Genomic DNA, 143343 nt, shown 5'->3' on the forward strand with positions numbered 1-143343 from the left:
GAAATAAAAGTTTAATATTTTGAAAGCCAAGACTTTGTTTATTTAAAAAAAAATTAAAAACATCCGAAAAAAAAAAAAAAATTGGCTCATGATAGGCCCCTGATCTCCGTAGGCCCCTGGGCTTCAGCCCAGGTCAGCCCGTGCATTAAGGCAGCCCTGCCAATGCCACAAAAATGCATCAGTGATGTGGTTGAAATCTTGTCTCCAGAAAACAAAAAACTGAAACAAGCGGTATCAGTGTGTTTGATGTGGCTCTTTGCAGTAACATAGAAAAAATGTGGCTCTTAACCTCTGACTGGTTGGCCAACCCTGCCATAGTGAGACATCTCACTTCATGTTACTCTGAGAACTGGGGTTACGTAAGTAATAGTTTTAATACCATACGTTAGCATAGACGTTTTTTACTGACACTAGAAGAATTGGAGCTAACAGCATAACCATGTATGAGAACAGGAAATGTTTCACAGGCTTAGTCCTGTTTTCTACTGTGACTGTTGCCATTATTTTAATCTTATGTGATTCCATTGACCACCCAGACTCCACTCCCCCGCCAGATGAATCCATAACTAGGGTCAAACGGGCCAAATATGAGGTAGTAGTTACCACCATGTCTCCTAAACAAACCTTCTCTTTCCAAGAAGGTAGTGATGGAATAATACAAATCGACCTGTGCAAAATTGCCCCCTGCGGAAACCTCGCCAGGACCTATTCCAACCTAGCCAAATACATCTGCTTAGCCCCAGTGGTATGTAACAGAAGCATCCAAGATAAAGTCAAAGGCAGTCCTTATGTTTACCAAGGCAGTACAGTTAAAATCAAAGGCGATCCTCATGTGTTCGTCACATACACCTACGGTTGCTCCTGCGAGTCCTGGGCCGGTGTCATAGTAAATTCGGGTCCTGATGACTGGGGATACATGCCACCTTACCAATCGGTGGAAATTGTTAGATCCCTCAAATATAGAATGAAAGTGGTTAGGAGAAACCCAGGCGTTCCGTGCTACGCCAGGTTTTGTAATCCGGTACTCATAACGCTAAAAAATGTCGTGCTCTCCGACGCTGGACTTTATGTCCTCGCAGTACATGCAGGAAGGGGTTCACCACAAGGCCTCTTCGAAATTAAAGTTATACCAAAAGTAAAGCAAAACCTTCCTCAGGCAGGATCTAAGGTTAAATACCTGTCTAAAATTACATGCACAGATAAATGTACGGGGGATTATAGCCAACTTCAACCTCTAGACGTCATCCAAATGGCCACAGGATACACAGATGACAATCTATGGTTAAAATGGGTTGCTCGGACAGCCCAAGAACAAATGGCAGGGGATTGCCTAGCCTGTGCCACGGCCTGCCCGCAATTAGTCACTGACCCTGCGCCCCTGTTTCCCACAGATACCTGGGGTTACAACTGTATGTTACAGCTGACCAAGATGGCTAGTCCTCCTAACTGCACCACCCTGGCCAAGGTTTTCCCTCCAATTGATAATGGTACTAGGACAGGCCTATTCACGCCTAGCAGAGGCGCCGGTGGGTACACCTGTTTCACCATGGTCCAAAAATCTCCACGTTTTGACCTAGGAAATATCCCTACGGATTGGTGTAACCACACCGTGTCTAGCACTAGTATAGGACATTGGGCCAGGGCTGGTCTCTACTATTATTGTGGGGGCCACCGCCTGTACACCCGTATCCCCGAATTATCTGTAGGATTGTGTGCTATGGTGCGTCTCCATGCACCCCTAATGTTATTAGGCGAAAAACTGGTGCCCACGGACCCTAAAGCCTCCCTCAACACCAACCTAATTACCCGCCGTAGAAGACATGTACTGGCTAAAAGGGACACCAGAAACACGTTTGATTTATCCCTCAATTCTCCCACCTACATCGATTCCATAGGAGTTCCACGAGGGGTCACTAATGAATACAAACTAGCTGACCAAATAGCTGCAGGATTTGAAAGTTTTCCAGTTATCTCTGCCGTCTTCCCTGTTACCCCTGTCAAAAATGTAGAAAGGATCAACTATGTAAATTACAACATACTACTCCGATTAGCCAATCTCACTAGGGACGCGGTAGAAGGCCTGGCTGAACAATTGGGTCCAACGTCCCTTATGGCTGTGCAGAATAGGATGGCGTTGGATATGCTTCTGGCGGAGAAAGGGGGTGTTTGCTCAATGTTCAAGGATATGTGCTGTACGTTTATTCCCAACAACACGGCGCCGGACGGTTCCGTGACTAAAGCCTTAGAAGGTCTTCGTATCCTATCTAAAACTATGCATGAGCAATCAGGGATACACAATCCCCTTGAAGAGTGGTTTACTAACATGTTTGGTCAATGGAAAGGTTTAATAATGTCTCTTTTTATTTCTGTAGCTACTTTTATGGCCATTTTAATAACATGTGGGTGTTGTTGTGTGCCGTGCATCTGCTCATTATGTGTCAGACTAATCAGTTCCACCATTGAAGGAAAAGCTGCTTCTCCCCCTCCGTATCAAATGCCCCTGTTGGCCTGTGCCGTGGAGGGGGAGGACGAGTATGGTGGCTCAGCAGACAAGGACACAGTTTTTTAACATATTTTGGTCTCCCTCTCCACTGTCATAAGAAATTGTTATGATGGGCTGTTTCCAAATGTTTAAAGGGCTCTAAAAATAATGCGGGGGGACGAACACAGTGGAAGGGAATGACAGTAGTTATGTTTCAAGTGCCTTGTGTAAGTTGATCTCTTTATAGAGAGACCAAAAGGGGGAATTGTGCGGAAATTGAAGTAACTTGAAAGTTTGAAGTGAAAAGTTGATACAGCGTATTTTTGGTATATTCATTTTAATGACACCTGATATAAGAGGTGTGTTGCATCATGTTATCACTCATATATGTGTGGTTTTATACATTCCTGTGTGATAATAGTTGAAGGAACAAAGTACATTTTTCCTCTTAAATATAGAGAGGTTTTTTATATATTCAACAATGTTAACAATGTTCCCTTTTTCTTAAAAGTAGATTAGCGCAATAGTCTTTTTCTTCCACCTGTGTAATCAAAAGGGTGGGTTTTTGGCTATCTGTGAGGAGGGAAAATGCAGAATTACTTGTGATTTCTGTTTTGAGTGAAAAGATTACCCGTTAAGTGTTTTTCAGAAAGTCTTGTTGCATCAATGGTCTTTGCAAATTAACAAGAGAACTGCAAGAGACATTTTCCCCAGAGAGAAGGCCGTTACATTCTTGTAGTTAATGATGCATGACAGGCAGACCTGTAAAAAGGGCCTTGAGAACTGGGTCACACATTTAAGGTCTGAATAAAATGTATGTATTAAATTGTGCTGAGCAATGCCTGTGGTTGCATTCTATTGACTTCTCTGCTGTATTCTTTCATGTGTGGGTAAAATTGCTACAACATTGTGGGCAGCTGAAACATGTTTTATTGCTCTGCATAAAGGGGGGGGGGGGGGTGCAGTTGTGCAGGAGTTGTGACAGGAGACTAGGTGGGGGGAAGGGAATATTCTGCTTAAGATTTCCAACAGGTCAGGGAAATCTACATATCTTGAATGGTATATGTGTGTGTTTAATTACTTTGTATTAAGAATAGCAGTCTGTGTAAACAAACGATGGAGATATGAGAAATGAAATGATTATCTTTGTGAGCCAGGGGATATTCTTTGGACACAGCTCAGGCCTCTGGAATGTGCAGAAAAGGGTGTGTGTGGAAGTCTATGTAAGAATGTGAAGATAACGGACACCAGATATATTTTGCTACAACCTCCGAGACACTTGTTTATTATCTGCCTGGCTCGCGCTGATTCGCTAAGAGACGCCATCTTTTTACATCTCCCAATGAGATAACCTGACTCAGCTCCTCCCGTGTTTTGTGGTATATTAAGCTTGTTTTGTATTGAGTTCGCTCTCTTTTTCCTCCTGCTGCGAAGGCCGTAAGATCACAACAGCACGAGAAACTAGAGCAGGAGTGCTCCTAATTGTATTATATTGAATTGTATTGCATTGTATTATTACTAGGGCCGGGACTCGATTAAAAAAATTAATCTAATTAATTAGAGGCTTTGTAATTAATTAATCGAAATTAATCGCATTTTTAATCACATGTAAATATTTGACCTGAGAACAGTGAGAAGCAATTTTTTTCACATGGATTTTAGTATACCATTAGGCGCATTCACACCGCAGTACTTTTCCCACAAAGGTTCATGAGAACATAGTTCATGAGAACTCTTTGAACCTGGGGGTGGATTAGGCAAATGAAGCCGCTGACGTCACTTCTTCTTCTGCTTTGGGTTTACTGGCAGGCCGCAAACCACTTCACGGCGTATACTGCCGCCCAAGGTCCCCGGCCGGAAGTCCCCGGAGTTGGGGACTGGCTTCAGTAGAAGCTGCTGGGACTCCCAGCAGCCTTCCGAGTAAATCGCCAGAACGCCGACACCTCCTCATCTCCACCGCTCCCATGTTTTATTTTGTGTTGCCATAAGTTAGTCTCTAATAATGCTAATGCGAGGTTAATAAAATGGCGGCTTCACAAAACTTTTTGGGAGTTTTACGGGGCGTGGTTTGCAATCCACCCAGCCAATCAGAAATATAGCTCTTTTCTCACAAGAGAGTCCCTGCTCTCTAGCAGCTCTCTGCTCTCTAGCAGGGACTTTCGTGGGGGTAAAAAGGTTCTTATGAACTAATTGTAGTACCGGCTCTTTTTGGTGTGAACGCGATAAAAGAGGCTAACGTCCACGCTAGCTTCCACGCTAGCTGCTATATGTTTTGCATTGAGGTGATACTTGAGGCTTGATGTGCTGCGGTGATATGCGAATTCCTTTTTGCATAATTTGCACACAACCGTGCTCTTATCGACGCTTCCATCCGTCCGTTTTTTAAAACAACATTTCCCACTGTGGTTTGTTGTTGTCTGAAGTCATGAACGTTAGTTGGTGCTCCAGTATAATCGGTACGCCTGAAACTCATCCAGTGAGAAACGTTCCGCGGTGCAAAAATAAGTGCGATTAAAATGCGTTAATTTTTGTGTGATTAATTAATCTTAGTTAACGCGTTAAAGTCCCGGCCCTAATTATTACCTTTTATAATTAAAACAGATTATTGTTTAACTGGTATCCTGGTGTTTTCTGATTTCCCTCCTGTTATGATTTTAAGCAGCTCGCCAAACGACACGCGGAACCGAGGTGGGTTTTAAAAACCTCTCTGGCGCCAACAATACTCACACGGCCAAAGCGCAAAGTTCTCTGATCAAGCATTCTTAAAAATGCTTGGCAGGACAGTCCTGGCATGCGCATGCTCTATGAGTGCACATACGGGTACTTCTCAGGCATGCCGGGTAATCTGTGACGTTTCGCTCTCTCAAAAGTTGGGCCATTTTGTCATCATGCGCTAATGAGCAACTCTCATATGAATGAATGAGGCCCCGCCTCCCATGCTGGATCCAGTTTGTATTATACATCCATGCAGCAGCCCAAGTGGCATGACATGCGTCACAACTTAACTCAGGCATGCTAAGATCATGTCTTCCTAGAAAAAACAAAACACATCCCCTCTTATTTAAAATGTAGACAAAAGTCATATGTAAATGTAAATATGTCACATACACATCTAATGAAAAAAGTAAAATTATTTGCATTCTTACCATTAATTGTCACAACAGCCCGTAGCCGTAGAAGCCTGACGGTCAAGGGGTCCGCTGTCCGCAATGAAGGTCTATGGGACGTCCTGCCCGTAGAAGCCTGACTTCCAAGGGGTACCCTGTACGTAATAGAGTGACGGGGAGGGGCCCTGACCGTCCGTCAATATGTGACGGGTTGGGAGTGAGAACGTGTTGGTGTGACACTGGCATTTGTTTTCAGAAGATATTATGATAGTGACGTTCGTTCCGGTGCACGTCCGACAGCATTTAGCACTACATCGAGATTAAGATTAAACTAATTTATTTTGGGAACACCCGCATATAGGTTACCTATGGAGTTAGCCAGATGTGTGTAAATTACTGTTCATGGTCATTTGAAAACAAATGCCGGTGTCGGACAGACACAAACACAGAGCTGAGCAGAGCACACACACACATACACACACACACACACACACACACACACACACACACACACACACACACACACACACACACACACACACACACACACACATCATGCGCCATTGGTGACTGGACATCTCCTTCATAAAACTAATAAAAGGGGGAGTAATCGGGCAGTTCGATGTGTGTAGAGATGTGTGTAGAGCAGCGGCGTAGCTGTGGGTGGGCCCGGGTGGGCCTGGGCCCACCCACATGCACGTCTGGCCCACCCACAACCAATCAGTGCTTCATAGCGCAGAGCCGCGAAGCCCAGAAGGAAGTGCCACAAACTGCAGTTCATCTAGTGGCCGACAGGGGATGGATGCAAAAAGGAGCAATTCCCATAGACCCCCATGTTAAAATGCCCAACTTTACAGCAGAAATAAACATGTTTCTAGCCTGGATCCAATAAAACTTATTCTGGATATAGTTAGATTCCACCTTCATGACAATGGAATAGGGAGTGCATTTTTTTTACCGTGAGTTGTTATAGTAAGTAAAGTAACTTTTGCCGTGAGTGAATGGAAGTATTATTTCTTCTTGAGGTCTGCAGTTTAGCGTGTACACATTTGCTGAATATGAAAACACTCAGTGTGTGCCCACTGTGCGACTGTCAAGGATAAACAACCTGTGCCCCCGATATATGTTGTATGTATTATTGCTACACAAACATTACATTGCCGTTTAAGTGTCGCCAACTCCGTTTAAGAGATCTCTCCCCCGTCTGTGTGCGAGGGGGCGGGGCAGTTTACACACACGCAGCTGCTACATGCAGCAACACACACACGGAGGAGATGGCAGAGAGAACGCGCTCCGAGGTGTGGTTAAACTATAGCCGTGTCGATGTGGACAATACTCGTTACCAAAAGTGTAATAAGCGTTTAGTATGTAAGGGCGGTAACACGAGCAATTTGTCTAAACATTTAGCAAAAGTGCTCCACATTCAGACGGAGAAATGCACCGGGTTCGACTGTCTTTCTAGTAGCTCTGTAGCCCCATCCACGAGTAACGTATGTTATGTATACTAGCAGCAACACACAGAGTTAACTACATTATACAAACATGGGTTAATGATTAGAGGTAACTGAGTTATTTATTTAGTTAAAGTTTCAGCTATTCTGTTTACAATTCTGTCATCACATTATTTAATACGATTTGTTAAAACATTGTTGTTTCTTTTGATGTGAAATATTATGTATTTAATTTAAATAAAAAGCAATGTTAGTTTTGTTCACAATTTGTTTAGTTAGTTTACCTTTTTTTTTTCTTCCAAAAGAACCGATAAAAGTAATGTTAAAGGACTGGATCGATAAGACATAGACATACTTTATTGTCATTTCAACAAGACACAGTGTACTATTAAAACGAAATTTCGCTGTACTGGCTTACAGGAACAGGACAATATAAAAACTTGCTAAAATTGTACATATAAATAAATAATAGTGACGTGGTGCTGATAAAATTAAAGATAAAGTGTGCGTTTAAAATATAAAGACTTACTATACATATAAATAAAATAGACATACTATATAACAAATATGTGCTCTTTACACAGCGTAATGTAATCTCTGTGTTACTGGTCTACTTGCTGTTCAGCAGTCTGATGGCTTGGGGGAAAAAGCTATTGCAGAATCTGGCTGTTCTGCTCTTAATGCTGCGGAACCTCTTGCTGGAGGGCAGCAGGGAGAACAGAGCATGGTGAGGATGAGTGGGGTCTTTCAAAATGTTCTGGGCTTTTGTCAGGCAGCGTTTCTGAGCGGTGTCTCTGATGGGAGGAAGAGACACTCCGATGATCTTCTCTGCTGTCCTGACCACTCTCTGCAGAGACTTCCAGTCTTTGGCGTTGCAGTCTCTCGACCAGATGGAGATGCCGCTGGTCAGCACGCTCTCTATGGTTCCTCTGTAGAACGTGGTGAGGATGGGAGGGGGGAGCTGTGCTCTTCTCAACCTGCGCAGAAAGTGTAGGCGCTGCTGTGCCTTCTTAAATAGTGATGTAGTGTGAGTGGACCAGGTCAGACTGCTTGTGATATGCACCCCCAGGAACTTGGTGCTGTCTGTAGTCTTCACTGCTGTGCCGTTGATGTGGAGTGGTGGGTGACAGTGCTTTTTGTTCCTGAAGTCGACAATGATCTCTTTTGTTTTATCGACATTCAGGATCAGGTTGTTGGTGTTACACCAGTCTGTCAGATGTTTCACCTCCTCCCTGTAGGCCTGTTCGTTGTTGTCCCTGATGAGTCCCACCACTGTTGTATCGTCCGCGTACTTTATGATGTGGTTGGTACTGAACCTGGAGCATAAGCATAAGCGCTATCGATAAAAGTAGTAGTACCGTTAAAGCCTTAACGATACCCATCCCTATGTGGATGTCAGTTTTACACACATTCTGAGGCCGCCGTGCCTATGTTTTTTGTTTTCACTGCTAATTTATGCTTATGTTCTATTAGTGCATTAATCATTAATGAAGTTTCAGCTCAGACCCCACGCTTAATATGTCTCCCCCTGGCCCACCTACATTTCTCCAGGCCCACCCACACAATAATTCCTGGCTACGCCACTGGTGTAGAGGTGTGTGTGGTTAACACGTAGCACGTAGCCCTGCAGTCACTCGCTGTTCTGATGAAGGTAAACACAGCGAAGGCGGTGCGTAAAAAGGCACAGCTCTCGGCGCGCTGGTGCTGCACTTCTCAGAAGCGGAGTTACACGTCCCGCTGCCTCCTGATGCTGCCTGCAGCCATTTCATGAAGTGAAGGAGGTTTTCCTTCTATAAAACAGCTGCGGGCAGCAGATACCGTGAGAGTCCCAGACATGAATTCATAGATCAAGGCAGACTGGTTTACTCTCCTGTTTTGCCAATCCGGTGCTTAAACAAAGGCAAGGCAAGTTTATTTATATAGCACTTTTCAACATAAGGCAATTCAAAGTGCTTTACAAAAAAATTAAAGACATTAAGAAAATGGCATTTAAAATCAGTCATTAAAAAGAAAAGCTAATAAAATTAACATATAGCTCTACACCCCTGGCCGACATGTCCTTAAAATGAAGTCCGAGTTTGAAATATATCTCAAATATTGTATGTACTGCCATTTCCCCACATAAACATAACAGTCTGCAATTAAACGGTTGTCTCCTACGCCTATGTCTCCTAAAAAGACAGCAACAGCTGACATCAAATCTTTGCTGAGCCTAAGGATAATCATAAATAAATAACATAGTGATAATAAATATATTGTAATGCTCAAAACAGCAGCATCCAACCGTCTCTAATCCTTGGATATTACATGTCACCTGCATGCATGCACGGAGCAGCTGTAGCGCGGAGATCATCATCATCATTCTGTCTTGAATTACTTAAAGTGGACCTATCATGCTATATTTGAACAATATATTGTAGGGCCATATCTATATAAATATATATATATGATTCTGTGAGCTGCAGCTGACCACGCCCCCCTGCAGGAGAGGGCAGCGTGCTCTGAGATCAGCTGCTGGGCTGTCAGAAGAGGGGGAGAAAAAGAGATCTCCCTCCTCCGTGTTTTATTCTTATTGAAGTAAGAAGAGAAGTAATGGGGCAGAAACCCTCCTTTTTACGCGGCGGTCCAGACATAGACATCAAACGGCGACACATATTCAGTTGCCAGTTACTTTGGCATTAGGGCAGGGATATCTAGATACTTTCCAAAGTTTGACATAATGAATTGTGCTACTTTTAAAGCAAGCAACGATGTTTTCAAATCTGTAATCAAAAAGCTCCTCAAAAACACTCTCGAAGCAGTTCCTGCCGTTGCTACGTTAGTTCAAACAGTAACAACGAACTATTTTTCTTAGTGGATTTCAATGATTTCAATTCGGATGTCAATTTAAATACATACAACTCAATAAATCAATAAAATCATTTTCTAAATCCATAAAAGCATTTAAATTAATATTGGGAGTCATGTCGTTAATTTGTTGAGAATGTGACCATGTAATAAGCGGGATAATGTGCACATTGCATAATGTGCCTTCATGCCAATCTAGATCCCGCCGCAAAAAAAAACAACCGGCTCGTTCGCGGGCGCGAGCCGGCTCCCGTCGTTCACTTAAAAGAGCCGGCTCTTTGAGCTGTTTCTTCACTCACTTTCAAACTATAATAAATAACTGCCTTTGCTTGGCTTTGACTCACACAGCCTCAGTCACTCAATCACCTCGTCCACTGTGTGTGTGCCTCTCTGTGACAAGCTAAACATCTCTGTGACAAGCTAAACATCATGATGCTTTCCTGGAGAAGTCCAGAATTTGATCCTTGAAGGGTTGGGAGCGTTTTTTGTACTCCCCTGGCCTCTACCATGGATGTATAATAAGAACTGGATATTTCATGCCTGAGAAGTACCCGTATGTGCACTCTATAGAGCATGCGCAACTTTAACCACGCCGCCCAAAAGGCTCGTTCACATTAAGCACGTGAATTTGCGTACACGTAACAGCACCGCGCGTTCATGACAGCATGGTACTGGATTTATATTAACGAGGCGGCAGTTAGCAGCTAGCGGCTAGCTAGTAAATGATGCTAAGTTACACATCAATCGTTATGTACTTTTATATTACGCTAACATCAGGATCTAGTGATGTCCAAGCAACAGAGCTTCATTTAGCATGATACTTGTGTGGGTTGTACATGAAACCACTTGGTAATATATAACAATGTATATGTTGAAGCCTGTTATGATCAATTGTGAGTTAAAACTTTATCTAAAAAGTAAAGCTTATGATGGATTACTGTGGTGGAGTTAAAATAACAATAGCCTATTTCTTTTTGAAATGTGATGGACTAAAAGGATAGTAACTGTGATCATGTTAAGTAGCCCACAAGTAACTAAAACGTATAATACTTGAAGGAAAGGTGTAAAATGTTCCCATAAATACCAATATCACACACTACAACACTCCTTTGTGTTAAATACCAACCATGTGTGTGTATATATATATATATATATATATATATATAATCCTCAACCCTGATAAATGCTTGAGGGTGGGAGTAATATAAACCTCTTTTGGGGGGAGGGGCATTTTATGACAGGCCTGGCCATCACAATATGTCCCCCTTTGCTATCTTACAAAATAAAAGTGTCACATTCATGAAACTTGCTCCATTTATTGGTACCAGTCCTAGAACCATACCCTGAAAAATGCTTGACGGTGGGATTCATAGAAATATATTTGGGGGGGGGGGGTGCATTTTATGACAGGCCAAACAATAGTTGCATTGGTTGAAATGACAGTGGACAAAAAAGATGTTTCTATGACCTAGAGAGCCCTAGAGACTCTAGGGCTCTGAGTAGGACATGCTGTCATAATTACCCAGAGTCCGAAGTGACACCTTTACAATGTTAAAGCTGTTAGATAAATGTAGTGACGTAAAAACTAAAGTATTCAAGATAGTGTAGTGAAAAAGAGATAATGTTTTGTTTTTTTAAACGTTACTAAAACAAAATCTCTTGTTTTGGACTGACAGTAATGATTCAAGAAATAGTAAATAAATAAATACACACACATCAATCTGTTGTGGATGGAACACAACAAATGGTGCTCTTACCTGTGATGCCTCCTCCAAACATTATAACCAGACTGTATCATTCAAACTATAAGTAACAGTTCTAGCTACTTGACTTTAGACAAAGAATTTAAAAGACAAAATCAACATAATTTATTGAAAAACCAATCTTTATTTTACGGTGCCTCTCCTTTTGTTTGTATTATTAAACCCTTTCAATCTAAAAAACTGAGCAACTCAACAGTTAACTTTATATTTCTTATTGTCCAAAGCATCTAATAATAATAATAATAATAATACATGGGACTTTTATATAGCTTTTCATGAAACTCAAAGACTATTACACAATTTTGTTCCCCTCTCATATTCACAGGATGGATGATTAGAGACTTTGGGGGAAACCTGAGCTTTATGAACGTCCCGTCTGTTGGTTTGGCCGGAGAGGGCTGAGGGAGGAGGACCAGGCCTGAGGGAGAAGGACCAGGCCTGATGGAGGAGGACCTGCACCAGCTGCACCTACAGAACTTAGCCCATGCTGGGCATAGCTGTTACCACCTGCACAGGCCTGTCAATTAACAGATTAACATTTAGTGTAACTTATGTATATTATTTCGTTTTTATTTAAAAAAAAAATGGTGATGGTTCATGTTTGATAACTTTTAGTTCACATTTCAATAAATTGTATTTGCACTCCTTTTGTCTGTTATTCTTACTGAAAATGTTAGATTACACATTCACATCTGACTGAAGATTGGTACCATTTATTTATGACGTTCCAAACTCCGCGGTACAAGGCACAAGTATTGTGAAGCTCATAAAGTGAGGCAAATGCATTTGATCAGCTGACTTTTTTTTTTTTGCCAAACTTTATAGGCCTGACAATAATCACACTGTCTCTGAGGTGCAACGTAAAACACAAAACAACACAAATGAAGTTCCTGTTAGACTACAAAACTAGTGTCTCTTAGTGAATGTCCTGTACTGCTCTTATATCTCATCACATCAGCTTCTCCTTTCCCTCTTGGATGTTCTTCTGGACCCTCAGAGAAAGAGAACATGGTGAAGCAGTCCTGTCTCTCAGGCATGTCCTTTCCTAACAGAAATATCAAAAAACATATTATTGCAGAGCAAGTGTGTTATTTAAGAAAGAGGTGTGTTTGTTTCTTCAGGGGCTATAAATATAATGATTTTTTTTATTTGAATGTGTTTTTTAAATCCAACAGTGTACTACAAAGATAATCAGATTATGAATAAACCTTTCTAAATTCATCAACATTGAAATAAATGTATTATTAAAATAATATTTAACGGTTATCAAAACTTAGTGCAACTGTGGAAGCTTGCTCTGTCCGGTTGTCTCACTGAAAGACAAAGGGTCGCAGCTCTCACTATGTTCAATAATATTTGCCTTAAATACATTGAAATGTGAAAGTTGAACAAAAAAGTGATGTTGCTTGGTAAAATGTAAATGTAACGTTTTGCTAAGAAAGTCCACTCAACATCACTGATGTGTGGGTGATCTAGTATTCAGTCATGTTTAATGGCATGTCTATCAGTGTATTAGAGTCATTACTTTATGCATTCTTTGTAAAGTATGAAAAAGGTATATGCACCTTGGAATCCGTGCTGAAGTTCTCTGCTGCTAGGACTCCAGATCTGTCTCTCCTCCTCTGGTCCAGCCTGTCTGTCACCTTAAGGAGACTTTGAACAAACAGATGTAAAGTTACATGCATGGGTTACAGACTTCTTTACATGCAAACAACTTTTTATCTTCTTTTAAAAACAGGTCATAATATTATTGTTATACTTAAGAAATTGCTGGATATCACAGTCCTTATACTGTATCAGTTTGATTGAGTATTATTGTGTAGGTCCTTTTTATTTTACTGTTATTTTGGATGAGTTTTTCATGAGTCAGTCAAATTAATTTGTTTTCAAATGCCATATTCATATGTATCACACACGTAAGGGTAAGACACAAACCTATTGAACAAATGCAATGCAATGGATAAGCTTCATTCTGACTGAAGTCACAGATAACGTCATACTGCATCTAATATTTAAACAAATAATTTACTTGTCACTAAAGCATTGACTACGCTATTCATCGTCCTTAAATGCAGGCATTAAGTTACATGTTCTGTTCTACAGCCACGATGAGGCTGTTTCTCAAGTGTGAGGATAATACAATTAAAAGAGGCATTGGTAATAATATTAAAAACAGCAATGTTTGGGTCGTTCGTCGGATAGACGGTTAGCTGCAATAAATAACTCCAGTTCATCAAACCATATTACAATATCTAAGGGAGCGTTATTATCTTGAAATGTGACGTTCATATTTTAAAGATACACATATGTCATTGTGAGGTTGATTTAATATACACTAAGCCTCTCTTCAACAATACGTTGATGTTAGCTAGTCTATTTTATGCTATAGTAGAGCATAGCGAATTTAAATGAACCTTAACAATGCATACAGTAACCTAACTATCTAACGTACAAGGATGACCTTATTTTAGCAACCTCGCACAGAAGTCTTTTGGTATACAGTAGCATCCCACTTTATGTTTTACACTCTTGGATGCTACGCATAGCATCGTTAGCACATATGGAACTACGATTGCTCAAATGCTAACCCAACTCTAAACATTCATTAACGTTAGCTTAATAAAAACACCAGTAACATAACATAAAGTACGCAGGCTTCACTTACCGAAGAAACTGCATTCATGGACGGTCTGTTTTAACCGCAGATAAATCCTATATTTGCATGACGAATAGTCCACCAGGAACCAACACAACAAACACGTTCCGAGTTCAAGTAGTGTTCTCCTCATGAGCTGAGCCGCTGTAGCATCACGGAGCCAATGGAGCTAGCAGAGAGGAGCTAGGAGCAGCAGTCCCGTTGTCATGAAGGGGGAATCTAACTATATACAGAATATGTTTTTGTGGATTCAGGCTAGAAACATGTTCATTTTCTGATATTAAGTTGGACATTTTAACATAGGTTCTACGGGAATTGCTCCCATCTGCATCCATCGCCTACAGTTTGCAGCATTGGGCTTCACCGCACTGTCCCGGGGTTTGCCGCTTGGCTCGATAGACTGTATATATATATATATATATATATATCTGATTGATTGATTGAAAAGTTTATTAACAGCTTGTATATTGGGTACAGTACAGTACAGCTCAAAACATACAATTGTTAAGGGGATGCAGACCAGAGAAAGACTTTCGTCTTGTTTACATCAGGGTCCCCCATTTCCAATTCATCATGTCATTTAAGACATATAAGACATATTTGACATACAGATGGCTTATTTACAATTTACATACAGGTTTTTTTTTTTTTACATACAGATTGCTTATTTACAATTTTCATTTTAGATTTCATTCTAATACATCCTAACCGGACATTTAAGACATACCAAGTCTACAGATATACAGTTAGTAACAGAAGGCTTGTTTGAGACACATTGCGGCTCGCCTCGAAAGTAGACGAGAGTAGCCGATCGCAGCCGGGGGAGGTGTCAAAAAGCTCGTCTTAAGTCGGACAGCTCGGAGTCGGAGTCGGCTTGACTGGCTGGGTTTGCAATGGCGGCAATTGCGTTGGCGTTTTTCGTTGCAGATGAAGAGGATGCAATAGAAATCCCACAATTATTATATCACTACAAATGAATGACTCAAGTGTCAGTTCATTTTTAAACAAATCAGTACAAGGGGGGTTGAATACATGTAAAAGACAGAACCACTTATTACTTTTCAAAACTACTTCCGTCAGTGGTCTTGACAAGTTTGCATTTATAAAGAATGCACAAATGTGTATATTCGTTAATGTCAGATATGTACTAAGTAAATGCATTTGTTCCTGCTCAAGATTAGATTCAACTTTATTGTTATTGCACATATTACAGGTACTGAGACAACGAAATGCAGTTTAGCTTCTAACCAGGTGCAACAAGCAGTAAAGTGAAAAGTAATGTACACAACCTACAGAATAAAAATGAATTGAATGATGAATAAACAGTGAGGGGTATGAATACACTAGATATCAGCCTGTGAGCAGCATGAACAGTGTGTATGAATATGCTAAGATATATAAAGTATGAAAACGGTAAGCAGTATAGTATAAAATATATAGATATTAATTTCATGATGATAAACATTGTGGAACAATGATGAAAAATGGGAATGGATGTGGCGACGTAAAACTGACACAAAACAACAACAAACTTTTGCCAGCCAATTGGAGAGTTTCATCAGCAGCACGGGGTAAAAAACCACCAATGAGCGCTCAGCTCGAGATACCAGCGAGACGTTTCCCATCAAGCATTTCGCTTCCGCAGCCCGTGGAGAGGAACTGCGCCAACTCGCCTCGCCTCGCTCTCAAGGCTGCGGGCGTCTTTGTCCCGCGAAATTTCAAAGTCTCATGTGGGCGGGCCTCCAGAGCAAGTCGGACAAAATGACTAACCATCATGCAACGCACTAGCAAGACGTCGATCGCAACTGCGCAGGTCTGCGCAGGTCTTGCTTGTCTCAAACAAGCCTAGTGTCTAAAATGCGAGTATAGAGAGGCGAAGTCCCTCCCTTTCCGAAAGCCTCCATGGGACCCCGGAAGCGGAAAATTATACATTGAAGTCAATGGAGAGAGAAAGGTTATCTTTTGATCCCGTTTGAATTGTGCCACGAATGACACATATGATGTTTGTCAATTTAAAAGAACATTTTGCAAGTCAAAAAAATAAAAATGTGTCGTAAAACTGTGAAGTTACACATTTAGAAGTTACACATTTTTTTGTGTGAAACCGCTCAGTGAACTACAGGTCTCTGGTCTCGCACAATACGCGTCACCATCACAAAGACGGCCGTCACGTTAGCAAATGTCACCTGTTTCTTTCAGAATGAGGTGAAAAGTATAAAACAAGGTGAACATCACTACAAGTCTGGGCATGTTGAGAGCTGTACATACACGAAAGGGGAGTTAGTCGGTTCTGTAAGAGCAGCGGGACCGGCTTTACAAGGTTTCGGTGAGTAATATGAGTGCAATGTGTAACGTTAATGTCAGCTAGCTAACATTAGCTAACAAGGTACACTAACGTGTTTTGTTTTAGTAACTAGTTTTCTCCTTAAGAACTTCGTGGTCTCTGTGTATGCTGTGGATAACATTAGTGTTCACAAGAACAAGGTACACTCCCGTGTTTTGTTTTAGTTGCTCTTCAGATTGAAGCGGCCAGTTGTATATCGACTATACTGTATGTGTGATCTCCTTTTTCTCATTGTGTCATTTGAGTTTATTTGCTGTGTGTAGATTCAAGGATTTTGGTTATCTAGGCACAGCTGTGTGTGACTCCCTCTGGTACACCGGTATGTGTTTTCCTAATGTAGAGAGCATTGATTAATTAATAAACTACACACTGAGTCTAGATCCTGACCAAATCCTTTTTTATTGTTGATCAAATGTTTTTCAAAAATGTATTCATACACATTTAGAAAAATACAATGTACAATCACAACCAATACAACACAAATTACAAAAAATACAGAAAAAACAAACAATAACAACAGACAAGAGGACAAAACTATGGAAAAATAAACCCTCCCACCCCCAGATCCGGACCATCCTTGTATTATTGCTCATTCAATCTATTATAGCATGCTAACAAATGGTACTCACTTTATTTTTACAGATCTGCATGGGAGACGATGGCGCGATGCAGAGCGCTGTCTGTGATTGTGCACAGGAGATGTACAAATGCAGCCACGCTGCAGCATTGGCAATATTTGCCATGTGGCAGATCAGCTCCACAGATGTTGAGTGCCAGTGGAGGAAGCCTGGCACTTAAAAAGTAGTCCAGCCGGTGTCTCAACTTTACCAACAGCGAGAGGAGACATACAACCCACTGGCCAGAGACATCGCCAACTGTCAACTGGGGGGTTGTAAACGAGGCCGAAGGGGTGAAGGCTTTTGTGCAGGCCTATCGGGTGACAGTGTTCGAGTCTGGTCTCTTTGTGAGTGAGTCGGGTGTTTTGGGAGCATCACCCGATGGACTTCTGCAGCCATCTGCCCTGCTGGAGGTGAAGTGTCCACACAGCCAGAGGAACATGACCATCGCGGAGGCAGTCCAGTTACCATCCTTCTGTCTTCGTGAGGAGGGTGGGTCATATATTCTCAAGGAGAATCACCCATACTGGCACCAGGTCCAAGGGCAGCTGCACATCACAGACCGGAGTCTCTGCTACTTTGTTGTGTGGACCACGAAGGAGGCGATCATCATCCCCATCCCCAAAGACCCTGCATGGCATGGAAATCTCCTCCTCCTGGAAAAATTCTACACCCAGCATATGCTCCCTGTGTTGGCCAGTAGAGAGGAGGACATTTCAATAAACATACTCTTAACACCCTCGGACTCTGCGTTGTGTTTCGTATGTGTGATGGGGTGTTATGAAGGGGGGAGGAAAACAGGACACAGCAGATTGGGATTGTGGTGGAGATGCTGAGCAGTTATTTAATTGTTGCATGTAATTATTATTATACTGCGTGCTTCTTAGTTATTCCATCTTTTGCTGTAACATGGATCTGTATGTAACTCTATATTTACTTGTTATCTACCACACTTCCTTCTACATCATACACCATCATTATACATTATGGTGTATATAGGATATATATATTCGTATACATATCTGTAAATTGTATTTTATTTAAACGTCTTTTTGATCTCTCAAACTGAGTAAGATTGACAATAAAGTTGACTTTGAAAAATATATATATTCTTTATGAAAATAGTTGACTGTTGTCAAATGAATCCAAATGAAACGTTGGACTGAACTACAACTACGCCTTTAATTCTCTACGGACTGTTTTTCAGTGGGATGGCAAGTTCCTATCTTTAAACATTTATTAGTTTTTTCTCAGAACAGATTTGATTTTCTGAAGTTAATTTAACTTTGCCGACCATGTAAGGTCATCATTAAAAGGTAGGTACAATCAATTTGTTTAGGGTTGACTAAAATAATGAAAAACATTCATTTGGATAATTTACTGACAGAATAAGAAACTCAATGATGCTCTACTCACCTGTTCCCTTTTTATAAAGTGAAACAGTTGAAACGATAGATTTTAGTAAACTTAAAAACAACCTTCTCCAAAAGCTATCAAGGAATATACCGAATACTTGTTTTAGAACTTTATTACATATTTTTATATAAATAGTTTGAATGATCCATAATTGACAGAAGCTTGTGTTTACACTGACCTGTTACTCATATATTAATGTCTTTGTAACTTCAGTAAACCACTACCTCACTAATTTCTTTCATTCATCACGGTTCAGTAAACTAAGTGATACATGAACCAGTTTAATCATTATGATAACGTAGGATTGCAACTCTTTGAAAATGTAGGTGGCTCTTAAAAGAGCTGTGTGTTTGGGTGTGCTGGTCTCAGGTCAGTCTAAGCCCTCTCTCCGCGGATGCGGCGGGCCAGCTGGATGTCCTTGGGCATGATGGTGACCCTCTTTGCTTGGTTCATCTTACTGGGGGGCAGCTACATGGATGTCGGTGCAGTCCACAATCATTGCGCAGTTGAAGGCAGAATGAATTTATTATTGACTCCGAATTAAGCACAACTTCATGTCATACAATACAATGACTTTATTTGTAATTGTGTAAAAAAATATGAGCATTGATTAGCAAGCAGGACCTGCAGGAACAGAGAACGGTGATGGATGGAGCTGGGAAGAGAGAAGAATAAAGAAAACAGATCAACTTTATTATCGGATATTAAAAATTCAATTTCAAAACAAGTTGCCGCTCCTACAGTTTTCTAGTATGTAAAGATGATTTCACATGACCTATGCAACATATCACACTCAATACATGTGTGTCTCTGGGGGGTGCATTGTGCCTTTGATGTATATAAATAATATACCATAACCAAATACTATTACGTACAGTGGAAATCAGGTTGCCAGAGCAGGTCAGTGTGCATGTTCCTCAACGTCTCAGCAGTTACAGGTGAGGTAAAGAAAATAAAAGAGAAAAAGGTCAGTAACAACACTTTAAAGTAACAACACTTTGAATAATTATCTCTTCTAACAATTTTCTCTCAATAAGCACACAACGACTGTCTTTCCAACAAACAGATTGTCATCACAATGAAACACGTCCAGAAGAATGACATGCAAAGCTCCCTGCCTGCCTTCGACTCTCCCTGAACTGCTTCCTTAGCACCCGGTGGAGGGCGCAGTAGGCTACTCTTCAAATGTTTCACGAAATACTTACCATCATGTTTGGTTACTGTTTAACATTTTAGTTTACTTCATGTAATAAAATAATAACTTCATGGTAAGGCTACTAAAAATGACAAGGCTAAGTAATGTAATGCTAACTAACGTGCTCGCTACTCGTCGCTACTAGCTAGGTAGCTAACTTGACTATGTTCCATGCACAACATGTATATTATGATATTACCTGATATGTCTGATCCTTTCATCAGACGGGAAGCGATAGAACGAGCAAGTGGTATGATCACTTTTGTGATTACAACCTGGTACAAAGCACACAGGCATCTTGTAAAAGTGAACCAACCACTTGGAGCATTATTGCCTGTGACATCACTTACGCGACCCAGAATGGGATTTGGGATTTGTAGTCTTTGTAGTCGCGTATTTTTCATAGTCTTATATTTCAACAGTTTTACGACAAAATGTGACTTTTTTGACATGGAAATGATTGTTTAAGATTGACAAACATCATATGTGTAGTTCGTGGCACAATTCAAACGGGATCAAAAGATACGTTTTCTCTCTCCATTGAATTCAATGTATAATTTTTCGCTTCCGGGGTCCCATGGACCGGAAGTAGATGGGCGTGACTTCGCCTCCCCATATACATAGATGGGGGGGGGGAAGCTGTCCATTGAACGACAGGTTGAGATTTGTACCATTACCGGGGCCAGAATAGGCCAGAAGGGCCAGAAGTCGGTTTGATTGCATTCGGATTCGATTGCTTATACTGTCTGAGTAGCCCGGATGATGCTGCATCGCAATTTTTGACGTCGAATTTTATACACCGAATTTTTTTACATCGAATTTTAAACACCAAAAATATTTGACGTCGAATTTTTTTCACTTGAATTTTTGGGATCTGAATTTGAACATTCGAATTTTTTTAACTTGAATTTTTACATTTTTATTTCACATCGGTAAATTCGGATTAAAACAAATTCAGATAGGCCTACATGATTTTCAAAGTAATTATTTTCAATGCTTTCGGTGTCTGATCAAATTCAAATACTTCGGTCTCTTGTTTGCTTCCATAACGTTTATACAGACAGGACGTAACAATAATGATAAAAAAAAAGATTTAAAAAAAAAAACTGAAAAGGAAGTGACGAATGAACTTCGACACCTCAAATACGGAGCGAAAAGTTAAACCAGAAAAATCAAGACTATGAGCTACCACTAAACAACTCACAGTCTGAAAATTACCATTAATACAAACCCTGAACGTTTACTTTTCGTTTTAAACATCGTTTTAAGGTGTAAACGTGTCATTTAGAGCTGTAAACGTGTCATTTAGAAATGCGCGTTCCCGTGACAAGGTTACCGCCGTTTGGCCACAACGAATATTCTCATCAGACTCCGGCGCACTTCCTGGGGGCTTGGGCTCGCTCTCTCCGGCTCACTCACTGTACGTGACGTCAGACCAACATGGCGGCCAAGGTGACTTCGGCATCGCTCTCTTCGCGATTTTCGACCCTCTACTCTAACATGTCTGCATGTCTTCTGTTGGTTTTCGTGTGTAGGACTTATGACAGACATTCTCCCTGGTGCTGTCTGGGCAGGGGGTCTGTGGGGTGGTGGGCTCTGAGGCTGCTGTAGCATCACTGGGCTAGCTGCAGCCCGGCATTAGATAATGCTAAACAGCTATTGCTATCGTGATAAAAGCCACTAACGCGAGCTGGAGTCGCATCTTTACGTAGCAGCCGATGTTTCGTCCTTTTACCCTCGCCCTCTCGCCTTTTGCAGATTTAAAGCTTAACATGACATTGCCACGGTGTGTGTCCTCTTCATATGAGAGTAGTTTGTGTTTGCTAGCCGGCTACCCAGCTGTGATGTTCGTGTGGTCTTTTGTAGCAGTTTGGCTGATGGGTTATTGTGTATTTATTTAGCTATATAAACATGCTTAACTTGAGAATGTGTTTGCCTGTCGCCTATTTCTCCTTCACAGCAGTGGACATGTAAAAGAGACATTTACCCAGAGCAGCCCGCTTGTTTGGCTTCATGTTGTGACCCACACAACGCCTGCACCTTTATTTGGACATGTACAAATCGGTTTTATAACAACAGTTTTATAATTGTATTTCAATGTGCACTGTTGTAGGTGCAATCTACCAAGCGCGGGGACCCAGCTGAGCTGAAATCAATCTTCCAGAAGGTACGGTTTGCTCATATTACATCACAACACAACCAGCCTTAAATGTCACGTAATGAATGTTACTTTGTGTCATTGATAATAATGTGTGTGCACAGCATATACATATGCCAGCTGTATTTGTGAACCAGTGTAGAAAATAGCTCCACAGGACTGTTTGAGGAATGAGCATACGTTTGTCATGGGGTTTGAATTACAGCATTAGCCACAGTTAAAAGTCCAGAACAGACTCCTGTTACATTATAGCAGAACTGACTGTAACTGAATAGATTGTCTGTGGTTATATTCATCAGTTAACCTAAAAATATTGTGTTTTTGACACAAGTTTAAAGCCTAAACACGACCGTGGTTCAAAATTGTTGAGTCAGCAACAACTGTTGTGAATGGAGCTGTTTTTGGTTCAGTGTTGAAAGAGAAGTGATGCTTCTCTCAGTCTAAATCTGCTATAATTGTCATGACAAGTTCAGGGAATGTTTTCGAGGGTTTTCAAGTCAGTGGTTTCCATGATAGCGTTGGTAGTCAGTAGTAGAGCATTATACTTTTAATCTGAGGATCCAGAGTTCAAGTCCCTATTTAGGCATACATGTCTGTTTTTGTTTCACTACCTGCAGTGCAGCACAAGAAAGGGCCTGAATGTCCTTTTACTTAACAGAGCATAGAGCACAGTGTCACATCAGTGGTAGTGTTATGTATGTCAAAACATTTGGAGTCACAGTAAAGGGTGATGCATGTCATAGGATAGGAAAGACTGACCTATGTGAGAGCATGCAATGTGTAATAGGAGTGGATCTGGGTAACCTTCACCTTACTTCACTGTGTCCTGCATGCTGAGAGTGCGTGATCCACTGTGTGGTAGCCGTGCGGGCCAGCAGTTGTCAAATATCTCTAGCTAAAAACATTAGTGCACGTGTTGCTACTCATGCTTGTGCATGTGGGCCATTCTGACATGTCACGCTGCAATGCAACGATAAATGACCTTGGTTATTCAGGTGCAGTTTGAATCACCAGCAAAGTTCAGTTGGAAGACCTATGACAGTGCTGAGGATTTTATGAGCCACTGACCTAATAATAGTCTTATTTGAACACTTTTGTTAATAATTTGCACCTGTAACAAGGTCGAATTAGCATTTAAAAAAATAAGTCAGTTTATCATAATGAAACATGCACCGTATTATAATGTTTACACATTCAGGCCGTTGTGTCCTCGGGCAAGACACTTCACCAGAATTTGCTCCTGTGGGTATTGTCCACAGTAGATGACCATTACATGTAGTTCTGATCTGTATGTGTAATGTGTATTTGTAAAGCGCTTTGAGAGTCATTGATAAAGCGCTATAATAAATATAAGCATTATTATTATTATTATTATTATTATTATTATTACACAGCTTGTCGCACAACATTTCAACTAATAACAGAGAGCCTACATCATGTTGACCAATGGTTCTCACAAAGGCAGGTTATTAGCTAGGGAGCTGTTAACAAAGCTGCTACAGCTAATATCAAATCACTCTGTTGAGATGGATTAACTCCAAGTTCTGTAAATGCTGCCCACAATTTTCATATGTTACTAACGGGAAGTGTAAAGGCACTGTAGATTATATAAATCGTTTTCTATTTGTGTATAAGGAACACTTTTTGTAATTGTTCCCAAAAAATATCAGAGACGATTAAGTTAATGTAGGCTTAAGGGAAAATAGTTAAGTGTCGGTGTTGATTTGATTTTCCCGGGGTCCCCCACAGTATGCCAGTGTTGCGGACAAGGATGGAGAGAGGTTCATGACCTCAGGAGACTTTGTCCAGAGGTATATAGGACTCCACACGCAGATCCACCACAACCCCAAAACTGTGCAGCTCATCGCTGCTGTCGCTGACACCACAAAGGACGGGTAGGTACCCACACACACCCACTGCATGAACACACATACAGCTTATCTTTAGTAATTGACAGTTTATTGAGCCCTGTCTGATCTGTACTTGCAATTATTGCTACTAACTGATCAGATAACACTCCTAATAACTCCTGGCTCCCAGACTGTTAGAGCATGTGGTTATCAGTGCACAATTTACCAACACTCTACTGACCGAGGTAATTACTGTTTTTACACATAAATGAACATCTTTTTATCTTCCAGCTGTTTCTCTATGGCCTTTTAGTTAACGCTATAGCATGTTACTGTTTATGTTGCACATCAACATATACTTTATGCTTAATTCGCATGATTTATGTGAATTATGCCCTGTGACGTTTTTGATGCATATGTTTAACAATATTTATTTTTCTCCTTTAACACACATATCAGGCTGATCTCGTTCCAGGAGTTTCTGGCATTTGAATCGGTGTTGTGTGCGCCTGACGCCCTCTTCATCGTAGCCTTCCAGCTCTTTGACAAGAATGGAACTGGAAACATTTCCTTCGGTACGAGCAAAATGAACAAACCTCTGTATGCTCTATTATGGAGTTGAATTGCAGAGGCACTGTTGTGATGCAGTGCTTTATCATTACAGCATTTTCCATGTTTCCCTGCAGTGCAATGTTGAGAAAGATTTTCCTAATGTGACATCGCTAATCAGATTACTACTCAGTCGTGGACTTACACAATAGCTCTCATGCACCTTTTTGTTAATTCCCTCACAACCTTTATTTACTTATTTACATTACATTAAAATACTGCTTTTTTGTATATACGTTTGTGCCGCAGATAACGCACGGGACATCTTCAGCCAGACCACAGTGCACCACCACATTCCCTTTAACTGGGACTGTGAGTTCATCCGTCTGCACTTCGGCCACGACCGCAAGAAACGCCTCAGCTACCTGGAGTTCACTCAGTTCCTGCAGGTGTGCAGATGATACACATTGTTTCCCCACGTTTTCACTTTGATCCTTCTTCCTCGAGACAGATGCACTCAGCCTTGTGGTGTCATGTTTGTAGGAGCTGCAGTTGGAGCATGCACGCCAAGCGTTCGCCCAGAAGGACAACGGGAAGAACGGCGTCATCTCCGCCATGGACTTCAGTGATATTATGGCCACCATCAGACACCACGTGCTCACACCGTTTGTGGAGGAAAACCTCGTCTCTGTGAGTGTGTCTGTGTGCATGGAAACAACAGTCATTGGTAGTGTTTTGACTGTGGCCAAGGAAAACAATCAGTTTTTATTAACTTATTGTTATTTGTTTTAGATAACCTAAGTTTGACTTATTTAAATTACTTGTCATAGCTGGAAGCTCATTCATTTCTTTGCGTTGTTCTAAGATTTTACTAAATGTACTAATCTAATTTTTTTGTATGAGCAAACTGTTCAAATTAAACTTAAAAAAAAGTACTTGGTCACAGGCTATTGGCAGTAAGATTCTCCCTGACCTGTGGGTTATAAAAGTGTACACACTCAGCACAGGTAAATCCTTATTCCCTTTGCATCTGGGATTATTAGTCTTAGAGGATAATACTGCCTATTTTCAATTTGGGCCCGCTGCATTTCAAGTTTACATAATCTTTCAGGCTAAGCCGACGCTTTTTGCTATATTCGTTCCCTTAATTATAAGCATGAGATACATTATTATAGCACAGGTTGTCAATAAAACATATAGTACAATATGATAACTAAAATAAAGAAGTTAAGATACTCGGATACTTGGCCCTTCTGAAGAAAAGAGAATTCTACGTTACAGCTTAAATTGACATAGGATGGTATTTGGTCATATTTGAAACTTTGGATCTTGTATTTCTCGGCTTAAATTGATCAAAAAGAAATAACATTTTTATTTAAATAAAACCTATATGTGGTATGCCTTTCTTCTACCAGGCTGCAGGTGGCAGCACTTCCCACCTGGTCAGTTTCTCTTACTTCAATGCCTTCAACTCCCTTCTGAACAACATGGAGATGATTCGTAAGATCTACAGCACGCTGGCTGGCACGCGAAAGGACACGCTCGTGACCAAAGGTGCCCACATTGTTACTTTGTTTTGATATTGCATCGTTGACTTTCAGCTACAGATGTTGCATGAGAGTGACTGGAATGTCCAACCAAAGTCATTTTCTCTCATTCCATGTCTCTGCAGAGGAGTTTGTTCATGCTGCCAACCGCTTCGGTCAGATCACCCCGATGGAGATTGACATCCTGTACCAGCTGTCAGCCCTGCACTCCCCCTCTGGGTAAACACTCTCTCTGAGACTGTGATCAAATAAAAGTGTCGCTCTTAAAATGCTCTGTACTAAAGTGACAAATACTGAAAAACAGATATGTTGGATGTAAATAACGGGGGAACTATACATCTGTCTCCCAGGCGCCTGAATCTCGCTGACATCGAGAGGATAGCTCCGTTGGAGGAAGGATGTCTGCCCTACCACCTGGCTGAAACCCAAAAACAGGTAGGATGACAGAAAAGGTATAATTGACATCATTATAATCTTATTTCAAAATGTACATTTCTAATTCCATATGTGAATTTGCGTCAGACCCACGGGGACAGCTCCAGGCCGGTGTATCTGCAGGTCGCTGAGTCTGCCTACCGGTTCGGCCTGGGCGCCATCGCTGGAGGTCAGTTCTCCTCAGGCACAGCAACACTTGACATATATAACTTTATGTATATTGGGTCTTGCTAAGTCTGAATTGGGTCACACAGCTACGGGAGCCACGGCCGTGTACCCCATCGACCTGGTGAAGACTCGGATGCAGAACCAGAGGTCCACAGGCTCCTTTGTTGGAGAGCTGATGTACAAGAACAGCTTTGACTGCGCTAAGAAGGTGCTGCGCTACGAGGGCTTCTTCGGCTTCTATAGAGGTAGGCCAGCTGCAGTCTTACACCAGGGATTTGTTTTTGTTTTTTTCCGTCTTCTTAGACTCCTGTCCTTAATACTGTTGTTATTGTTTCATGTCATTCCTTCTTTGAACCTTTTTTATAATGACATTTATTCAAGGGTTGAGAAAGCCTTCAGTAGGTATTCGAGTGTGCTTCTGCCATTTTTATTTATTTAAAATATTCATTTGATCAGTTGAAGCATTTTAATTTAGTTAACATTGAATGAGGCAAATATAAGACTATGTTTTGACATCAAACAGAAAACTATTTGGAAATTGATTGTTAGCCACTTTGAAAATTCACACGCATCTGGCTCTATGAATTTGCAGAATTTTCTCCAGTCACAATAACATGCCTCTTTGGTGCCACCCACATTGAAGCTTTTCTACACAGTATTGCACTTTTGAAATAACAAGCCCGTCTGTATCAGAATCTGTGTGTGGGTTTATTATGGTATATATTTGGTTAGGAAGAATCATACAAATGTTTTGTTGTGACATTTTTATGTCATTAAACTTCCTTATCTTTCACATCCTTTTTCATTTCTTCCTGATACCCCCTCTTTGCGCCTGTTGGCTTAGTAACACTAATGAAATTAGATTCTTATGTCACTCATATCCCATGATGCTCCACAGGTCTGGTCCCTCAGCTTATAGGCGTAGCACCCGAGAAGGCTATCAAACTCACCGTGAGTATCTCCCCTCTCATACACAAACCACTCATTACACACTTTGTCATGTGCCAATTGTAATACCGTGATGTATTTTACGGGAGCTTCTGCACATCAATGTTAATAATATAAGCGTACACATCACATTACATGAACAGGAGGGATTTGAGATGTGGATGAAAGAAACCACATTCAAATGTCACAAAGTCAAGATAACTGATAGATGTTCAGTATTTTCTTAATCGTCTCTGTTTGTGTCCCTCAGGTGAACGACCTTGTCAGAGACAAGTTCACCGGCAATGACAACTCTATTCCTCTTCTTGCTGAGATCATATCTGGAGCTTGTGTAAGTACCAGGTCCAAATCACTTTCCTGCTCCACCTGTTTGCTAATGCATTAAATAAATAATAGACGAGAAGAAGAGATTCTCTGAGGGCTTGTGACTGATTTGTTTTAACGGCTGTTGAAAAGTAACTCCTGCATGACGAGTGAGTTTATATGTTGTAATAACTTGCTTGCAGAGTTCCATTACTAACACAGGGCTGCGATGCTACATCACATCCGGGATTCAATTGCCATTGTCCAATGCAACATGTTTTCTGTTTCTGTTTTGATAGCGTTGTTCTTCCTTACACACATTGGCCCAGCACACCTTACCCTCCGAGGAAATGGCAAAGTAAATGAATGATGGATTCATGTTTTATTTTTGATATGTTTCATGAGCAAGACTTGGCCTGATCCCTCAGCAGTGTGCATGTGAGATGCAGGAGCAGTCATCTTTTTGAATGGAAATATGTGGTCAAGCCCTTCTCCCTCTCCATGTCTCCAGGCTGGAGGCTCTCAGGTGATCTTCACCAACCCTCTGGAGATTGTGAAGATTCGTCTGCAGGTGGCAGGCGAGATCACCACTGGACCCCGAGTCAGCGCTCTCAACGTGATCCGTGACCTGGGCTTCTTCGGCCTCTACAAGGTAATGTCGTCTTCTCTCAGGCTGCCCAATGATGCGTGCGCAGGTAGTGGTTAGCATTGTCTTTGTATGAAAAAGGTCCTTATTTAATTAGCTGGCTCTCACTCTTTCTTTTTGAAAGTCTACTCTCAAGTCTCATACATGTGTCTGTCTAGGGTGCTAAAGCATGTTTCATGAGAGACATCCCCTTCTCTGCGATCTACTTCCCTGCGTACGCCCACCTCAAGACTCAGTTTGCTGATGAGCAAGGCAGGCTGGGCGCTTTGCAGCTTCTCACTGCCGGAGCCATTGCAGGTAACTTCAGATTATGACCCAGAGCAGCAGAGGCCTTCAGTCTGCGCTGTATCTGCATTGTATTTACTAAATACTGCCAAAGAGAGATTACAAAATACCCTTTTAATCACCGTTTCAATTATCAGGATATCGTTTGTTTTTTTGTCAAGAAGTCATTAAAGCCATTTCCTGTATCTTTTGTAGATAGAAAAATATCAATTGACCCATTTTCGTTTAAGATGGCCATGCACACATCATGTAAAAGATACAAATTGAGGACTAGCCTATTGTCGTTTCATTGATAATAGTGAAAGCATTGTTTGGCAATTGCAAATGATCAATATTAACAATCTACATTCCTTGATTATGTCATTCTTTATGTAGCCTGCCTGTCAATCGTTTTCAGGCACATGGACTGGCACCATTTGATTTCAGATACCCTGTTATTGATTATAACGGACTCATAGAGACAACACTTTACACAGGTAAACATGCATCATCTGACTTCTTTGTAACTCTATTTCCCAGGTATCCCTGCAGCCTCCCTGGTGACGCCTGCCGATGTCATCAAGACCCGTCTGCAGGTGGCAGCGAGGGCAGGACAGACCACCTACACGGGGGTCATCGACTGCTTCAGGAAGATTATGCAAGAGGAGGGCTTCAGGGCTTTGTGGAAGGGAGCTGGAGGTGTGCACCCGCATGCATACACACAGTGTTTGTGTGTGTCCAGATATTTATTTGCATGTGCACTGTGTTAAATTGTCTCTGTGTTTCCTCCAGCTCGTATGTGCCGGTCCTCTCCTCAATTCGGCGTGACTCTGGTGACCTATGAGCTCCTGCAGCAGTGGTTCTACGTCGACTTTGGAGGACAGTAAGTGGACTTTTTAGATAAAAGGAAATTGAGCAGTTAAGTAACTACCGTGGGCTTTTTTTTACCAACGTAGACGTGGAAGGTGGTCGGGGAAGCACATGAGGATGCATCAGCAGTATAGAATTACAGAACATCTGGTTTTAGATGCAGGAAATGCAGTTTAGTGCCTTTTTTAGTTTTCAGCATATTTTTATGATTATCAGAATATCTTGTATTTTGGCCAGGATAATAGTTTCAATACATTTTCAAATGATGCCTAAATACTCGATAATAAATTAAGACTATGAAGATTAAAAGCAACATTTGAACTCATCACTTCCTCTCTGCAGTCGTCCCGCGGGATCCCAGCCCAAGTCTCGCATCTCAGAGCTTCCTCCCATCAACGCCGACCACGTGGGGGGCTACCGCCTGGCCGCTGCTACCTTCGCAGGGGTGGAGAACAAATTTGGCCTCCACCTACCCAAGTTCAAGTCCTCCGGGGTGGTGTCCATCCAACACCCAGAGCCTGTCGCTGCCACGCCAGCCTCGGACCCTTAGAGGTCTGAACCTCCACGTCATTCTGCCATCCCTCCTCCTCCTCCTCCTCCTCCTCCTCCTCCAGGAGCCAGACACTCGCATAGATACACAGTTTAGACACACTGCACACGTAGGGGCATTTGATTTAGGAACAAAGCAACAGCAGGGTGAAGGTGTGCTCGACTGGCTGCTGCTGTGGAGTGCTGACTGTGTTGTGTCTTCAGTGGCTGCTCGCTCCTGGCCTCCATCTTTTGTGTTCTCCTCTCCAGCTTTCATATGAAACTGCACTCCTCTCTTTCTCATGAGTACCTGATTTGATTTATATTCAGTTTCTGTCTGATACTCAGTGTGACTCTCTTATTGGACAGCGGGCATAGCAAATATTAGATTGGTCGGCATGGTGTGCGGGGCTTCACTCTCGATTGGTCCTCCCACATGAGGTGACATACTGTACATATTGTATAACTGTCCTGAGCCAACGTAATGACGGGAAGGAAGAAAGTTACAAGCTCCGTGAGGTTCAGTTGGGATCATTATACAGTGACTGTAATGTTAGGGCGATGTGGGGCCTTCCTGGTCTCTGAGAATCACTTACTGATGTACAGAACTTTTCAATTAAGTGTTTTCTTGTTAAAACAAGAATCATGAGAAGAGAATTAGATATTAATACATTTAATGTATCGCATTCAACCATTGTATTTTATTGAAATAAATCATCCATATGGTTTTAATTTTAACAATATGTCTTGAGTTTTATTCCAATGGAAAAGTGCAACCGTTAACTGTATCAAGAACAGTTAGAAGGGTAAGAATACAGTACAATTAGTCATTGCACAATACTGATCTTCTTCATGGTTTATCAAATATGGTTGCTACAGTGCATTTTTATTTATTTTTTTAGCTCATTTGAAACATTAGAGAAAGCGTATGAAGCTGACATGTATACCAGCCTGCTGCATCCTGGATGGAAAATACAAATCAATTCATGGTCTGGGTTAAACATTTCCAACCTCAGCTTTACAACTTGATTTAAACCTGAACGTAGTTTATTTGGATCCTCATAAAGAGGACAGTCAGGAAACTGTTTCAACTACAGTTACAGAGTATAAAACAATAACCTTTGGTACAGAAATCACTTTGAACTGTACTACTGTCAATACATTCAAGGCAAGTATAGGAGCATATGTTGCCTAGCAGAAAGCTTGTAGTGCTAATCTTAGGAATGTACTACTCAAGCTTTAAGTACAAAGCAGCATTTGTTAAACAAAACAAAACATATTTAAATAAGTGCAACCATCAGAATAAATATTAAATATTGTAGTGGTTGAAATGTAATAATGGCACACTTCTGCACAGGCCAGAGTGCCTGAGTCAGTTAGCACGTTAGCTGATCTAGTCATCATATTCAAGTGCTGCTGAGGATAAAGAGGTCTGATAATGATATGTCAGCTGTTCTTTGTTCGCTCTGCAGAAACACTTTGCCAGCCGTGTGCAAAAGCGTGTCTGGGAAAAATATTAAAACATGTAAAAACACTCAAATGGTAATAAAAGGTGCAGGTACAAAGGTTTGCATATTTAAAAAAAGGACTGAGTTTGCTGAGGCCTCAGGAGAAGAGCAGTGTCTGCAGCCCTGAGGGTTTCCTCAAAGCTAGAAGTCCCATCTATGCTGAAAATCACTGTATTCCTGCAGTTCAACTTTCAACCACTTCCCTGTGGGATCTGTTCTACTGCTGCTACGAGTGACATTCTTTGTCCCTACCGTCGTACTCTAATACACATCTAAAACTTGTCTGAGGCTGTCTTTTCTATTCATTCTAGCTCTGCAAATCTCCTCAGGCCCATTCATGTAGTAGTAGGTGGAAAAGCTGGAAGCCAGAGAGTGGAGAGCTCTCCTCTGGCAGTGTGGTGTAGTGTGCTATAGGGGGTGTAGTGTACTGGAGGGAAACTTATGAGCGTTTGTCAGTGTGGGGTTTGTATCATCAGGCGTTGGCCAGTTCCTCAGCCTCATCTCGGTTCTCGTTGATCTCAGCCAGCGTCCTGACGAAGCGCGTCCACTCATCAGCCTTAGGCACGCAGATTTGCTGCAGAGAAAAGAATGGACCAGGCATTTAATAAGCAGTTTAAGGTTTAAACCTGTAAGTAAATTCCATATTGAAATAACCAAGGCATCATAGTAACATGAGCAGCCTCTCACCTCCCCTACGTCGTACACCTGCACCTGTCCGTCAGAGTCCCCGGTGGCGATCTCTTTGCCAGAGGGAGCCCACCTCACCCGGTTCAGGGCTGGAGCCCCCTCCACATACACACTGGCAGTGGGAACCTAAAAAACACACACCAGCTTACAAATTGCCGATTTACAGATGATGAGCTGTTTCCCATTCTGAAACCACCACATATCCATGTTTATGAAGTATAATATTGGGAATAAAAGCCAATAATACTGTTATTTCTATGTAGGATATATGTTTATTCAATTGAGGCGAAAAAATAAATAACCCTTTCAGTAATCCAGCATTTTTTGGTTTAGATAATTAGTTATGCTAATACCCTGCTGGCTTCAGCTGAATAGTGACTGAGTGTTACTATTGGAATTGTATAAATCTTATCCTCTTTTTATTATTTTTAATTTATATATTTGTTTATGTTATGACAGTTTTCCTAAAATTGTTCTCTATTTTTTTTTTATTACTTTTATGTATGCACCATGACATCAAGTCAAATTCCTCGTACGTGTCAACCTACCTGGTAATAAACCTGTTTCTGATTCTCTGACTATCCGCAATAAAGTGAAAGTGAAAAAGCGCACTTCCAAAATGAAACTTGTACTTTGAAGGGTGACATTTCAGTTCTAGGTTTCAGTGCATTGTGTGTGCGCATACTTCTGTGTCATTGTTGAGGTTCCACAGGTCCAGACGTCCAGCCAGGTCCACACAGGCGAACAGAGCCGGGTGTGTTGGAGACCACATGGCATCATAGACATAGTCACAACTGTCCTCAAACGAGTACAACGGACGGGTACTCTGTGGAGAAGAACAGAGGGGGAAAGGGATTTATGATAAGAAACAAGACAAATACTGCATCTTATAGTGTAACAGCTTGTCTTTGACTGTAAATGTCTCACCTTGGTGCTCCAGAGTTTGACGGTCCAGTCAAAAGAGGAGGAGATGAAGAGATGAGAGAAGTCGACGGGCCCTCCGGCGCTGTGGCAGCTCAGACCGGTCACCGGACCATGATGGCCCTCAAACACCTCAGTAATACCCGCCTTACTGTAACACACACACACACACACACACACACACACACACAAATTACTCTGAGTGCTCTCCACTAACTAATACCTTGTTTCCCCGCAAGGCTTTTCCAGTACTTGTTGGAAGTGTTGCTGCATGCTGGTTGAGAACCAGACATAAATGTGTGCTTTGGTGCTAATGAAGGCAGAGGTCAAAGGTCACACACCTCCCGTGGCGACAGGCTGTGTACACCGAGCCATCCTCGCTCCCCACCACAAAGTTGTTCACGTCTCCCAGAGGGAACGCCATGGAGGTAACGGCCACCGCTTTGCTCTGTTTGAAAACCAGCTCCAGACTGTCCTGCAGGGAGAACAACACACAGCCTCAGTCTCTGACATCTGATACTAGTAAAGGAAGCCTGTGCATCATGCATTCAAGTGTAATGTACCTGTGGCTGGGAGAGCATGTCCAGGCTCCAGGAGCACATTTTGCCATCAGTGGAAATGCTGATCAGGTTGTTAGCGTTTTGGGTTCCGACCACATTCACACAGTAGACTGGGTGCTGAGAGAAGAGCACAGACAGAGGAGTTAGACAACTGACACTTCATGTAAGAAAAACATGGCTGTAAAACGAAACCTAATATAAACAGTTGTGTTGATCATATTAGATGAACTCAACTTAAGAGTGTCTGTAGAACAAAGGTGTGTAAGCTCCAGCGCCTTACTGTGTGTGCAGCTGCAGACAGGGGAGTTCTCTGAACGGGGGTGCGCTTGTTGCTCCTGTTGTCCCATAAGACAATCTGTCCGGAGTACGTCCCACCCACCACCAGGTTGGGGTGAAACTTTGCGAAACCGGCTGACATCACCTCTGACTAGAGGAAGAACAATTAAAAACAGCTTAAATATATCAGCGAAATATTTGTTTTGTCTTAAAAGGTCACCTATTATGCAAAGTGCACTTTTTCATGTCTTTTATATTTAAATATATATTTCCTTTTTTATTCCACGGACCCAGAATCAGCACTTCTCTAACAGGGCTGAAGGGGTGTGAGGCACGGCTAGAAAGGTGATGGTTTGGTATTATGAGCAAAACACTTCATAGACATGTTTTTTATATATCTGAGACCTATAATATATTCCTAAAAATAGTATAATATGAGGCCTTTAAGCCTAAAACAATTAGATTTGTAATGTGAATTCTTCTTGAAATAATGATTTTAAGCCTGTAGTTTGTAGCGAAATTCCATGTGAATACTTTCCTCACCTGGCAGTGAAAGATGTACTCTGGTGTTTCCTTCTTGTACTTCAAGTTCCAGACCAGAGCCACTCCATCAGGCTCATGGGGGGAATCCTCGTTGTTGTTATACGAGGCCACCAGCAGCTCTGGATACTACGAGGACGAAATTAGACGATTATAAACTCAGTGAAGCAAGGAAACACTTATTTAAGAGTCACAAATGAATGACCATATTGATCTATTTGGATGAAAAACAAACCGACCTGAGGGGACCAGTCCAGACAGGTGACCACTCTGTTTTTAGTCCAGCGCTCATCTGCAAACTGCCTGTTCAGAACCAGCTTAGCCCCTGCCTGCAAGTCACTGCGATGAAAAACATTACAAATGATCAACCCTGTCTATCCACCCATCTGTGATTGAACCCAACGTTTACTGAGTGCCTCACCCCTCCTTATCCTCTAGATCTCTGCCGCTGTAGTCGAAGCAGACGTCCACGTGCTCAGCCAGAGCTCTCTCCACAATCCTGCTGCCCCGCTCGAAGAACGACAGGAAGTCTTCAGAGTGCAGGACCTGCAGCTTTTCTTCCTCCGTCAGCTCTTTGGGACCGTCTATGCACAAATAATTCAATATAGAGAACAAATACATTACCAGAAAAGATCTCGCTTACTGGTATCAAAATTCTGGATGGATAGAAATGTGTTAAAGTACTGGTAGGAGTAAGAAAATGAACAGTTGAGACTATTTCCTTACCGTCCTCCTGCCCTTCACCGTCATCTTTCTCCTCCTGGGCATCATCTGCTGTAGGAGGAGCAGTCATCTCCTCATCCTCTTCCTCATCTGACAACAGATGTTGGTTTTATTTCGTTTTTATTCAGTTTGAAATAGGCCAAGGTAAAACATTTGGATGTTTTTGTACCTGCTTTTTGATCAGAGTGTGTCAGTGCCTCAGTGGCTGTCTGTGTTTCTTTGCAGTACGACACCATTTCCTTCGGTGCAAAGTCCACCTGGGTCAGTTTGGACATGCCCAGCCTCACAGCTCCACGTCTACACACACATATCATGGAGGAAATAAGCACACGCATACACAGGTTTGCAAAATCAGGCCGATTTTGATGCAAATTGTACACGTAAAGACATAAATAATGATGCGCAGACATAATACAAACACATTGAGACAAATCTAAAATGAAACCACAAAAAATGTAATCAAGTTGGAAGACAAGCTAAAGGAGAGAGGAGGAGCAGTACCCCATGAGCTCAGAGTCGGAGTGCAGTTGCAGAGTAGAGGGGTCAGGATCCCAATGCAATGTCCTAATACAGCCAAACCACCAGACGGTGTTAGTAAGAGAAAGACAGGACAGACAGAAAGAAAAAAGGAAAACAGAGAGGATGAAACCAAACACAAAAGACAGGCAAAAGGAAAGCCAATACAAATGTGAGAGGTGAGAGAGGAGGAGAGACAGAGAGAGAAGGAGGGCGTGTTAATTTGAGAAACATCAGCGTGCCGGTGAAAAGGCAAAAAGGAGACAGGTCAGAAATCATTAAGTATTTTTAACATATCAATACACACACACAATTACCATGCAGGTACAACCTAAAAAAGTTACCTAACACAACCGATCCCCATCACTCTCTGTCACACACATACACAATACACACACACACATGCACAACACACACACACACCTTGGTCCTGCGTTTCCATCCCCAGAATCCTGGCTTCCTGCATCGCTGCCCACTGATTTGTTGGAGGGAGACATGGGGGCGGGGACTAGGTAGTGAAACAGACACGTATCCTCTGTTACTACCCTCAGGGGCTGAGCTGCGAGTGTGTGTGCATGGTAGTAAGTCAATGAATGAGTGAGTGAGGAAGTGAGTGAGGGACAAAGGGAGTGAGGCATGGAAGAGGTGCGTGAATGAGTGTGTGAGTTTGCATGCAGTAAGGAGGACAACACAAAAGGACAAAGGGGAGAGAAGAGAGAATGAAAATAAATGGCAGGCAGGTTTTTTAGGTGTCATGCACAAACAGTAAACGACACGTACAAATGTTCAGATGTTGTGTGAGGTGGGGAGAGGGGGGGGGGGGGGGGGGGGGGGGGGTGTGGCAGTGACAGAAAACCAAGCCAAACCACAAAGTTAGAGGTGACTTTTCTTATAAACACTGCGATTGCAAGCTGACACTCAGAAAACGATGGGACATAAGTGAGGGCGAAAGATAGAAGCGTGCAGGCGTCTCTCACCGTGGGAAATGTCCGGGGTGATGCCGACGCTCTGCAGCAGCATCTCCGCCTCCCTCCTCTTCCTCTCCAGGTCAGAGTCGTCATGGCCGCCCGCCTCCCCTCCACGCTTCGATTCTCCCTGCAGAGTACAGAACGAGCTGGAAAGTGAGCAGCAGGTCGTTCAGTGATCCATGAAATAAGAAGTGTTTACAGCACAGTTTCTACCACTTACATCCTTCTTTTTCTTCTCCTCTTCTTTTCTCTTCTTCTCCTCTCGAATTTGGGCGATCCGCTGCTTCTTCCTCTCCAGCTCAGCCTTCAGCTCACTCTTGTCAGACATGCTGCAGGAGAAAGAGACAAATTGTTGTTTTTTTTGTGCCATTTTTGTATACTTATTTGAGAGAGGACAATGTAGAAATGATAAGAGAGAGGGGCATGACTGCAGATGTATTTTAGAGCAGAAATGAATAGATGATAAATTGACTTTTCAATTGATTTAATATTTTAAAAAATGTTGATTTTTTGAGTGATTTTTAGGCAAATGCTATGTTTTCGGCTCCCATATCTTAAAAATGCAGTGATTTTCTTTCCCATACATAGTAGAGCTAAATATATTTGATTGATGTATGAAAAAAACTAAGAATTAAATTGTATAGACGAAACTATTAATAGATTAATTGAGACATTTGATGCAATTGTTTCTTAATCATCATTCTTAAAACTCCATTTGCTTTGACATTTAAATCAAGTACATAGAAGGACGTTTTGGATTGCTTCCATAAGGAACAACAGCTGATACAAATCATTTCAATTAGGTGGGTGCTTGAGTGAGAAAGATACATTATATACAGATGATGTGTAATTCATTAAACATAGCATCAGAATACCAGTTGCTACAGCATTCAGATGATTCTGATGTTTACAGCAGCAGATCTCAGTAGCCCTGGGCCGGTCATACCCATGACATGTGAACACCACCCAGCTGTTGATAACAATGTTCTCTCTATGTGCTTTCTCCATGATGACACAGCTCATCATTGATGACTGGGAGGGTGTATTAGTCAAAGAATTAGGCAAGATTATTATAAATCCACTTATAATTACCAAAAGTATATTAGTGTATTAACTTGACTCTTATCTTATAAACATATTCAAAGTCAGCTAGCAATAATCATCAGTGACCCATACAACCTTTTTGAGTTTTGTTCTCAATGTTCTTACACAGTTAATACAGCTAGCTAGGAACAAGGAAAACCAAACTGGATATACATTTAACGAATATATATCTACATATAAGAAGCAACACACGACCAACAATTAACACGACAAGTATGTGCATGTATTCATATTGTAAATACATTTTGAATAATGAATATTGACGATGACAGATCACAGTTCTTTAAAGCTATTTAAAAAATGTAGAATTTTTTTACTTTAGAATTATAATATATATTGGGAGGAGTGGATGTGTTGTTGTCAGAGTTAACAAGCAGTAATATGACATTACACAAGTAATGGTGGTTCTTTACACAATCATATCCTAATTCTATTATTAAAGATGTGTGTCCAGTGAAGATGGACAACAAAGATTCCATTGTGTCAATTTTATCTTTTATTTTTAATAATTAATTGTTTTTTTGTGTGAACGCTTTGTGTTAAGAAACCGTCCATCTCAGTCGAGTATTTGTCCAACATTTTATAATCTGATTAACGGCTGCAGTCACCATGGAGAGCTAACTGCTAGCGTGCTAATCTCCATGGCAGCCGGCGGGCCTACTGTCACAATAAGTGGAATATAACGGTAGCCTCGCGAACCAACGCCCGAGCCTTTCCGCTTCACCGTGCCGCTCACTGACCCGCAAAGAGCAAACACAGTTATGAATATATGATAAAATACCTGATATCAGATGTTAGATTTTAGCAGGCAGATGACAATATAATCCAATTTTGTGTTCGTTAATTCTGAAGAGAAGGGATGGTGGAAAGACTGATGATGCTGGAAGAGAGAGGGCAGCGGCGGCCTTCTTCTTCTGTGGTTGCGGAACAGAGCACAGTGTTACAGTGTTACCGCCTACTAGCGGCCACACTTATATTTCCCTGAACGATTCGTTCTTAACCATAGACTGTTCTTAACACTGTGGGTTTTGTTCACAGCTGTTAAACGGATACTGTTTGTTGCCTGCAGAGGTGGAAGAAGTATTCAGATCCTTTATTTAAGTACAAATTAATAATGCTACATACATGCTTACATACATTTTACTTTTTAGTTCTGTTTTATTTTTCTATTTTGATATGTTTCTATTTTATGTTTGTTTATGTCCTACTCTTTTTCATGTTAACATTATGTGCAATGCCTTGTTTGCTGGCTGCTGTGACACGCTTTTTATTATCAGTAAAGTATATCTAATCTAATCTGATCTAATTTTACGTTACAATTAAAAGTCCAGTATTACATTTTCAACAGTAGGATTGTGAAGTTCATTCATACAATTTGCAGGTGTCATGTTCTTTGCACAACAATTACAGAGAAACCGTTTTTGTCAAATTACTAGATCATGTTCATTTAATATATAATACAAATATCCGGCAAGTAAAAGCAAAATGAGAATCTGAGACATTAAATACTTAAAAATGATGCAGCTAAAATATACACATAAATAAAATGTATACATTTGTAGTAGAAGTAATGAATTAAAGCAGGAATGTTGTATGCAAATGTAGGTCTTAATCCATATTCAGAAGTGATTAAAGTATGCGTAAACAGTGTTAAAACGGTAAGTAAAGCTGGTGTCAGGATAATGGTAAAAAGATAGGAAGATTGAAGTTGATGTGTATCAAGAGAAAAATAGAAAAGAGAAGCATAGGGTAAGTATAAATACTGCAGAATGTCAGTCACATTAAAAAAAACGTATACTGGATTTGTAATACTGATATAAATCATATATTACATATGGATATCTGAAATGGAGCTGATTGTGTCTTACTGTATGGTTGTTAATATGTGGAAATTGCAGCAGGGAATTTGCAGATGTTCTTGTGAAAGTGCCATGCAAATACTACACAAAACACCACAATGAGATATAAAAACACACATATTTATTACCATAAGTCAATCATTTTGTATTATTATTTATTTTATTCATTCCATTATTTCCATACAAAAGCATTTTGTGCATATTTCATGAACACCCATACAAATTAACCATTGTATGGGTTAAACAGTATGTAGAAAAATGCACTTATTAACATACTGTTCAATAATATTTTACACATCTGTCCTGTGAAATTGTATTATTTGCATGATTTGAACTTAACCCTTTTTATCCACATATATTTGTTTTGGATTTGCTCACAGTCTTGCCTTGGTTTGGTTTGGCGATTTCATTGTGTACCCTGGATAGAAAACTATCATATCTTAAGCGCTTTGTTTTTACTCTGGTTCGGGAGCTGGTTCGGCATACAGGATGGGGTCATAAAGGTCACGCTTGAAATCATAGGGGTCAAAAGCAGGGGATTCCTCGGTGGCTGGAGCTTCAGGGATGGGTTCCTCGACTTTAGCTTCCTCCTTTGTCTCTGCTTTCTCTTCAACAGGTGCCGCTGCGACTGTTTCCTGGATCGGGCGGGGAGGGTGATCGATGAGGCAGTCAGGGTCCCAGTACGGATCGCAGTCATACTCCATACCTTTAACAGTGACCTCAGGAGTAGGGGGAGGCGAGACAACCTTTTTGGGAGTAGGGGGAGGTGGGGGTGGTTTGGCAGGAGCAGCAGCTTTTATCTCTGCCACTGTTATGGGCCTGCAGGCGGGGTTAGCTCGTGGGTCGCACAGTACTGGAACAGCCCCCGTTGGCAGGTAGACGATCGCAGGATTGCACAGGGGGTCTTTGGGGTTACACAGATAGATTGTCGGAGCATTCTCCAGAGGGTCTGGTGTTGGACCAGAGGTAGTGGGGGGTAGGGGAGGCAGAGTGGTAGTAGTTGGTGGTGCCGTGGTGGTCAGCACACCCATGACACTTTGGTAACTGGAGGCATCTGGGCCGTAGGTCAGCTCCAAGTGACGCATCTGCTGATACAGCATCCGGATCCTGTCGATCTCATACAGCTGAACACAGAAACATATGAGATTTTTGGTTAAATACTGTAACACAAGTAGTCCCACCACCACTACCATAATCATTTACAATCAATCCTACTTACTCCTTCAGTGTGTCCAATGCTGTTGTAGAAGCGGTAGTAGGACTGGAAATCAGGAGTGCCTTTGTACCACTTTGGCTCAACGTTCCTCTTTGGGTGAGAGTTAGTCAGGAAATCATGTGCCTGGGCAGAGTCAATGTTAACATTACCTATGGAAAAACACAGATTCAGGAATTAAATGTGGAAATAGTTTTTGTTTAATCAATATCTATATTTATTTTGTATTTATCTAAGGGTCAGCAGAGGCATTTTAATTCCTTAACTGTTAGTATAAGTATTAATCTATAAATACTACAAACTCAACTCACTTTTTTAATAGTTTACAAGTTAAGAATTTATGAAGAAAGTTAGTTTTAGTTATAATATCACTGAAATCACAGTGCTCTTTAATGTATTACATTTCTGTCTTGAAATATCTTAACTTTAGTACAGGTACTACTCAGCTCTTAAGATCATTGAATTATAAGTTAAAATTGTGATACGAACCTTTGCAAGAAAATACCTTATTCACTATAACATATTATATATGTCTATGAATACTTTCTAATTAACCATATGACCTTTATGATAGCATTACAATCTGAAATAAAGTAACACATTAAATACCTTCAGGGTTCTTTAATTTCATCAGAGATGTTGCTTCTAGCAAACCTGGAGAGAGTAGAGAATATATTAGACACCCCAAACTCAGTACTTCCCTCTGCAAGACGTTACACAGCAACCAAAGGAGAAATTATTCAAGAAGTCAAGGTCAGATGAAAGTAGAATGATTTCATGCACAAACCTGGCATTAACAACACGTAGCATAGCGCCCTCAACGAGGACACCTGGGAAATCATCCTCAGCATCTGCAGTTGAAATGTCATCCAAAAACATTATTTTACATTCAGTCTTCCATCACTGCTATAATACACGTCTATTTCATAAGTATAAGCAGATACATGCATATTGAAAGCACAACAAATGTTGAAAATAAAACGAGAAAATATGCAAGGACACTTAACGTTATCAACAATTATGAAGATACCCTGCTGGCAAAATAGAAAACCCGATTCCAATTTTTTTGTATTTAAGTAACTAACTAGTATCTTTCAAACATTTGGCAGGGGCAATGTGCACAAAAAGCATAAAATGCGAAGCAAATGCTACTTCGTCTTACTTTTAAACTTGACCTATAAGACTGAGAAAGAAAAAGTAACGTAGGCTACTCACCTGATGGTGCATCTCCCCAGTCCAGTTCTCATGTGCTGCACAACATAACTGTTCATAAGTACTGCTCTTAATACTGGGGCCTTTCCATTGGCCACTGAGCTGCAAGTTAGCCTAACTCCACCCTCATGCCGTTTCTGTTGAGACGTGGAAGATCTCATTAGTACACTGAGTGTGCACCAGCAGTAAAAGACCAACTTCAAACAAAATGGGTCTCCTTGTAAAGCCACAGGAAATGGTCCTGCAACAACAGGGCACCTATGGGTGCCCAAGCAGTCCAGTTTCTCAGCTTTCTTTCTATGGGGTCATAGTCGTGGATGAAACCATCAGTGGATGTTCATAAAAAACAATACATCTTCCTAAATCTATAGCTGCCAAACACCCAAACAATATTTTTGTTTTATGGCCAAAATATGCAAATCATAGCGACATGCACCCCTCTTACTGTAGCCTAATTCTTGACAAAACATGCCTGGAAGGTAAAAATTAACCCTCTGTCCAAAACAGCTGGATATGTCCTTTTAACTTGCTGTTGGCCAGTCAAAAAATAGAGGGTGAGCCAAGTTACCTGCTGTTTAAGTCCCCAAGAAATATGCAAGAATGACGGGCTAGCTTCGTTCAAACACCACTGTAACGCAACCTGGGAAATTGTTGTTTAGGGACTTCAAACGAGCACTTTTATTAGTTTCCGCATTGATACACAAAATTCTGAATGCCTAAATAGAAAATACACATACATGCACAACAAAGGTTAAGAATATTATTATTATCATGTACTATTTGGTTAAATATTTAGAACATATAAAACATTTTTGGGTTATTTTGCACTTGTTTTTAACTCTTTGTCCGTCCCGTCTCAATTGGGAACATAATGTTAAGAAACAAATTATATTTTTTAAATGTTTACTTAAGGACAGAAGTGTGGATTCAGTTGTCAAACTATGCAAGTGATAACAAATAATGTGGCCATGTGATATAAAAAACCCCACATTTAATATTTCTTAAAGCACTTTGGGATTTGAAGTCAAATATGAAGTGCTTTATAAATGAAACCCATTATTATTATTATTATTATTAAAGTCTGAACGGGCTACATTTAGTGAAGACTTATGGTAGTAAACAGTGTTGTATAACCCATTAGAGTCAAATGCTATGTGTAAGTGTGTTTGTTTTGGCCTTCCCACCGGCTACAAAATGCCATGGAGTGTCATGACATGGAGTCAGACCAAACACCTCCCTCAGAGCAGCCACATACTTGTTTTTAGCTGGCTTCAATGCATTTATTGGTTATCTTTTGACTATCCACATGTTCCTCGGGGCTCACCTGCCTGCTCAGTGTTTTTCATTTCAACAGTGAAGCTAATTCTATCCTTCAAACCAGCAGGCAAGGCTGCGATCAAAGAGAGCAAGAAGGAGACAGGGAGTCTATGTGGGCTTTGCCAGGTGGCTAATGGTGAACATCATCTGGTAATTGCTCTGCACGCAAAAATGTGAGGGTCAGGGTACCTGTTACTTTTAAATGATATACATTTATTTTACCTGTACGCTGGGACAAACAACCGGCTAACAAAATAAATCAACTTATTTTACAGAAGGCTTTAGAAGGGCAAACATAAAATGCCCCTATAGGAATCTGATACTATCTTTTCAATTTTTGCAGGCTTGTCAGACTTACACTTTTATATTATGTCTATATATTGGCTGTATTTAATCATTACATTAAGCCACTACTTGTCAATGGATAAGAGCACATCTGGATTTGTATTGTTGTAGCTTGAAAATTGTGGAGATAAAAATCACCAAATAATAAACATCATACTGCAATATCTCTAAATGTTAACCATAAATGTTACAAAGCATTTACAATGTTCCATACCCTTCATTCCATTGCCATGCTTGGGCCATATTTCAACTATGCATGTTCAAGGTGCTGCTCCATATTCCTGTTGTTAACCATGCTACATTGCAGGTATTTTGGATTCAACTTTCTCTCTTGCTTGCTGAAGAAGAAAATATGCAGGTCTGGAGTCAACTGAGCGGAAAACAAAGTTGTCAGTTACGGCTAGCCCTAAATTGGTCCTTTCTTGGACCACAAGATTAAGTAATGGAATCAGCCTAAGCTAAGCCTCATGTCAACACCACTCTTCGTCAGTGGTGGAAGAAGTATTCAGATTCTTAACTTAAATAAAAGTATTAACAACCCCCTCCCCACATACACAAACACACCCATCTAGCACCAGACACTTTTCTACTACACTGCTATGGACAGTCCTTTACACTACTGTACATATTTGTAGTGTTCTAATATATTCATCCTCATCCGTTTTGAAGTGAATGTTATTTTGTAAATGTTGACGGTTGTGCCTTTTATTTATGCCTCTTAATTTGTGCATATGCATATGTGTGTCTATGTTTGATAATGTATATATATATATATATATATATATATATATATATATGAAAATGGTTGTACAGGTATGAATGAATGTATATCAATCAATGTTTATTTATATAGCCCAATATCACAAATGTTACATTTGTCTCAGTGGACTTCACAGTTTGTACAAAAATATCAGTATGATAATACGACACCCTCTGTCCTTAGACCCTCACATCGTACAAGGAAAAACTTCCGGAGAAAACCCACAGTTTAAAGGGAAAATGGGAGAAACCTCAGGGAGAGCAACAGAGGAGGGATCCCTCTCCCAGGACGGACAGACGTGCAATGTATATATACACATATGTATATGTATATTTTTTTATATATTTTTATCTTTACTCCTCGGGATTGTGAGAAACAGTATCTTGATCTCCCCGTCTGCCTCATAAACAGAAGATTGACAATAAAGTTGACTTTGACTGTGAAAATATTCCAAGTAAAATTCTGGCATACAAAACCATACTTAGAGATATAAAACTAGACAAATTCAGCTTAACTGAAAGCTGTAATAGTATTAATAAGAAACAAAGCACATTTGGTTCTTTCACACCATGACACAATTCCATCAGATTAATCATAAAAACCTAGAGGACATTATACAACTTCTGAAATCCTCCTCCTGCTGCCTTGATATTATTCCAACAGGATTTTTCAAAGATGTTTTGCCTTGCATGGCCTCAGATCTACTTCATATAGTAAACAAATCTCTTCACTCAGGTATTTTTCCACAGGCCCTGAAAACTGCAGTCATTAAACCGCTCTTAAAAAAGAATAATCTAGATGCTTCAGTAATGAACAATTACAGGCCCATATCAAACCTCCCATTTCTAGGTAAAATCATTGAAAAAGTTGTTTTTCAACAGTTGAGTAATTTCTTTCATTTAAATAACTGTTTCGATGTGTTCCAGTCAGGCTTTCGTCCAAACCACAGCACTGAGACTGCTCTTGTAAAGGTCTTTAATGACATCCACTTAAACACAGACAGTGGCAGAACCTCAGTGTTAGTATTATTAGATCTCAGTGCTGCGTTTGACACTGTTGACCACAACATATTACTAGACCGACTGGAAAACTGGGTGGGACTTTCGGAAACAGTTCTAAATTGGTTTGAATCCTACTTAAAGGACAGAAACAACTTTGTTTCTATAGGTAAATACACATCTGAGTTGACAAATATGACATGTGGGGTTCCTCAAGGCTCCATCTTGGGGCCTCTTCTCTTTAACATCTACATGCTACCACTGGCTCAGATAATGAAAAACAACAAAATAAGTTACCATAGCTATGCAGATGACACACATTTACGTAACAATTTCACCAGGAGACTATGCTCCAATTCAAACACTGAGTAAGTGCATTGAACAAATCAATGACTGGATGTGTCAGAACTTTCTCCAATTAAACAAAGATAAAACTGAGGTAATGGTTTTTGGAGCCAAGGCAGAACGTATAAAAGTTAGCGCTGAGCTTCAGTGTGCAATGTTCAAAACAACAGATAAAGCCAGAAATCTAGGTGTAGTCATGGACTCTGACCTGAGTTTCAACAGTCACATTAAAACAGTTACTAAATCAGCCTACTATCACCTAAAGAATATATCTAGGATTAAAAGACTAATGTCACAGCAGGATTTGGAAAAACTTGTCCATGCTTTTATCTTCAGTAGACTCGACGACTGCAATGGTGTCTTCACAGGTCTCACTAAAAAATCTATTAGGAAGCTGCAGCTGATTCAGAACGCCTGCTTGAGTCCTCACCAGTGTTGGGACTAACGCGTTACAAGTAACGCGTGTTTGTGTTGTTTACTGGCCAGACTGGGAGTGGATACAGGACCGTCCTGTACACAACGCCAAATGGCTATATACAGGACCGTCCTGTACACAACGCCAAATGACTATATACAGGAGCGTCCTATACACAACCCTCTGAAATGGCTATATACAGGACGGTCCTGTATATAAGGTCTCTGAAATGGCTATATACAGGACGGTCCTGTATATAGGGTCTCTGAAATGGCTATATACAGGACGGTCCTGTATATAGCTATTTCAGAGACCTTATATACAGGACCGTCCTGTATATAGCCATTTCAGGGCTTCTGTGCAGGACCGTCCTGTATATAGCCATTTCAGAGAGCTGTGTACAGGACGGCCCTGTATAGCCATTTGGCGTTGTGTACAGGACCGTCCTGTATATAGCCTCGGCCAACAAGACTATCATGGCGGCGGCGGAGCTCAAGTCTAGTTTCTCCACCTGGAGATATTCTCACTATTTCACTTTTGTCGAGCACAAAGAAAAGAACGTTTTAGTTAAATGTAAGTTGTGTCTTGGCGGGTCAAAGATCCTATCTACTGCCCAAACCAGTAATTCAAATCTCTTAAAACATCTGCAAAAACAACATGCTGGGACGAAGCTAGTAGCTAAGACCACAGAGACTCAGCCGACGCCACTCCACCTCCACCTAAGCAACAGCGGCTGGATTTTAACCAAGGGACTGCTAGCCAGGGAAAAGTCGATAAAGCCATTGCACGGTATGTTGTAGAACACATGCAGGCTATTGCTACAGTGGAGTCACCCGCTTTCAGGGAGCTAGTTAGCATGATAGCAAGTCGGCACACGGCATATGGGACGGAAAACTTTTTCCAACTACCTGGAGAAAGAATATACAAAAATGGAAAGCCAGCTAATATCGATGCAATCCAGATTGCATATAATGCATGTCAAATTGATCAACAGATTGTATTATTCTCCAATGCAATAACAGTACTGAAATGAAGGCTATAAGGGCATTAATGGGAGCCCTTGTTTCAAGTAACGTAAACGTTACTTTTCACAGTAACGCATTACTTTTGGGTGTAAGTAACTAGTAAAGTAACTGAGTTACTTTTGACATTAAGTAACTAGTAATGGTAACTAGTTACTGGTTTTCAGTAACTAGCACAACACTGGTCCTCACTAACAATAAGAAAGTGGATCACATCACTCCTGTTCTGAAGTCTTTACACTGGCTTCCTGTGTGTCAAAGAATAGATTTCAAAAATACTGCTGCTGGTTTATAAAGCACTGAATGGTTTAGGCCCAAAATACATTTCTGACCTCCTGCTAAATTATTAACCATCCAGATCTCTCAGGTCTTCAGGGACTGGTCAGCTTTCTGTCCCCAGAGTCAGAACTAAACATGGTAAAGCAGAGTTCAGTTATTATGCTCCAAATATCTGGAACAAACTCCCAGAAACCTGCAGGTCCGCTGCAACTCTGACTACTTTTAAATCCAGGCTGAAGACTTTTCTTTTTGTCGCTGCTTTTAATTGAACTATTCATATCTTAGACTGCACTGTAACTTTTATCCATGTACTTTTTCTTTTAATGTTTAATTGAACTATTCATATCTTAGACTGCACTGTAACTTTTATCCATGTATTTTTTCTTTTAATGTTTATTTTATTAGCTTTTCTTTTTAATGACTGATTTTAGATGCCATTTTCTTAATGTCTTTCATTTTTTGTAAAGCACTTTGAAGATATTTGAAGAATATTTGTGATGATGTGTGCTGCCCCCAAGTGGCTTACTTGTTGCAGGTTTCAAATCAGCTGAATATACAACCTTGTAGTAAATAGCAGTATCAGGGGAAGTTCAGTGGACAAAGGTAAAGCTAATATCACATTAGCTGTTACATGAATTATCAAAGAAGAGAACCTAAAGGGGATATACAGATATAGATTTGGGGGGATTTAACTGTTTCCAGAGTCAGAGACTAATGTTGAGCGTCAGTGGTGGGAAAAGTACTCAGATCTTGTATTTAAGTAAAAGCACCATAGTGTAGGAATACTCTGTTACAAGCAAAAGTCCTGCAATCATAGTGTGACTCAAGAAAAATTAGAAAAATTATTAGCATACAAAAATACTACATTATGCAGTTCAGCCCATTTCAGAATAATATATAATACGTTTTGATTTTAAATATTGATGCATTAAAGTGTTATCAAAGCTGGTAAAGGTGTGGCTAGTTATAATTACTTTGTATACTGCAGGGTAGCTTGTGAATTTACTCCAGGTGTTACTAAATTCGAATTTAAGTATTTTATATATCATTAATCCAAATCTGCAAAGTAACTAAAGGTCCTAATTAAAAGTATTGGAGTAAAAGAACACTGAATTGTAGTGGAGTAGAAGTACAAAGTAGCATAAAATGGAAATTATCAAGTAAAGTACAAGTCCCTCAAAATTGTACTTAAGTACAGTACTTGAGTAAAAATACTTACTTCCCTGGTCTGTTGAGTGTAAAGGGATCACAATCAAAATCATTATCAAATGGGCATGCAGGTATTTAGTGAAACTGTGCAGTTGTTGATGCTTTATCTGACTGAAGGCCCGCAGTGTCAGACTTTTAAAAACATTATGAATGTTTCTTATGTAGAACAGATTTTTTTTTTAATACTGGTGTGTGTTCAAAACTATAATTAATTGACTGCCAATCTAATGCACAACACTCCAGTTCAGCAGGTGGCGCTAATGTGCGACATATTTGGTTGCCAACCGGCAATATACCTGAAGCAAAGAAGAAGTTCCTGGGTTGTTGACCTGTCAGCGTTGTAGTGCAAGCTGTCACTGGCACTGCTGATAACTTGTATGACTCTGTCCAACCGGTAACGTTAGATGCAGTTTTTGCCTGCAACACAGCGAGTTCCGGGGCGTTGAATTGACAGATTTATCGTACTTCCCGTTGTTGCTGGGGTCAGCTAACCGGCGAGCTAACGGCTAAAGTTAGCTCACAGTCGAATCAGCTTAACAGCTAGCTTGCTAGCTAGCATTCGACGGTAGATAGCCAGATAGCCGCGTCAGCTAGCTTTTTTGCAGTTAGCTAGCTAGTCTGCTGGCAGTAGGAGTCTAGGAAGCCGCCCACTCCTGCTAGCAGCATTCCGGACTAAAGCGTACACAAGTAAGTAAGCAGAAACCTTAACAAGATGTTTAACGTTAGCTAATATTGCTATCTGGGTTTACTTAGCATATTGATTTTAAGGATTTTTGCCAGAGGAGAAAGCGTCCAGTAAGCCAGTGTTTGACAGTTGAGCTGCACAAACTGTGTGGCCAGTCAACTTGTATGTCAGCTGTTTTAGTCACTGATGTAAACTGTGTCATTAGTCTAACAATGCATACTGTGTATTATGCTAACTCGAATACGTTTTGGCATGCCTGTATGACGTTATCCAAGCGACATATTAAACTAAGTAGGAAAGCAGACAAGGGGAACATTGTGTGAAATACAGCTGAAGCCTGTGTCTGGGAACTATCAGGCCTAAGAGCGAAATGGGCCCTTGATTTCTGAATTTTAACTCCACCAAAAGCACGATAACATAATAATAGTGACTTTTTAATGGATCTCCCAGTCCACAATGTCAAAAGAAAATAGGTTAAAAATGATTTTGATCATCGATTAATCAATTGAGTATTTTATAAAGCTACATGTAAAAACATTTCTGGTTCCAACTTCCAACTAGAAGCTGGTCCAAGGATTTGCATGGTTGCAAACATAATTTGTGGGGGTTTTAGTCTGTTGCTCGATCTATATGAGCATTTTAAAAACTTCATCTGGGGCTCTGGGTAATTCTGACAAGCAGCTTCACTATTTCTATATTTCTGTTGAATTACTGGAGACATTATTTAACATTTTCATCTGTAATGCCAATTGTGTTAGTAACATCCCTGAATGAACTTCAAGCTACACTGAATGGCAACCTAATTAATTGCATTGTCATACTAAGGTTGCAGGGGCTATCATTGACCTCTGCTGCAAAGAAAAATCACTGCACTGTGCTTTGGTTGCTCTCTTATTATAGCAGCCTGTTTCAGTTATGTTGACACTTGCTGTTCATGTAAATCTCCTTCGAAAGTGTGTGAAAGTCCTGCAGGCTTCTCGCTCTCCGGGCTCAGCTGTTGCCAAGATAAAGAGGCAGACGCTTGTTGTGCAAGAGCCCTGTGTGGGATCAGGTAGCTGTATAAGATCTAATAAGATCATGCACAGCCACGTCTATCACACATTTCACTGAGTCACACTTTCCTAACTGACCCTATGGTTCAGCCAAGGGTTGTGGAGCAAGTTAAAGGGATAGTGCAGGTTTTAAAAGTCGGTGTGTATGAGGGTCGTGTCTATAGTATTGCCTACATTAGATGGCGGTTAACTTGCCCCCAGCTTAGAGAAGCATTTAAACGTGCACACATGGAAGCTAAGCAACCTTTCCTGTGGGCAGGGGCAGCACCAAAACAGATTTTAGCCACCTAAAAACAATGATATAAGTCTAAGTGTGCGTTATATATTTTCGTCCAGTCAGCAATTTGCATGTTCTGTCAGGTAAAATGAAGCTTTTTGTCAAAGGAATGGTGGCTTTAAAGAGAATCTAAATAGCTTCAGTTCCCTTATCTTCAGTGCCGGTGCTCCTGACTCTGGATAATAAATCTCACGCAACCCCCGCAAACAAATCCGACCTATCCCTTTAAAGAAGTGATGAGGCGAGACACTGAATGGGTCCCTCCCTTTAATGAGCTGAGGCTTTATTTATGCTTGCTTGATGGAATGAGTGGAATGTTGCAGAGCCCACAGGGTCTCTGGTGTTAGGACATCAGCAGAGTTTCTATTGTTTCACTCAATAAGACGTACAGGGTGGATGTCACATTATCTTCGTGGCTGGGATCTCTGAAGGTATTTCCATCTCGGTTTTAGCTATAGAAAAACAGGTCCTAGTTCTGTTATAGCAGGACAGCTATGGGCTCATTTAAGAGACTTACTTACACTCGGCTAGGTTTCTTTATCTTCTGGTTTCAGCTTCTTTAATGTGGGAAGTGACTGCTTTTACCTCTGGGTTTTCATGTGTTGTATTGAAGTTTACCTACTGTTTCCTGTTTTTTATTCAGCTAACAATTCAAGGAATAATTGAAAAATGTATCTTAAGCAATAGGTTTTACTTATTTTTTTCCAGGCCTATTTTATAATATCTACAGATAACCAGGATGTTGATCTCTTTGAAATCTTTTACTCTGTCTTATCGCAAGCCTTTTTTTTACCTTCTATGCCACTTTTGCTGTAACATTGTAAATGTCCCCGCTGCGGGACTGATAAAGGAAAATATATACTTTTTAAATACTTCATAAGGAAATTCACCCATCTGTTTTTTATATGGACAATTTAATTCACCTGAAATCAGTCAACATCTGATACGAAAGTTGGCACACTTGGGGTGGTGAAGCAGGGCTGGATCTTCTCATGTCAAAGTCAACATTTGACTGATTCTCTATCACCCTTGATTTGTGTAAATAAGAGGATCGGGATAGCAGCAGGCATGGTTTATTATCTGTATGTTTCAGAACAAAATGTTGAAACAGGTGGCGGTTTTTTTTTGAATTCCAGTTGACCTTCCTATGTGACACTCCGCTTGTTTTATCCAATGCTTCCTGGTGGTTGATCAAGCCGAGGCACACACTGAGTTCTCCCTCTGTTACTGGGTCAAGGTTGACTCCGTATTTGTCATCGGCCATTAATCACTGGTCCTGAATGCTATATATAATGCCTACTATATTTATATATGATTGAGTTCCTGTCCAGCATGTGGAAACATTATCCTGAGTAAAACTGCAGCGTCTGCATCTCGAAGGTGTCAAAGCAGCACGGCGCGTGTTAAGTAAGCTCTGATTCAATTGCGTTTGTCTTGACATTTGACACAGATGGAGGCCCAAAGCTCCAGCGACATGCTGCTGTCCAGAAAGAGGAGGAGAGAGAGCTCCACCCGGGACACAGAGGAGGCGGAGAGGCTTGTGAAAGTCCCCAGATGTACTGTGGTGAGTCAGCTGTGTTCTTCGGCTGTCATTGAGCAGCGTGTTGTCCAGCAGTTTCTATTGGCTCTGTGTGGCCAACTATGACGGTCTCTCTCTCTCAATATATATATGTGTCTGTATGCATAGCTCAACTTACTAGAAGAACGTTGAAAAATGAAATTCACATTCAGTATATTAAAACATTCTTACTGTATCTGCTATGTGTGGCCTGTGTCACACGTTCTATAACACTAACAGCATTTATTCCCAAATGAAATTGTTCCAGGAAAGGATATTACAAAAATCATTACGCGATCATTTTCCTTATACCAACAAGGGAAGAGAAAATTAATCACCAAGGTGTCTTGTTATAATTTTTGTGTGAATAAATAATAAAGTTACTTAATCGCTGACATATTCCACTCATTTTGATTCGGGTCTTTTAGGGATTGAAGCACCCTGCGCCTTTTGCAGATGAGCTGGAGCCAGTGACTAAAAAGCCCTACGTGAGGGTCAACATGGAGGAGGCGAAGAGGGGGACACATCGTGAGTCTTATTCCTCAGTCTGTCGGTTAATATGTCTACTTATTGCCTCCTGATCCTTTGACCTTTTCCCCCCAATATCAGTACACAACCTCTCAATATTGAATATAGTCATACCAGTGGCGAGCCGTGACTCTTAAGTCCCGGACACACCAATCTGACAACAAAGAACTGACACAGACGGACCCCGACTGTTGCGTCGCCTCGCGTCTCTGCGTTTTGGCCATGTGTCGCACTGGAACACACCGCAAAGACTTCAGCCGACGGCCAAAAAGCACGTACGAACTGCGCATGCGTGAGTGGCAATAACTCTCCTTACCAGCAGGCGTACAGCAGGCGTAGTGTGTACTCGTCATTCAAAAGAGGCAACAACCGGAAGACAGACTGCGTGATAACCGAGAGAAGAAGAACAGACAGCGTGATATAAACAAACAACAAATAGCGTGTGCGTTCCATTTTCACTCTACAACGAGAAGCTCATGGGGCTTTCCCGAACCTGTGTCGAGTTTGTTTGGGTCCCTCACTTCCGTTCTCTTCTCATGCACTGATTCGCTAGCTGAACAGCCAATCAGAGTGATTTATTTTGACGAGTTTTTTTTCGGCCGAAAAGGCGTAGGCCCGGCTGAAAAGCCCAGACGGTGCGGGACACACCAATTTGAGTAGGGCGTGTCGACGCTCATCGTCGGCCTGACGCTCACCGACGCCGATAATCGGCCTGGTGTGTCTGTGCCTTTATACCTAGGCCCTCTGAACCATCTTCCCTCGAAAAAAAAGAAGAGTTATTACGTCACAGCGTATACTTCAGTGGAATATCAAAACAACGGCCCGGGGTGCAAAACGCATCAATGACAGCGACCCTCTACCACACAGAACAACACCATTTATATAAACACCTATCATGACAGGGCACCCACAGCCAAGTAACATGAATTAAGTCGGCACGGCGGCCCACATTGAAAATGACTTAGCGGACCTTTGATGATCAAATCACTTAAACACAAAGTCCATCCTCCTGTCCTTTTGGATGAAGCACTTGATGGCGGGGTCATGCAGCTGATCCTTTGCCACTCCAGTTTATCATTGTAACTCAATCTTGAAAATGACTCTGTTAATAATTTCGCAACGATGTCCTCACTATCACGGAAGTGAGCCATCATGAACGAACTTATGCTAATCATTAATCTATCGATTAGATTTATGATTCGAAAATAATAAAAGTAGGGTAGACATGTGGATATTATCCGGCTGAACAACACGTGCATTTATCTAACAGGTTCGTTTTCCACAGACCTTATTTCAAGCTGTCTTCCAAAATCCTATGGAGAAATCCCGTTGCTTTCTGTCGAGGGAATCCGAGCGCAGCTTACTTCCGGGTTTTAGGACGCGTCACTGCACGACTTGCATAGACCTCACAGCGGGCGGAACTTGTCATAAAGTCCGCGAAAATAAAGCCCACCCATTTAGAGGGAAGATATGATTGGTCAATTGTACTGTCATTTGACATTACTCTCTCGTTGAGCTACTGTAGCGGGCCCTCTGTGAATTTACAGCAGGACCACAAATCAGCTCCTATCTTCACAGTAACTCGCAGAGACGACCAAAGGAGCTTCTTTCATGTAACCCTTCACATTCCAACAGAAACTGAACAGGCAGATTCGAAGGATTTATTTCATCGGACATTTTATTTTAAATACAATTAAATCAAGTTATTTTGGTAAAACTAATGAAAAATATAACAAAAAAAATATTTTAAATGTTTTCAAATATTATTTTTTAGAATATCTTAGGCCCTCAGAGAGGGTCTAGAGGGCCCTGACGGCTCGCCACTGAGTCATACATATAAAAAGTGCTTTATCCCTCCGTACAGAATAATAACTCTTGCATCGCTTGTCTCTGTCCAGCTGACAGACCGGTGCGGGTGTATGCAGATGGTATCTTCGATGTTTTCCACTCAGGCCACGCCAGAGCACTCATGCAGGCTAAGTGCCTCTTCCCCAACACACACCTCATCGTAGGAGGTAAGTCTTCGTCTGTGAATAAGTGTGTCCATTCAGGCTTTCACAGCAGCAGACCTTTTATTAGCTGCTTCTTTGTGTGTGAAACAACAAAAAAACAGGAAAACTATTGAGACAGTTCCAGTTCAGTCTGACAAAGCCAGGAAAAGATAAACTGATAATTAATAATGCAAGAGAAGGAACATTAACTGATACATTATGAGATATTACTAAATGTTGCTAGGTCTATTTGTGATGATCGAATCATGGTTAAGGACATTTCCAACAATAATTTCTATGTCTCTTTCTCTTCAAAGTGTGCAGTGATGACCTGACCCACACATACAAGGGCTTCACAGTGATGAATGAGGATGAGCGATACGATGCCATCAGTCACTGCCGCTACGTGGATGAAGTGGTGCGGAACGCTCCCTGGACGCTGACGCCGGAGTTCCTGGCGAAACATCGCGTGAGTGGATGAAACAGAGGAACATCAAGACAAAACAACACATTTACAGAATGGTTTATTGGTTGGTTTATACATCAAACATCTTTAGTTGAGAGATTGAGAATGAGTTGGCAAGCCACCATTCTGATCCTCTGTAACTTCTCCCTCCCATTTCTTTGTGTGTCCGTACACTTTGTAGACTGCTGTGTTGATGTGTGTTGTAATGACTCCTCCAGATTGACTTTGTGGCCCACGACGACATCCCATACTCCTCTGCAGGCAGTGATGATGTGTACAAACACATCAAAGAAGCTGGTGAGTGGAAAGAAACCATTTGTGGTAGCATGTCATTACTGTAAGACACAGTTCACTACTTTTACTGTGTTACTGTTGTCTAATAAAATGGATCATGGATTAGTGGAAACTAGTGCAGCATAAAGTCATTAACTAGTGTCGCTGGAATACCATATAGAGGTGTAGTAATACCTTGCTGTTAAATACCACATTTTATTAATACTGGTACTTTAGTGTGTGTGTGTGTGTGTGTGTGTGTGTGTGTGTGTGTGTGTTTGTTGCCAACTAGACAGCAAACTCTTAATTGCTCCAACATTGTTAACTACAGCGCAGCCTCAGAGCCATATTTGTGTTCACAGCGTCACTGCCTCAGAGGAAACTGAAATTCCCTCAGATCATTCCACTGAGAGGAACAGAATAGACCCCTGCAGGGATTTAACCCGAGAAATGTGAAGGTGTTAGGATCTGATCCTTATTAATAGTTTAGATAAAAGAATATATATATAAACACTATGGTACAATAATTCACTCCTGTGGTTCTGTGGCTTCTTTTCACTTTCTCCACTGCCCTGCATTGACGAAAAATCTGAATTTGAAGTCCCTTGTTCTCTCATCTATTATTCCTGATTATTCAGCATCGATATATTATAGGCAGGTTATGTAATCATTGGTATAGTGACAACACTGTATGCAGTAATAAGAACACAGATCCATGCTTTCAGACACATACAGTAACGCGTATAAGGCAGGGGTGTCAAACTCAATTTCATCGCGTGCCACATTAGCATTAAGGTTGCACTCAAAGGGCCGGTTGTAACTTTAAGACTATGCATTTATAAATATATAATATATATATATATATATATATATATATATAAAATAATGTATTATATTACATTATTGCCTCTGCATTGAATTATTATCAGATAGGGTAATAACTTCATAATAAACTACGTATGAAAGCAGAAGTCTAGGGCAAATAATTGCAAGTATCTTCAGTGGGCATGTCACAAAATGAGATGCATTGTGGGACATGTAGTTTATGGACGACGTGCTTCTGTAACGGCTTGAAGCTTGCCGGCGGGCGTGTCTGAAACTCGACCAACAACCAATCACATGAATCTCCCGCCCCTGACACACCAGCAGCGGTTTGATTGGCTAGAGCTTGTACTGGCATACGATTCGATTGGCTGACGCTTCTGCCGAGGCTTCAAAAGTTGAACATTGCTCAATTTTTGCAGCGAGCAACGCCAGCAACGCTCCGCGTCGCTTCCCACAATGCAGTTCGGCGAAAAGTGACGTCACCCCATTCAAAGTGAATGATGAAGCGTCAACGCACGCCGCTGTGTGGACGGGCCGTAAAGCGGCATGTAACCGTATAATAAACGTATTATATCCTTTGCACGCTCTTGCGGGCCACATAGGGCCTTGAGTTTGACACCCCTGATATAAGGGGAAGGCTAATTCCTACATCTGTATCTGGTGAGTGCTGACCTTCTCCCCCCTCCACAGGGATGTTCGCTCCCACCCAGCGGACAGAGGGCATCTCCACCTCTGACATCATCACACGCATAGTGCGAGACTACGACGTGTACGTGAGACGCAACCTGCAGCGAGGATACACGGCGAAGGAGCTCAACGTCAGCTTCATCAACGTACGACAGCTAGCTTCAGTTCAGTCATAAGTAATTAGTCATTTGCATCTTTCTTTTTTGATCTAACCTTTGCTGTCCCACCCATCATCAGGAGAAGAAGTACCACCTGCAGGAGCGCGTGGACAAAGTGAAGAGGAAGGTGCGTGACGTGGAGGAGAAGAGCAAAGAGTTTGTCCAGAAGGTGGAGGAGAAGAGCATCGACCTGATCCAGAAGTGGGAGGAGAAATCCAGAGAATTCATCGGCAACTTCCTGCAGATGTTCGGCCCCGAGGGCGCTCTGGTGAGGATGTTGGTTCAGTCTCTAATCGTTGTTTAACCAGGCAGCAACACATCCTTCTTCACACCGTCACACTGGTCACTGCTGCTCTGCCTGGGACATCTAGTAGAAATGTAATGACGGTCACCTCGGTTACACACATGTAATAACATACCAAAGAGCACCTCATCCTTTTGCTACTTAATAATAGTAAATACACATTTCAGAAAGCATTCATTATTTCAGTAAATGTATTGGACTTCTTTTCATTTACTGTCCATTTTAAAATGGCATACACATGTCCATAACCTTAAAAGCTTTGGTATGCTTACAGAACCTGCTACTATTCTATTCAGACTTGTGTTACATCATACACTTCAATTCGATTAAATGGAATGCCACTAACCCAACATTTAAGAAGGGTTGGTTCACTCCAATTGTATTCCTACATTCAAATAGTTAGCACTATGATTCATTTTGTACAATTGTAAACAGGAAAACCCAAAAGCCCATTTAACAGTTAGAAACAAGTCAGGGAAGAGGAGAGGTGAATATTGCTACTTTGCATGTCAACTTTTGTATACATTATTTTAACAAGTATGAACCCAAGAATTCATAATGCGTTTCTGTCCCCAAAGATGTCTGTGACGTCCATTTGTTTTACTCAGAGATGGAGTATACTGGAATCCTGGACTCGGACTCGAGTGCCGATTTTCGGGATTCGTGACTCGACTCGGACTCGCGCACTGATTGACGCGACTTGGACTCGTGAATTCTCGCATACGATGACTCGGACTCGTGAATTTTCCCCCCCACGATGACTCGGACTCGAGCAAGTTTTCTCTGGAGTCTGATGTCCTCTATCCTGGCGGACTGGGCCCCGCTATTCCAGTCTAAACAATGTCTAGAGATACACCCCGCATCGTGCTGTATGCTTTCACACATTCTGCTTCCACATTGGAAAACAGCAGCGCAAAATGCTCGTTATGTGGAAACAATATTGAAGAGAGAAAGCTCCGTAACACATTACTCTAAGGATCGAGTTCAGACATATAGGCTGTCTTGAACACTATCATCAGAGTAACGTGATCTAATCAATAAATAAAGATTCAGCATAACACGAAAGCACATGGCTACTTAGCATGCAGAATGTCATTTTGCATGCTAAGTAGCCATGTGCTTTCTGGGGCTAAATCTTTATCAGTAAACCGATTTAACCGGTAAAAGTTCCTTCAAAATAAGAGTCCCGATCTTATTACTATCAAAATAAAAGTGCAAAACGAAAACTTTAAGGAAAATATTGGCATACAAATATAATCACTTCTCTAACTCATTTTAAATATAGTTAGACATATTAAAGGTAATTTACAATAATAATAATATTAGTAATAAGCTTTATATTTGTATAGCACCTATTACAAGAATTGTAGCCAAACTCGCTTCACAGCAGTTCAATAGACAGATTAGTATGACAGGATAAAAGCAATGTAGAGGAGCAGCTACATTTCAACACATATATCCACAAAGATGAATACATGAAGACTTGTGACTCGGCCTTCACTTGGACTCTTCTTAGGTGACTCGGACTTGAACACAGGTAATTCGGACTCGACTCGGACACTCCTTGGGTGACTTGGACTCGAAGAGTGGTGACTTGACTACAACACTGGTTTTACTATATATTTTTTCTTTGTAGTTTAGAAAGACAGACGGCCACATTAGCGTGCATTAAGACGGGAAAACAGCTAGAGTGGTGAATAAAATGTTGCTGAATGAAATAGGACAAACTAAACGGTAAAGCCTCAGAACCGCTCTCTGACTGTTTGAAGCACAGTTTGTAATCCTGAATCCATCCCATCCACATGTTTCAGACCTCCTAACGTCTCTCCCCCCCCCCCCCCCACAGAAGCACATGCTGAAGGAGGGGAAGGGTCGCATGCTGCAGGCCATCAGCCCGAGGCAGAGCCCCAACAGCTCCCCCTCCCGAGAGGAGCGCTCCCCCTCTCCCACCTTCCGCCTCCCCTTCTTCACCAAGACCTCCCCTCCTCCCTCGCCTCCCCCCCACCACAGCGGCGCCCGCGGATACCTCGTCAGCGAGGACGACGATGACGAAGACGACGAGAGCTAGAGCACACCTGGATCCATCGCTGTCGCCGGGGGTTACCGTCAGACGCAAAGGCTGTCGACTCACATGGTTTTCATCGAGCTCCTGCTTCCATTTTTTTTCTGTTTATGATTTTTACATTTTTAGCACTTCAGTGTAACCATACTAGCAAGTTCCTCCACAGCTTTTGTTTTAAAACAGACATTGTTATCCTCTTTGTTTCTGTGTATTGGTCAGTAAACTGTACCACTAGTTATTCACGTTCTTTGAATATTAGTTTGATTTATCTCCGTCACTTTTCATGTTGAGTTAATCAGTCTCTCACCAGCACTTAGGGATATTTTCAGGGGTGCACTCTTCCATATACTGACGGGTTCTTAAAGGTTGGCGTTGTGAAGTAGAGGTTTGTGTTTTCGTCATGGCTTTAGCGGGAGGTATGCTTTCGGTATTTTGCTGGAGTGGCACGTGTAGTTTGTTGTGGGAGCGGTGAACTGAGATGTTTAAACGTCTCCTGGAAGTCTTTCAGAGCAGGTCAGGAAACTGGACAATTGAATGATGTGGGGCAGTTTATACTCTGCTCATACTAACAAGAACATGACTTTAAACTAACAGGAAAACTCCAGATGATGTCAGATCTGAACCTGGGAGTGGAGTTTCACTAAACAGCAGCTTTGCAAGTTTGTCTGCGTGTATGTGCATGTGATGTTTCTGAGTGCAAGTCGGCATGTTTGCACGCCTGTTGACAGATCTGGGTTCAGCTTTGACTTTTACTGCATACAGTAATACCTTTTGCTTTTATGACAAGAATCAGTCTTTGGAAGACTAGTTTTAAACTGGACGCCTTTCTCGCAACGACGACCCATTTAAATGTCGATGTAGAAATACTTATTTTTGTAGATTTCATCCGTCTTTATCCTCTGTCCAGATAATAAGCTTAATAATTTCTGTTTAGAAGCGCTTTCACAGTTTGAGCCAGGCTGGAGTTATGTTATGGTTTGCTTTGTTTGACTGCATCCCCTGGGCCTGTAGGGAGGTAATCATTCAAATTGGATACACACAATAGAAAGTTATCAGAACTGTCTCAATTCCTTACTTCTCTTGATGGATACGATCTGAGGTTAGTTGGAGTTAGAAGCACACTTTTATGATTAAGGCTTTTTTATGAGTCACACACGGCAAAATATAAAACTGTCTTAAACATTGAGCTTTTTCCACTAATCTGCGGGACTTCTGCTGGTGTTGAGGGTTCGGGATCCTGTACTCAAAACTCCCGATCAACGTTTATGTAGCTACCTCCTTCTGCCCTGAACTGATTTAGTTTCCTGAGATGAGCACAAAGTTTGAACATTGTTTTTTGTTCTGAGCCGTTTGCCGCACTGAAGCAAGGTGACCGAGTCCTTCCGGCCTGGGTGTGCTTTTCCTTCATTAATGCGTGTGTTGTCTCCTATATAACTGAAATATGAAACATCACAGCTGATCTGAAGATGTAATGCAATACTGTGAGATGACTAATATAAATGTTGGCAGATGTCAGATTGATCTGTGCTAGGCTTGGTTTCCCAAAAATAACTTACAATGAAATCAATCTTCGCTGCAGCCTCTATTCTTCAGGGTGTGATTCAGATTTCAACGTTGGAAAAATAACTCTTGATTCCCATCGCTATTAATTCCTACTTTTTGGAATATAGAGCAAATCCAGCTGTAATTTGTGCTAAGCTACTTTTGGGAACCCTCGCCTCGATTCTTGTGGAATCTGTTCCTTTAAATCTGTGTGAACTTAGTCAGCATGTCCGGGAGTCAGGTGGCAAAAAGACTTAAGGGCAAGCCGATAACTGTCACTACTGCTTGATACAAATGTAAATGTTTTAAACCGCAGTTTAATCATGTATCATTTTACTTTTTGTTTTTAGTCCTGGATGTAGAGGAAAGGCGAGACAGGAAAAGTGTATTAAACATGTTGGCCAAAGCATTTCTGGACTGAGACGTTTCTTTTTGTTGTGGGTTGTGAGCCAATAGCATCCGACTTAAAAGATGTGTATATATTATTTTCAAAAGAATCAACAATAGTTTACATATTTTATTTTTCAATACTAAATCAGTCACTTCTTTCCTACCAAATCTGTTTAAACATGATTTAATACATGTTGAAAATCTTTCACATATCAAAACAGGCTATATCAAATGGACGTTGTAAACGTGTCTTGAGGACAAATTGAACCTCTACAATACAACTTTAAATAATTGTAGCCCAACATTAACACGGAAAGGAAGCAGAGTTGGTTACATAGTCAGATTTTATTGGACAGAACGGTCACCAGGGCTACAAACATGAAGAGGCAGACAGTGACGAGGAGGACCACCAAGGGGAGACCTCACCCCGCTGCGCACACACACTGATTTCCCCCAAACACATATTTGAATCAAACCAGTGTGACAAAGTAGATCTCAGGACGTTGGGGTCACAGACTAGCTCATCGGGATGATGTTCAGACCGCAAAACTGGAATGATCCCTTTTTCTTTAATGTTGCTCACTAGTATTGGAAAAATAGCAAGGGGGAAAAAAAACAATACACTCTCCAGAAAGTACAAAAACAGTTCAGCCACTATCAATTCATTGTCTTTTTGAAACATCCCTAAGAGACTTTGAAATGAGACTTTTGATCCAAATTGACTAAATAACACAGATCAATATCAATCAGTCCACAATACACAATCAGTCAATGCATCTGGACCTTAAAGGGTAGACTCTACTGAGACAGAAGTTCATATCCAGGGACTATCGGGACTCATTTAAACCACAACAGCTACCAATCATCTTACCGGGGATTCCCTCTAGGACTTCTAAAGTAACTGGAGAGTAGATGGTGGAATAAACACAAGTGAGGGACACCCAGAGGTGCCTCAGTCCCCTCCCCCTGGTCCCCACCTCATCACGTCTTGTTTCGGACACCAGTTGGTTTACAGGTTTTTACTCACCACTACAAGATATATACGGTACAATGGTTCACATTTTGCATATATCTGTGCAGTATATCATTTACTTCTCTTTTTTTCATACGATGTCAATTCAATCTCCAACACCTAGTTAGGAAGGGGTGAGAAGGTGGGGGTGGTGCATGAGAGGAGGAGCTATAAGGATTGTAGGGAGGGGCAGGAGAAAAAAATCTTTAACAGGATGTAGGGTGGGTGGGGTGGTAGCAGTGGTCAGTTCACTGCCGGGGGGGGGTTTTAGCAGCGGGTTTCGTAGATGCCGGAACGGCCGATGTAGCGCACCCATTTGATGACGTCGTGGTCACTGTAGTTGAGCTTGGACTCGAACACCTTCAAGTAGCGCACCTTCAGACCAGAGGGAGCGAAGGGAACCTGCAGGACCAGAAGAGGGAGGTTAGGAAGACGCATCGGGGCATGCTGGGAGATGTAGGCCACACGGGTTGTTACTGTGGCTGTGAGGATTAAGCAGGAAGTGTGTATGAGGTAACAGTAATTCCATGTTTGGTTGCCAACGCTGTCCACAGTTCAGCTACGCAACAAGATAGCTCATATTGAAAATCAGGGAGCAAATTAGTTCCTAGTTTATGGATGCGATTCGGGATTATCATATCATTGATTGTTTGGCCTTTAAAACTTTTGAAAATTATGAAAAATCTCTTTCAGCAGAGCACTAAATGTCAACTCTAAATATATTGAGTTTACCGTCATGAGTAATAAAGAACAATATTCACATTTAGGAAGCTGAGAAACAGAGAATTTTAACTTATTTATTCCTCGCAAGATTACAAAAATCTATCAAAAATAGTTGCCGAAGCATACACTAAAGCTCTGCAAGTTATTGGGAAGACGTGTAACGAATGACTTCAGTATCAGATTTACAAACTATATGTAACGGAGAGGAAGACTGTAAAAACGATTTATGTGTTCTGACCTCAAAGTTCATAGAGATGGGAGGCCTGGCCCATTTCTTCTTATCGTTGGTCGGCAGCAGCTCGATCTCAGCACTGATCTGAGACTCCTTCATCCCAGCCATGCGTTTGATCCTACACACACACACATACACACGATTAGTGTACAGATCTCAGCAACAAGGAACCCCATTTTGAAACCCTCACAAGAGTAAATAAGTACAACAGTTGTGCAAAGTGAATAGGACTGTCCGAGTGGTTAAACAAGCAAACGGCACAGAGCAGCTGTGAATCATTAACCTGACGGAGCATAAAACAGCGTTAGGTTGTATCTCGTGGATTTATGGTCAGAGGGACTACTCACTTCCAGACAATGGCGTTCTCGCTGGCCTTGTACTTCGCTTTTCCCTTCATACAAATCACCTGCACGCCGCTGGTGTTGAGGGGCGTGGGGATACGCACCTGAGGAGGTTATAATAAGGAGAGATAAACATTTAAAGGAGACATGTCATGCTTTTCCGGTTATTACCCGTCCCCTTGTGTGTTATGAAGGTTTTAATGCATGTAAACGGTCTGCAGAGTCAAAAACCCTCAAAGTACATCCTGTAAAACTCTAACACAGAAAATACCTCCCCAAAACGCCTCGTTGGAGATTTCTCATTTACTTCCTGGGTACTCTGACAATGGGGATACCCAGTAGCCACGCCCAGAGCTATGGCCGCACCCTCTGCCAGCCTTTCACGAAACAAAGCTTCCCAAAACCTTTCAGCGATTCATGCCGGATATGTACAGCGTAGGGCACTGAAGAACGATACGTCATATTTATTATGCTACACAAACATTATATTGCAGTTTTGGAGTCGTCAACTCTGTTATCTAATATCCATCTATGATTATTTTTAGTATTTTCGATCTTTCCAATCCAGACAAGAGATCTCTCTCTCCCCGTCTGTGTGCGAGGGGGCGGGGCCACACACACAGACGAGAGATCACTCTCTCCCCGTCTGTGTGCGAGGACACACACACACACACACACACACACACACACACACACACGTTTGGACCAGCGGGAGATTCGGGTACACAACCTGTAAGTATTCATTGTTGTTTGTGTATTTATGATGTTTGAAACAAACAAGGTATCTACCACGACTGTTTAAATGGGTAAACGTTTTTCGGACTACTACGTTGGGATGGCGGAGAAATGCTCTCCGCAGACCCATTCTCACAGCGTTATAAACCTTTTTCTTTCTCAATATCAAGCCACACTTATTGTTTTTACTTCGGCTGTGAGTGTTTGTGTGTGCTCAGGATGAATTTCGCTTGTTCTAGCTGTATCGCCAAGCCTGTCTGCTACTGCAGCAGTGTGTGTGTGTGTGTGTGTGTGTGCGAGCAGCAACGACCCTGTCAGCTTCTCGACCAATCAGAGCACACTGGGCTCACAGGGAGGGGGGGCAGGAGCTCGAACAAGGCGTTTAGGACAGAGAGTGAATACACATACTTTACAGAGATGCTGTGAGAAACCAATGTGAGTTTGGAAAATTGCACAATATAAATCTATTTTAGTAGACCTCAACAGTGGAAATTGGACCTGTGTTTGATAGGGTTAGTGTTTATCAGCACGTGACTTTGATAAGAGCTCACCTCGATCTTTTGGGCCAGCAGCGAGGGTTTGAAGTTGGACTTGATGACCACCTTAACCTCCAGTTTAGTGCGGCCGACCTCCCTAACCAGAGGAATAACTCGGAACGGCAGGATGATGTCTTTCGTGGTGCGATACCTGCCAGAAGAGGGGAGAACATTGGATAATGTAACAAAAGCAAGGATTTCCTCAAGTTCTTTCAGTGTTCATTAATGCCTGCCGTTCATTTCTCCAAACAACAAATATTGAAAGACAGAAGGCACCATGTATGCTTTCAATAAGGTTTCTCACTCGTGCCCATTAGACAGCCTGATAACAGAAGGGTTTAAAGATATTCCAATCCACTGACCTCATGAGCTCGTACTCTCCATCGGGGGGGATGAAGCTGATGCTACGCTCCGAGTCGAACTTACTGAGGCGCACACACTGGTGGAAGGTGCAGTCGTCGATGGCTATGGACTGCTTCCCGCTGCTGCAAGACAAAAACACATCAGAGACACACAAAGAGACACAAGGAGACACAAGGACATTAGTTCACTTGTTTTAAATGATTTAATCAAAATGTATGAAACTACTTCTCTCCCTAAATTGATATCAATAGTGAGAACACCATGAGCAGAACAACAAGGACAGAGAAGATAACTGCTAGTATCAGGACATGAAGACCTGGTGGTTAATGACACTTTAGAGCAATAAAACACCACGGACCCAGTTAGATGTACGGTGGGGTAATACATACACCAACTATTGCAAAGAATAGGGACAGAGCCAGCATGTCCACCAAATACTTAACATGGAGTGTTTGATTTGTATTGAGTGCATGAGACGATTCTTAGGCCCAATTCCAATCCACACACTACCCCTACCCACACACTACCCCTACCCACACACTACCCCTACACACCCACACACACTACCCCTACACACCCACACACACTACCCCTACACACCCACACACTACCCCTCCACACACACTACCCCTACACACACACTACCCCTACACACACACACACACTACCCCTACACACACACACTACCCCATCACACACACACACTACCCCTCCACACACACTACCCCTACACACACACACACACTACACACTACCCCTACACACACACACTACCCCTACGTTCGCGCGCAGGGTCCGCCACATTAAGTGCTGTTCCAAACCAAAGAGTGTGGAGGGTGAGTGGGCTATCAAGCCCTCAAACAGCGAGTCTGCATCGGTGCTGACTTGACGGGCTGCCCTACCCGACCGGACTCAACGCTGTGTGTCCGTCAGGAAACACGCTGTTTACAAACATCCACTGATAAACTGCGATGTTAACAACCTCATGATGACCTCATATGTTTTTAACTTGGGACCATAGCTGTGTTTAGTCATACCTGTGCATTTTATTATAAAGTTGTGTATATTTACAGACTGTTGCAAAAACTAATAAGCTTATAAACATCAGGTTTAAAACTAAAAGAGCTTTACAAAAAAGTAACACAATGAAAGATGTTTGGAGTTTTATTTTAATTATTAATTAAAAATGTTGTCCAAGAGATGCTGATTTGAAACCGTTGGAATTGGGCCTTAATGTGCTTCAACAAGACAGATGAGTGAGTGAGTGAGTGAGTGAGTGTAGCAGAAGGTGAGGACACTTGTCAGTACAGTACCTTCCTCCCCCTAAATCACTGAGGTACAGCACATAGAAAAGAAAGAGAGGGAAAGAAAGGAGGGACGCATCCAAAGGAAAGAAAAATGAAAAATAAATTGTAAAAGCTGTCTTGTTGCAAACAGCAGGACAGACAACACTCATAGCACAGACAGGGCTTAAACGGACGAGGTGGTCTCTTACATTTTGACTTAACAGTGAATATACATGTTCAAGCTTAAAAAGGTAACATTCTTAAAAAAACGGAATTTGCAAATTATCCAAATGATTTTCAGCCTTGCTTTTAAAAGTATAGTTGATTTGATATAAACATTTTGCCGTCTGCTTGATGCTTCACTGACCTCTTCCCTGTGTCCTCCGTTGTTCCTCCCTTGCCCTGCTTGTCGATGACAATCTTGTCGTTCATGCCAAATTTGCACTCGGGCATCCCGCTCAGGTAGCTCTTCATCACCACTCGGCCCGACACGTGGGCGCTCAGGACCTGGCCTGGAGAGGAGGGGGAGTAATGTGAGTCTCAAACTGGACACACCACAACATCTGCTTTTCCTCCATTTGGTTGTTAAACTCTAATTCTCTTAGCTCTCTTTTAAAGACTCAACATTATTTCACAGCATTAATAACACAGGAAACAACCATTTGCTGTGTAAAGATATAGTGGAGTCATGTTTTAGTCTCGGACCCCCTGTGTTTATTGTAATTCAAACGTCTATGCTTTAAACAAACGGCTTGTTGTTCATGTATGTTTGTGCGTTAGAGTCCGTATGCATGTCCCACTGGCTGCTAATGGACTCCGCTCAGCGCTGCGCTCACACGGTGCTTACAGCCAATCATTTTGTCCTGACCGACAGCGTGTAGCGGCAAACGGAACGCCCAGTCTACAGTTTCCCCTTTAAGGGTAACACTGTTAGCACTGTTGCTGCGGTTAGCACTGTTAGCGGCTAGCCTCCTGCTCGGCTGTCAGTATGTTCATAGCGGTCAGTATGCAATCGTTCTGCTCTGACTTTCAATTTGAGAGCCTTTAAAGTGAAATGAATGAAGATTGTGAGATACAATCAAAAGACTCATAAACCTAATAATTGGATTTTCTTGTGAACTGTGATCGTTCATAGAGTCTGAGAAGTATTGATACATTAATGTCTTACGTATAACATCAAAGTCAAATAATAAATACACTACAGTGGCATTAAAACACAGACACAGCAAACTACTGTCCGCAGTTGTTCTGAATGATAGTTTCAATAAATAATGCATGCTCAGCAGTTTACAGACCTTGTGGTGACATGAGCAGGTTGACGCTCTCCAGGACGTCCAGGAAGAGCTCATTGCGGCGATACTTGATGCCTTCCCGACGCCAGCCGATCTGCCCCGTCACCTGGCTGGTGATCTGAGACTGCTCCTCCTTTGTCTGGGAGACAGGGAGAGAAACTGTAGCACCACTAACAACAGCAGACGGGGGTGAAAGAGGATCATTTGCACTAGAGAGAGACAAACAAAGGTGACATGCTTCTACATGTGGATACAAATAATTTCCTTAGAGCGTCGGTTCTTACCTGGTGCTGAATGATGCAGAGTTGAGGATTGCAAACAAGGAGAGAACAGAAAAATAAAATGTAAATACAAAATATCACTCGTTGTATTGCAACATTACACATTCCCTCTAATGGCTTCCTGTTGTTTTGTGTCTATAGCATTACATCACACCGCTGTAGACACTGCAATACAAATGTGTAATGTCTATGCCTAATCCAGATCAAGAAAATAGGCACTAGACATCCCCATTACATATTTATCATCTGTCTATCACTCGTGATTCTCAAGGTCTTGGGTTACATTTAGAGGCGTTTATAATATGTAGTCTACCCTCACCGATATAAGCACATCAATCTGACTGTGATGCAATAAAGTCCGACTGCACCACAAACAACAGCCACTAAAACGTCCATTTATCTTAATAGACACCTGTTTCAACATAAACTGACTTTAAAACCTTCATGACTGTAACAGTTTGAGACTGCCCTGGTCTCACTGACCTGTCCCTTAATGCCCTGCTGGGTGATGAAGGTCTTCAGAGCTCCAGTCTCTGAGTTCTGGGGGTATCCAAAGTCCAGGATCTCTGTGTGAACACAAACAGATAAACTGTCGGTTAGAGATAAGGTGCGCGAGGACTCTAGGGCACGCAGCAGTGGAAAGAACCAGTGTTGACCGAGTTTGACATTATACGTTTCATATAATGTCAAACAGGTCACTTTGAATTTGGTTTGTCACCATGCCAGAAATGATTTGGACAGTCATATCTCCTTCACTAATAGCCATTTCATATTGCTATGAAAGCCTCTCAACCAAACTGTATTTTTTCAAGTTTCTTACTGCATTGAACACATCATGACAGCTTTAGAATTGAACTTTGCATAATACACATTTATACTGAATGCACCTTTTATGGAGCCTCTGTTCACACGCGTCTGACAGCTAACAGTTTTTGTTCACTTGCTCTCCTGCTGCAGAGTTCAACACAAATGTGTTTTTAATAATGTAGCATTATAAGGGAAAATGAGTGTGCTTTTCTTCGATGAAACCAATAGAGTGTACTGCTTCCCAAACACATTTTCCATCGTCCCCGGGAGGTTGGGACACCATTGGAGACGAGGCTAGGCGGGACTACAGTTCAGTATTTTAGCACCAAAGGTACTGAAGTATCAGTTATCATGGTATCACTACTATTACAAAAATACTATGTAGAATAATAGTTTGATTATATAAGATCCAGAGATGCCCAGTTCCCTGATTTACTCGATTATATTTAGGAGAACATTATTGATTCTACACAAACATCAGAGTTTTCGTGTCCTACCATCCAGCAGCTCGTAGATGAGCACAAAGTTGTTCTTGATGTTCTCCTCGCTGATCTTGCCAAAGTAGGCCGTCATGACATCACACATCTTGTAAAGGAACTCGAACACCATGGCGGCGTTGACATTCTGCTTGGTGACGGCCGCCAACCAGATGTTTGAGCGTTTAACATGGAAGAAGCTGGTGCGGGCGATGTTGGTCACCGGGGATCGAACCTGCTGCCGGGCGTGAATGACGTTCACACGGAACGCATCGACCGCGTTACGCCTGAGATCGGGAAAAAAGAGAAATAGAGACAGAGGAAAAGAAAGACAGCGATTGAGTTGGGAGAATTGTTTCAGGCTTTTGCAGAACAGACCGTTGTTAACACCACCCCACCCTGTGAGGATATCTGCTGAGTTTAATATCCAGTTCTGCACTGGACTCAAGAGAAATAATCCCTTCAGACCTCAACAGCATATCCACCCATCACGAGGAATATAACATAATCAAAACTTTCCCAACCAACGGGGAGAGGGTACCTTGAGTTTGTGCGCTTAGAAAAAAGGAGCGTTGTTTTGTGTAAATGCAGATAATTACCAGGAGGGAGAGGGAGGAGTTTAGGAGGACACCCGGGCAACATAATACTTAAATGATATAGACTCCAAAGAGATGTTTTCACCATATACTGTCAACAACTGACTTTTACATTATTTTTTCTCTATTTTAATAAACATGTAATACTCTGCTAATACTGCAAAGTCAGTGAGATAACATTTACCTTAGTGCTACAATGCTTTAGGGAAACACAGCCTTTCCTAAGGGGGATTTATAAACAACGGGCTCTAGAGCAGAGGATGCAGCACGATCCGACAGGAAGACCAAAACCTCCTGAGGTGTAAACTGACTCAAACTTATCTTATATTCAAGACTACTATTTGATATGCTCTAAAATGAAACGAATCATGAAACTTTCAGTGAACTATTGGAGTAAAATGAGGTTGTTTGATCTAATTTGGGTTATAATAAGCCACTTTCCAAAGAGTATCTTTCCAGGCCTAGAAAATAATATATTTCAAATTCGATAACTTTCTCAGGTTATTTGTGACCATAAACCTTTTCTAACTTTAAATCTACTATATCTTCTACGTACCGAAACAGTTTTCCAATTTGTTTGTGAAAGTTCACAGCAGAATCAAAGGTGGTACGAACTACGTTAACCGTCATACCCCATGCTCAGATAACATGCTTAGGTACTGAGGTAAAGCGGCTTGTGGGTATCAATAATACTTCTAATACTTCAGTAATACCCTGAATGGCAGTGGCTGGATGTGTTGCCTTTGATTGAATTGGCTGCTGGTGGTTTATTTACCACTGCAATGTCATGACAGGTGACTCATGCTCAGAGAGAGTATCAGGAAGTTGTCTGTGGAATCAATGAGCATGCAGTTAGGGGTTTCAGGGGGTTATTGATCGGTGGCCATGAGCGGGGGAGGGGTCATGCTTGATAGGCTCGAGCATCTCTTACCTATTCCTACAGGGGCCAAGATGGACAGATGGAGGAAAATGGTGATACAGAGGATAGAGAGGAAACAAGGATGAAGTAAAAGGAGAGGAGAGAGACAAAAATGCACAAGAGACATTTTCGTGCATCGTGTACACAGACAGAGTGAGTAACATGGTGTTTATTATGATGCCATCATTGTAACTGAACATGTTGGGAACGAGTCACCAGCACAACATATTGCTCTTTAATCTACTGGAGCCTGACAACAGCATGGCAACTTCATATTGATTCACTGTATGACTCCATAACCGCTTATTTCACTTCAAGTGGATACATTTTGCTTCAGCTCACTTGCAATATTAAAACAAGTGCGATTATAGATTTCAACCCAACATTTTGTCCATACACCGCGGCCACATAAACAGTCTGGTTTACTCTGTGTGTTGCGGCAACAGGGCGGATCACCATTAGCAAATGATGCCGTGGGAACATGGTGGAGACAAAACATAATAAGAAAACTCTATTGCTGTTATCGTTATTTTTAGTGAGTGCTGCAGGAATTACGCCTTGAACCTGGACTCAAGTTAGCATTTTTCTTTTAAATTGGTTTTGGTTGAATAAATACCAGAAACAAGGTCACTGGTTAACATAATTAAAGGAGTTTCACATTTTTGTGCTAAAACATAAAGTATGTCAGTGAATACTGTTCACTTTTGAACTGCTACGCATCTTTAAAAAGGGCTAAATGAGACTTCAGAGGTTGTTGTTTATAGTACAATGCTAACTTCCCTGTTGGCCTCCAAAAATACGTCATATCTGCAGCACTCTATGGAGATTCCACAAAATGACAGTTTTCCTTTTTTCATTACTTGGCAAAATAAACTGTGGTTATCAGGGCATGAATATTGTTTTGGTTCCTTTAATACCTATCAGTCATATTCTGTAGTATGCATTGTGCTGTGTCTGAAGACGCAGAGGCGAGCAGCTGCATATTATCTGTGCTACCACTGGACTGATAAAGCAGCCACCATTATTTTACAGATTGCTGCATAGAAACAGGACAACATATGAAAGGGATTGTAGCAGAAGTAAACCTGTAAGTCAAAAAAACTGCAAACAGAATATTTAATAGGGTCTTGGTTAGAAAAGTATATACTACTCTGTTTGTGCCCGTGCCCATATTCATAGGCTTCTTAGCACCTCTAACCCTACAACTAAGGCAACAAATAATTCAAGGAATGACCATTTTCAAATGCTTTAGAGCAGGAGTGTCAAATTCAATTTCATCGCGGGCCACATTCGCATAAAGGTTGCACTCAAAGGGCCGGTTGTAACTATATAAATACATCATATAAATATAAAATTATGTATTATATGACATTATTGCCTCTGAATTGGATTATTATCGGATAGGATAATAACTTAGTAATTAACTACGTCTGAAAGCAGAAGTCCAGGGCAAATAATTGCAAGTCTCTTCAGTGCGCATGTCACAAAACGAGATGCATTGTGGGACATGTAGTTTATGGGCAACCTGCTTATGTAAAGTGGCATGTAACCGTATAATAAACGTATTATATTCTTTGCGAGCTCTTGCGGGGCCACATACAATGAAGTCGGGGGCCGGATTTGGCCCCCGGGCCTTGAGTTTGAGACCCCTGCTTTAGAGCCTATCATAGTTGACTTTATTACCTTGATGCTACACTGACTTGTAGGAGGAAGAATGGCATCTGTCAGTTCCTCTCTGTGCCTCGAGTGGCAGTGTTTGCACTATGTATCTTTGCTGAGCAGGCCGACAAATCACGATGTGTGAGAGAGCGTAAGGCTCATGGAAGTGGAATGATTTTTGGGGAAATTAGTTTTATTTTGTTGTGTCCTCCATCTTTTCCTGATGGACAGAACGTTTTTCCTGCTGCTAAGTAATGCTAACTGAACTATTAGCTGCAAAAAGCTAATTAGCTGTTAGCTCAGGTAGCCGTGCTGCCCAGACTGGGAGCACTGGGCGAGTGTTGATGTTTACACGGCTAGCACAGGAGTTTCGGTCTGCTGCGTAGAGAAGGTGTTCAGGCTCAGGGCAGGGGGATGCTGCTAAGCTGCGCTGCCTGTATTGTGCAAGAACAGGAGCCGGGCGGTCAACAATACCAGGTTAGTCATATTAGCTGTCTTGATAAGCCTTATGTTTGTGCACTTGATGTTTGGCTGTTAGAAAGATCCTCAATTAGATTTCTGGATCATTCATAACATAAGTAACCATCTTCATAACAAATGCATCGTGCTGTCAATATGTCTCAGAGGTATACGTTAAAATGCAGTCTGAAACTGTGGGGACCCTAAATCACAAAAATACTAAGTATGACATGTTGGCTTAAAGGTCTACATACACAAATAACCTACTGACCTGCACAGCTGCTGTGTAGCTACATATCTGACACCATGTGCCCTCTCTGTACCTTGCCGACCCTCACGGTGGAAATCTACATGGCACTGGAATGGTGTCTGCTCTGGAGACACCTGCCCTCAAATCAATCAATGAATGCGGCAGGGTTTAAATAAAACAAAGTGACAATTGGGTGTATGCGTGGGGAAAGGGTGTGTCCAATACAGGTGAATCACATCAAACATGTGTCACAAAGAAACAAACAAGGTAGAGGAAAGGAAGAAAGACAAACAGTAAATAAGAAAGATATTCACATTCTTTAGCTTATACAGAACGTCTGGCCATTACATACTCGTATGAATCGGCCATATTTCAGTCACACATATTCAAAACAATATATTTTTCATCAGAAATAAAATGTCAGCATCTTTGGATAGGCTCCTGTCTCAGCCCGTTCAGTTGTTAGTTTGAATCTCTTTTTAGTTCAACATTTAAAATGAGCCAAGGATTATTCATTGTCAGCCATTTTAACACTCCTTTTCCCCAACCAGGCAACTATTTACTTCGCATCCCTCCATGCAAAACCTAAGAAATCATTTTATTTAAGGTGAGGAAAGAGGATTGTATCTTAGTACCATTTTGATACAAATACAAAACTTGTGCCGTGTATCGCCACTGATGTCACAATATTGAATGAAAACAACAATATTTTTAACTGATTGTGCATTTCAATACCTTTGTCTTATTGTGGTTATTTCTCATAGTCCCTTGTGTGTTTTATTCATTTATGGGGAGAATACCTGTGTCATTTCTTCTGGTTGTTTTACTTGTAAATAAATAATACATATTCTAAATCATAGCAAACTGTGTTTTTTCTCGAAGGGCTAGTAATACTGTCCTAAATGTAATCCTGGCTTGCGTTATTTTTACCACATTTCCGAGGAGATAACAAAACAAACAAATGACACCTATGTCAACTACTAAGCTAGGAAGAGCTACATAATCCTCTTTCATCCTTTCCGTATCAATCTGAACCCGTTCACCCCTGCTCATTCAAGCACTTTGAAGTGAAGTCCCCCAAAATGTAGGATACATTTTAGAGCAGTTTTGCTCCTGTGAAACATACCCAATGTCGTCTCGGTAGACCCGGGAGATGAGGACCTCCCCCTTGTGGTTGTAGATGAACAATCCTCCGATCATTTTGGCTGCTTCTCAGTCCCAACTGGCCATGGTGAAACCAAACCCCGCATGAGAAGAGCGAGAGACTGCAGGAAGGAAACAGGGAAAGAGAAAAAAGGGATGTTTAAGAAGGGAAAGCAGTGAAAAGTGAGGGAGTGACCAACAGTACAGGGAAGCACTTGTCCCTCACATCCACTTTTCCTGTCTCTCTTTCTCTCTCACGCACACACATCACTCTATTGCCAATTGAATATACCCTGCAGCTGCCCCACTGTGTCGACTCATTTTAGCTGTGTGCATACACACATCATCAATCCCTTTGATAAAGGCTGAGGAGACTCCAATACCACCACCCACACTACAGTCAAATCCTCGTTTCTGTACAAAGTAAGATTAACAGCAGATTAACAGCCACCAGTTTGGAGCAGGATGTCACCAAGTAGCCAGCTACAAATCTGTTGCTCTTACTGGGTTGCCTTTTACTAGCAGGTGTACATCTGGCATCTCAAGTAAGATTAAACTTAAAGAAACCTTCATTCATCTCATTTAGAGGCAATGCAGCTGTTGTAGTAGCTTGCTTGTGTCTAAGACAAATACAATCATAGCAGTTTCTTCTAATTCAGGAATGAAGCTTCTGGAAACCAGGAGATGAAGGACATGCTTGAAATTCCTCGAAGACAGAGGCCAGATAACTTACACACATGGTGGACAGAGGAAGTATACAACACAACCATGTCCAAGATGATAAAATAATGTCACCATAAAGACTTGACCGGGTCGTGACCTATGGTCGTGACCGAATAATTCGTGCACAAGACATGAGCGGTTTTAATCGCCCTTTTATTGGTCGAAGTCAAGATGTCTGCTCACTCGGGCCATTTCCTAACGTTCATACATTTTTCATATTTTCTAATGTCTCGTCGACGGATGGGGGACATGTTTGCTTGTACCACTTGGTTTTAAGCTTTCTTAAGTGGCTACAATACTGATGGAGACTTGACCTTCAGCTCAAAGTGATGGAGAATAGACCAAGTGAGAGGTAGCTAGCAAATTTAGTTTACGATAGCAGGCTAGTTGGCGGTGGTGTTCAGCGAAGCAGCGTTGAGCCGTGAGGAATTTTAAATGGACTTCCGGTGAAGAAAACCAGACCTGTTGACCATTTCATACGCAATACTATTAATTAACGACAACATACACATTACAAATGTAAACGTATAACACCGACTGTTCACAAATACATCAACCCGTTAAGAGAGTACATACATTGTATACCGTGTGCCTTTATATTTAGTAGAAAAGAAGCCTCTAGTCGGTTAGCATAGTACCTGCCGCTGCTAGCTTGACGTTAGCTAACAGAGCGGCAGCTAACAATGCTAAGGCTAGCATCGAACGCGATTGTAACAGTTTCCCCGGCTTCCAGAAACGTTTATTTCGCTACAGTTGATCATTTTTGACGAGAAACGGGTTACCGTCTCGACTATGTTGAACTTACCCCAGTTCTCTCACGAACGCCACCAGTCTTTCGCTCCCCGTTTGTCCTCGGATATAGCTTCTGCCAGGTTCCAGTCGCTTCCCAGTTCACACACCCGCTAATTCCGCTCCTTCCTCCCGGTTCTCTGATAGCTGTCAGCTGACCCGCCGTCCTTACGCACAGCCGTTCCGTTGTGACAGGAAAAGGCGCGGCTGGAGCGATGTGTAAACCGCACCCAGGCCCTGTTATGATAAACTACACTGGCTACTGGTCAATTATTTGTTTCAGGGTTATGTTTGTGTAACTATACAGTGCAGCACGGGGGGCTTGCCCTCTTTTGAAAATGGACTTTCCGGAGAATGTTGGCACAAATCCAACTTGTTTCATTAAATGTTGAGTAACACAGTGAGTGGTATTCATTTAGTCTATCCCAGTGCTTCTCAAAGTTTGGTCCGTGAGCGCCCCCTAGTGGTCCGTGAGTATATTGGTAACATTTCACATTTGAAATTAATTAATCAATTTATGTTTTCCGCACTCTCGCGGTTAAATTTCCCAGCACAACACCTTCATCACACATGTTGCCATTGTCAGGCGATTTGTAATCTGTTCTAGAAAAACGATGTGTTTTTTGATATTTGTGGAGTTAGGTGGTCCGCGAGTGTTTATTTATTGGTTAAGTGGTCCTTGGTATGAAAAAGTTTGAGAAACACTGGTCTATCCTAAACTCCCACCTTCTGTGAATAGGTGCAATAATCCTAATTTCCTTGAATGCAAAAATAAAATGTGTTTATCCTTAAAACTAGGTTGTGTGGGTGGTCTTGGTGAATCTTGTCCTGCAGAGTCCATCTGATTCAACACTTCTTTGTTTTTTTTGTCCAAGTTGAATTAAACCATCTCTCTACAGGAGTTTCCCCCCCTTCTATAACCACAGGGACATTTTTGCCTAACCTTCACATTCCTAATCTTGGACAGTCTGGAATCCACTGCCTTTGAATGCAAACATGACCCCGGTTAACTTGAACACAAAATAAACACAGGATTGAAAAATACTGCTTAACAAGCATATACACACACTCAAATAAAAACACAACAACGAAGCAAAGTTAAGTCATAAAACTATATTTATAAATAAAAAGAATTGTTTCCTTGATAAAAGAGTAGTGTGAAAGACATGGTAAGAAATATTTCCCGACTATACATTATCACAAGACAGAGTCCTAAAATGCTCTGGTTGACAGATGAAAATGCAGCTGTGTAGTGTACAAATTACTCTTTAAACTGAATGCTCATGTTTAGATTGTAAAATGAAACTAGTTGTGACCAACTACGTATATAATAAAACAAATGCATTCTTACAGTTAGAAGGACTTCGGTTCTTTTGCACTACATACACATGTATCCATTTCTTTCTCTCTTAAGTCAAGCAAACATTTTAAAAGTCTGAATAAGGTTAACAGTTAGTGTTCATCTGAGCTTTTTTTTCTTTGTTAGGAGGTCAGCAGGGGTGAATTGAAAGAACGGAAGGAGGGAAAAAGTTTCTTTCTTGCCGTTTTTGACGTGTACAGGGGTGGGGGAGGACAGAGTGTGTTAGATAAGGGAGGCAGGCAGAGGGAAGAGTGAAGAGAACAAATGAAAAACATCCATGTAGAAAACGCTGAGTCATTTTCCCCAGCTGTCCAATTCCACCGCCTCCCTTCCTCTCTTGCTCTTTGTCCTAACGCAAACTCTTCCCCCACTGAAGAGGGGTAACTCAGAAAGGCGCTTTGGTTCCATCTTGAGCGAGGGGGCTTCTTCACTGAAGAAAGTATTGTCACTACTACTAGGAAGAAAAGCACAAGGGAGGAGGAACATTTTCTCTCAACATACACAACAGTGTTGGTTCCACTTCTGCTTTTAGGAGAGTGGAATCAAGGCCTTGGGTTACAGCTTTTGCAATCTTCCCTCCCTCCGGTTCTTCCCAGTCTCATAATGACACGGGAAAGCCCAATCTGCTACTTTTGTTATCGGCCTACAACCTTCGTTACATCACATCAACAAAGAATTCTCCGGCATTGCCCACCGCCATGCGCAGAGACTGGCGTGAGGCAGTGAGCTCAGGGGGCACGGTGGTGAGCTCTCTGCCTGGAGGGGCGCCAGGTGCAGATGTAGAGAGATGTGGGGGCTGGGGGGGCAGCCCGGGGGGGCCGTAGACAAGGCCCTGAGCGTAGGCTATTGAGTGGGAGTTGGCACTGCGGTGGCTGACAGAGCTACGGATGCTGCGCTCACTAGGGGGGGGCCACTGAGCGCTCGCTGGGAGCTCGGTGGCTCCTGATCTCATTTTCACTGCCACTGGACTTCTTCCCCTCATTCTTACTGCAGTTAGAGCCGCTGCTTCCTGTAGAAACAAGAAAGAATATTAATAACATTAGTGTGTAATTAACTGACACTTTGCATTTATTTTAAAGCAGAGTGACCTACATGAGCCTCTCACCCACCCGTGACCCAGTTAGTGGGAGACTCTCAGGAGAGATGCATGACTAATGCAGACACGCTCACCAAGCATTCACTGCCTTTCAGAGGCCAAACAGCCCAGCCATTACTGAAGGCAATTACATGTTTTCATTTTATTACCACAAAATAGCCTGCTTGCTTTAGAGGGAAGTTCTCTAGGCTGATTAATTTAAAACCATAACCATGTCTACGCTAAAAATAACCTTCTAACATTATAAGAAGCATGCTTGTTGTCATCAAACCCACATATGTATGAAAATATATTTTATCTAACATCTTTAGATAGGGTGTTTTGGAATCAGCTTAGCCCAGACTATGAGGACTAGAGAAAGATTCCATAACAAGCAATTACATTTACAGTGTATCAACTCTAATGTGAATGTTGTACCCTGTTTAACTATTCAGCAGTAAATTCAATGGTAGTGTGCAAAAACAGAATAAAGACTTGACATCTGTGGTGTTTTGCGTAGCCAGTGGGCCCAGCTGCTGTTGGTCATTGAATATCTCCACTTCGTGTGCAAATTGTTTCTGGTTTTCTATTTCTAAGCGTGTTAAACACACAAATAAAACATGTAAATAAGGCTGCTTTGGAGCCGTTTGATGACATATTTGTTCACGCTTGAAAGGGCTCTTTGAAGAAAGCTAATTTAAACAAGCCGACAGACCTATAACTCTTTAGAAAGTGTGGAGATAGAATTTATGTTGATTTTCTCATCTGGCTTTGGATAAAACGGTAAACAACATCTCAAAACAGGGTAAATGCAGGAATCCTGAAGTCAAATTTAACACCTTTTAAGACCTTTTTTAAGACCCTTTCCATACTTTTTTAAGACCTCATCGCCACTTCGAGTTCTAACCGGTTACATTGGTGACACACTTTACCTCACATTTACTATATACAGTATTGATTGTCCTTCCTCCTTATCTTCAAACCGTTTGGGCGCAAACTTGCATTTCCCCATAACGATGTTGTTTAACAACCGGCTATCAGTCAGTGAGCGTGCGATGTCCTGTTCAGATGACGTCAAATCCAACGGGATGCCATAAATAAACTACACAGAATCACACTACACACCTACGCAATGATTACATTCAGGCAAACTGTAGAATACAACCTCTTTGGACAATTTATATACTTAATGAAAACAAGCTACAAAATGTAATACCTTGGAAAATGCAGTTTAATACTTTTTAATAGCCTTCATTTTCACTAAATTGATTTATCAACTTTTAATACTTTTTAAGACCCCACGGACACCCTGCAAAATGAAACTCTGCCAAAGTCTATGCTTCTGTAGACTTGAAAAGGGATTCAATAAATATTGTAATATTGAATTTTAAAAGCTCAAGGACAAGGATGTCTTTGAAACCAAGCTGCACAACATAGTGTTTGCAGAACATCGATTGAATAATTGGGAAGAGGAATTTCCAGGCAGTGCCTACTGCCTACAGACATTTTTATAAATGTTTCCAACATGAAACTGACATGGTTTCGACCTCACTGCTGGTGCTGTTTGATGAGAAGGAGCAAAATACAAACTTTAAAAACAGACAAGTTTTAAGTCTATAGGGGGTGACTGTTTTGATATGGCATTTATTTTCTATTCCACCAATTCTCACTGATCTGTTCTTTATTCAATGTTGAATGTTCGTTACTCACCGCTGTGCTGGCTTCCTGCGCTGCCGGCGCCTGGTCCACCATGGAGGGGCTGCTGCATGTCGTACGGGTGTGGGATGGGGAACTGATAGGGCAGAGTCATGGGCCAGGGGGCCGCCCCGGGATGAGGCAGAGGGGGGAGAGTGTCCTGATCTGAAGCACCCCCACTTGAACCATCATGGTCGTGCAGAGAAAGATGGGTCATGTCTAGGGGAGAAGAAGAAAAAAACAGATTTCGTTTTCCACAGTGATACACCACTGATGAACTTGTTATTGGTGCTATAGGTTTAGCTTAGCGTCCACTTACTGCCACAGAGGTCCCCGAAGACGTAGTAGCACTGTTCAGAGAAGGTGATCTTGTTGACGGTGTGTCGGATGAAGCCGGCTTTCAGCAGGTTGCTGCCGTATTTACGGGATTCTCTGCGATCTGAGAAACCTTCTACATGATGGAAGAGCCAGTCCACCACATCAGAGCCTGAGGACACAAAGACACACACGTTTTAGGTACCGTTTCTTTCACTCATCACATTGGAAACATTTCCTGATATAAAAATAATATTATTTGAATCAGCTAGGTTTATGTGACCCTTTTCTGTCTACGATTGAAATTGAACTGTTTAGGTTAGCAATCAAGCCGTATCAGAAAACACTTATTTTATGATATTCAACTTTATCTAAGATAAAAACAGTAAATCTTGATATCAAAGAGGTTGAAAAGAGCATTCTCTGCCATTTTTGAAACTTTTTTCACAACAATAGGAGATAATTTTTTCTCAAGTTATCATTGCAGATCAACATTATTTGGATGGTGATTGTTCATTCTGAATTCATAAAACTGGCTTTCACTGAGGCACACCATTTCTAAAAACGGAACAAAGCAAATAATGATCAGAGTTTGGTGTGCATGCATACTGATGAAGTCAATAACAAATGCTGGATCATGCCCTTTGCTTTAACAGACATACCGATGAAGGCGTTAGCGATGGTTATCTTGAGCCACATCCTGTCCCGCACCTCCAGACCTGACTCTGGACAGGCCATGGCCTTAGCAACTGTTGCCATGTCGCTGTGGATTGAGAGGTGGAAGTCATCGAATCCTGGGAAAGAAGGACACCATTGAGTGAAAACAAATCAAACTCCCACACATTTTTGTTTTGTTTTCCATAAACTTAGTGAAAGCCCAGCCACAAGCTGTAAGCGTATCTCTGACAACACCAGAAATGATTTGGAATTTGCCTCATAATATTTAGCTTCCTGTGGTTTGGACTGCAATGCGACCCTTGTTATTTCTCGATCATGAATCAGACCGATTAGGCTGGATCTTTGTCTGAGTAAGACTTCAACTGAGCAGGCCTTCACAAAACTCCAAGAAAAGTCTGATCATAATAAATGATATGTTTCTCCGGAAAACACTACCAGACTGAACATCTTTTTGGATTTTTGTTTTACATTTGGCAGTTTAATATTGTATGCATATAGATTTTCACATTTTAAATAACTTGTAAACAAGCAGAAGTGAACAAAGGAATACATTTATAAATCTTCAAATTCTTATAAACATTTCAACACACCAATACTATTTGCTATTGGTTGGAATATCCACATAAACTGGACTTCCCTTTGATGTTTTAGAATAATGCCGTGTTGACCATGACAGATTTCTCCCTGTATGATTGTTGAACACTGGTGTAAAACATGTAGAAAGAAGGCTTAACACTTGCACACTGTTGTTTAAAATGGCAGACATTCTTTTCTCCTTATTAACGTCTCTTTAGTTAAACTTAAAAAACCTCCTGGCAACAAAAATGTTGGCCAATTATCCAAAGTAAATTAAAAATGAAGCAAAAAACCATAAATTGTAGCCATAAATGTGATAATGTGAAACGTATGTTCAATCTGAGGGGGGAAATGACAAAAAATGTAAATCATGAGGATTATGTCAAGAAAGTGTGTTGTGCGAGGAAAGATTTTTCTCCAGAAAGAAAGAACTCCCTGTCCTTCCAAAGATCACAGGGAAGATGATAGTTGTGAGTTATGAGTTAGTTTTCTCAAGAGTTATTGAGCAGATGGAAGTTGTGAGGCTGAATTCAGTTAAATCTGTAGCAGAGAGAAGTTGCAGGAATGCAGAGAGAGGGCAGGGACTTTACACAGAAACCCTCTCTCAGAAAGATACTGCTATTACTTGGGAGATTGGAAAGGGGGAACTGTAAAATGTGAGCTGAATGTGCAAAAAGTGAAATCCTGAAATGATTAACTATATATATGTTGCCTTGTATCAGACGTATGTACTGTGAATAATGAATTCTCTATATCAAAAACATGCTGTAGAACTGTCTCTTTAAAGATAATAACAACACAAATTAAAAACATTAAGGAATGTTATAAAAAAATCTACCTAGAAACAAAATATAATATAATGTATTATAAGAGCAAAGTATTTTTCTTAAGGAATAAGTTTGTAGTTTATAAGTCCTAAAAAGTGGCAGCAGGGGGGGGGGGGGGGGGGGGTGTGTGACTCACTCTCAGTCTCAGGGATGGAGCTGCTGATGGAGGAGCTGGTGGAGGTGACGGTGCTCATGGAGGGGCTCATGCCATACGCAGGGTAAACCCCCGTCATGGCCGCCGTGTGGGACACCCACGCTGCTGGATCAATGGGCCGGATCGGCTCACCTGTTTAATACAAGGTAGGGTTAGCAGTTAGCTAAACCAATTTGTCTGCATGTAGTTATTTGATTGAAATGAAAAGAGAAAAAGAGAGACGAACACTCACTCCTCGGCAGAGCGAAGCAGCCCCGGGGGTTTGGGTCCCAGCACTTGGCCACAGTCAGAGTTATGGGGCTGGAGGTAAACACAGACACAGAATGTCATCAGCTTCAACTTTATTAGGATTCAGTCATGTCCTTGTTTTGCAGATTTCTACGCTAGTATGTATTAATGTTTTCCAGATTGCTGCTTACCCTGGCTTATGCACTATATCCCTCAGTACTCGCACTGCGTCGTCATTGCTCATGTTCTCGAAATTAATTTCATTCACCTGCAGGAAAAAAAAAGCAATTTAAACATATATTTGCAGAACATGTATTATGAGAAACTAAAGATTGACCTTTCACTAAACTGATGTATTTGTTTACAAGAGGTATAAACGCTTGACAGAGTTACCATTATTCCATTAAATTCCACTACACAAAGCCATTAGTAACATATTAGAATTTGGAAGAGGCTTTGAAATAATGAAAAAGTAAAATTACCATTAGAGCCATAAACACAGCTGACTGACTTAGGCTCACACAGTATATTATAATAAGATTGAGATTACATAGGTGGGAGTGAGACGGACAATGATGGGAATAGTGTTGATATACTGCCACATGCATTAATTGTGTTAATCAAAGAGGAGAGTTTTTTTTTTTTAATCATACACACCTGTGCATCTGAATTAAAAACACTTGAATTGGTCTCACATTACGAAGTGTTTTCAGTCCACTGCAGGCACTGGGACTGAACCCAAACACAGCATCACAGCCCCTACCCACACACACTTTCCTGGTTCATGTCCCAGGTATGCAGAGACACACATTTTCCATCCTTTGTCTGTGTGTCTCTCTCACTCATTCTTACACACACACACACCTGCAACAGCATGTCCCCGGGCTCTATGCGTCCGTCTGCAGCCACGGCTCCTCCCTTCATGATGGAGCCGATGTAGATTCCTCCATCTCCCCTTTCATTACTCTGACCCACAATACTGATGCCCAGGAAGTTGTACTTCTCTGTGAAAAGGAGAGAGACAGAGAAAGTGTATTCAAGAATGAAGTGAAGCAGTGGTCAAACCAGTAAATGAGCATATTTTCCTGTCTTGTCCTTACACATCCAATGTGTGATTGTATAGGGAGGCTTTATTAAAAAAGGGAACACTATTTATCCCAGCAAATGAAAATAGCATTGCGTGCGCATCTTCCACGTGTCTTACCCATGTTGAGCGTGACAGTGATGATGTTCAGAGACATAGTGGAGTCTGTGATGCTGCTGAATGAGGAAGACTGGATGGAAGAAAGGTGACATTTGGGAAGAAAGTTAAATATGAGAAGAAGAATGAAAGTCACAAACTACAACACATTTTCCTCCAAGTGTGTTTTCTCACCCTGTCTATATTGGAGGCCTTGGGTTTCCGTCGGCGACGGCGATGTCGCCTCATTAGACGAGAGGAGCTCTGCTCAGTGGAGCTGCTAAACCTGAACACAAGAATACAATACGGTATCTTTTAAAACACTATCCAAATATATTGAGGGCTTTAATATGAAACTAAATATAAGCTTCATTACTAAATAACTGTATAAATGATACCATATAAATTCAGTTAAAAGTGTAACTCTACATGAATTAAGCTAATAAAAAACAAAAACCTAGCACATCAAATTGTGAATAAAAATACCTTTAAGGTAACATAAGCTTTTTTTCCTTATAGTGTATTCTTTCATTGAAATGGTCTAGTCTAAATATCGCATTAAAGCCTTAAGTGACCTACATAATAAAAGCCCTTTAAAACACAGTTTCCATCATAAACCTTTGCTTCCTAGGAGTCACTTCTAAACACTTCTGTTTCTTAAAAAACAGCCTCCGACTTCATTTAGAAGTTATGACCTGAAACTTATACCAATAAAGCTGTAATCCAGATCGACAGGGAAAACATCCTGGTAGATGCCTAAGGACTGAGAGCAGCAGAGTCTGTAAAGTGGGTTGCAGATATTTCTACGACTCCAGGAGGAGAACCTGGGGGGCTCACCACAAAAACCACCAGACAATTAGACTGTGCTAATCTCAGCCAAAACCCATCATCTGTAACTCCAGATGCATGCCTCGAGCCAAAAGGCCTTTTCCTCACTGGAAACTGCGCTCATGAGACTTTTGAACATCTACACAGAACATCTGACCTGCTGGTTGCATCATCATCCTCCGAATCAAAACAGGAAGTAGACTCCAGCTCGCTGCTCATGAAGGACGAGCAGCTGTCGTACTCGGGTCCGCCGCGTCCCATCGAACGTGACGGGAAGCCGTTTTGCCTTCCACCTGCAGCGGGAGAGCGGGAAATATAGGTGCTTTGTTACGTTAGATAAAAGCCTTGAGTCAATCTGTCAGGAGTCAGAATCTACTCTTTGACTTATTGCCTACCTTTTCTCAGTTAACAAAATGACTCTCTTCAATCCTTGCCTGTTACTGATAGATAAATATCTAATGAATTCATGAAAGTCAAAGGTAAACTATTGTGACATTTTGAAATATTCTTTGCAGTTTATTCATAAGATCAACCGAAGAGCAGTATCATGTCACAATTGTCTTTTTCTTTTTGAATCAAATTTCTGCACAAGCCTTTCATGCCTACTCGTTTATAGAATATGTGATAGATGCAGGCTAGTTTTAAATGTGTGGCACCCATCAAATAAATATCTTTGCCTTGTTGTGAGATACATAGAGTGCAATGACAAAAAGGAAACATCTCTCTGACCTTGTTCGTTGGAGTGTTTTCGCCGCGGCCTCTCCCTCTCTCTCCGCTGCGACACCATGGAGCCGGTCTCCGTGTCGTTGTCCAAACTGTCCCGAGCACTCGCTGCTTTCCCACTGCAGACAGAGACAGTATTTAAAAGAGATAGAATTACACTGCATTAGCAAGTTAGTTAAGCTCATTTAGCCGCTTAATGTTGAGAGTAAATGCTTCTTGTTATAATCACATTACAATCTGTGTTTACCATACAGCCTTCTCTGGCTCAGTGTAGTTGAGGCTCTGTTGTTGAACATTTGGCAGGAATTATGGTTTTTAAATTTGTGTTGTTAGGCTAGTAAACGGGTTTCGTCCTAAAAAACATCTACCAAGATGTTAAAAACACCCTTAATAAACAGGCTTTTATATGAACTACCCTGACCAGCAGACTGTAAAAATGTAATCTGCTCTTAATTTGATCTCTGTTTTGTTGGTGTGGTTAGTCGTATCTGTGTATCTCATATTTGACCTTTTTTCTGTACCTTTTTTCATTTTTGCTGCTTTTGGGTTTCATTGTATTTGAAGCAAAACATATCAGTAAAGTTATTACCATTTATTTGTATCATCAGGTGTGGTACACACACACACTTTAAACTTTGCTTTTACTCGCAGTTTATTAAAAAAAATATTCAAGGACTGTACTATATCCTTTTTAACAAATATGTTAAAGAACCAAAGCCTGAACACAGAATGCAGATAACCTAATAATCTAAGCATTTGAGAAAAAGTGGATTTGATTTCCTCCTGAGCCGTCACAAGGTGTCATACTTTCCCTATTCAGTTTGCTGTTTCCTCTCTCAGTGGTTATTAGGAGTCATTCAAGGCACACGCACAGAGTACACATGGCACGCACCCACAGTCACACATTACAAAATAACTCTATTGCACAATAAAATAAATACACCAAAAGTATTTTCCGTATATACTGACTGATAAGAGGGTGGTCTCGAGTCTCCGATGCCCCCGGTCCTCTCCAAAGGCGGTGCTGCCTCCGTGCTGTCGGCCACTGATCCTGCGTCTGTGTTGACCCCGTCTCCAGAGACCAGCTGTCAACCAAGCAACCAGAGTGGGGTCAGTCAGAGGAATGAGACAAACACTCAGACGAAAGTATTTACTGAAAGACACGGAGCAAGTGGGCAGCAGACCCCTGTCACAGCACTCCTGTGTTTACACTACTCTGTACTCAAGGGCTGGGTGGTATATCCTGTTTTATTGTCACTGCCTTTAGGCTTGGCAGCAGAAAGGATTGTTATAGACTACAATGTCTCATTAAAAGAAAAAAATCTATTTGTCTTCCACACATTTTCTTGCTGAAAGAAAGAGTCTGTGCCAAGTCATTGTTTGTCTACCCGACAGAGTTGCCTAGGTCACCAAAGTGTGGGAAGAATGGATCTATTGGGCCATTACTGTCTTTTCTTTTACTTTCAGCACTTTATAGTCAAAGTTATTTGTGATCACACAATATAGTTTTTTGACTTTCTGCAACAGATTTTTTTGGAAACTTGGAGGTTGTCCATATTAGAAATAAAGCATGTACTTGCTTGAATTGCAAGAAAAACAAGCTTAAGAGCAAACAATTGTATAGTGGGAAACCAATATTAGCTTGACGTTAATGTCATAGTTGGGCTATTTATGACTAGAATTCTCCACTGCTTTAACAACTACATTGCATCTGTTGTATAATGAGGAGCAAAACAGCTGTTGGGAATAGAGACCAGTGCAAATAACCTGGTTGTACTTTACACTAGGGTTTATCAAATGTATCTTCAGCATTAATACTTCATTAGGACTTTGGAAGTTAGAGATTTTTGAAAAGAGCCCAGGTTTTTTTCTTCTCCAACCACAAGTCATTAACTGAAATATATTTTTCAGTTCACTAATCAATACATCAAGGAGAAAAAATTAATCAAAATCACATTGAGAAGCTTGAGCCATGAAACAATGTATTTTTACAATTAATAAATCATTTCAGCTCTACCATACAAGAAAGAGAGATTCCAATTTTTTAAATGAAGACCTAATAACATCATGAACATGAGCCCTACAACTAATTGTATGTACCATTTCATCCAGTTTACTGTGTTTGTATAGGTTTAATGGTAGTTAACAGTACTACTGGCTGGTTAAGATGCAATAACAGAAAGTTTAAATAATATGGTGATAGACAAAATCTTGTTGCCAGCTGACATTAATATACAACCGAGCAGACTGAGGGTGCTGGCCTGTTGATGTGATGATAGCAAGCCAGGCCCCTCGGACCCCAGAGGACTATCAATCATGTCATTGAAACAACAGATGAACACTGGAGACAAACAAATGGACACACTGCCACAAAGATAACGTTTCATTATACATGGAACATTTCACCAAGCCGAGAGATAACAAACATATTCAAACACGCACGCACAAAAAGAGAAACGGGCAACCAAACCACTAAATCAAATGAGAACAACCACAATAAAAGGACGCATTAGAACAAGCACGATGGATTAGGCACGCAAACAACCAGCAATAACACTTTGTTGATGACTCTAAAATAAAACCTATAATCATAACCACACTGTAGTAAATTAACACATCAAGAAACAGAGCACTCTTTCTCGCAACTTTATTCTCCACACCCTGTGAGATTCAATCTTCTTGTTAGAGGACATGCAGTGAGGCTCTTTGTTACCGGGTATTTTCCTGCTATCCTGTGATTTCACTTGCTCTTAACCTAATTTCAATGTCGAGGGGAGAGGAAGGGAGCAAGAGATGTCTTGTGTTGTGGAGACAGGAGAATTTTGCCTCATTATAGAGCCTCTAAATGCATGCAAGTACATGTATGTGTTGCGTGTGTCAGGACTTAAAGGAAATTACTTTAAAACTATTGTAGCTTAGTTTCTGAAAATATGTTAAAAAACAAGAGGAGAGCAGAAGGGCAGGGTGTTTGAATGAGTCTGTTCCTCCCGGGATCATTATGTGATAATGATATTATCGGGCAGATGCATAGGGCATCTCCCAGGAGACGGAGTATGATTGAGGTTACAGAGCAACAGATGGGAATCATTGTTATACATGCACACGCACAAAGTCAGCCACTTTAACTCCCAAATACAGTGAACACAGAAAATAAAATAGTTAACCAACTCAGAAAAAGACCCCATGATTTATTTTGAACCTACCCATGACACCACACGTCCGTTAAAACAGGGCAGCTTAGCGTTGTCGTCGGATATTTCCTCCTTTACCACCCTGTAAAGAGAACAAAGCTTGGTTTCAGCAAAACACAAAAGCACTCTCAGGGCAATAAACATGAGGCTGGAGATGGGCAATGCTTCAGTCAGGATGCAAACAGGCAACTGAAACAACAAATGCGGATTTTATTAGTGCACTTACTACACTGTTATTGCCAACTACCAGCTAGCGATAGAACATGTACTGTAGAAAACATCCGTTCCGAATATTGGGTAATAAGGGTAGGTCAACAATTCAAGTTGTACTTTACAAATTCAAGCAAAGACGAACCTGCTCCTTGATGCTTTGTAGCTGGCATTTAAGAACATATTTAAGGGAGTCAAGAAAGCATAAAGGTAACCTTAATGAAAGCTTCCTTAGAGTTTGAAATCAACTTGTTTCAACCTTACATAGAAGGACTGTATGTCTTTACATCAAAGGCTGCGTAAAAGGAAAAAGTCCTTGGCTCTAAAATTAATAAGTCAAATAAAGATATATTTCGCTTGGCAAACACAGTTCTGCCTGTGTTTTTAACCAGTTCCACTGAAGGAGTTTCCAGCTAACTTCAATCAATCTTCAGCATACTTTTGTGACAACTAGGAAGAATCTAAAACAAATGCATTTATTTTATAGAGCATCAGACTGCTGGTGATGTTAAGATTAGCAATGCCTTTCTGAGAAGGAATAGTGATGGTCAGTCAGGCTTTTGTCCTAGAGTCTGGGTAAATATGGATTCCAGTCTCTATTCCAGTTCGGCAGGTTGCTTAATCTATACCAGCTTTTGGTGAAAAGGTTTTACAGAATATACCTTCTTTCTTCACAACATGAATAGCTGTGGTTCCTTTCAAAACATGCCTTTCCCACTTGCAAATGGTAAGAAGTTGTTGCCCCACCCTAGTTTGAGTTAAGCCAAAAACAACTTTGGAAACCTGGCTGAAATGTTTTAAAAATAGTACATTTCTACCCCATTTTAACTCTGTAGAAGGCACTGTCTGGAGGAACATAAAACGTCTGCAGTGCTTTCCAGCCTTGTTTGAACACAAAAGAACATACTCATAAAGCTGCCAGGGTGATGAACAGGGCATTCCTGTGTCCAACTCTGCATTCCTCGGGCTAATAGACAACAACAGCAGGGGCCTGCTGGGCTCACTGAATGAGACCGTTTACATTCTGACATTAGCCTGTTAGCACAAACCATACATTAGCCCCCAGCTGACAGTCAGTAACAGCTTATTGCCAGTGTTGTCAAATAACTCCTGTTCCCACTTTACATTAGACACGTTTGTGTGTCATTCGGGACTTTCCCTAGTGTTCGTGAAACTGACAAATACCAAACTTGGTCAGAGAAAGTCAAGCCACAAAACGCATTTCTAGCCACACAGGCAATGTAAACAAACGGCGTCGGGACGCTGAACAGACCTGCTAACGCTGCTAGCAGCTAACAAAGGAACTGCAATGCACGTAGCTAATGATCCACAGTCAGGTAACCAGAAACTGGTGACAAGCCATCTGGCAGAGGTATCACGTAAACTAGCTGCGTTTACGTAGTTAACCCAAGCAGTTGTGCTGTTTCAATGTTAAACACATAAACCCTTGAACAGTTACCCGAAGTCATCGTCCATAGATTTGAAGAAGAATTTGTAATTTGGTTTCTTGAGGACATTTTTGAAGTCTGCGAGAGTGACTTTGTCCGCCGGCACCGACAGTTTCACCAGATACGGTGTCTCCTGGTCGTCGAGGTGGTAGATAATTTTGGTCTCCCCCATCTCGGACTGCGGCTAAGGCGAGGCAGGCAGGGTGCATCAAGCCGAGGGCCTGGCAGGCTCCCTCTCGGGCCCCGACTCCCCGTGGCGCTGGCGGCGGCTGTGCCCTAGTCCTCCCGGCTCTCCCTGGCTGACCGACTCGCTGCGTAGCCCTGGTTCTCTCGTTTTACGCCAGCTCGCTAACGTTGCGCCTGCTTTTCGATTCAAAAAAGCACCTTGCTCCTCCACAAATAGTCCTAACTCTGTCCGAGGATTGAATCGCGTAACTTCTCGTTTGTATTAAACTTCCAATGCGCCACTGAAAGCTTAGAAATAACTGAAAACCAGTTTGAAAACGCAGTCAAGATAAACAATCTCTGAAGGGTTGGTTTTCTCTTCTTGCTAGCTGCCAAGCTCGGTACTTTGTTGCACACGAAACTGCAGGAAATCTTCCAAGCCCGTCTCGGAGGGGCGCCCTCCGCAGGAGAGGAGGAGGAGGTGATTCCTGCTACAGTGCATGAGTCAACAGAGGCGGTCAGACAAGGGCACAGGGCTCCTGCAGCCGGGGGGGGCATCCCTATCAGTGACAGTAAAGCATGTGATGTGGCGGAGTTGTGTTGCTCGGAGCTTTGCTAATATGACAGAAATGATGCCGAGAAGAAGTCGCTAGGCCCCAAACATTATAATTGTCTCTCTATATATATTTTCCTAGAATGCAGCAGGAAAAATAAATGGAAAATGTTTATTCCTTTTACGACTTGGGTTGTCCTCACAATCATAGCATTTCAGCAGTAACTGACATGAATAATGTAAATATGCCCATTAATTTTAAGAAAGACTAATAAATAAAACATACAGGTGGAAAACCTACACAAATAATTGCCTATTTTTCAGTACAGACCAGGGTTTCCGTTAGCCGGTAATTACCGGTTTTTAGCTGGTAAAATTTATTAAAAACCGGTAAATTCAAAACCTGCCGGTCAAAATGTCTGGTAATAATTAGGAAGGCTCCGATAGATCAGCCACCGGTCATTATCGGCCGAAATTCACTCTTAATAGTTTGATCGGTGCTCTATATAAAGAACGATCAGGAGAGCTGGATCTGATCGATATGGACATAAACGCGAGTGAAGTATAACCGGACACGCGAGAGAGAGAGATCAGATCAGCTGCTGAGTCAGACCGAGACACGCAGCTCTGCATAATCACCTGAAGCCCCGCCCTCTGTTTAGCGAGCTGCATGAGAAACTGACGGGCTGTCAGGAGAGAGAGAGAGGGAGAGGGGAAAAGAGAGGATCCGTTTCTCCCGTGTTATTATTCAAAGTTAATGTAAACTTTTGAATAATGTACGTTATCTAGGCTACTACAAGTAGTTTGTTTGAATGTAATAATTATGTTGTTTGTTGTTGGTGGAATCATTTATTGAAAAATGGATCTGAATTGTTCGATCTGTTACGATTATAGACTGAAGCAATATAAAAATGAGCCCCGTGAACTGAGTTTTAAACTGAAGCATATCTGCTCATAGTCCGGTAATTACCTGCTAACGGAAACTCTGCTACACAACTCTTACTATTATTATTGAAACGTGACCGGTAAGTTTCAAATTTGTCCGGTAAAATAAATTCTGCCCGGACATTTGACCGGCGAGAAAAAATCCTAGCGGAAACCCTGGTACAGACTTTCCAAAGTAGCAGGGTTCTTGTCAGCAGAAGTAACAGCTTTGTTGGTGTCTGGTTTTGTAATTTAAGTCTGATTGAGCAATTTTCTATCATATTTGGCACTAAGCTTATTTTCCCAATCAGTGACATTAAGCTTATAATGTATTAGTTATATCAGAATCAACATGCAAACAATTATACAAGCTTGCCAATTCATCTTCCATTATTATCTTATATCTGGAAGATGCAACATGTATTCCCCTTCAATCACAAAGCCCTTTCAACATTGAAATGATGAAAACTGTAGTATCAGTGTTTAAGCCTCTCATACAGAACACTCTTGAATCAAATGTGAATATGTACAGCGACCGCAGTTTATTGGACTAAATTAATTTTGATTTGAAATGACAGACAACACAAAGCCAAGAGTAAATACACCACATCTCTCAATGGAAAGTAAATGAAAGTTTTGTCAAATAATCAATACATGGTGTACAAAATGGAGAGTCTGAAATAGATATGATGCATCTGTGGTTTTGCTGAGAATTAAACATTACTGGTATCATCCTCCACATTATCATTATCAATATCATCATCATAACAATCTACTTAAATCCTGCCCCTGCAGTAGGACTTCACAATATAATATTTTTACGTACAAATACAAAAAAGGGGGAAATGGAGTTTGGTCTCTTTCTTCTCTTCTTTTTAAATAAGCTCTGAATAGTGCTGGGCAGCAGAGTGGCGTCATGTTTTAGTCATCAAGAAAGTCATCATCGAGGTTAACGTCTGTGGTGTCGATGTCGTAGATCTCCATGTTGTCCAGGTCCTCTTCCAGCTCGTCAAGATTCTACATAACGACACACGCAAGAGACATTTCATAAGAACTCTTCGTCTCTTAAATGTTCCAGTTATTTATTTTTAATATGTCTTTGAATTTAAGATTTTATGTGAACCAATTTAAAAGGGTATTTTGTAGATGAAAAACTGCCTAAATCTTTTTTAAATGCAAGAAGTACTTAAATGGCATATTGTTTAAACTGCCATAAACAATATTTGATTTACTATTTATTAACTCTGATTAAGTATCAGTAACTATTGTATGAACAATACAAATGTTACTGAATATATTTTCCCATGGTGAGATACAAACATTAATCAAAAGATAAAAAGAAAGGAAGAAAGACAAAAGAGACCAACCTCCTTTTGTGACTGTGATATTTCCTCCTTCTCTTCTTCTTCTTCTTCTTCTTCCTCTTCTTCTTCTTCCTCCTCCTCTTCCTCCTCTTCTTTGTCAACTGCTGTAGGAGCAGCAGGTTCAGGCTGTGAAGACATCACAGCTGCTACTGCTGCAGTGACAGGAGCGGCTGCCACTGACTCCTCACTGTCCTGTGTCTGAGGAAAGAGTGAGTGGAATAAAGTTTGACTGAAAGTTTGAATATAGCTCATCTTTTCAAAAGAAATGTTGAAACTTTTTGTAATTCCATTCTTAATGATTACAAAAGGTAAAGATAAAGCATGTGAGGTCTGGTGCTAAAGGCTTTAACTGGTGTGTAATCAGGTTACTATTAAATAAAATATCACTCATAAGAAAATGTTGGATAATGAAGACAAACCTTGGGGATTGCAGGAATGAAGGTTCCTTTGGGTTCGTATCCCTGAGCCTCCTCAAGAATATTCCTGTCTTCGTTGAGCTGAAAAATGTTTGAAGTTTTTTTTAAATGCAAGAGGGATGATTGAGATACTTATTGAAACATTGCCTGCACACAACATATCTATTCCATTTGTCAACTTAAAACGTGTGCAACTCACTGTGACGAGAGGGAAATCCTTGGCAGGCCTAGTGGTGCCCAGGCAGGACTCTCTGAGGTAATGCTCAGCTGCAAAGGCTTCTCTCAGCCCGGGGAACAGATTCTCATACTCTGTGGGGTCGGCTAGGGACTCAGCCGCCTGTAATTCAGATGTAATACAGTGTGTCAAGGTCAAAAATAAACACCTAGACATTCAAATACCTTTTTTCTCTTTTCCTCTAAGAATCTATGATCCTGTCAATTTTATTACAATGTTCCTACCTCAATTTGTGATTTCTTAAGTTCTTTATTCTATCAGTATTTTTAAAAATTCTGTGTAACAGAACTGACCTTCTGGTTGATCTTAGCCAGGTTCTCCCTCCACAATTTGACCACACGTGACACCTGACTGGGCAGGTAGGTGCGAGCCAGGAAAGCAGCTTCAGGCAGTCGGTTAGTCCTGATCAGGAGCTCCAAACACTGATCCAGGCTGTGGAGAAAAGAGTAACACAGATACCATACATTTAACATCATGAATACATTTATTTCACCTCATTTCTCCACCACTGTGACATTGTTCTGGTACTTACTTCCCCTGCAGGAAGTAGGTCATGAAGGCCACATTGTTCTTGCCGTCCTTCTCTGCCCCCTCAGCCAGCTTGCCCACCATGGTGGCGTTACCGGAGGCGGTGGCGAGGAGCAGCAGACCTCCGTAATCCTGGGCGTGGTGCAGGCACTCCTGGGCCAGGCCGAATTGGCACTTACTGATAGCCAGCTCTGCTAACTGCTTCCACTTCTGCTCTGACTGCAGGGGTTAAAATGACAAATATTAGAAATGTAGTGGGCAGAGAAGAAGAAAATAAAATTACAACAACTGCAAACTCTTGGGAGCCATTGTGAGTGGTCAGTAATATTTTAGAAGCTGTGAAGATTTGACATGTTATAAATGATGCTCTTACCTCTGCCTCCACAGCCAGCTGGTAGGCGATCTTCAACTCTCCCAGCTGCAACGCCAGTTCAAACCTGTGCTCTGAGTCTGTGGACACAGCCAGCGCCTGCTGCTTGAAGCCCTGAAAAGACGAAGAAACAAACATCAGCATCCTACAAGCAAAAACTATACCATCTATTCTTTGTTATCATTTAGAATTAGGGATGCTCCGATCGATCGGCCGCCGATCGTTATTGGCCGATCGATCGGTGCTCTCTATAAAGGCCGATCACATGACATACATGACACTTTTCTCGGTGCGCGGCAAAACAAGCTCGCCAAAATGGCTCCACCGGTCTGGCAGTATTTTAAGGTGTCAGAAAAAGACAATAAAATAGCGGTATGCAACGTGTGTGAAGCAGAAATCCTGCAGCTCCGCCCGCTGTGACGGACCGGTGAGCGGAGCAACACACACACTAAGAGTTAGACCTAACACATTTAGCTATTTTATCTACCTCTGGAACTAGCTAAACTAGTTATAAATATGTTTATTCTTCACTGTCGGGTCACTCATTACTGGATCAGTGAGCTGCATGAAATACTGACAGGAGAGGGAGAGGGGGGGAGAAAGGAAAAGAGAGCGCTTCCGCTCATTTCTCCCGTGTTATTCTCCAAAGTTAATGTAAACTTGAATAATGTACTTCATTTGAATGTAATAATGATGTTGGTTGTTGTTTGTGGAAGTGCCAGTGAATGAGCCCCATTAACTGAGTTTTAAACATCACTTTAAATGGAAGATCCCCATAGGCCCACTCGATCGGCCGATACTGATTCCGGCGATCGGCCACAAAATTGAATAGAAGAAAATAGAATATCACAGTTCTTTACCTGTTTCTCCAGGAAATGGGCCACCCTGGTCCTCTGCTCTTTAGGAATCGTGGGAAGCACCTTGTCAGCCATTCCAAAGTCCCTCCTCATCACGGCAGTCTGGTACTCCAGGACGGAGACCAGCAGGGAGTAAGTGACAATGTTGAGCTCCTTGTCTCCCAGGTACAGACGGTCATCTTTAGGTATGTAACCCAGCAGGTACATGGTTCTGTAGGGAGAGAAGATAATAGGTGTAAAGATGAAGAATCCTTCACAGCAATCAAACAAATAAATGTATGTACTGTATGTGTACCTGTCCAGGTGAGCAATAGTGACGATCTCTCCTCCTACATAGTAGTTGAGTCGGTTCACAGAGCTGGTGTAGATGAAGCAGTCTCCAACCCAGAGTCCAGTCTTCACAATCTCCTGGATCTCTCCCTGGACCTGGACATAAGAAACACCAAAAAGATGTAAGGTATAGTTTTAAATTGAAGAACACATTTTTTCTAGTTACATAGCGCTGGGATACTTGTATACAAGACTCAATAATATTTGTAGCAATGAAAGTTAAAACAACCAACCTCAAAGGCATCTTCAATACCATCCTCGGTCACTCCTTCATTGTTTTCTTGAGAAGCGGCTACTTTTTCGGACATATAACGCAGAATGAAGAAGGACTCCTCAGTAGCGATGCAGACCAGTTCACCAGAGTCGGACCAGAAGATCTGGGTAAAATATGAAAAAAAGTAAGAATAGAAACCAAACACTAAAATGTTATCACTGTGAAATTGGTAAATGACTTCCAATGACAACATTTATATCAAACAGAGATCAAGACTTGAAATACAAAATAAGTCAGTCTTACGTGTTTGGGCTGGATCTCGATACGGCGGACCAGCTCTGTGTTCTCCCAGTCATAAAATGCCAGGCCATTCACTGACCTCACCCCAAGCAAGAAACCTCCATAGATCCCTGCAGGGGACAATGGGAACACATCCAGGGAGTCAGACCGTGGGAACAATCCACTTCCTGAACCAAAGGCTACTATAAAGCACTGTTAACGTTACCTTCAGCTCCAAAGTCAGGCTTGAAAGATTTCTTCTCTTTGAAGTTTTTGAAGATTTTGACGATACTGTTGCTTTCCCTGATGGCATACTCAGATGAGTCATGTGCCCAGACAAACTCCTGCGCTGAGCCGAAGCTCTTGTTCCTCAAAGCCATGGCAGTATAGATGATGTACTCTCCATCTCCACACACCACAACAAACCTGGTGCACAGAAAAATGCATAAATGACTGACAGATATCATATTGAAAATTCACCTCTAATCTGGCTAACGAAGATGGTGACATGTTTGTGAAATAACAATAACCAGTCAGAGGGCCTGGGTGAGTGTATGCGTACCTTCCGTTGGGGTTATGCTGGATGGTTTGAGGGTAAATCTCACAGCTGCCCATGTCTTTGACAGCCAGAGGCAGCCTCTCACCGTCCTTGATCTCAGCATCACCCATGGCTTTAAGGTTAGCTTGCTGTACTTCACTGTGTTTAGCCCAGATGATTTTTCCGTTGGTGTCCATAGACATAGCCGGCTCCTCCCGACCCACCTATACAGCAGAGGGAGACAGATCACAAATATTTTAGGTTTGGATACAACTATAATATATTTAATCTGGATGTCTTTTACAGATAAACTCTCTTAAGCCACTTTCTCCACAACTATTTCCCCCCTTTTTTTAGCAGTATTGTCTATACAGTTAAGTTTATTTACAATCAAAGTACTTTTAAAAATAACTATCTCTTCCGTTCACCTTGATGATGATGCTGCCTTCATCGTAGCCCAGTGCCACATTGTTGGAGCCCCTGAGGCCGCACACACACCACACTCTCTCCATGCCATAGTTGAGAGTGCTCTCCAGGCGGTAAGTGCTTGAGTGCCAGATGCGAACGGTACCTACAGAGGAAAGAGGTAAAGTAGCATAAAGAAATGATCAATGAGGCCACTGGGTGAAATGCATTCTTGAGGGTTTTTTGAGGTGAGGATGAGTACGTTTCCTGCTCACCGTCCTCTGATCCAGTGATGATGATGGGCAGCTCGGGGTGGAAGCTGACACAAGAGACGTTCTGGGCGTGGCCCTCCAGAGTCTGAACACAGGTCTTGTTCTGCAACATACAGAGGAAGACTGTTAAAGAGGTACAAACACAATGCCACTGGATGCTCATAGGAAGGACAGAGCAGAATAATGAGGAAAAACGACATGCTTTAAAGAACAATCAACTATTTGAGTAAGCTTTAATTGTTTGTAAAGCTATGTATTTAACACATGTAATACAAGACAGCAGGAAATGAACCTGTTCTTATAATATTAGATTTTATTCAACATATTTAATTGCACTGTGTACTATTTTTAATATACTAGAATGTAAAATCAAAATGAAGGTGTATTAATACACTAGATATATAGCAGTGAATAAAATAAGGAAAACATTTTCTAACCTGGTAGTCCCAGATCTTTACTTGGCGGTCATCAGCCCCTGAGATGAGGTAAGGCTTGTCTCCTCCACTGTAGTAGTCAATACAATTGACTCCTTTCTCGTGACCCTCCAGGGTGAAGTTAGGAGATGAAGAGCCTAGCTGCCAAACCTTAAAAAACCCAGAGGAACCAGAATCACTCGATGCACCTTAGACACAGACCTTTAAATATATGTTTATTTAAAAAGGCAAGGATGTCTTTTTAATGTATTGTCATTAAAAAAGTTGCAGGACCGCAGTAGAATCTGCAGTACTAACTCAACGACAAGATACATTTAGCAGCAGTAAATGTGACAACAGCAAGTGGCCCTACTTTAATGGTCCTGTCCAGAGAGGCGCTGGCAAACTGGTTGTTGTCCTTGGGGTTGATGACAATCTGCATGACATAGTGAGTGTGCCCCTCAAACACCTGGCTGCAAGACCACTTCTTCTCCCAGTCCCATAGCTTGATCAACATGTCATCTGCATAGAAATAGAAAATACATTCATGATGTTTTGCACACACAATGCAAATACAATTGAAGACCCTAGTGTTCAAATGCCTTTGCATTGTAAGTGTATCAATGTACTTAGTTTACAAGCGTACCACTGCTGGTGAGGATATAGGGCTGGGTCGGATGGACAGCAATGCAACGGATGTAGTCAGAGTGGGCCTCAAACATGTGGACACGCTCCAGGGTGTTGTAGTTGAACACTCGGATCTGCATGTCATCCTGCGCGGGGAGAAAAAAAACATTGAATCATAGCAGTATAGCAGCAAGTTCATAAAAAAATTATATAAAAAAGACCAAAATACATGTTAAAACAAATGCAATTGGTATATGCTGTTGTATAGTAGGGTATTTGTACATTCCAACTGTGACACACACAATTAAATATATGTAAAGCTTTACTGTTAAGACGTTGCACTTGCCCACATTAAAAAGACACGTAAACAACACTAAATTCAACCTCTGCGAGATAATACTGTCAGGTTTATACACAAATGCTGTTGTTATAGACGACAGCTGTGAGAGTTGGGAAAAACAAACAATGGATGTAACTCACTGCTCCTGTGATGACCCAGTGCTTCCTTGCCACAAACTTAGAAGCTCTGACAGGGAGGTCACATACTTCAAACGTCTTGACAAGAGTCTGGGGGAAAAGAAAATTACTGAATTGGGTTGCATCATCATCATCATCATCATCATCATCATCATCATCATCATCATGCCATTGTGTGTATTTTAAGTCAGTATATTACTATAAAATCACATATTTATGCAGTTTGGTTGTTTAGTCATTACTGTTTCTATACTGTGTTACTGATCATACCTGTGTTTCGTGGTTCCACACACAGACACTGCCGTTGTACAGACTGGCCAGCATCCATGGCTCAGTTGGGTGAAGGTCCACACTCTTCACCCTGTCTGACCTGGCTGTCAGCCTCCGCTTAATATCCAGCCGCAGAGGCTGAAAAAAACATAGGAGATCGGTGTCTTTTCTATGCCGTTTATACTCAACACTTCATGGGCATTTCATTATCTGTTAAAAACTCCTCAGCGTAAGGTAACGTAATAAAGCCAACGTAACCGTTAGCATGCTAACATAACATTTAGCCTCGTATTGTAATGCTACCAACATTTTTTAACGTATGCATCATGTAGGAGTTCTTTCGACAACTGATTCAAATTAACTGTTAACAAAAAATAAATCTTCCAAACAGCCATCATCCTAAATATTAACATCCGTTAGCTACAAGCTTTCAGGCTAACTCAAGCTAGTTAGCCGTTAAGCTATTTACAGCTATTTACAATAGTGCATTATTATTTGACAGTTTCACGGTCCTTTTAAAAACTATACCAGGACACGTGGAAGACCTGTATGAAACAACATGCTGGTAACTATTTTAAATATCTCTTACCATGTTTTATCCCCTTTGTGTCACAATAAAATAAGATAAATTTGTTGAAAACGGGGTCCAAATGTTGCGACTTCAGTGAACGGAGCACTGGATACTGACGTGGAACTTCCTGAATCTCAATCTCGCGTGAGTTGCGCTCTGGAAGTGGTGACGTGACACGAAGGTCTGCTGGAGCAGCTGACACCACACGGTCCGTTAACGTAAACAAATAATAAAGTGAGAATAAACGTGCCCTACTTTGAAGAGATTCTGGGTCTTTTCCACATTTCATAACATATTGCTATCCGATTTTTAACTAGGATATACCGGTAGAAGGTATCGATGCTTCACTTGTTACTACTTTATCGTGAATAAGGTTAAAAATATCATTTTATACCCTCCCTCCCCCCACCTAATTTCATATTGACAGAGTTGTAGTGTCTGATGCTTAGATCTCTGTTTTGTGTTATATTATTATTAGATGTCTTCTTAAAGGATACCACCATTTTTTTCCAGCAGATGGCGATATAAGCATTTGGTTTTAAAAGGCCCCTGTGGAGGATGTGTTTTATAAAATGTGTAAAACAGTGTTAATATTATAACCCTTCTTAAAGTGAGCTTATTAGTCTTTTGTGCAGGATGTGCACACTTCCTAAAGAAGAGGTATTTTAGGTTGTTATAGTTATTATCAAGTGTTGAACAGGGAATACAAATATGTGTTGATACACTTTCAGCCACCTTATGTGAGGTGAAATGTTCACTCTCTTCCTGTTAAGCCCCAAAGCCCCCCTCGGCGGGTCCCCTTTTTTATCACGACACTGTGTCTCAGGGCATCTTAATATTTAAGAACCTATTAATGTGTTATACCAGATTAACGGGAATAATCTCAGCTAACTGACGTTACAAACCATTTTTACCAAAACAAAACACAAGTCTCATAAGAAGCATCTAAATGACCCCTGAACGAAAAATGCTAACGCACTTTGGCACATAACTAAAGATAAAGATACCCTTATTAGCCTACTTATCGTAGCTGCACATACAATATATCCGATTAAAGCTGAGGTTCCACAGATTATATAGGTATAGTATCATCACTGAGCGAACCAAACTCGACAGGGGAAGCAAACACAGACATCACAACACTACCTTTACGGAGCTTTTACGGGAGATCGTCTCACCGTAGCTGTCAATCTGATCAAAAGACGTGTTCAATGGCATTAAAACGAGAAAAAACGCGGCTGAATCGGTGAATCCATAGGTTGATAATGTTTCTGTCGATTTGAAAAAATTATTTATAATCCATAATTCCATTTTAATGTAAAAATCGGAGAGTAAAAGTTAGCTGCTAATGGTAGCCACCAGAGTTATCGCAGCTTCCGGTTTTGGCTACGCGTCACTCTCACACTCACACAAACACATTACCAGGAGTTATTATTATTAATTATTATTTTTGGACGGACACAATAATTTAATTTGTTTTACTGTATTCAATCTGAATTTACTTTAAAATAAAAACATCTATATTGGTTCTGACACTTCTACATCCAACTCACAGATGTAACCTTGCTTTTAGAACAAATATGATTAACTTAACCCTTTTAGAAGGGAAGATATGGTAATTTGTTCTGGGAATGTCATTTTCGAGCCTGAGACCTGAAAAACAGGCTCGGGGCTTAACAGGTTTAAAAAAAGAAGCGCTACATATTCTGACCCATTGTAAACATCTAAATTCATTATAAAATCAGGGTTGTCTCTATTAATACACAACACCTCATGTCTGAAAAGCACTTTTATTCATTTTGTTCATACGTTTGGGAACACATGTTATTGAGGAGTATGTGCAAATACAAAAAACCCAGATATTTCCGTTTATGTTTTTCTCTTGAACACCTGCACACAAACTACATCTTCACACGTCAGCTCCTGTGGGAGGAAAGAAGGATAATTAGAGAAAAATGAGAGCAATAACAGTGTCCTCATCATACTCAATAATCACATTCTGCTGTGCAATACATTCTACTAATCCAACATATTTCTCTTTTATTCATCATCAGGGCGTGTTCTGGTTCAAATAATTCAGCAGAAATCTAATTATCATGACAGATACTGTCAACCCACCAGGAAGAGTTTGTCTCCTTCGATCCAGTGTTTCCAGCCACGGTTATCCTTCTCTCCTTTCTGCGTGCACACCAGCTTGTCCCCCTCCCAGGTCACAAGACACTACAAGAAGTCACAAAGTGCATTTATTAAATACTTTAATTTAATATTTAATGCACATTCAAAAGTAAATAACAGTGTAGTAAAAAAAACAATTCCCCTGTCACTAAAATAAATCCTCTTTGAATTCCATCACTACCTTTACCACAAACATGCTCAATGTTCTGACTTAAAGGTTACTGCCACCACGAAGATTGTGGACCATTTAGAAGACAATTTAGGCTTGCTTTCATCCCGTTGTGTAATTAGCACTGGATGAAACAAGTGCTAAGTGTAGACTTATTAAAGTTGCTCTTATTTTGGCATACAAATGTATTAAATGTTTCAGTCGCTATATGTCTTTATGTAGACTTATAAGTGAACATTACTATTAAGCTGATAATGTCTCAAAATAGTAGGATACTATCAACAAATAACCTTAATTCATTATTAGTTATTTTACTCGCCTCTAAAATGTGATGCTTTCCCTTTAAAGTTATTTCACAAGTCTTATTACATTTAATTTAGCTCTTTAAACAACATCTTCTTCTTACTTGCAGCTTGATAATCAATGCAAATATGCTTGCAAGTAACTGAAGCACCATTAGCACGCCATTTTGTGGAACAAAGCTATTGGATGTCATAATGAGAGCCCCCCCCCTCTCTTTCCTTGACTTGATAATACACACAGAGACCAACCATTGCCCTGCACACACTTACATAACATGTTCTCACTGTCTGAAAAGCAACCAGGCAATATGAAAAACATCGACTCATCAGATAAACTATCACTGACTTTTTTTTCACTTCAAGGACTCCGTATCTGAGAGGTCAACCCACCTTGATGTTTCGGTTGTCTAGTCCCTTGGTGTGCTCGTCAAACTCTACCCCTACAGTGAAGGAGAGTTCATAATTCCTGAAGGTGCTCAGCGTTTTGACGGTAAACTTGTCTTCATCTTGGGATATAACTTTGGTCTGAGAAAGGGAGATGGCAATTTTCCTTGTAGCAAAGTCAATGTCTGGAGCCAGAATACAGAGAGTGAATTAAGACATCTTTCCAGAGGAGACAGATTATAGTAGTGCATACATTATATTTTACAGGGATGCAATATTGAGGGCATTTTAGCAGTTGACATCATACAAGTGTTTACATAAGAATCTGGGGTGAAATAACCTTAGAATAACTTATTTGATTTAGCCACAGAATACATTGAACTGTACAAAAAAAACAATATTTACAGATGCATGGGAGGGGATACATATGTCTCTTCCGCTGCTCAACCAGTAACATCACTTAACACATCACTAAGACATCCCAGACCTAAATCAAACATTTCTTACCCAACACTTTCAAATACTCCTCAAATATGTCATTGTTCTCCAGTATCCATTTCCCACTGAAGTCTGCAGGCATGATGGCAGCTGGTGACGCTGATGTGTGTGTAGACTTTAGACAGTGTATAGAGGGGAAAGGTGCAGGGTGTCCTCCTGCTTTTATACAATCAGGGGGAATGAGGGCAGATAACTATTGATAAGTGGGTTTATGGCTTGAACAGGATTGGCAGTGGTAGTTGTTTTTGGAGCGGGAGGGGGGGGACTCACCCTTCTCTTCCCGTCTTTACATGGTCATTGGAGGGGCTTGCGATAGGCATTTATGTGGGTGCACACACACACACACACACACACACACACACACACACACACACACACACACACACACACACACACACACACACACACACACACACACACACACACACACACACACACACACACACACACACACACACACACACACACACACACACACACATCAAGCTTTCTCTCACATGCACCTTTACACACGTACACATGCAAACACTGCCCTGATGTTTCAGTGTACAATGTACAGACGGAGAAGTTTTTTTGTAACATCTGCCAACAGTGTGCGCTCTTTATTTGTTCTTCTCTGTGGCATGTACAAATGCTGATCCAGAATACCTAGAAATTTGACCAAAGAGGTAACTGGAGTTCAACTAGTTTAGAAAAAAGTCAAACATTTGTGACTTATGTGAAATAATTCAATGAATGCATTGATTGTGAATAATAATTTATTTCTGTTATGTTTTTTTTTAAAGTTTAAAGTTATAATCCTTGTGATTTTCATTTTATCAAACTCAAATTTTGATACAATTTATGTTGGAAAATAAACTGATCGGCATGAAATGGTCACACACTCACTATATAACTTTCTATATGGTACTATGCATTGTCAGTGGTGCAACCCCTAACATGTTCACAGAAATACACCCAGTTACCACAGGTGTCACTAAATCAACCAGGACTAAAGTCTTTACTTAAACCACTGGACACACGACTTCACCATCCATTCTCTCGGTACAATATGATATGTGTCCAGAATGATTTGTTTTGCAAGTTTGTTGTGAGTTCACATAATCATGTGTGGTCCTAAATTGTAAAAAGCTAAACACCATATTAAAGGTGAGTGTTGGAGAAAATACAGTTGTCTCCTCTTTGGGTTTGTTTTAATGCACTGATATCATGTGTGAGTCTGAACTGTGTACGACCTTGCAGCTGCCTCTTCTTGTGATAGGAGGAGGCAGGGCATTTCAGGTTGTTGATCTTTATGAGGAGACAGACACATAGCCTACTTGTTGTCTCCTACACATCTCATTTCTATGAGGCGTGAAGGAAGTCCAGAAGACGTCACAGATGACCCATCGCAGATGACCCGACGCTTTTCCGACACCCGCGGCTGATATTAGCGCCACCTCGATTTACGACTTTGTTGTTATCTCCTGTATTTTGGACTATATAAGCCTGATGTTTTTCCTGCTCCGTTGAGCAACATACCCCATGTGTGTGAGTTAAACCATATCCTGTAGGCCTATGTGATTTAACTCTGCTCCTTCTTGCAAGAATAAATTAGTACCTGATTATTGATTCTCAACCATGGTGTCGAGTGATATTTTCCTAACAGTGAGCACGGTTAAGCTTTCAGCAGATTCATGTCATAACTGTTTCAAAGTGTAAAGTTCTGCACTTACATCATTCTGCAAAGTGAAGGTTAAACAGCCAAAATAAATACATTTTCTAGCATATTATGTGGAACTTTAAAATTGAGCATGGCTTGAAATCCTCTCCTGTCTGTTGATTGCTGATCAAAATATGAGTTGAGTAACTGACCTTCCTCCAGAACAGAGTTGCACTCAGTAGAAATGTTTTATTGAGAAAAAATGCAAATGGGGATTTCAGCCTGACGCCAGACTCTGTTTGGACCACCTCCCTGAGACCATCATTTTTTTTAACCAGCCATAGCCAGAGCAGGGAGAGATCAATAACAGCCCCCTGTGGAACCATACATAATCAGAGCCTGCAGGTAGATGCAGGGATTGTCAGGATGTGAATGCACAAAAAGCGGCAGGACGCTGAAGCGCAGAGCGAGCAACAGCAGCAAAGAATGAGCAAGTGAGTTGGACAGCTGACTGCCCAATTGCTAATGGCAATGCACAGAGTGAGTTGACAGATTAGCTGATTCAGAGCACAGCGGGGCTCGAGTTGTCTGGCCACAGCTCCGCGGGCTTCACTTCACTCACTGAAACTCTCAAGCAGAGGCCATAATAGACCTTGTGCAAGTCTGTAAAAGCATTTTTAGAACAAAAGAGCTACCACAGCTGATGTGTTGGCCTGAGAAACTTGGATTAATGATAAGCAATCATTTATGTTTTGTTTGAATGAACTACCAAATGAATACATTCCAAATCTAACAAGTCTAATTAACAAAATAAATGGCAGTCGCACTCAGACAAATACAACTGACATAATTAAGCATTGTTTACTTTATTGATTGATTCATTTTACTATATTGGCACATTCCCAAAGGAACCGGGAGGGATAAATACACATCATTACATATATATCCATTCTGGAGACTAAGCATTAGTGAAGAAGTTTACAGCCCTCAAACACACTCAGATTTGTATTTTTGCCATCCAAAGCAATTTTTAAGGGAACTAAAATGGGATTAACCCACGCTCTCTTGTCTTCAATGCCATCCATCACTTTAGGTCATTTCAGATTATGTTTCACCTCCAGTAGCAGTATGCATGCAGCCAACACTTCTAAACTGTTAATCAAAATAGCTCCCACCCTTAGACAGATATAGAGTATTGCATGTTGTGATGGTACATGATACATAATGCCCCTGCCCCTCTGAATTTGCTTTGGAAAAGTAGTTATGATGGAATATAACTGTGTGTTTCATGACATTTTCAATACAGGAAAACACATGGATAGATGGACATTATGAGGAGATGTAGGATTGGATGTCAGAGGCATGGGATGTTTCTAGTGTGTCTGTTTAGGCCCATGTCAACCGGGGGTGCCATCCTGTTCAGTTAGGACTTCTTGAACACCTGCTGGCTAACAACTCCACCGGCTCTCAGCTCCTGCAGGTAACAACAGACAATACATTTGTTTTAGATATTTTTAGATCTGACTCAGAATGTAATATTGACTAATGAAAATGACCAGGAGAATTATAGATCTTAAGCCCTACTGTCTACTGTGTTTCTTACAATCACAGACAAACATTTGACTAACATAGCAACATTAAATAGATGGTAGGTTCTGAGGATATGTTAATTATTAGTATATTATTCAAGAGGTCATTCACAGTTCAGTATTCAGTTTAATTAAGGGGGATTTTAAAGGGCAGCAACAGTTTGATAGAATACTTTCTACCATCCAAATTGCAAAGAGTTTTCTGCCACCGGAGGCCACTGTTGCGCAACATTCATAACCCTCTGCCAGCTCGAGGAAACCTCCAACTAATATCTAATTTCATGCCAGTTGATTGAAAACATCTGTTGGCATAGTTTATACCAGATCATTTGGCAGATTATTTTTTGCCTAGTTTTGATAACAGTAATCACACAGAGGGTAATCTGATAATGCTGAGCTAATGAAAATGGTAATGTGCTAGCCATTACTGTGCTAGTCTTTTCAGATGCTAATGCTTTCATTACATGCCTCACTGTGAATTTAGGAGGAGAGAAAGTTATTGAAGTTCTTCTAACAGAAATTAGATTGGAAAGTCAAGATAATAACGTGGCTGTTATGTGCTTGATCACTGGAACGCTTAAGAATTAGAATATACAAGTGTGTTTTTCCTCTTTAAACAGTTACTTTAGGGGTAAACATATATGATTGACTTGGCAGTATCATAAACATGCAGTTCACACAATAAATTGCACTGCTGGAGCTTGTGGGCTAATTCAAGAGTCACACATTAAATGCACCGCACATAGTGTGCTAAGAGGCATTTTGGATTTGGATTAAAGTGTCCAAATTGCATAAATTATTATTCATGGCAGAAGCTGATGTTTTCTTACCAGATGAAGCTCATCTCCATCCACCCAGTGGGTCCAGCCTCTCCCTTCTATCTCCCCCTTCTGCACACACACCAGCTTGTCTCCATCCCAAGAGATGGTGGTCTGCATGAGGCCAGGAGGAAAATGGGATTATAGCACATCATGCACTCATGTAGACGTTTTTCAAATCAATGTAGATGCATGCACATATAGAGGTATGTTAAACATTTCCCCATAAATAATTATTCCGATAGAATCTGCAAATACAGACACACATAACCCTTTTCTCTCAGCCACCCTCCAAACAGCTTTTCTATAATCAGCATATAAAAAAGCTTTTCAAGGGGGACCCCAGATAATCTTTGATCCTATTCAGTATTCAGGGACATAATCTGATTAAAATAACTTGAGTCTCTACTTATTTCTCTTTTTCTCTCTCTCACTTTCTTTTCCCGACACCGGTCTCACAGCAGTTCATTCACATTGAGTGTGAGAAGTTTAAAGAAAGTTTTGTAAGTAGACGGGGTTTTGTATACAGTCTCACTACACCATATGCTCATTACAGTCTGAAGGTGTGCCAAACAGAACTGTTAGTTTATATGCACACAGGATTTGCACTAAGACGAAATCGGAAAGGTTCAATAGGTTTCTCAAAAGTGTGATACAGCACATGAATTAACATTTATAATAAACCCCTTCTGGTTACATTGTCTACACATTCTCACCATGCATTTCCTGTCATCCACTCCAGACAGATCCTCCTCAAACTCCTTGCCCACATGGAAGTCCATGTTGTAGTTTTTGAATGTGCTGAGGGTTTTGATGACTATGTGGTCCCCAACGTGGGAAATGTCCTTATCAGGCTTCAACAAGGTGGCGATTTTCCTGACGGCAACATTTACATCTGCAACAGGTTCCAGAGAAGGGCGAGAAAATCAGTCAGAAACATGAGAAACTCTCTGTTTTAATAGACTAATACAGTTCAAAACACACACTTATTTCCTTAAGACAAGTCAGTTATGGTAATTTGGTCCATTTCTGTTGAGTTGTATTTTTTTTAATAAACAATGATTTTGTATTCTATAGTTTTTATATAAAAGTAATTGGAAGATATTAAGTATGTCAACAAATGTGGATTTCTCTCATTAATGTACTACATTGTGCAATAGCTGCAATCTCACTTAACTAAAGTTGAAATAGTAGTATTTATAGGTTTACAATAACTACTTTGCTATTAAAAGCTCCTGTGATGAAACATTTCCCCCCTTGCCTCTCTCTTTAGTAGGCCTGTCCTCCACTCTCCCCTGCTGCAAACTCACCAAGAGCCTTCAGGTAGTCCTCGAAGTTATCGCTGGAAATCATTTTCCAATATCCGTTCAAATCGACTGGCATGTTGGCGGTTGCTGCTCTCTTTACTCAGTGAATGATGAAGAGGTCTGCTGTGGACAGCTACTTGCTCCAGAGTGCAGAACCTGCTGTCAAAAGCCTCAATTTGAACCAAATTCACTTTAATCCGATTACCTCCCACTCCCCCTCCACGTAACACTCAATCCTCACCACGCTATTCCAGCATGCATACATAATGCGGAGAAGCTTTATGTTAGAGAGTGCTTACTCCACCTATTTCGGATTGGGATGAATACACTTCCTTTGTTAATTGACACAAGCGCACTTATAGGGAGTTCCACGTGTGGCAGCTTTGGCATAGTTCTGTTGTATAAGATTAGTAATATCTTATAATCAATCAGAGTAATAATCAACATACAGGGCAAAAACCAATCAGCCTAATGGAGTGAAATCATACAAAGTTCTATTACGTGTCAGCAAGTGGATGTAAAGCACACAGTGTGAATAATATGCAGCGAAATACAAAAGCAGAACCACCTGAGCTTAAAAGGATCCAACTGAAACAATGAAATGTAGCACAATAGGGACTGTCGCCACTTTTGTTTCGCCTAAACAACTCAATTAATTTGATAATCTCTTTTAAAAGGCTAGCTGCAGCAAACAAACTGTCTAAATCCTTTGCTGACTGGGACACACACAAAGACACACACAAAGACACACCACCGCTCAAAGGATGTCATTCAGTATCAGTCACAGTGGCGCTTTCAGCCATTGGCCTCAATGAAAAAACACCTTCTGTAGCTGAGCAACGGTCAGGATTACTTTAAATCGTTTGGTGGAAGAAAAAAAACACAGGCTCACAGACGCAGTGTGTGGATGATAATTGGGGAACTGAATAGCTTTGGAGGCTGCTGCAGAGTAGAAACACTAACAATGATCTTTATATGTGAGCAAATTTAAAACAGCATCTAGTATTCAATTAAAAACGTACACATGGGGCGCTTTGGTAGCCTTGGGATTAAGATGCACACAATCTAATATACATAAAATATACACAACAAACACGGCTGCATTTCAAAAGTAGATCCTTAGGTTTTCAGATATAAGGCCCAAATAATGTTTACATATATATAACATTTTAGTATTTCTCCAGGATAATCACACATTTATGAAACAAAATTCACACCATTGTGTCAGTTTTAAAAACAACTTTGACACATTTAAATGGATTTTGCTCCTCAAACTATTAAATGGATTTCGAACCTTGAACTATATTCCACAACCATTGTCTATTGTGAAATTATTTCCCATGTTGGCTGCTTTTAAGAAAAGAAGGAACATCAATTGTTTGTTCTTGTGAAAATCAATTGTTTATTAGCTCTTATTGTAAAATGGAAAGCCTGTCACTGTTTATAATTGTATCTCTAAAAGGGTCGGATAAGTTGTATTTTTATACATATATTAGGTATTTGGGTTGTTAAGGGGATGTGGACTCATTACCTTATTATGTCTTAAATGCTGAGAGCTGCAACGGAAAAACACCAGTCAGACTTAAATACTTTAAATATATAGTATTTTATTTAAATGTATCCAACTCTGCAATGGTGTGATATGTAAAACTACAAGTAAACTATAAAAACTACAAATGTTTATGTATTTGCAACACTCCAAGTGTATGATTGAAAACACACCACAGCACTGTGAACATTTTCTTACTAACAACAAGTGATGCCTGGAAAAACACATTTGGGCCATTGTGTGTCTCTTAGCAGGATGTGCAGAGCTCTATCACTCTGCAGTCCAGTGGAAGTTAGCCGAGCGTCCAGTCCCTGAAGAGAAGCACTGATCTGTGAGTGAGTTCACACTTCAAGGCCTTCATGCTCAGCTATCAGTCATCCAGACTCTTCCCTGGCTGTGTTGCCTGTTTGGCGAGCGGCCTCAGCACTGTGCCCTTATTTCTCCTCTCGCTGTCCTCCGTGTAGAGGTTGTGCTGGTGAATATATTCTATCACAGAGTCTGGGATCAAGTATTTCACGCTCAGGCCCCGTCTCAGAGCCCGGCGGACCTCGGTGGCGCTCGTCTCGTTCCTCACCCATTCCCTCACCAGGAAAATGTTATGACTGTGGGCGCGAGAGAGGTGTCTGACCGCGGCCACGGCTTGCTCGGGATGAAGCCCCCCCCCGACTGACGCAGATGAGTCCGAAATGTCCCGCCACCTCCTCAACGTGGTCGTCCAGCCACAGGTCAGGGACCTGGAAAGTGTCGAGGAAATCAGCTCCACACAGAAGCTTCAACTGGGGACAGGGGCCTGAAGGGAGAGCGCGGATAAATGGTGACTGATATTTATCATAAAAATAAAATTATAAAACATAGCATGGAATAAAGTTCAGGAAAAAAAGTTGATACGCAATGAGGGGCCAAAGGTACTTCTCGAATATGTATATACATATATTATACTGTATAATGGCAAAGAGTTACATATTCCTCAGATGGTGCTGGTTTTTAATTCATGGAAATATTTCAGTTGGTGTTTGCCAACTTCACAATGAAACTACAAAAATTGGCAATCCTATAATTCTCCTCAAAGGGATCTCAAACTCGAATAATTAGTGATTTCAATATCAAGGAAAAAGTTGTATTTGAGTCTTGACCTGACATGACTAGATCTGATTAACTAGTTGTAAAGACATATATTACTTAAATATCTATGGGGCTGAAGGCTAAAGCTAAACATGTAGATTGGTGGCTTTTGATTAGAAGACAAAACTAAAATCATAATATTTTTTGATAGATGTTTTCATGGTTGTTTAGTTGTTGGATGTTGTTCCCATAGGTTGTTCCTGAACACTAATTGTATGGGCTAGTTGCACAAGATGGCGTTTATCAACTTCCGGCGGCTGGGTGTGCGGTACACATGCACAAAAGTTTTCAAAGTATTAAACCTATCCCTAATACTCTCTAATCACTGTTGGTCAGGAGCACAGGCCCATTATGTGGTATTGACGCAAATCCTTAACCCCAACTCTGTAGAGGTCTTGGTAAAGACGTGATGAAGGAATATACTCAAAAAAATCAGGCACTGTGTGTTTGGTAATTTGGAAGAATGTCATTTTTATGTAGGCCAAGAGAGGCTACAACCACTCAGTGACAGTGAATCTGTGAGGCTGTGCTTCGACACAAGGGATGTGTTCATCCTCTGGGGAGCATGATATATGTATTCAATTTCATGGGAAATCATGAAATACGTTTACATTTACTCTGACCAAAATGGTGAACCAGTCAAACATTTCCATCTCAATAATAAGAGAAATTAACACCCAACGCCACAGATTAAACCCAGATATATAATGCCGGGAACCGACAGAGGTCAAAGGGTTTCTGAGCTGATCGCAAGTTCACAACAGTGAGAGGTTCTTACTTGAGAGGGGAGAGGGGTTTCCACTGGAGTCTTTGTGCTCTCCTGTGTTCCGCTCATACTCCTTCAAGATACGGCCACAATGATACCTGCATGACAAGCAAAGATTACGATTAATGTCTTTGGTAATGGTAATACATCGATTTTCCTTACTAATATTGAGTATTTATTCATCTTGTCACCAGTAGCTAGTCAAGTATTAAAACATAATTTGCCTTATGCTTTTCATTAATGGACAACATTTTAATATAAACATCATGCATAGAAATCTTTATCAAACTGAACTGAATAATTAAAGGAAAAAAGTTGATGCTTGACAGAGTAACTTTTAAAAATAGAAATAAAACTATTTTTCAAGTTAAGCCTCTTAAAGGTGTTCTAGAAGGCATGTGTGTGTGTGTGTGTGTGTGTGTGTGTGTGTGTGTGTGTGTGTGTGTGTGTGTGTGTGTGTGTGTGTGTGTGTGTGTGAGGACTTGTGACATGGATAACAACAGGCCACTTCATGGCTTGATCAGCACCCTTGTTGCGCAAACACTCATGAGGGGATTTGTAAGAAATCCGAAGCAGGAGAGGGAGAATTAATAAAGCGGAAGAAGTACAATGATGCAAGTGTAAGAGACCTTTCTAAAAATAAGTCTGATTAATGATTACGTTTGTGCAGTAATACAGAATAAGGTAAAACAAATCCATTACATCATTCATTCCCTTTCAGAGCTGCAACGGGTAGTTAGCATTTTTATGCAGAAAATGCTGTTTTCAGCCTTTCATGTTCTGCTTGTCTGTTTAATATATACATCTGAATGTCTTATTGGGTTTGGACTGACAAAACAATACCTTTTAAGAAATCCTCTCGGACTTTGAGTAACTTGGATGACCTTATTTCACTTTATTATGACATTTCTTAGATTTAATCGATTAATCTAGGAAATAATCTGCAGATTAATCGATATTGAAAATAATCAATAGCTGCAGCCCTATTCGCTTGGGCTGGATTCTTGAAAAGAACCAACTGCAAATACCTTCCACATTTCTGCATAGTAACCTGGGACATACCTTATTCATAGCACCTATGCCTGTCTCTTTTCGCACATACTCATGTCCAAAGTATCCATTTGCAATTACAGCATCCCATCTCTGCCAGTGAATTTAAGAGCAGGTGCCCCTTATTTCACCTCATGAAAAACAGTCTAGTCTGGCAGGCCTACAAGAGACCACAACCTGGCAACACACTGCTATATATGTAGTTAAGGTTGGCAAGGAGCAGGGCGAGCGGAGGAGCAACTCTGTTAACTGAAACTTGATGATGTCAGCGAAGAAAACTATAACAGAGGTAACAGATGAGAGTAAAGCTAATAGAAGCAATTATCAGCTACTGGGTGGTGGATATAAACTGGAAATAAGATGTGCTTGGTTCTGTCAACACAAAAACACAGTACGGGACACTTATTTTATTATTAATGAAAGGTCTTAATGTGTTGACTAGCTGCACACACCATTTCATCTCAAAATGACATGCAGGCTGACATTATCCTACAAATGTGTGCATGTAACCTTTAATAAATGAAGCGAAGTGAACTCTAATGTTGCTATAAACTTGTTTTACACCTCATGGTGACCACGGTCTCTGTCCAGTCTGCCTGCTGGCTCTCCCATTCATCAACCGTGACCCAGTCGGAGCTCTGCAGCGCCAGCTTTGCCATGGCGATACGGTGCTGAGCCAGAACCAGGCCTTGCTTTCCGTAGCCATCACTGACTGGAGACACGATGCCACCCACCACCTGGTACTGGCCTGAAGGGAGAGAGGAAGATGAATACAGTGTTATCTGGACCATGACAGTCGATACAGACCCAGCATATAAATCAGTAGACAAAGACTTGTGAGATACTCAGGTTAATATTATTAGTGTTTCTTCAGATCTCACATTTGAAGACACATGCTATGATTGATGCATTTAAAACAGGGTTATCGAACAATGTCATTACTTACAGCTCGTATTGTGAAATCGATTTGAAACTCCTTTAACCATTGAGTTGTCTTAAGGGTAAATAACCCCAATATATGTTGTAACTAACATTACAGAAAATAACAATTGAAAGCTGTACACCAGGGTTAGGGTTATTGTTGACCCGGCAATTGCCAATGTTGGAATAGATTCAAAAGATTTGTTTTGTACAAAATTATCTTTTATACTTTATATTTATTGGTGATGTTTATACACCTTACAGGTGGAGACTAAAAAGCGAATTGATAGGAAAAGGTAAACAATACTTAATTCATAACAATATACGTTTCTTTGTTCCCCAAAAGAACAAGGACTCTTGTTGTTTCCCTTTACTTTTCCTAAACTGTGAAAAGGGAAAACCCAGCTATTACCAAAGTGGGCCATAAATGACAGGTTGTTTCTTCATGCTACATAGATTTAGGGTTTTACATTGAATTAAGCTGCTTTATTTCAGGGATTTAGCAGAGGTCTGCCATTTCTGACCCTTTGATCAAAATAAGTATAGATATGTTACATGTTTGGACAACCCAAGCGGAAATTAGTAAAAAATCAAAATGCAATGGGGAATAGAGAAGCTAATTGTGTTAAATCTAGTGTTTATAAAAAACATGTTTCAAAAACAGATGTTTTTGCACCTGCATCACAAGAACAGTACTTTTCCTATTGTTACACTCAAACTAGTCAGCTGATCTTATAGGTGAGGGGTCGGAGGGAAATGGCAAGAGCATTATTCTCAGTTCCTGCCCACTGCAATGCTACACAGTGCATAGTTACACAAAGCATCTTAAGAGTGGGAGCCGACTCAGGACCAGTGTATTACTGTTCAGGTATAATGATGTCACCATGTGACCGTGCCGGTGGTACTCTTATTCAGAGCAGCTTTGGACCTGGATTTATATAAAGGAGACCCCCCCGGCACGTTATAATGTCCGTCTGTTCACTGAATTGTCGTCTTGAAAAGGGTACTCACAACAATTCCGCAACAACTTCATCTTCACCTGTTGCACTTGTCATTTCAACGTTAAAAACAATAAAACGGCATGAATTGCTTCGTCACATTCATCTAGATCCTCTGCCTCGAGCCAGTGAACTAGCGGGCCTTCTAGAGTACCCTGGAAACGAGGGAAACACTGAAAGAATACGCCCATTGGCTACAAATCAATATATGATTGGTTGATCGAACTGTCAGTCCAAACGTACGCTCTCATTCAGTGCAACGGACAGGGCATTCTATCAAGGATGTAGAATACCTTGGTTGAAGGATATTCTACCCAGAGACCCAGAACAAGATCTGATTGGTTTCTTTATTTTCTAACACAAAACCACTGAAAGGTTTAGTGCATGGTCCGAGAAGGACAAACAAATCAACGTAACACTGTAATATTACAGCTCAACAACACAGATACCATTCTCATTTATTCATTTTATATACAGTGGGGCAAACAAGTATTTAGTCAGCCACCAATTGTGCAAGTTCTCCCACTTAAAAAGATGAGAGAGGCCTGTAATTTTATTTCCCAGGTACACTTCAACTATGAGAGACAGAATGGGGGGAAAGAATCCAGGAAATCACATTGTAGGATTTTTAATGAATTAATTGGTAAATTCCTCGGTAAAATAAATATTTGGTCACCTACATCAAACAAACAAGATTTCTGGCTCTCACAGACCTGTAACTTCTTCTTTAAGAGCCTCCTCTGTCCTCCACTCGTTAACTGTATTAATGGCACCTGTTTGAACTCGTTATCAGTATAAAAGACACCTGTCCACAACCTCAAACAGTCACACTCCAAACTCCACTATGGCCAAGACCAAAGAGCTGTCAAAGGACACCAGAAACAAAATTGTAGACCTGCACCAGGCTGGGAAGACTGAATCTGCAATAGGTAAGCAGCTTGGTGTGAAGAAATCAACTGTGGGAGCAATTATTAGAAAAATGGAAGACATACAAGACCACTGATAATCTCCCTCGATCTGGGGCTCCACGCAAGATCTCACCCCGTGGGGTCAAAATGATCACAAGAACGGTGAGCAAAAATCCCAGAACCACACGGGGGGGACCTAGTCAATGACCTGCAGAGAGCTGGGACCAAAGTAACACACTACGCCACCAGGGACTCAAATCCTGCAGTGCCAGACGTGTCCCGCTGCTTAAGCCAGTACATGTCCAGGCCCGTCTGAAGTTTGCTAGAGAGCATTTAGATGATCCAGAAGAGGATTGGGAGAATGTCATATGGTCAGATGAAACCAAAATAGAACTTTTTGGTAAAAACTCAACTAGACGTGTTTGGAGGAGAAAGAATGCTGAGTTGCATCCAAAGAACACCATACCTACTGTGAAACATGGGGGTGGAAACATCATGCTTTGGGGCTGTTTTTCTGCAAAGGGACCAGGACGACTGATCCGTGTAAAGCAGGGGTGGGGAACCTCCGGCCCCCGGGCCGTATACGGCCCGCGAGACCATTTGGTTTGGCCCTCGAGGTAATTTATAAACACACGCAAAACAATTAAAGAAATCTAGACCGCAAAATAATTAAACAAGTGAGTTCCTGTTTTTCCTGGCAACGGTCATGGTCCTTGAACACAACACGAGCCTAACGTGTCATCACGTGGTATATGTCTCGTCTGACAGGGGTGCAGTGCTGACGGAGAGCACCAGAACGCCGCTCCGGGACTTCAAAAAAATTGCAGTACCCATAAGTCCGTAGGCTACACATACTGCAGTTTTGCGTGGCTGTGTCTTAGTTGTAAGCCCAGTGGCGATCTGTTCATCTATCATTCTGATCATACAGTCAATAACTTTGTTATTAGCATCTGGTTAGCTAGCTATGCTAACGAATATAAGAAGCTTTTTCTCCAACCAGTGAGGTAAAGGCACATCTTTATATGATCATTATAGTTATCATAACACAAGATAATAAAGTAAACAGGTATAAAATACTATATGACAGTAAAAAAAGTTGTTATTAATAAACAAGAATACAGTTTAAAAGGAGAGTGATTTGTAAAATATCCATAAAGAAAAAGTAAATCTGCTTACAGTTCTGTTTCATATGGGTTGTTGAGAGATGTATCCATAGATCTCTTCATTTTTGCTCCCAAAGTGCACCAGATTGATGCTTTCAACTTCAATATTTAAAAAAAAAATCTTCCCGGGGGAGCAAGCCCCCGGACCCCCCTAGAGGAGGTTAGGTCCCCCCCACTTAAATCATGTCCATGGATAGGAAACTAAATACATTTGCACACATCTTGTGTCCATATCTTTCTGTTTGGTGGTCATGCCACAACCGTGCACGTGAATGCATGCGCGAGTCATGGCAAGATATCTGGATTAAGAGGTTGCTTTTTCTTTTCACAGCATGAAAGAAAGGCCAAATGAATGTGCTGTGATCTTTAAGCAGAGGTCAATAATTTGTACGGCCCTCGGAGGATGTTGAAAAAATTGAAATGGCCCTTGAGAGGAAAAAGGTTCCCCACCCTGGTGTAAAGGAAAGAATGAATGGGGCCATGTATCGTGAGATTTTGAGTGACAACCTCCTTCCATCAGCAAGGGCATTGAAGATGAAACGTGGCTGGGTCTTTCAGCATGACAATGATCCCAAACACACCGCCCGGGCAACGAAGGAGTGGCTTTGTAAGCATTTCAAGGTCCTGGAGTGGCCTAGCCAGTCTCCAGATCTCAACCCCATAGAAAATCTTTGGAGGGAGTTGAAAGTCTGTGTTGCCCAGCGACAGCCCCAACAACATCACTGCTCGAGAGGAGATCTGCATGGAGGAATGGGCCGAAATACCAGCAACAGTGTGTGAAAACCTTGTGAAGACTTACAGAAAACGTTTGACCTCTGTCATTGCCAACAAAGGGTATATAACAAAGTATTGAGATGAACTTTTGTTATTGACCAAATACTTATTTTCCACCATAATTTGCAAATAAATTCTTTAAAAATCAGACAATGTGATTTTCTGGATTTCTTTTTTTCTCATTTTGTCTCTCATAGTTGAGGTATAGGATGAAAATTATAGGCCTCTCTCATCTTTTCAAGTGGGAGAACTTGCACAATTGGTGGCTGACTAAATACTTTTTTGCCCCACTGTACATTTTATTTATATAATTAAATCGATGTTTTGTTTGTTTTATCTGAGTGTTCCAGGGTATTCTCTGAATACCTTGAAGGCCCTGACGGTTCGCCACTGATATATAAATATTATTATTCATACTTGATTCAAACACAAATATGTTGAGTGTTTAAAGCTGCACAACAAGCTGAAAAACAAAGCCCTGTCATTGCCCTATATGCCTAATGTGCTAGCAAATAACCTACTTTCACATAAGGAAGGCAAAGAGCAAGATTAACATTCCTTTAGAGTTTGTTTATGGCAAGTTTAATCTCTCTTGAGCTTTCAGATTTAACCAACTCCTGAGACAAACTCTGCATTGTTAACTTTCTTATCCCGCTAGTGTCTTAGTGTCTGACTTTGTATATCTGGTGCTTATTTAGACCACTCAGACAGAAGGTTTATCTGGGCTTGTTAGCTGAAAACAGCTGCCTGCTGCTGCTGCTGCTGGAAGCAAGGCTGATGAAAGTGAGGACACTGAATCAAACAGTAGCAGGCCATAAAATTAAAATAATGATGTGAAAAAACTCTGTGGAGCTGTTGGCTCATAATTCTGTGTTAGTTCATTACTGCGAGCAACCTCTTTTACAATACACAGTCATTTGATTTATTGTAAACATAAAAAATATTAATTGGTGGACATTACCCAGAAGCTCCTTTGGCCCTGAGGGTTTTCAGATACAAAAAGTCAAATAAACCAGACACTATAAAACCATACCTGTGCTGTGCATGTGGTCTCTGGCCAGCTCAAACAGCCTCATGTGCTGGTTGGTGATGGGATTAAAGGAGCCACAGGCTAGCAGGACCAGTGGAATACGGCGGGTGGCCATCTTGGTTTACCCCCCCCCCACACAACAGTCATCAAACTTTGTCTGGAAGCAGAAGAAAGAGTTATTAACATTGAGGGATTAAGACGATGAGATGCAAAGGGGAGAAGACTGAAGGAAGCTAGTATGAGTTTGTGTTCTGTAGACCAGGGGTTCCCAACCCCCCCCCCCCCCCCCCCCCCCCCCCCCCACACCCAGCGGTAATTAAAGTTTCAAAGTCTCAAAAATGCTACAACTACTGTCACAAACTGGATGAATGTGAAGTATTTTGTTGAAGGAGGATGAAAGCGTAATTAAGGAGCACTATTGGAGTGACTTTGATGGTTATTGGACTCAGGATTAATTCATTTGGATTCCCGCTGTATGAAGAAATTAAAGGACGGGGTGAAACAATTCACAAAGGGATTAAACTGTTTAAAACACATGCTCAAAGTAAGCCGGATTTTGCCGATGTGTTTATGTGGATTCAAAAGTCATAAATAATCTACAAAATGGAGGAGACCGATCTGATCGGAGCAACTGTGACAAATAATCCAACTGAAACCGGCATGGACAATGACTATGTTTTAAAAATGTGCTTATCCAGAAAAGCCTGGTTTGGACACTTTACGGGCAGAAGAAACATTTCTATTAAAGAATTATAAATTAATTAATTAATTAATCCATTTTTTAAAATATTTTATTGTAATGTAGCGACAATCATGTATTGCGTTATTATATGTAAAAAAAAAGAAAAAAAAAGAAAACGTCTAAATATGATATGAGGCCTGGCGCACCCCCTGCGATCTTTGGTGCACCCCCAAGGGGGAGCGCCCCCCAGGTTGGGAACCACTGCTGTAGACTGTATGTATCTACAAGTTATGTTCTACTTTTAAGTACTCCTGCTGCTGTTACATTCTGCAGAGGTTCCCTTAGTTCACCACAAGAACCTATTTGTCATTTGGTGGGAGTTTTTTAATCACAAGGCACCTTACGATGTATGAGTACTGTTAGTATAGGTGGCCCAAGTGAGCAATGACCCATAATATGGCCATTCTCTGCCCATTTATCATTGGGACACAAAAAGCAGTGAGTAACACTGGCAAAAATAAATCTGGCTGCTTTTTTTGCTGGAGTCATGCACTGCAGGAGCAGAACAACTGCAGGGGCATTTAATTTTAATGTGTACATCAATGTGTAAAAACACCTCATTAATATCAGACCCTGTCCACACATCAGCTGGGAAGATTTCCATCTGATCTCCGTAAGTGCCCCCCTCATGTAGCTTTAAACATGGAAATTATTAGTAAACTAGTTACCGTTATGTACAATGTATAATGCACTAAAACACTTTTATATAGTGTCATCCTGTGTGATCACACACTATTCACATAATAAAGCTAACAACAGTAACAACAGTCAGGTAACAACAGTAATTTATGTTTCCTCTAAATGTGTGTGCTCTTGTTTTTGTGCCGGTTATGCTCTATTATACACTCTTTTTTCAACAATTGCTTTTGAATGTACATCATGATTAACTTCCTGTAGGATCCTGAGTTAGATCGGGGCATGTGACAGGAGCATACAGCATGCAGCAGACCAGAGACTGCCGTCTACCGCAGTTCAGCTATAAGGCTTTACGCTTTTAGAAAAAAAAAAAAAGGAGTTGCTGTGGATTTTTGCAGTTGTGACATTGCAATTTAAGTCAGAGGAAAGCACACACTTACTCGTTGACATTGAAAAGCAGCTAACATTGATTAGCCCAGCAGAACATAAATATATGCTAAGCGACAAACACACATTCGGGTGAATGAATGAACGAGAGTGAAAAGTGGTCACTTCAAACTGTGATAAAACAAAAACACAATACCATGTCCAGGCAGGAATAATAGATCATTTGTTTACCTTCGTATCATTACTGTTTGGTAAGTGTGTCACACTTTTCCCCCTCCCCGTTCTGAGGAGCTGTTACTCGATGGTTCCGCAGAGAGAAACTGGCTGAAGTGCGACCCTTGGCGGAGGAAGGGAACACAATGGAGCAAAGCATCGGAGCTATCCATGGTACTGACATACTGGCAAGTGTTTTTAATTACACAAAATAGATACTTGTTTGAAACCAACAATAAGTATGTTACTGAATTTATTTTTAATACATTGTTGTTCATTTATGGGTGAGCGCATTGTCTTCCCAGAATAAACCTACTATAATCATAAACTGACCTTTAAAGCGATGCAGCTTCAAACACCTATGCTTAACCTTTCATTCCATTGTTGTTAACTGCTTGTCAAATGGTGAGGAAAAGCGTTGTTAAACACTAATTGACCATCAGACAATAGCTGTATAGTAAGTGGCTTTTCATGCTTTGTTGCCCAGGGACAAGAATAACATTAAAAAGAATGCAAAGGTTAAAATAAAAGCAATGTTTTTTCACAGACTGTTGATATACAGTATAACCCTTCACTAGAAAATACTGTTTACTCCACCTAAGCATTGCGCATGCGAAAACAACCTGTTTCATTGTATAGTTAACGCTATTAGTGCTCAGCCAATGAACTGTAGGTTTGAAGCCTTCTGATTGTTGGTTCTTTAATGAATTCTCAAGACTTTAAGGTAAGAATGTGTCTGTCTTTGTGAAGAAACAAATACTGTCATATATCTGGGCTAAAAGCTGTTATTGTCTCGCCTGCTCAGTCTGTATCAGATAAAATGAACAAATCCTTTCAGACCAGGAGAGAGGGGTTTGTCTCACCCAATAATCTAACAGTGATTTATTTTGGGCAGGAGCATGAAGGAACATTTTATGTTTTGGATTGTTTTGGAGTGTAGTATTGATATATACCTTGGTTAATTTGGAGGAGGGTTATTGCTTGAACTATCCAATATGTCAGGGTTAAAATGTGCTTTTTCAAAGTTCAAAGTGTTTTCGAGTAGCTTGAAAATACAGGTGCTATAAATGGAGACTCAAAGAAGCAGCTTGTGGACTATGTGGAAAACATTTACAACAACAGAACACAAAGTTCTTCCGTGATGCAACAGTGAAATGTTCCGTCTGTCCTCTGTCCTGAATGTTTGCTAAGCTGATTGCTTGGTAGCAGGAAAATCTGCTCAATACACTATCTTTCTCCCGTCACTGCTCTGCTGTAACTTAGCTGGCAATACCCATGGAAACAGCCAATTGGGAGTATGTGTGTGTAAGTGACTGTGTGTGCATGTAAATGTGGTCCTGCATGTGTTTGTCTGCATGTGTGTGTGTCTGTTCTCTGTTATCCTCTTAACTCACTTGAGGTCTTCTCTCTCTCTCTCTCTCTCTCTCTCTCTCTCTCTCTCTCTCTCTCTCTCTCTCTCTCTCTCTCTCTCTCTCTCTCTCTCTCTCTCCTCTCTCTCTCTCTCTCTCTCTCTTTAATCCCCAGAACACCCACCCACACCCAACAGAGGAAGAAGCATGGGGGAATAATTGAAGAATATACGGCCGTTAGGAAAAAAAACAGTGATTCTGCCACAGGGTGAAAACTGAAAGACTCAAATCTGTGAGGGGGAGTATAGCTGCGCTTTTCGGGCTCTTGTTAGGAGGATACAGCTGGGAAAACATCATACTGTAGCAGCTGCTTCATTAGATTATGAAATAATTATCACTGAGAGAAAATGAAAACAATCCACGGTTCAAGTTTCTCCTTAATTAAAGAAAAGTTGAAATCAGCAACGTGTTGCAAAAGCATCAAAAGTAAATATTCAGGAGGAAGTATTAGGCATTGCTCTTTGATTGAATGGCCAAGACAAATAGGTTGGAAAATACTGAGTAAGAAGCTGTTCCATGTGTTCTAATAATTGTGTGTGTGCTTAAGGTGTTGTTATCTTCTAGCTCCAATAATAAAGTAATCATTGCTTTATTTTATAGGATATGTGGTTAGCTTTTACAGCCATGCCTAGCCATAGCTTGGGGTTTATTGAATTGATTGAAAAGCTGTATTCTTGTAGAGAAATTCTCAGTTTCAGCTGCCCTTCCTGGGGCGTCAAAATCAATCCTTTCCCCTCTTAACACCAAACACAAATTCACACTCATCTCAGACAGATCCCCTCCATGTACTCCCTCCAATCTCTCTCTCTTGCTTCTTCTCTAGCTCTCATTTACTGCCATGTTAAGATTGCAAAACAAGGACATATTTTGCCTGAAAGGGCAATTTTTTAATTGTTTTTTATTTTGAAAACCAAAAACCGGAACCTGTGTTGTATCGACGATGGTAGAACGTGTTTCCCTCTCTTTCTGCTCACAACACCCAGTGGCTGTCTCTCTACCTGTCCCTCGCGCACCCGAACAGTTGAAAACATTCTCGCGCTCGGGAGAGGATAGGATTTGGAACGAGAAGAGGAAGGGAGACATCACACACTCTGCTCCACCACCATGCAGATACTTGGGCTGTCTTTTGTGCTGTTATGCCTCATCTGGGGCCACTCCGGCGCTCTCGGCGGAAAAGGTAGGAACATGGGAAAGAAAAAGATGAACAAAAAAACAATTTGTCTTCGATATGTTTGACTGCGTTTTCGCGTTTGAGTTGCACAAGTTGGAAAGGGGGCACTTACAGTCCGTCCAACAACTTCATCGCCATTTAGGTGTTTTTGTCTCTTTCTAGTTAAGTTTTACATAATATTCAGTAGCTTGCTCTCGTGCATCAATGCGTAGTTACTCAAAGTTAAAGTAAAGATGGACAGGGCAATTAGAGGGACAGGTGTTCAGCTGGGTGGGAAGTTGGAGCTTATAACGCTACGTAGTTTCACTGTAATGTGTTGTGATTGATGAATGATCACCAAGAGGCTAATATACAAATAATATGACAAATTAGTAGATTACTTTTTAACCCATTACTGTTCCCTACAACCCAAGATAACGTCGTATGCTCCTAAATGTATTGAAATGTGACATTACATAAGACAACTAAAAGCAGCAGGTACTCACAAATGTCCAATTTAAACTGTTGTTATTTTACTTGAAAAATTACAAATTATATCACATTGTTCAGCTCTGATAATAGCATGATACTTAATATAGAAAAACATATTGGCTCAATAGTAATACCATCACCCCTAGAGGTTACTAGGAAACTATTCTTTACATAATTATGACTTGGCAACCTATAGCATGCCCCAGTTGCTCTTGAAGATTAACACTATTAATATGACATTTATTGAGGATATCAGAGGTTTATGTTCCTGGTCATGACTGTCTGGTTGGCCAGTGATCTGGAGATGATTTCTAAGATAATCGATGAGTGCTCGGGGAGGGCAGGGTGTAGCACTAAATCACATCCTCACTCTGTGATGCTCTCAAACATCACTTTCCCTCTCTCAAACACACACACACACACACACACACACACACACACACACACACACACACACACACACACACACACACACCACACACACACACACACACACACACCCACACACACACACACCACACACACACACACCACACACCACACACACACACACACACACACACACACACACACACACACCTGACTGGTGTTGCCTATGAAGGGCAGCGGCAGTTTACAGTGGTATTAATTGGGTCTCTGGAGTGAGAGCGCGGGGCTGACTGGCTGTCTGCGCTTAACCAAAAATAATTTCCCCTGTTTATGAAAGACCTCCATATGGCCGGGAGCCAGAGGGAAGGCTAAGTAGGTTTAGACAAGTTTACAGAGAAGAGCCTGTTTTGTGAAGGGTGAACGCAGCTTTGATTGCTACAGACAGTTGTCATCAGCTATGCAATGCGTAATCTGCTTGTCTCAAGGCAGAGTATATTGTTATCAAACTAGAGCTGCAATGATTACTCGATGGACAGAAAATATTGCCTACTATTTTAATAATTGTTCATGAAATATTGTGGAAAATGCTGTTTTCAGCCATATTACATTGAAGGTCTTTAGGTTTTGGACAGACAGGAGGTAATATTCAGGTTAATCAATCATGACAGAATGAAAACATCCCTATACCAAATATTTTATGGAATGGATGCATTTGATTTGATCATTATTGTCAGGAATGATAGTAATTTAATAAGGTTTGATAAACCTGTGTATTGTTAAGTAAAGCCACTTCCTCTTCACATTCAAAAAAAGGAATAGATTAAGGCCATGGATGGCTGTATAACAAAGACACAAAGACACACAGTGAATTTTTGATTTTGCATTTACAAGCTCTACAAGCTCAGCAGAATACAGTACGTATACGAGACAAAGGCTTGCCGCTGAATACCTTTACATAAGTCAGGAAATAGACCTGAGCAGATGAATGCAACACAAAACAAGAGGATTTGAAAGGGAGAAAAAAAAAAATGGAAAACAAGATGAGATTTATTGGTGTCTTTCAACAGAGCCGTCTAGCTGCATTATCCTCGCTGGAAGATAAATCGTGAAGGCGATGTGGAACGCAGCAACATAACTCAGGTTTTCCTCGTCGGTGCAATGACTGGTGAAACAATGTCTGGCAGGAACGTCCGGGCCCGTCCTGTCACTCCTTTCCTCTTTACTATCATTTATGCCCTTTTTTCTCTTTTCTTTTCTCCCATGTTTCTCTCTCTCCCTCTCTCCCGTTGACTCTCCCATTGTTTGTTGCTTTGCTCTGTTGGGCTGATGCTATTCAGAGGGCAAATGTCAGAGGAAGGGGATCGAGAGAGAGGCGGGAGCAACCTCATTCTGATTTCCAGAGCTGCTTCTCTTTCCCTCTCCACTGCCCTGGATTCTATTCCAAAGTTGTATGGGCTTAAGTGAGTTGTATAAATGGTGAGGCAGTCCTCTTTCTGTCTGTCTTTGCCTCATCTGGAGAGTGTCACATTCCCACTCCATCCCAGGTACCTCTATTACCAACACCTTCCTCCATCCCATTTATATTCTCTGCCTTTCCCTGTCCAGATTTTCTCCTAATTTCACTCCCGTTGTTCCTTTTCTCCCTCCAAACTCCCTCCATCGCAAACCTTACCTGTACTTTCTCTAGTTTATTTTTTAAATCTCTTATGCCTCACAGAGTAGAACAACATGCACGTTTGTGAAATGTTAAAATGTCTGCCTGAATGTGGGCAATTGTGTTGAAAAAGACTGAGCACTCTTGTGCTTTGTGCTGACGAGTGTGGAGGAATTTCAGGTCTGTGTGCTGCCGGGCCTATATGCAAATGAGGGTAGAGATGCAAATTATTGTCCTAATTTGGATGTTAATTACTCAGTACGGCTAATTATAATATGTCTGATGAGGCGTAAGGTGGAGGAGAGGAGCAAAATGGAAAGGCTGCCATAGGATGATGTATGTGGGGATGAGAGAATGTGTGTGTGTGTGGTGTGTGTGTGTGTGTGTGTGTGTGTGTGTGTGTGTGTGTGTGTGTGTGTGTGTGTGTGTGTGTGTGTGTGTGTGTGTGTGTGTGTGTGTGTGTGTGTGTGTGTGTGTGTGTGTGTGTGTGTGTGTGTGTGTGTGTGTGTGTGTGTGTGTGTGTGTGTGTGTGTGTGTGTGTGTGTGTGTGTGTGTGTTGTGTGTTGTGTGGTGTGTGTGTGTGTGTGTGTGTGTGTGTGTGTGTGTGTGTGTGTGTGTGTGTGTGTGTGTGTGTGTGTGTGTGTGTGTGTGTGTGTGTGTGTGTGTGTGTGTGTGTGTGTGTGTGAGGTGTTTTGAGTGTGTTGTGTGTATGCCAGTATCACAGCAGCTGGTCCAATGGTTCCGTTGGGGCCTTCTGGTCAGCACTGCTCAATATGTGGTGGATAAACATTGCATGCAGTGCTGACTTCTGAGACACACACACACACACACACACACACACACACACACACACACACACACACACACACACACACCATGTATACATCACTTCAGAGGACATTACATTGACTTACATGCATTTCCTGGTGACTTATCCTAACCTTAACCATAACCAACACATGCCTAACCCTAGCCCTTGCCCTTACCCTAAACCTAACCAAGTCTTCACCCTAAAATTAATGATTCCCCTTATGGGGACCTCCAATTTCTCCCCATAAGGGAGGCGAGTCCCCACACGTGACTGTGTAAACAGATTTAGGTCCCCACAAGTATAGTAATGCTAGGCCACACACACACACACACACACACACACACACACACACACACACACACACTGGAATCTTCTTCTTCGTCATCGTATTTTACATTTTCTCACGGTTTTTATGACACCGCTAACGTAAGTGAGCGGTAGGATTTTACTGCATCACACAAAGGGTTGGGTATCGTTTGGATTTTAACAATCACGGTTCTGCTTTTCGATTCTGGTTATTTTCGGTTCTCGATTCCGGTTCTTTGAGAGGGTAAAAATAAGTCAAACTGGGAGAAAAATATATTTATGAAAACATTAAGTCAAATCTGTATTCCTATTTACAAATCACTTCATACTGTTTAATTTCTTACAGTTATTGAATACAATTATATAAAAATAATCTATGCATTGTTTAGTTAGTTCTAAGTGGTGCAGTTTGAGAATGTACAATTGGCCCAGTCTCCTCTGATGTTACACTGCAACCTGCCTGTGAGACAGAGTCCAACCACACATATCCAACACATAGGACATAACCTAATAATAATAATACATTCTATTTATAGCCTATAGGCCTAGCGCTTTTCTACAACTCAAAAACATGTCCTGCAATACACATGCTGCAGCTGCCCAGCTGCTCACTGTTTGTAAAAGTAAATAAATAGTATTTTCATTTCAATAATGTAGCTACTTTCTATACCCTGCTTCATAAACAATACTGACATCCCTGTGCTCCTCCGAGTCTGGGGGTCCGGGGATGTGAGGAGAGCGCGAGGACAGACAGGGAGGCTGCTTCACTTCATAAAGGAAATGGTGGTCAATATTAACAACACAGGAGCTAAAACGCTTAATAACCTTCATTACGTGTTAGAGAAAGAACATAAGAAAGTTTGACAAAGATGAGGCTGTTAAACGGGCAGCGGATCTGCTGTGTTTAGAAAGAGAGAGTGACGCTGAGCTGCACCGTGCAGCGATCAGCTGATACGGAGCATATGAGAGAGCTGCGGTCCGCGGGGCTCGGCCTCGCCTCCTGTCCTCACAACTCTTATTAATCCCGGTACCGGACAATTGTTATTTGTTCCTACTCGGAACCGAGCTTTGCTTCCCAACCCTGCCACTGTGCTACACTTCCCGCCCCGCCCCCGTCTAACTGTACAGAAAGCGCGAGATGCATTTCCTTAGGAATCGACAAGCAGAACCGAAACTAACATTTCTAAACGAACAATGGCGGACACGGACAATTTGCGAATGAGTTCTGCCTTTTGTAAACTGAATGTATCAATAATTTGTCAATAAACGTCACTTGTCCGCCGGACAAGTCAATTGACAGATCTACTTGTCCGATATTGTAAATAACACGTCGCGGACGGTGGGACGTGTACTTTTTCGCACACTGTTACCCTTTTAAATGATTTGTATTTCTTGATTTTCCTCTATATGCTTTAGGAACACAAATGACACATCCGGAAAGTTGGAAAGAGAGAATGGGACAGAGAATGATAGAAACCTTCGTAGACCATTACCCTACAAAAACATTAGAGCTGTTGAAGCAACAATAGATATGTTTTGAGCGCAATGACCGATTGCACCAAGCTGGACCTGTCGGTTGTAGTCTGGGAATTGAGACTTTCGGAAAGTTGTTAACTTGAAAATCATTCTTTGTATGGTATTTGTGAAGATGACCTAACTAGTGTGTTGCCGAGGGAGCACAGATAAATAAACCGCTCACTTTAATGTGAACTTTGCTGTTTAAAAAGTCTCACCTTTTCTTTGTATACTTTACTGTCCATGTTGCCGTAAATGCTATGCTCCGTTTATGGCCTTTTCAGCGCAACCACTGCTAGGTGCCATCCATGTTGGTTTTGGTCGATATGTGAATTTCTTGCAGGATTTGCGAGGATTGAAACTGCCTGAACTCAAGCCGTCGTTCTGACCAGGTGTTCTGTATGTTGTCATAAGGTTTATGGCTCTTTCTCACTGAGAATGTTTGAAGAACAGAGCATAGGTTGTTGTATTCCATTCAATGACAAAAGGCTTCACTTACGAAATGTTCTTAGCTTTGGACTTTGTTCAGATACAGCAAATGGATTTTCATGATATTAGTGCAGTTGCCTGAGGTGTACATTTAGTAGTTTCATCACCTCGCCTGGAAATCTCTATTCCTCACGACTCGTCACGAGTAAAGTTTAATTCCATTTTTCTCCATGAAGTCCAAAGACTCATTTGTTGACATTTAGCTTACTTCGTACTGAGATTAGAGTCAACACATTGAAAATAGCCTTTGTGTTGGCAGCAGATCCGAGGGCAAATACTGCAGATTTTGTGTTTCTTAACTTTCTTCCTTGTACTCATTTGTTGTCTTCATATTAGCATGCAAAAATACAAATGTATTTTCAGAGTTGATCTGACTAAAGCAATGTTCAGTAGCAGCTATCAGACTGCTAAGGCGCTGTGTCTCTTCTGTGTCCCATGAGCCAGTGTCATTGCAGTGTTATCTATCGTCTCTATGTACACAGGCCAAGCCATCCTTTATTAAACAATAGGCCGCGGTCTGTTGTGCCTCGTGATGAAGCCTGAAGTTATGAAGACATGCACCGCTGCACACTGTTTTAATTATAATTCCAATACAAACGTATTAGCCTTCTGTGTATTTGTTAACCTAATAATACATTGTGTTAACGTTGTAGTGTGTGTTCAGCCAAACATAAGAAACGCGCACAGATCCACACACACCCCCTCACACATCGATTGAGTCATCTCCTTCATCTTCCTTTCAACTTGTCCTGTGTGGGATTCTTGTAGTCAGTCCAAAGCCTCACTATACGCTTTGAAATGGCTTTATATTTGATTTTTCTTTTCGTATCGCTCCTCCAGTAGCAATCATGAAAGACACATGTCTTTTCCATCATGAGATATGGTTCTGGAGATGTTTTACAACCACATGTTTCCGTGTATATTAGAAAGGTATAGGCTACAAAGTGAAACTACATAGTGTTACATCACCGGGGCGACGATAAGTCACACCAAAGTTATTTGAGTTTTTCTAGGTAACTCGGTGTGTGACTGAAAAACAAATCACAACAAAACAATATCTTGAGAGAAGGCTGAACTGTGTGTGTGTGTGTGTGTGTGTGTGTGTGTGTGTGTGTGTGTGTGTGTGTGTGTGTGTGTGTGTGTGTGTGTGTGTGTGTGTGTGTGTGTGTGTGTGTGTGTGTGTGTGTGTGTGTGTGTGTGTGTGTGTGTGTGTGTGTGTGTGTGTGTGTGTGTGTGTGTGTGTGTGTGTGTGTGTGTGTGTGTGTGTGTGTGTGTGTGTGTTCACCTTCAATCACGTCCTCTTGCATACACAGACTTGTGTACCTGGAGCTACAATCGCTGCTCAGAAAGAAAGGAATCACAGCAGGGAGGCAACATGAAAGCATGTCCTCAAGAAGAAAGGTTTTAATATTCACGAGTCATCAGTCAGAAGTGTTATCTCTGTTTCTCTCTGTCTATAGCACCACACCTGTCTCTGTCTGCGGCTCTCTTCTTCTCCCCTTCTGGCAGCAGCACATTAGACATGAGGCTTTGGATTTGTGTGTCAGTGCAAATATCCCTGTTTCTCCTCTCGGATCACTTTCATATTTCTCTCTTCTACTTCCTTCTGTAAAGCTTCCAGACGCAGGCCGCGCCTCACAGAGAGTTTGTCCGCTCACCTCGGCCTTTGCCCTTCCTCTCTCTTCCTCTGTTCTCCTCCTCCTCCTCTGCGCTCCAATGTCACCGTGTTTTCAGGCGACATTGCTGAGTTTGTGAGTTTATCACATTTCTATTTTCTGTCTCTTTGTTTGTATATGAATTATTTATGCAAAATGTATTTTCGCAACCTATCATGGTAACATGCCTACGTGAGACAACGGCTGACTATGCACTTCATGCCTAAGATTACATTTATATTGTGCTGTAATGTTGCATGGAAATACATAGAAATGTGTGTTACAGGCAGATTAGATTCATAACAGAACATATCCTTGTTTATCTCCTCCTCTCAAAACAACCTAGACAGACATGCTATTCTATTCTTTCATCATTTACTACTTAAAACCTCTCCTAAATAATGACCTCTTTGATATAATAGCAAAGGAATACATTTGGCGTGTCATGTGCCTGACATACTTAATGAATCCAAACCGAATTGCAAAACAGGTTTTAAGAAGAAATACAAAGAAATGGGCAGAAATTATTTTCAAATATTCTTGTGTGTAGATGTTTGATTACAATTCCCCAGTGGGAATAAGATAAACTAGTTTGTTTTAAATGTGTGGGTCTGAACACTGTCATGTCCTTAAACAAAATGTAAACATCTACATTACCAAGACTCCTCAAATCTGATCAAAATCTGCTACAGTTTAGCAATTACACAAATATTGACTTTCTGCTTCTGTTCTCAGGGAGTTAATGACCTCATGTGTTATCCATGATTAACTGTGGGCAAAGAGCTAATATAACGCCGTGATCATAGTGAAACAAGTGGTGATTGTGAGTCACCTACTGCCTTACTCCCTGATCCATACATTTAGTGTCAAAACAGAGCCTCAATTTCCCATTTGTAATGTCCCCGGCTCTGCCTTTGTTCTTTCCATTTGCAGTTTGATGTATAGTCCGTTGTTGCCCTCGGAGTCATTTGGTCCTCCTCCTCTCTACGTTTTCATATACACTCATCCAACCTGTCACCCTGTCTGCTGAGCACTCACACACAACCTCGCTGTTTCCACCTCCTCCTGTCTCCCTCGGTGTGTCCCGAACGAAATGAGCAGTGCTTTCCCACCCACAGCTCTGGGGTCATCACTGCAACATTTCCCATCAAGTCCTTGTCACATCTGATGAGTTTTAATTTGTACTTACTCTGGTGTAATGACATTTCCTGTTTATTTTATTCATGGTCCAAAGCTTTTCGCTGTAACAACTCTGTCAGCGAAAAACCCTATTAATCTTTCTGCAATTTCAGCACACTCTGATAACGGTGCTTAGCCAGATTTTTAAACTCATTATTGTTAATTGATTGACGTTCATCATCGCACAAGGAAAATGAAACATCGTGTTTATTGTGTCTTGTAAAGCACAAATGTACAGATAAATATTAAAGTAACTCGTATTCACTTCCTGAGGCGATACTTCCTCCTGCAAGGTGTCAAGGGGAGATGGAAGATAAGGTGTTATTTGCACATGATGGCGCAGAGTACTTACCGTAAGGGTGTGTGATTGTGTGAACACTGTGTGTTGTGTAAAAGTTTAAATTGAAAGATGGTTCCTGAAAGAGTAGCTGGGTGATGGTATATCGTCACAGACTCTCCAATACCCTATAATTACGATATTTGATGGAATGTTATATGATATACATTTCTGCCTCTTTTGTGCTTTTGTTTTCTGTCGAGGATGAGTGCGCATCATAATACATCGCATCAGTTCCAGTATAGTTTTGTCAATTAGAAAGGTGAAATACACAGCACTGTAAACAAAACCACTTCCCCTTCTCTCTTAGCGTTTGTCTCAAACACAATCTGTTCCCTCTGATTAGACGGTATGTTTTTACCAGACAGTCAAATGACTCCTGTGTTAAATACACTTGTATGCATTGTTTTTCAATGGTCAAAGGCAGCGAGATTAAATAAATGACGGTACTCCAAACCAAAAAGCCTGGCAAGGAGAAGCAAGAATGTCCTCTTCAGTTTATCTGTCACAATGAACCCACGTCTGAACTGTTACATTTCTATTCAAATGCCACGGCTTTCTGTGAGGCTCACCCCCATATCTTTGTGGCACTTTTCCTCTGTAATTATAGTCATTTTTCTTCACATGCTGACAATAACTGTATTGTGTTGAGTTGAAAAGACAGCGCCACCATTACTGGCACATCACATTGGTGTGAACAAATTACTAAGTGTAAAACAAGCAAATACTTGAAACAGTCAGCCTCTTGCTATGGCAACATACTCTTATTATCCTCCTGAGACGTAACGATTAACTTTTCCCCAGAACACCTCAGTCAGTGTGCTTTTCTCTTCCAGATGATTGGATGAGTACATTTAACTCTACAGGATATAACAACTTTATAGCTTTCATTTTTCCATTTATGGGATCCACTGTCATTAGGATCCTGAAATATGTCGTACAGTTTATAAAGCGCTAGGTCCACCTGGAGAACGTTTTAAAGCTTGGATCAGTGGTGTTTTGAACCTATCATTGTAAGTTATCTGTCCCAGGAGATAGACACATAGTGGGAGAAAACGCAGTGTGTGTAAAGGAGTGTTTTTGTAAAGGATAGCCGGAGTCCTAGAGGCAGTTGTGTAAAGAGAGGAGGACAGGGTCACGATGAAAACATCAGAGTTAAAGTGTAAGGAGGTGAATAAGAGAGCCCTGATCACACTGATGTATTGGTTTGGGATGTGTTGGCAATAAAACACATCATCAATCTCTTCCCCTCCTTCCCTCCCCGCCTCTCCCCTCCTGTGTGACCGCTCAACCATTATACTTTATTTAAGTAATTGCCCGGAAAATGGTTCCGAGTTGTCATCGGAAAGGAAAGTGCTCTTTTTAGCAGCTAAGGCAGTTTCGGCTTGCAACTTAGGGGCGTTTGCCTTTTATTGGACATTAGTGAGTGTTATGTCTCTGCCTACCTTCTTCATACCTTCCCTCCCACAGCTGCCCTTTTCTGACATGCCTCTCTCCCTCATGCACTATTAAACAGACACACTCATAGACACACATACACGGTACACTTTCACTTAGCAGTTCCTCAGCCTCTGTAATAAGGCTGCTCTCCTCCCCAGTAATGGGGATCTGCGGTGAGTGGAGTGGTCCAAGATGGCAGCTCCACAAAAGGCTCTGACAGATGCTTGGGAACGAGACACATCAGGGAGAAGATGGCCAGCTAACTCCTCTTGTTAACCCCCCGACCCTTCTCTCTCTTTCTGCTTCCTGACAACTTTGGAGGACTAATACGAAGATTGTTTGCATTGGTTCTCACAAAGAGGTTGAGAAGTTATCCAATATTAAAGTGCCACACTGTTTGCCTTGTCTGTATTGAGACCATGGGGCTAGAGGAGCACATAAAGGGGAAACACTTGTAATTGCTCAAAGTCTTGAAATTATTCACCATCTGGGCTTGTGTAGGCATTCTGTGGATGCACTATTATATGCAGCAGTCTCTTGTTTTAGTTCCATGTTTTTTAGACTTCACAGTAGGGGTGTAACGGTTCACAGAAGTCACGGTTCGGTTCATACCTCGGTTTGGGGGTCACGGTTCGGTACGTGTTCGGTACAACAAGGAAAAGCAAAAAAAAGTTCCAAATGCATAATTTTTTTTGCTGTTATTTATTTTTAACAGTAGTGCAAGTTTAGAACTCTAACATTTGGAATCATTAACTGTATTACACAGTTAAAAACAAACCACAAACAGTAACACACACACACTCAGATGGCCATATTATTTATATTGGCTAATGTCAAACAAAAAGGTTAAATAAGCTGTACAACTAAAAAGAATGTCTTGAAAATATTAAAATAAATAATAAGAAAGTGTTTCAATCACAATCAATAAAAGGCAATACAGAACTGTATAACATCTCCTGATGTCGAAATATAAAATAAATACAATGATAAATATAAAACAAAATCAAATCTGTACCTTTAGGAGCAATGTCTAACATGTGTAATTAACTTGTGAGTGTGTGAGGCCATTATGCCTAAATAAAGGTACTCAAGCTTTACTCTATTTTCAAGTTTTTCTTCAAAAAGATGAGTTTGTCTACGTTGTCAGTAGTGAGGGCAGATCTGTTGGCGGTAACTATGTCACCTGCCGTCGAGAAAACCCTCTCGCTGGGGACTGAGTCAGACTCGGATGTGATTGAGCATGTTTGACGTGTTACCACTAGCATACCGCACCGCTGTCGAACAACGCCGACACACCGTCCTCGTCCGATCCACAACTCGCACCCCATCATTGTTGTAGTCCACAGGGAACCCGAAATGTTCCCACACACCTGATTTAAAAGAAGCAGGTGGGTCTTCTAGCTCCTGTGTGTTGTGTGAACTCGCTGTAGCTACTAACTGTTCTTCTTCATGTATTGTGTTCGTTTTGTTGTGTTTTGTTCTTGTTCTTCATTTGTTATTTACGGGCGGCTGGCTTTTAGGCGCAATACCGCCCCCTGGATTATATATAGTGTAATACTGCCCTGAGTGACAGACTTTTTTCCCACTCGTAAAAAAAGGCGTATTCGCCGTGTGACTGCATGTGCCGAACCGTGACGTCCGAACCGTGACGGTACGGGACGAATACGGGTACGGGACGAATACGGATACCGTTACACCCCTACTTCACAGCAATGGTGTTATTCTGGGGAAATCTGAGGCGCTGATGCTTCCCTCTTTATTGCAGAATATGTAATTCCTCCCTGTTGTCAGGTATTGATTTTAGAAGAAAGGTGATGATAAACAATGTTTTCTTTCTCGTGCCGATCCCAGTGGTAGATTAAAACAAACTGCTGAGAGTAATGTGGCCTGGCTTGGTATTCAATTCAGAGAATGCCTTGCATTGCCTTCCTACTTATGACACTATAGGAGGATAATACTCCAAATATATCATATTCAACCCCGTACCCTGTCACATTTCTTATGCTGAGGGATGGCATGGAAACTAAAAGCCATGAAGAACAAATTGGAAACATTATGAAATCGAACACAAGCATCTTTCCTGCCTGAGAACTACAGTGCATCTGGCAAAGTGTTGATACGTGATAATGGTTCACATTGCACCACAGAGACATCATTTGCCATGTCATTATTCCGGAACTCACTAGAATGTTTAAATATCACCAGTAGTTGCCTGATATTGTGCAGTCTGTCATATGAAGATGATGAAGCGATAAGGCTCCTCCCTGTCCTTTTTTACTGAACAAAAATATAAATGCAACACTTTTGTTTTTGCTCCCATTTTTCATGAGATGAACTCAAAGAGCTAAAATATTTTCTATATACACAAAATAACCATTTCTCTCAAATATTGTTCACAAATCTGAAAAAATCTGTGATAGTGAGCACTTCTCCTTTGCCGAGATAATCCATCCCACCTCACAGGTGTGGCATATCAAGATGCTGATTAGACAGCATGATTATTGCACAGGTGTGCCTTAGGCTGGCCACAATAAAAGGCCACTCTGAAACGTGCAGTTTTGCTTTATTGGGGGGGTCTGGGGGGGTCCGAAAACCAGTCAGTATCTGGTGTGACCACCATTTGCCTCACGCAGTGCAACACATCTCCTTCCATAGAGTTGATCAGGTTGTTGATTGTGGCCTGTGGAATGTTGGTCCACTCCTCTTCAATGGCTGTGCCAAGTTGCTGGATATTGGCAGGAACTGGAACACGCTGTCGTATACGCCGATCCAGAGCATCCCAAACATGCTCAATGGGTGACATGTCCGGTGAGTATGCTGGCCATGCAAGAACTGGGATGTTTTCAGCCTCCAGGAATTGTGTACAGATCCTTGCAACATGGGGCCGTGCATTATCATGCTGCAACATGAGGTGATGGTCGTGGATGAATGGCACAACAATGGGCCTCAGGATCTCGTCACGGTATCTCTGTGCATTCACAATGCCATCAATAAAATGCACCTGTGTTCGTCGTCCATAACATACGCCTGCCCATACCATAACCCCACCATGGGCCACTCGATTCACAACATTGACATCAGAAAACCGCTCACCCACACGACGCCACACACGCTGTCTGTCATCTGCCCTGAACAGTGAAAACCGGGATTCATCCGTGAAGAGAACACCTCTCCAACGTGCCAGACACCATCGAATGTGAGCATTTGCCCACTCAAGTCGGTTACGACGACGAACCGGAGTCAGGTCGAGACCCCGATGAGGACGACGAGCATGCAGATGAGCTTCCCTGAGACGGTTTCTGACAGTTTGTGCAGAAATTCTTTAGTTATGCAAACCGATTGTTGCAGCAGCTGTCCGAGTGGCTGGTCTCAGACGATCTTGGAGGTGAACATGCTGGATGTGGAGGTCCTGGGCTGGTGTGGTTACACATGGTCTGCGGTTGTGAGGCCGGTTGGATGTACTGCCAAATTCTCTGAAACGCCTTTGGAGACGGCTTATGGTAGAGAAATGAACATTCAATTCACGGGCAACATCTCTGGTGGACATTCCTGCTGTCAGCATGCCAATTGCACGCTCCCTCAAAACTTGCGACATCTGTGGCATTGTGCTGTGTGATAAAACTGAACATTTTAGAGTGGCCTTTTATTGTGGCCAGCCTAAGGCATACCTGTGCAATACTCATGCTGTCTAATCAGCATCTTGATATGACACACCTGTGAGGTGGGATGGATTATCTCGGCAAAGGAGAAGTGCTCACTATCACAGATTTTTTCAGATTTGTGAACAATATTTGAGAGAAATGGTTATTTTGTGTATTTAGAAAATGTTTTAGATCTTTGAGTTCATCTCATGAAAAATGGGAGCAAAAACAAAAGTGTTCTATTTATATTTTTGTTCAGTGTATTTATAAAACCTCAAACTTTTTTCTCTGGTCTTTGCCCCACTTGAGAACGATGTACAGCATTTGCATGAAAAAATACAGCAGAAAGAGTAAAGAATCGCACAAGGTGAGACGAGCAGGGATAGAAGAAAGACAGAAGCCAAGGACAGAGGCGAAGTGAGATGTTCGAGAGATGCAGAAAAAAGCGAGCGTCATGACAGAAAAGAGAGGGAGAATAAAGGGAGAGAGGCTGTGTGGTGTGGTGTGGTTTGCCATTGCCACTCATTGTTTGGCGGTGTGAGCGGTCGGCGGCGTGCCCCGGAGCGATTCATCATGATTATGTGGGGGTAGGCAGGTAATGTCACAGCAGGCAGGGCTGGGCACAGTGGAGGCGCACACTATTTCTGGGCATCTGTCTTCACCAGCCAGGACGTAGTTGGTCACATCAGCCTGTGTTGTTTCTCTGCGGCGCCCTCTAAACATTTCAGGCTTTGTCGTATTTTCTTTTTTCAGGTCGACTCTTAAAAATATGTGTTGTATATAGGTGACGTGCTATTTGTTTACAAGTCCACATGATGAGTTACTTTTACATTTACAAATTGATACCGTGCCTAAGCTTCCTCTGTCAGTGTTTTTGGTTACTCCTGCTCCCCAATCCTGACTGTCATATAACACGGAGCTTCAGTGACTCATTAAAGAGGCATTCAATGTCAAACATCATGTCTGCCTATGTTTGGCTCTCACCCCCTTCCCTCCCCCTCTCACCCCTTTTCTGTGATTCTCTCTCTTCAGCCTTTGGATGTCTCTGACACTTCATGTGGCAAAGACTGTCATCTCTAACCTCGATCCTTCACATCGCTTTTATGTTTCTTCTAAAACAGCTCCCACTGTGCAGTGATGGATCTAATGGCTGTTTGTCCAACTGTGTGTGTGTGTATTAACTGTGTGTGTGTGTGTGTGTGTGTGTGTGTGTGTGTGTGTGTGTGTGTGTGTGTGTGTGTGTGTGTGTGTGTGTGTGTGTGTGTGTGTGTGTGTGTGTGTGTGGTGTGTGTGGTGTGTGTGTGTGTGTGTGTGTGTGTGTGTGTGTGTGTGTGTGGTGTGTGTGTGTGTGTGTGTGTGTGTGTGGTGTGTGTGTGTGTGTGTGTGTGTGTGTGTGTGTGTGTGTGTGTGTGTGTGTGTGTGTGTGTGTGTGTGTGTGTGTGTGTGTGTGTGTGAAAACATATGTTAGTGCTTTCAGCTTGTCCTGTTTGTGGGTAGGTGTTATTAGGGCAGTCAAACACACACACGTAATGCCATGTGTACTTGCTGTACATTGGGTCTCTAATGCACAGTGCGGTGGCAGAGAGGTCTAAATGATTAATGATCGCCTCTCTGGTGTGTCTGCCAAGGCTGCAGCTAAAACCAGTGTCATTCTCTCTTTCTGCTGTCACCTCATGAATATTGTATATGTTATGGACTTGCTTGCCTCAAAATATGTCCACTTCATTCAACATACCTCCAATCGGTCAAGTTTGAATCCATCTAATTATCTAACCAATGTTTTACTTGTACATATTAAAAGTAAGCAAATACTGTTTTCTTGGAAGCAATGCCTCCTTTTAACTGTCCCTACTGCCAACTTATCTACTGCAATATTAACTCAAGCTGCGCTCTCTTCAGGAAAGCTTCTCACATTATCTGATCCTTCCTGAAAAAATTAAATAATCAGTATGTTTAAATGTCAACGGATCCAATGAAAAACTCAAACCAAACATGTAATCACACTATGTATTATAGTTTGTGTACTTAGCCAAAGCCTTATATACAGGGGTGCACATAACTTTTTTGCCCTGGTTCTCAAAGGAGCACCTGGAGATGTTGCTTGGTGCTCATCCTTAAAAGGAAATATACCGTAACTTTTGAGGGGGTCTTGACTTTATTTGCCAGACACACGGCACTGAACACACATGCAGAGGTGAACATAGAACACACATGCAGAGGTGAACACAGAACACACATGCAGAGGTGAACACAAGACAACATTAGCACGACCAGTAATCCTACAAGCTGTCATCACTACCCTCCTGACTGTTCTCCTCACTGTCTTCCTCTCTGTCAGACATGGTAGCTGATGATGTAGGCCTACTACTTCCTCTCTGGTTGAGTCTGCGATTAGCTGCTTGCATCCACAAGTCAACAGCTGGTTTTGGGTCGAAAGTCTCTTGTTGTCATCTTAGACAAGTGGATGTAATCAAATAAGTATGTGAACATAACCAATAACCTACCATAGCCAATAACAAATTAATGTAACTTATTTTATTTGTGTTGTTCATTCATATCTTATTTTACCTTAAAATGTATTTATTTATGCATTTTCTTTTTTATCTCTCCAGTTTTAAAGGATATGTTTGGTTACTGTCCTATAGTATACATTGGAATGATTTCAAACCTGTTTATCCCAATAATTATAAAGGAGTGCCTTGGAAATATGTGTTTACATAAATTGTGACCAAACCGTTTGAACTTAGACTAAAGTGAACTATCTAAACACTGAGAGTCCTTTACCTCACTGAGCTGTAGTTATCAGCCTCTCAGTCTGACTGGAGAGGACTCTCCCTCCACATTATTGTAGAAACATCTTCTTCTTCCGTTAGAGCAGCTAGCACCAGATTCTAATAACAACAGCGCCGGTACCGGGCGGTGCGCCCTTCTCTCTCTCCCTCGCTCACTCGCATTTTGGCTGTGAGCTGCGGGCGCCAGATAAGCCAACATCCCCCATTTTCATCACTTACAGCGCCCATCGTACAGGGCAAATTAAACGTGTAACCGGGGTGAAAAGGGCGTTACATTTACTTAATTATGAATATTGTTACATCAAGGCCGAAAATTAGGATGAGCCCCAACGGTCAAAAATGTTTTTTTCCCCTCCCAGAGCTGACAGCGCAGCGCCTCCACAGATCTGGCGCCCTAGGCGAACATCTATAACGCCAGTGCTACGGGCCGACCCTGAGTTCATATGCAACTCGCAAATATCTCTCTCTCTCTCTCTCTCTCTCTCTCTCTCTCTCTCTCTCTCTCTCTCTCTCTCTACGCAAATGAGCCTTTTTTCAAATGACCCGGTGCTCTTTTTTTGGCGGAGGTGCGCACCTGCGCACCAGTTATGTGCAGCCCTGCATATATAACATATTATTCTTTCTACTACCATAAACCATTTTCCTGCCGTTGACCTCCAAACACATAAATTGCCGCTATAGGGTAAAGACCCTTATATCTGAGTTGATTCCTGTTGTTTATAAAAATGTCTTATATTGATACATTAGCACTAATTAGTTGTACATACTCTTCTAGTATGACAGGATGACGTTCATTTTGGCAGCCAGGAAGAAGTCATAAACAAATCTGCAGGGGAGTCTAGTGGAGTTTGCAACCGTGCCAGCTTTCTTTCTAAAAAGACAACATGCGAGCAGATGGGACTGTGCATCGGGCGCACACAACTCTCTGGGATGCAGGACAGCCCTCGGGTGAAATGCCACGTTTTTAGGTGAGCAATCTTTAAAATAATCAATTCTTCTGAAAGAACAAACAGGATTTTAGCTTCGAGCCTCCTCCAGAGCTGCTGAAGACGTTCTCCAGCTGAGTTGTACTCCTTCTGACAGGTAAACTGAATTTAATGGAGTGCGCCCTTAAGACCAGTTAGGCATGAAGATTGTGCAGCACCAGACTGTTTGTTGATTGATAAATCATTTCTTTAGATGTAATCCAGAAACATCATTAAGCAACACAGATAAAACACACCACTTCATGTTGACGATATCTTTGAAACCATGTGCCCAAACTGGGCAGGGACTGTTAAAGCAATAATCTCCTGTAATCACCTAGGTGACAGTGTATGCTACTGAAAGGTGTTGGCGTGCTGCGATGTGCGGGTCCTTCAGGAACATGATTACCTGTCTGCAGAGTTGCACTGTCGGCACAATCTTGGAGGCAAACGGAGCAGAATGTCGTTTAGTTTTTTTTAATCTTCAGTGTGCCCTTTATTTGTATCTCTGTGATATGTGGACTAGTTTGTGTATGTTGTCTGACAATGCTTTCAGTTTTGCTAAATATTCTATACTTTTCTTTTTCCAGGTTAATGTTTGTTTCCTAATTACATTACACATAAAACCGCAATCAACACCCTCTCACTCCCCGTACTGTCATCAACACCTACAGTGCGCTCGTTTGCAGACATCTCTGGATAACACTTGATATAATGAATAACATTGGATAACACACATCTTGACATACAGGAATGAACCGCACTCAAGGTGTGAGTGATGTATACAAATGTGTTTCTCATTAACACTAAAATTGCAGTCAGGTTTAGTTTAATTTTCACGGGGTCCAGCTATAGCCTACATTATCTGCAAGTGATAACAAGATGTATTTATTTCTGTAACTAGGTTGTCTGTGATGTTATTTATAGCATGTTGGTTTCCACCGAGAGTTTCCTACTGTGATTTGAGTTTTTCACAGTTTTTGTAAGTAGGACTTTTCACAGGGTTTTGTGCCTTCCACTGTGTTTAGAGGGAAGAGCTAGAATAGAAGTGAATTGTTGAGGCTTATAATGACAAGTACACACTCTGACATGATTCCTTTTCATTGAGTTCATCAGGAATTGTGGCAAACATTTTACCCTTGAAAAAAAACATGTTTATTTAATAGCACTAAACAATTTTTAATATGTCTCAACAAATATAAGGCAGGGTCTTTGTGGCGAAAAATTGGTCTGGCATTGAAAGAAAATCTACATTTTTGCAATGTGATAATGAGAACCAGATAGAAGTGTCAGTAACAAAACAACAACTCTTAAGTATTGATTTTGGCAGAATCAATGTCAGCTAAATGCTCTAGTTGA

General features: G+C 41.3%; 10 protein-coding genes across 16 annotated transcripts in view; 3 read left to right on the forward strand and 7 right to left on the reverse strand.

The window, feature by feature from the left end:
* Positions 1 to 20946: 20946 nt before the first annotated feature.
* On the forward strand, positions 20947 to 30882 carry LOC117532624 (calcium-binding mitochondrial carrier protein Aralar1-like). Its single transcript, XM_034195989.1, has 18 exons — positions 20947 to 21330; positions 21992 to 22045; positions 23786 to 23931; positions 24346 to 24461; positions 24745 to 24884; positions 24979 to 25125; positions 25851 to 25989; positions 26108 to 26201; positions 26333 to 26417; positions 26505 to 26586; positions 26672 to 26830; positions 27484 to 27536; positions 27784 to 27864; positions 28348 to 28488; positions 28641 to 28779; positions 29287 to 29445; positions 29539 to 29629; positions 29959 to 30882. Exons 1-18 carry the CDS (start codon positions 21319 to 21321, stop codon positions 30164 to 30166), a joined length of 2046 nt encoding a protein of 681 aa, XP_034051880.1. The 5' UTR covers positions 20947 to 21318; the 3' UTR covers positions 30167 to 30882.
* On the reverse strand, positions 30871 to 38870 carry LOC117532625 (cytoplasmic dynein 1 intermediate chain 2-like). 4 transcript variants are annotated; one of them, XM_034195991.1, is made up of 17 exons: positions 38729 to 38870; positions 37064 to 37172; positions 36853 to 36970; positions 36299 to 36383; positions 35861 to 35923; positions 35529 to 35656; positions 35363 to 35449; positions 35058 to 35220; positions 34876 to 34975; positions 34640 to 34765; positions 34101 to 34247; positions 33824 to 33937; positions 33602 to 33735; positions 33267 to 33411; positions 33025 to 33165; positions 32340 to 32465; positions 30871 to 32226 (listed from the first exon to the last, which is right to left on the reverse strand). In XM_034195991.1, exons 2-17 carry the CDS (start codon positions 37169 to 37171, stop codon positions 32125 to 32127), a joined length of 1887 nt encoding a protein of 628 aa, XP_034051882.1. In that variant the 5' UTR covers position 37172; positions 38729 to 38870; the 3' UTR covers positions 30871 to 32124. The 4 variants fall into 4 exon arrangements, with proteins under 4 accessions (XP_034051882.1, XP_034051881.1, XP_034051884.1 ...); XM_034195990.1 differs by having other exon boundaries at positions 36299 to 36434; XM_034195993.1 differs by lacking the exon at positions 35861 to 35923.
* A 1219-nt stretch (positions 38871 to 40089) lies between these two features.
* Positions 40090 to 42254, reverse strand: and3 (actinodin3). The gene is made up of 5 exons (XM_034195914.1): positions 42235 to 42254; positions 41807 to 41870; positions 41629 to 41673; positions 41026 to 41171; positions 40090 to 40930 (listed from the first exon to the last, which is right to left on the reverse strand). Exons 1-5 carry the CDS (start codon positions 42244 to 42246, stop codon positions 40262 to 40264), a joined length of 936 nt encoding a protein of 311 aa, XP_034051805.1. The 5' UTR covers positions 42247 to 42254; the 3' UTR covers positions 40090 to 40261.
* Positions 42255 to 49213: 6959 nt separating this feature from the next.
* Positions 49214 to 61738, forward strand: pcyt1aa (phosphate cytidylyltransferase 1, choline, alpha a). 2 transcript variants are annotated; one of them, XM_034196146.1, is made up of 9 exons: positions 49214 to 49608; positions 52386 to 52499; positions 52922 to 53021; positions 54920 to 55036; positions 55330 to 55481; positions 55697 to 55775; positions 57267 to 57409; positions 57501 to 57689; positions 59572 to 61738. In XM_034196146.1, exons 2-9 carry the CDS (start codon positions 52386 to 52388, stop codon positions 59791 to 59793), a joined length of 1116 nt encoding a protein of 371 aa, XP_034052037.1. In that variant the 5' UTR covers positions 49214 to 49608; the 3' UTR covers positions 59794 to 61738. The 2 variants fall into 2 exon arrangements, with proteins under 2 accessions (XP_034052037.1, XP_034052038.1); XM_034196147.1 differs by lacking the exon at positions 49214 to 49608 and adding an exon at positions 51229 to 51366.
* A 307-nt stretch (positions 61739 to 62045) lies between these two features.
* Positions 62046 to 76675, reverse strand: LOC117532670 (AP-2 complex subunit mu-A). 2 transcript variants are annotated; one of them, XM_034196076.1, is made up of 13 exons: positions 76358 to 76675; positions 74813 to 74951; positions 69825 to 70090; positions 69004 to 69086; positions 68524 to 68529; positions 68243 to 68378; positions 67315 to 67459; positions 66975 to 66992; positions 65661 to 65783; positions 65314 to 65449; positions 64034 to 64131; positions 63693 to 63804; positions 62046 to 63133 (listed from the first exon to the last, which is right to left on the reverse strand). In XM_034196076.1, the coding sequence occupies exons 2-13, from the start codon at positions 74884 to 74886 to the stop codon at positions 62999 to 63001; spliced, it is 1332 nt and encodes a 443-aa protein (XP_034051967.1). In that variant the 5' UTR covers positions 74887 to 74951; positions 76358 to 76675; the 3' UTR covers positions 62046 to 62998. The 2 variants fall into 2 exon arrangements, with proteins under 2 accessions (XP_034051967.1, XP_034051968.1); XM_034196077.1 differs by lacking the exon at positions 66975 to 66992 and having other exon boundaries at positions 76358 to 76673.
* Positions 76676 to 77434: 759 nt separating this feature from the next.
* LOC117532687 (segment polarity protein dishevelled homolog DVL-3-like) lies at positions 77435 to 91438 on the reverse strand. Its single transcript, XM_034196108.1, is given in 16 exon segments — positions 77435 to 78608; positions 78610 to 78710; positions 80487 to 80690; positions 80791 to 80958; positions 81449 to 81580; positions 83004 to 83153; positions 83254 to 83321; positions 83441 to 83517; positions 84114 to 84253; positions 84454 to 84523; positions 84625 to 84715; positions 85415 to 85550; positions 85987 to 86099; positions 86950 to 87065; positions 89184 to 89253; positions 90841 to 91438. Coding segments are annotated over 16 exon segments (2049 nt in total). The 5' UTR covers positions 91002 to 91438; the 3' UTR covers positions 77435 to 78356.
* A 1550-nt stretch (positions 91439 to 92988) lies between these two features.
* copb2 (COPI coat complex subunit beta 2) lies at positions 92989 to 100789 on the reverse strand. The gene is made up of 21 exons (XM_034196022.1): positions 100656 to 100789; positions 100067 to 100204; positions 99800 to 99886; positions 99339 to 99465; positions 99066 to 99214; positions 98717 to 98863; positions 98283 to 98382; positions 98031 to 98173; positions 97627 to 97826; positions 97291 to 97490; positions 97089 to 97195; positions 96805 to 96948; positions 96537 to 96667; positions 96245 to 96452; positions 95388 to 95498; positions 95019 to 95233; positions 94780 to 94918; positions 94451 to 94588; positions 94255 to 94332; positions 93839 to 94033; positions 92989 to 93488 (listed from the first exon to the last, which is right to left on the reverse strand). The coding sequence occupies exons 1-21, from the start codon at positions 100656 to 100658 to the stop codon at positions 93393 to 93395; spliced, it is 2856 nt and encodes a 951-aa protein (XP_034051913.1). The 5' UTR covers positions 100659 to 100789; the 3' UTR covers positions 92989 to 93392.
* Positions 100790 to 102414: 1625 nt separating this feature from the next.
* LOC117532731 lies at positions 102415 to 121871 on the reverse strand. Its single transcript, XM_034196185.1, has 11 exons — positions 121799 to 121871; positions 119806 to 119959; positions 114573 to 114756; positions 112971 to 113056; positions 111674 to 111860; positions 108931 to 109090; positions 108227 to 108328; positions 104175 to 104358; positions 103674 to 103852; positions 102756 to 102857; positions 102415 to 102560 (listed from the first exon to the last, which is right to left on the reverse strand). Exons 2-11 carry the CDS (start codon positions 119915 to 119917, stop codon positions 102507 to 102509), a joined length of 1350 nt encoding a protein of 449 aa, XP_034052076.1. The 5' UTR covers positions 119918 to 119959; positions 121799 to 121871; the 3' UTR covers positions 102415 to 102506.
* LOC117532644 (retinol-binding protein 1-like) lies at positions 106655 to 110022 on the reverse strand. Its single transcript, XM_034196024.1, has 4 exons — positions 109525 to 110022; positions 108931 to 109109; positions 108227 to 108328; positions 106655 to 107281 (listed from the first exon to the last, which is right to left on the reverse strand). Exons 1-4 carry the CDS (start codon positions 109595 to 109597, stop codon positions 107231 to 107233), a joined length of 405 nt encoding a protein of 134 aa, XP_034051915.1. The 5' UTR covers positions 109598 to 110022; the 3' UTR covers positions 106655 to 107230.
* Positions 121872 to 124175: 2304 nt separating the features above from the next.
* clstn2 (calsyntenin 2) overlaps positions 124176 to 143343 on the forward strand; it is a 189578-nt gene continuing 170410 nt past the window's right edge. For both annotated transcript variants that reach the window (XM_034196160.1, XM_034196161.1), the window contains exon 1: positions 124176 to 124366. In XM_034196160.1, coding sequence (XP_034052051.1) covers positions 124294 to 124366 — 73 coding nt within the window. In that variant the 5' untranslated portion in view covers positions 124176 to 124293. The remainder of the gene's footprint in view (positions 124367 to 143343) is intronic.

This window comes from Gymnodraco acuticeps, unplaced genomic scaffold (assembly GCF_902827175.1).
Source record: "Gymnodraco acuticeps unplaced genomic scaffold, fGymAcu1.1, whole genome shotgun sequence".
Classification (NCBI taxonomy): domain Eukaryota; kingdom Metazoa; phylum Chordata; class Actinopteri; order Perciformes; family Bathydraconidae; genus Gymnodraco; species Gymnodraco acuticeps.

Excerpts from the sequence above, each read along its gene's own strand:
- LOC117532624 (XM_034195989.1), top strand. Across the intron at positions 22,046-23,785 it reads TGAAATCAATCTTCCAGAAG|TATGCCAGTGTTGCGGACAA; the intron begins GTACGGTTTGCT and ends GGTCCCCCACAG. Across the intron at positions 25,126-25,850 it reads TGGAGGAAAACCTCGTCTCT|GCTGCAGGTGGCAGCACTTC; the intron begins GTGAGTGTGTCT and ends TTCTTCTACCAG.
- LOC117532625 (XM_034195990.1), bottom strand. The coding sequence starts at position 37,171 with ATGTCTGACAAGAGTGAGCTGAAGGCTGAGCTGGAGAGGAAGAAGCAG. Across the intron at positions 35,450-35,528 it reads ACACTCTGATCAAAAAGCAG|ATGAGGAAGAGGATGAGGAG; the intron begins GTACAAAAACAT and ends ATCTGTTGTCAG. Across the intron at positions 33,412-33,601 it reads ACAGCCTGTCGCCACGGGAG|TAAGGCGGGTATTACTGAGG; the intron begins GTGTGTGACCTT and ends TGTGTGTTACAG.
- and3 (XM_034195914.1), bottom strand. Across the intron at positions 41,172-41,628 it reads GAAATTAAAGAACCCTGAAG|GTAATGTTAACATTGACTCT; the intron begins GTATTTAATGTG and ends GTTTTTCCATAG. Across the intron at positions 40,931-41,025 it reads GCATTGGACACACTGAAGGA|CTGTATGAGATCGACAGGAT; the intron begins GTAAGTAGGATT and ends TTCTGTGTTCAG.
- pcyt1aa (XM_034196146.1), top strand. The coding sequence starts at position 52,386 with ATGGAGGCCCAAAGCTCCAGCGACATGCTGCTGTCCAGAAAGAGGAGG. Across the intron at positions 53,022-54,919 it reads GGCGAAGAGGGGGACACATC|CTGACAGACCGGTGCGGGTG; the intron begins GTGAGTCTTATT and ends GTCTCTGTCCAG. Across the intron at positions 55,776-57,266 it reads CAAACACATCAAAGAAGCTG|GGATGTTCGCTCCCACCCAG; the intron begins GTGAGTGGAAAG and ends CCCCCTCCACAG.
- LOC117532670 (XM_034196076.1), bottom strand. The coding sequence starts at position 74,886 with ATGATCGGAGGATTGTTCATCTACAACCACAAGGGGGAGGTCCTCATC. Across the intron at positions 70,091-74,812 it reads GTCTACCGAGACGACATTGG|GCGTAACGCGGTCGATGCGT; the intron begins GTATGTTTCACA and ends TCCCGATCTCAG. Across the intron at positions 69,087-69,824 it reads CATCTACGAGCTGCTGGATG|AGATCCTGGACTTTGGATAC; the intron begins GTAGGACACGAA and ends GTGTTCACACAG.
- copb2 (XM_034196022.1), bottom strand. Across the intron at positions 96,453-96,536 it reads ACTATTGCTCACCTGGACAG|AACCATGTACCTGCTGGGTT; the intron begins GTACACATACAG and ends CTCTCCCTACAG. Across the intron at positions 95,234-95,387 it reads AGCTGGCTGTGGAGGCAGAG|TCAGAGCAGAAGTGGAAGCA; the intron begins GTAAGAGCATCA and ends TAACCCCTGCAG.
- LOC117532644 (XM_034196024.1), bottom strand. The coding sequence starts at position 109,597 with ATGCCAGTCGATTTGAACGGATATTGGAAAATGATTTCCAGCGATAAC. Across the intron at positions 109,110-109,524 it reads GGACTACCTGAAGGCTCTTG|ATGTAAATGTTGCCGTCAGG; the intron begins GTGAGTTTGCAG and ends AACCTGTTGCAG. Across the intron at positions 108,329-108,930 it reads TGGATGACAGGAAATGCATG|ACCACCATCTCTTGGGATGG; the intron begins GTGAGAATGTGT and ends GGCCTCATGCAG.
- LOC117532731 (XM_034196185.1), bottom strand. The coding sequence starts at position 119,917 with ATGGCCACCCGCCGTATTCCACTGGTCCTGCTAGCCTGTGGCTCCTTT. Across the intron at positions 113,057-114,572 it reads GAGACCGTGGTCACCATGAG|GTATCATTGTGGCCGTATCT; the intron begins GTGTAAAACAAG and ends CTTGTCATGCAG. Across the intron at positions 102,561-102,755 it reads AAGGAGACAAACTCTTCCTG|GAGCTGACGTGTGAAGATGT; the intron begins GTGGGTTGACAG and ends TTCCTCCCACAG.